This window comes from Acipenser ruthenus, chromosome 17 (genome assembly GCF_902713425.1).
Source record: "Acipenser ruthenus chromosome 17, fAciRut3.2 maternal haplotype, whole genome shotgun sequence".
Taxonomy (NCBI): domain Eukaryota; kingdom Metazoa; phylum Chordata; class Actinopteri; order Acipenseriformes; family Acipenseridae; genus Acipenser; species Acipenser ruthenus.
In genome coordinates, this window is record NC_081205.1 from 16047544 (window position 1) to 16191722 (window position 144179).

Consider the following 144179-nt stretch of genomic DNA (forward strand, 5'->3'; position numbering starts at 1 on the left):
CAGGAGAGCAGTACAGGGGAGCGCACAATGCTGCAATGGTGCATCGTGGTGATAACCTGGTTCTGGACCGCGTGCAGTCACACAATGTGGCAGCGCGTAGTGTATGCTAGAGTGGAGCACATGCTTAAGGAACGTGCGTGTTAGGCAGGAAAAAGATAGAAGCTTACACACACAGCAATTCAGCTATGGGAGAAACACATTCACCACGCCAGGCGGGTGACCAAGCGTGCCGTGTAGGCGGGCTGAAGCTGATTGAACTCAACAGAACTGGCTCCCTGTGGCGGAATCACGCTGCTACTTTTTCTTTTTAAACTGCAAGGCAGTGAAGAAAAAACACATACACACACAACAGCAAAGTTGTGAGGGTAAAATAGCAGTCACCACTGCAACACGTGTAAATGCTTTTTTTTTTTTTTTTTAACAACAGTCCGGCGGATGCCACTCAATAGCAGGGTGCAGCAGAGCTGGGTCCTGGTGGAAGAATCACGCTTGTGTTATTTTTTATTTATTTATTTATTTATTTCTAAACTGCAAGGCAGTAAAGAAACGAATACACACACACACCACAGCAAGCTGTGAGGGTAAAAATAACAGTCACCACGGCAACGCGGGTAACTGATTTTGTTTTGTTTTTACCAGCCCACCGAGTAGGCGGGCTGAAACAAGCCGGCGTAAGCATCTCAACTGCGGGGTGCAGCAGAGCGGGGTCCCGGTGGATATCACACTGCTACTACTTCAGCAAAGCTGTGAGGGTAATACAACATGCATCATGGCAACGCGGGTGAACTGAAACTTTTAAGCGCACGAGAGGATGGGCAGAGACAATCCAGTTGGCCGAGAGTCAACTCCACAGCGGGGCGCGGCAGAGCCGGGGTCCGGTGGAGGATCATGTGTCTTTTTTCTTTTTTTTTAAAAAAACTGCAATAGCAGAGTAAAACACAGAACAGCGAGCGCTGTAAGGTTAGAAAGCAGACTGCAATCAAAAAGCGACGTATACTGTTGAAAAGAAAAAGAGTAAACACAGTGCAGTTGTGCAGCGTTTATAGCAGAAGCATGGTTTCTGATTCTAGGGAAGTGGCAAGCCGGCTTCCAGCAATGAAATTGTAGGGGAACTCCAGAAAAATCGAGAGACAGCTATTTCACACATTCTCGATCACAGCAACTGGACAGGGGTGTCTAGCCTGGACTGCGTGCAGTCACACGACCGGGGCAGCGCGTAGCCTACAGCGGAGTGAAGCACCGTCTACAGGCAGAGGGCATCGAGGCACCCGAGGGCGCTATGAGCACCGTGCGCACAGAGTACCATAAGCACTGTGCACCGTGTACTGTGCAGCACTGTGCGTTCATGCACTGATGCTGTCACAATCGGCACCGATCACCGTGTGTACCGTGTACCATGCGTACCGAGTACCATGCAGCACCGTGTGCTCCTGCACTAGCTCTGTAGCAGTGGGCACCAAGCACTGTGTGCACAGTGCACCATGCATACCACAGAGCACCGTGCGCACAGAGTACCGTGCAGCACCGTGCATTCGTACACTAACTAAGTGCACCGTGTACCATGCGGCACTGTGTCTGTGCACTGACGCTGTAGCGCTGGGCACCGTTTGCCGTATGCAATGAGCACCTTGCGCACCGAGATACCGAAGTACCAAAGGCTACGCGTGCGCCGCGGCACCGAAGCACCAGGGGGCAGCTACCCTACCCTACCCTACCCTAACCACGTGGTCACACACCTGGTCAGCGCGTAGCATGCATCAGGGGGACACAAGGGCCGAAGCCGTGGTGGGCGACTCGGAAGCGGACAGAGAAAACCATAGAATAGATAGGGGAGAGTACACTGTTTGTTTACAAGGCCCGACTCACTGACGTGGGCAGGCCTATGCTGTTGCCGAGGTCTACTCGACAGCGGGGATGTGGCAAGGCCCAGCCCCATGGAGGTGAGCACGGCTGGAAGAGTCACAGCCCTATGGAGGAACTGTGTACTCTCAAGAAAGAAATAGACAACCACTCGCGGGTGACTGTACAGGCAGTCGCTCAAACACGACAGACAAAGAGCGGCCTACCACACAAGCGAGGAGGCCACTGAAACACAGAAAGGCCACTGAAAGACAGAAAGGCGAAAGGCGAGGTCTTTTCAGGGTAGTTGATTCCGGGAAAGCGGCGAGCCAGCTTTCAGCACGAATGCAATGGAAATACAATCGACTCAATTCAACTCGAGAAGCTCTTTTCAATCAACATGCTCAGCTAGACATAGAGGTCTTACCTTGCCATCTTGAGAAGGAAAAAGAGAAATGCCTAATCCCTCGGTAGGCGGGACCGAGTGCGTCATCCCAGGAAGGGGCCTATCGGCAGCTCTGGTATAGAGAGCTCAGCGATACCTACCCAATGCATTAGTAACTTTACAATGCATTAGTAAGACCTCATCTATAATATTGTGTTCAGTTCTGGTCACCTCGTTACAAAAAGGATATTGCTGCTCTAGAAAGAGTGCAAAGAAGAGCGACCAGAATTATCCTGGGTTTAAAAGGCATGTTGACCCAGGGGACTTTTTCGACCTGAGAAAAGAAACAAGGACCAGGGGTCACAAATGGAGATTAGATGAAGGGGCATTCAGAAGAGAAAATAAGAGGCACTTTTTCACACAGAGAATTGTGAGGGTCTGGAACAAACTCACCAGTAATGTTGTTGAAGCAGACACCCTGGGATCCTTCAAGAAGCTGCTTGATGAGATTCTGGGATCAATAAGCTACTAACAACCAAACGAGCAAGATGGGCCAAATGGCCTCCTCTCATTTGTAAGCGTTCTTATGTTCTTATGTTCTTAATGGGAAGGCATATCTCATACATAGTGTCGCTTGTGGTCGTCTTCAAATTGAAAGTGAACTAGCAAACCTCTGATTATTAACAAAGCGCTTCACTTGCCACACATACTTTTATAGCTTGTTTTCTGTGTACATAACTTAATAAGTTAATAACAGTACCTGTTTATTTTGAGCGAATACAAGACTGATCACGTAACGTGAATCCAGCATGTACTGTAGCCGACTGCAAAATCTTGAATATTGTTTTTGATCCAAAACGTAATAAATTCATTTAATTTCACTTTGTGTTTTTTTTTCGTTTATCGTTTCGGTTCCGGTTCTGTTTCAAATCCCTGGTGAAAACCTGGTAATGCATAGAATTCTTAAGAATAGCGAGGTATGGTAAAGCATATTTATAAACATGGCAAACCAGGGTAAACTATAGTAAATGCACAACATAGCCATGGGAAAAGCATGGGAAAACCGCAGTAAACCTTTATAAGGAAGTATAATAGGTATATAGTTTCTTTATGTTTACCTATTAAATATTGTTTTTTCCAAACACAGAGATTGATGTTCCTCTAAGCTCCCATCTGCCAAAAAAGCACAGGAGTGTTGATGGTATTTTCCAGGTATCCAGGAATAGTAAAGACAATGAGCGCTGTGTATGATAGTGTTTTCCAGGTATCCAGGAATAGTAAAGACAATGAGCGCTGTGTATTATGTTTTCCAGGTATCCAGGAATAGTAAAGACAATGAGCGCTGTGTATTATGTTTTCCAGGTATCCAGGAATAGTAAAGACAATGAGCGCTGTGTATGATAGTGTTTTCCAGGTATCCAGGAATAGTAAAGACAATGAGCGCTGTGTATTATGTTTTCCAGGTATCCAGGAATAGTAAAGACAATGAGCGCTGTGTATGATAGTGTTTTCCAGGTATCCAGGAATAGTAAAGATTCTCTTGTTTACAGTTAATGTATACAGTATTTCCATTAAAATAAAAAGAAATACAAGGAATAATAAATACATCTATGTATAAAGTGGCATTGAAGGATCGACAGAGTAGTTTACTCGCAGGAGCTGCGCTTTAAAGGTTGAAATGAAAGTGTTAGAGTGTTTACTTTAGCATTTCTTGTCACCACTTCATTCCCCCCTATGTATTTTACCTGTGATCTTTATTTGGGAAATGTCTGTGTAGAGCTAGCAAGCTATTCTTCTGAGGTAGTTTGTTAAACAAGCCTGATTGATACCCTTGACGTTATTGTATAACTGTAGTATATATCTTCCTTGCCCTTCTTTATAAAGAATGGAACAATGTTTTTAAAATGTCTTTCTGCCTGTCTGTCTCCTGACATTTCTCATTGTATTGATATTTTTTCCAGGTTTTATTGCTGACAACAAGAACAAGGAGATCAGTGTGAAGACAGCAGGTTTTGGTGAGTGTGACACACTGGGCACAGATTCAGTTTTGGGGAGTGTGACACACTGGGCACAGATTCAGTTTTGGGGAGTGTGACACACTGGGTACAGATTCAGTTTTGGGGAGTGTGACACACTGGGCACAGATTCAGTTTTGGGGAGTGTGACACACTGGGCACAGATTCAGTTTTGGGGAGTGTGACACACTGGGTACAGATTCAGTTTTGGTGAGTGTGACACACTGGATACAGATTCAGTTTTGGGGAGTGTGACACACTGGGCACAGATTCAGTTTTGGGGAGTGTGACACACTGGGCACAGATTCAGTTTTGGGGAGTGTGACACACTGGGCACAGATTCAGTTTTGGGGAGTGTGACACACTGGGCACAGATTCAGTTTTGGGGAGTGTGACACACTGGGCACAGATTCAGTTTTGGGGAGTGTGACACACTGGGCACAGATTCAGTTTTGGGGAGTGTGACACACTGGGCACAGATTCAGTTTTGGGGAGTGTGACACACTGGGCACAGATTCAGTTTTGGGGAGTGTGACACACTGGGCACAGATTCAGTTTTGGGGAGTGTGACACACTGGACACAGATTCAGTTTTGGGGAGTGTGACACACTGGGCACAGATTCAGTTTTGGGGAGTGTGACACACTGGGCACAGATTCAGTTTTGGGGAGTGTGACACACTGGGCACAGATTCAGTTTTGGGGAGTGTGACACACTGGGCACAGATTCAGTTTTGGGGAGTGTGACACACTGGGCACAGATTCAGTTTTGGGGAGTGTGACACACTGGGCACAGATTCATTAAAGAATCCTCTCTTTCCTATTGGAGGCACAACTGAAGTTACAATGTGCAATTTAAGGATACAATTCATTCATATGTGTAATGAATTTAATTTAATTAGCACTCTAATTATTAATTTGTTTAAGATTAACAATTGAGCAGTAAATCACACTGTTATATCTTGTATGAATTTTACTAAGAAACTTAGAAAATAGATACGGTACAAAAGTAGAAAATAATTAACAGCAAAATAGCAAAAATCTGTTTATTAAGTTTCAGCAAGCAATAATATTCAGGAAATATCTTGGCTTCAGTGTAAATATTGATTACATGGAGATAATGCATTCATCAATTGTCTATAATTTGTCTTTCTATAGGAAGTAGTAATGCTCTTAAATCAATAAACATTCTGGTAATATGAATATGCAAGCAGGGTACTGTTGAGTGAACATGAGTCTGTAAATATTAGAACACAAATGTCAGTGAATTTGAATTAATACAATAATACAAAATCATAGATACTTCTTGTCTCAGTATGAGGTTTTATTAAGGGTACATTTTCGGATTCGATAGATCTAGCTCCACTGTTCCTAATATACACTGTAGTGGTTTTATTCCTCTCAGAAAACGTGTCATTGCAGCTGCTTGTATCAGGAGTCTTCTGCATTAACATACTGAGTTAGTTTACTTCATTATGATCTCTGTGTACCCTGGGGAGTCTTCTGCATTAACATACTGAGTTAGTTTACTTCATTATGATCTCCGTGTACCCTGGGGAGTCTTCTGCATTAACATACTGAGTTAGTTTACTTCATTATGATCTCCGTGTACCCTGGGGAGTCTTCTGCATTAACATACTGAGTTAGTTTACTTCATTATGATCTCCGTGTACCCTGGGGAGTCTTCTGCATTAACATACTGAGTTAGTTTACTTCATTATGATCTCCGTGTACCCTGGGGAGTCTTCTGCATTAACATACTGAGTTATTATTATTATTATTATTATTATTTATTTCTTAGCAGACGCCCTTATCCAGGGCGACTTACAATCGTAAGCAAATACATTTCAAGAGTTAGTTTACTTCATTCTTGTTCCAGCCTACCCTTGGGACCAGTCCAGTTTTAAGAGCCTCCAGGTGGATCTGAAGAAATTCAAACAGCTTGATGACTTCGCCTCTCAGGTATGGTTTATAAACTGTTTCAAATGTATAGATATTTTTAAAAACCCTGCTCTCCACTGCTGCTATGAACGACTGCTTGTTTTCAGCAGGTAAGCACTCGGAGCAGTGTGGAGGTCCTGGTGAAAGAGCTGCTCCAGAAAGCCCAGACTGATCTAGAAAAGCTGCGAGCAATCTGGATTTGGGTCACTCACCACATCGGTAAGGAACAGACTAATCCCTCATTTACATTACACACCGCCATTAAATTATAGTGACAAATTGACCTTCAAGAAAACAGCTGTTTCCTTCTGATCCCCTGTGAGCGGTATTGCCTTCACAGAGTATGACGTGAAGGGGTATTACAACACTGAGCTGCGGACGGGGGTCCCGGGGGATGTACTGCAGTCTGGGAAGGCCGTGTGTGCTGGATATGCAGGGCTCTTCAAGGAGATGTGCCGGTAAATGTCACAGTATCCACCAAGTGCCTCTTTATTTGCATGTTTCATTAATAAATCCTACACTGTAGTTTCTTGATGCCAGGACCTACAATGAATATAAACTGTAGATCCAAGCACCAAGAAAACTACAGTGTATGGTTTATCATAATACCAAAATCCACTTAAATGGTTGTAAAGACTGAGGAAGATACAGCCTGTTATTTGAATAATCAACAGCATGATAGTGAAATGTATGAACAGGTAGCTTTTAACTATAAAAGATTGGTTTAAACTGTATATTGACAGATTCATCCATGCAGTAGTTGTTACTCTTTGTTGAAAATCTTGATCCATAGCAGAAGTGTGTATGCAGCAGATACACAGATTGTTTCCGTTAACCAATATCCTATAATGCTTATTCTCTATGGTTGTTTCTGCTTAGAGTACTAACTATTCCACCAAAAAACAATTTATCTGAGACCCCTCAGAACAGTTAAAGACTAAGAAAAGACAACCAAGGAAAGGTACCATAGTTATTCAAGGGCATGAAGCTAAGGGTCCTTACCTGTGCAGTTGTTTAGAACGGAAGGTAAGAACTGTTGTTCAGTTTTGCAGGGATCAACTGTGTGATGGTATCGGGCCATTCCAAAGGATTCAGCTATGAGCCAGGAGATCGCTTCACAGGATCCGGGAACCACGCCTGGAATGCTGTGAGTCTGGAGGGAAGATGGCATCTCCTGGACAGCACCTGGGGAGCTGGCAATGTCAGCAGAAATAGCTCCCAATTCACATTCCAGTGAGCAACACCCTCTAAAAACAAGATCATGTACAACACATTGTTTGTGTTTTCAAAAAGATTAATTGTTTATACACATAACTTAGCTTTAATCAAACTTATTTGTGTTCTCCATTATGCTGATAAGAACATAAGAACATAAGAAAGTTTACAAACGAGAGGAGGCCATTCAGCCCATCTTGCTCGTTTGGTTGTTAGTAGCTTATTGATCCCAGAATCTCATCAAGCAGCTTCTTGAAGGATCCCAGGGTGTCAGCTTCAACAACATTACTGGGGAGTTGGTTCCAGACCCTCACAATTCTCTGTGTAAAAAAGTGCCTCCTATTTTCTGTTCTGAATGCCCCTTTATCTAATCTCCATTTATGACCCCTGGTCCTTTTTTCTTTTTTCAAGTCAAAGAAGTCCCCCGGGTTGACATTGTCTATACCTTTTAGGATTTTGAATGTTTGAATCAGATCGCCGCGTAGTCTTCTTTGTTCAAGACTGAATAGATTCAATTCTTTTAGCCTGTCTGCATACGACATGCCTTTTAAACCCGGGATAATTCTGGTTGCTCTTCTTTGCACTCTTTCTAGAGCAGCAATATCCTTTTTGTAACGAGGTGACCAGAACTGAACACAATATTCTAGGTGAGGTCTTACTAATGCATTGTAGAGTTTTAACATTACTTCCCTTGATTTAAATTCAACACTTCTCACAATATATCCAAGCATCTTGTTAGCCTTTTTTATAGCTTCCCCACATTGTCTAGATGAAGACATTTCTGAGTCAACATAAACTCCTAGGTCTTTTTCATAGTTCCCTTCTTCAATTTCACTATCTCCCATCTGATATTTATAATGCACATTTTTACTGCCCGCATGCAATACTTTACACTTTTCTCTATTAAATTTCATTTGCCATGTGTCTGCCCAATTTTGAATGCTGTCTAGATCATTTTGAATGACCTTTGCTGCTTCAACAGTGTCTGCCACTCCTCCTATTTTTGTGTCGTCTGCAAATTTAACGAGTTTGCTTACTATATCAGAGTCTAAATCATTAATGTAGATTAGGAATAGCAGAGGACCTAATACTGATCCCTGTGGTACACCACTGGTTACCTCACTCCATTTTGAGGTTTCTCCTCTAATCAGTACTTTCTGTTTTCTACCTGTTAACCAATCCCTAATCCATGTGCATGCATTTCCTTGAATCCCTACTGCGTTCAGTTTGAGAATTAATCTTTTATGCGGAACTTTGTCAAAAGCTTTCTGGAAATCTAAATAAACCATGTTGTATGCTTTGCAGTTATCCATTTTCAATGTTGCATCCTCAAAAAAGTCAAGCAGGTTAGTTAGACATGATCTCCCTTTCCTAAAACCATGCTGGCTGTCTCCCAGGATATTGTTACCATATAGGTAATTTTCCATTTTGGATCTTATTATAGTTTCCATAAGTTTACATATAATAGAAGTCAGGCTTATTGGTCTGTAGTTACCTGGTTCGGTTTTGTCTCCCTTTTTGTGGATTGGTATTACATTTGCTATTTTCCAGTCTGTTGGTACAACCCCTGTGTCAAGAGACTGTTGCATGATCTTGGTTAGCGGTTTGTAAATAACTTCTTTCATTTCTTTGAGTACTATTGGGAGGATCTCATCCGGCCCAGGGGATTTGTTTATTTTAAGAGCTCCTAGTCCCTTTAACACTTCTGCCTCTGTTATGCTAAAGTTATTTAAAACTGGATAGGAACAGGTCGACATGTGGGGCATGTTGTCCATGTCCTCCTTTGTAAAAACCTGTGAAAAGTAATCATTTAATATATTTGCTATTTTTTTTTCTTCATCTATGATTTTGCCATTTGTGTCTCTTAGACATTTAACCTCCTCTTTGAATGTTCTCTTGCTGTTATAATATTGGAAAAACATTTTGGAATTGGTTTTAGCCCCCTTAGCAATATTGATTTCTATCTCTCTCTTGGCCTTTCTAACTTCCCTTTTGACTTGTGTTTGCAGTTCCAAGTACTCTTTCTGTGTGCTTTGTTTTTGGTCCCTTTTAAACGCTCTGTAAAGTGCCTTTTTTCGCTGAATATTTTTTTTAATTGATCTATTAAACCATTTTGGCCATTTTGTTTTAGATTTAGATTTGTCTACTTTTGGGATGTAATTGTTTTGTGCCTCTAGTACTACATTTTTAAAAAACAGCCACCCTTTTTCTGTGGATGTTTTCTCTATTTTACTCCAATCTACTTCTGTTAGTCTCTGTTTCATACCTTTGTAGTTTGCTTTTCTAAAATTGTAAACCTTAGCTTTAGTCATTACTTTTGGGGTTTTAAAAAATATTTCAAATGAGACCATGTTGTGGTCTGAGTTTGCCAATGGCTCTCTGACCTCTGTTTTAGTTATTCTGTCTTCATTATTTGAAAAGACTAAGTCAAGGCATGCCTCCCCTCTAGTCGGTGCCTTGACAAATTGCGTTAGGAAGCAGTCATTTGTCATTTCCACCATTTCAATTTCGTCCGTCGTGCCCCCCATTGGGTTTTCCCATTTTATACAGGGGAAGTTGAAATCCCCCATTAGTATGGCTTCTCCTTTTCTACACGCATTTCGAATGTCATTGTATAACAGATTATTTTGCTCAGCGTCTGAATTTGGCGGTCTATAGCATACTCCTATTATTATGCCCTTTGAATTTGTGTCCATTATTCTGACCCATATTGATTCTGCATTGTTTTCTTTGTCCTGATTTACACCTGGGCTTCAAGGCTATTTCTTATGTATAGCGCTACCCCTCCGCCTCTTCTGTCCTGCCTGTCTTTCATATATAGTGTGTACCCACTAATATTATATTCGTCTCCATCACTCTCAGACAACCAAGTTTCTGTAACACCTATCACGTCGTAGTTACTTGTTAGTGCAGTAGCTTCAAGTTCTAACATTTTGTTTCTGAGACTTCTAGCATTAAGATAAATACATTTAATAGTGGTCTTACCTGAGTTGTTGCTCTTGTTTTGATGTAGTCTCCCTTCTGTTTTTTTGTTTTCTCCCCCCTTCCTTTCTAGTTTAAATGCTTCTGTACCGCCTGAAGGATCCTTTCTCCGAGTAGATTGGTTCCCTTTCTGTTTAAGTGCAGTCCGTCCCACCTGTATAGATAGTCCTTGTTGTAGAAAGTGCTCCAATGTTCAAGAAAGGTGAAGCCTTCCTGTGTGCACCACGATTTCAGCCATGCATTTTGATTTTGTATTTCCAGCTGTCCATATGGTCCTTTGCAAGGCGCCGGCAGTATCCCAGAAAAGACCACAGTTTTGGTCTTGTCTTTTAATTTCCTTCCTAGCGCTCTGAATTTGTTTTGCAGGGATCTTGGCCTGTCTCTTCCAATGTTGTTTGTACCAATGTGGACGACAACTACCGGGTTATCTCCTGTTCGTTCTAGGAGCCTGTCCACATTCTCAGTGATGTGCTTGACTGAGGCTCCTGGAAGGCAGCACACTGTTGTAGTAAGGGGGTCCAAACTGCGAACTGAACTTGCTGTGTTTCTCAGTATGGAGTCCCCAACAATCATGACCTCCCTTCTTTTTGCTGCCTGGTCAGCACTGTTTATAGGGTCCTGGGTGTTGTTTCTTTCATTCTCGTGATGTTGGTTTTGGTCATCTAAATGTTGAAGTGGCTCAAATGTGTTGGTTGTCTGGATTTCTGGTGGTTGTGTTTGACGAAGTTTCTTTTTTTCCCTGCTTCTGCCTATCTGAACCCAGCTGTTTCGACTCTCTTCCATCTCCCTATTGGCTTTCAGTCTGCTAGGGGTGCAGACTTCCATGAATTGTGGGTGTGTCAGCTCCTCAAGCTCCTGTTGCTGTCTCATTTCCTCCAGCTCCTTTTCTAGCAGGCTTAATCGCTGAAGCAAGTCCTGGATCGTGCAGCACTTTACACAAACTTGGTTGAGCTCTGTTGGGTTTTCTCGGATTTCCCACATCATGCAGTTGTCACAGATTACTGGCTTGAAGACCATTTTTTTTTTTTTTTTTTTTTAGTGTAGCTTCTGCAGCTGTCAACCTGCTTTCAAACTGCTTCTAACTGCGTTGTACTTGTCCACTCGTACTTCTCCCACGATGTCGCTTCCACACGCTGTCGCTTGGAAGACTGCCTGCCTTTTGTTCGTTTGTGTTTGTGCTGCGTGCTCCGCTCCTCCCCCGTGTCCCAGAACGCCGCGGGATTTGAATCAGCTGCTCCGAGTTTCAGCTGATCAGAAAAATACACGCAGCTGCAAGGCTTTAAGCTGCAATGTTTTCTGATTAAAGCAACTCCAAATTTAAAGATGTAATTCCTCCTTTCTGCTTCTAACTGCGTTGTACTTGTCCACGACTGTACTTCTCCCACGATGTCGCTTCCACACACAGTTATTGAACTGTGTCTCAGACATCACTGTCACTGGACCGTAGCTAGGTATATCACTGGTTTTTAATGGTCTCATTTCAAGTGGCCTCCCCTATTGAAACCAAAAACAACTTTGAAACTGAAACTACACTAGTATACAAAAACATTTCAGCAGCATAAAATTGGAGGGGACATGTGATTGCAGAGGGCAGATCATTAACAAAAACCCTAAATAAAATAGGGTCTGAAAACAGAGCCCTGGGGAACTCCACTGTACTGCTATCTGAAACCATTACAGAACATCCAATACCTGTATATTCTAGTTTTTGTAACAAAAGTTTATGGATGACATAAGAACATAAGAAGAACATAAGAAAGTTTACAAATGAGAGGAGGCCATTCAGCCCATCTTGCTCGTTTGGTTGTTAGTAGCTTATTGATCCCAGAATCTCATCAAGCAGCTTCTTTAAGGATCATAGGGTGTCAGCTTCAACAGCATTACTGGGGAGTTGTAGAAATGTTGTAATAGTAAAATGGTCCTGGCAGAAACATGATGGACACATTCTGTTGGGGTTCAATGATCATTTAATTCAGTATGGACAATCTTTTAAAAATGTGGTTGGAATTGAAATTGGTCTATAATTATTAGGATCCATGTGACAGTGATGGCTGCAAAGGTGTTGTCAGACCAGGAAATGAACCCAAAAACAAGGCAGTACTGGCGGGTGAAACTGAGGCGCAACGGCGCTGTGTGCTTTATTAAACAAATGAAAATAAAAGATTTATACAAAACAAAAAGACATAAAACAAACAGGCACGTTGGCCAAACAAACAAACAAACAATTATACTAACAAATATTTGCTGGCGGTTCCAGCACAATAGCAGTTGTTTTAGTTTTAACTCCTTAACTCCCGTTCATTACTCCCTGAACACTCTCTTCGCTTGTGCAGCCAAACTGCAAATCTTTTATATTCTGGCAGAGGGGTTAACTAGCTAGTTATTATCTTATTACCCCTCGGCCAGAGTCTGCACGCGTTTATTAATTCTGCTTGACTGTCAGCCAGTTAAATAATCAGTAGCTGACAGTCACGCATTCTCACGAGGAATTAAAATATACACAATAAAACAATAACACATAATGGCGGTGGCTTTTCATCTGCGCCACAACCAATAATAATATAATAAATCATAAAAATATACAAAGGGGCGGGACAATCCGCCACAATCCATAAAGAGGGGGTAACTTTTTCCTTTTTCCTAAATCAGGAGTTTTTCCTGACTGTAAAGACAGGTTGAATAATTGATTGGGGAAATGCCCGTTCTGATGCAGTAAATTGTAATAGTTTGGGATGAGAATCATCCAGTCCAACACCTGCTTTGTTCAAATCCAGAAAAAGTCATATTAATCTGGTCATGTCAATTTAGCCATCCACACCACAAAACAATCACCATGCATCTCTATACCAGCTAGATTTTCTATTTTATTTCATTAGGGGTCTGATCTCTTTGTTTGCATTCATTGTTTCACATTTTTCTCTCGCTCCCTCTCCCTCCCTCTTGTATTCTCCAGGTACAATGAATTCTATTTCCTCACACACCCTGCACTTTTCATTGGTGATCATTTCCCACTCAAAGATGAATGGCAATTGCTGAATCCGAGGGTGTCTCTCAGACAGTTTGAAAAGGCTCTTATGAAAATGAGTAGTTTCTACAGCTGTGACCTTCGTTCTATAAACCCAGATTCTTCACTGATAGAAACAGGTAGGGCAGTGATCTATATATTTATAACCAATCATCCAATTGTAATAACTTTACAATAACATTCTTTGGCAGAAGTAATTTAGATTATTATACTCTAGACCAGCGGTCCTCACAGTAATTTGGGCACGGGCATAAATTGATCTTACTTGTCTGTTTGCGGACACGCTGACTATTGCATAGGTTCTTATCTTAAACACTGCCTTCCCGCGACACATACAGTATTTGTGCATAATTGTGAGTGCTGCACTTAATCCTTAAATAATTTATATAAAATACGCAATGCAAATATTTTTAAATAGCATGTTTACACAGATAACCATGAATAAACTAAAATAAAAGAGGACAGATAGCGTCTCGCTTGGTTTCAATTTGACAAATTTGTCAACACTACTTTGTTTTAAAGGTCACTCCTCTCCAGTACAATTATTCAGAGAAAGTGGATTTGTAACTAAATCTACTACGGTGTTTCCCTTGTCTGGTGAAATGAAAAAATAGAGAGAGAGAAAATTCAATTCTAAATGCTGAAATGTATTATTTTTCTCAATAACAGCGAAATTCAGTGCTTACCTGGCATTAACACCCTGCCTCTACTCACGAATGATTGGACAGCTGCGGATATTTTCTCCTATTGGTTAAATTTACTGTCAGTACCTACAACTGAAACAGACACAGTTCATGTCCCACCCAGCTAACTTATGATTAGCTACCGCAGAGAAAATGCAGGTATTCAATTGGTTGATCCTATTGCTGAGGCCCTTCAGGAAAAAAATATATATGTTGAGTACGTACAAGCACAGCATAAGCGAGCAGCACTGTCAACAGACTGCTGTGATGCTTTTGTTGGAAAACATGTTTAAAGCTTTATTTACTTTCCCACGCTACGACCCGCCAGAAATGTGTTCACGACCCATAATTTAAGAACAGCTGCTGCGGGCATGATGGCCTGGCTTCGCGGGCACGAATTTGTCCGCGGGCACCACTTTGAGGACCACTTATCTACACTATGCTGACTTTTTCACAGTACCAACTGCTGATTAGCTGAGCTAAAGGTATATCTTGGTAACTGCTTTTGCAAATGAAACAAAATCAACTTACCAATGATTGTCTCACAATCGAATGCTATGAAGAGGTGCAGTGAGCTAACATGGAGATGAAGCTATGGTCATTTCTACATTAATAATAGGCTCAAGGAAGGTCCTGTTGAAAGTTCTAGCATTGACCAGCATTGGTCCTGCAAGTTCAAAAGACTGTATTGTGTATCTTTTATGAATATACTTGCTGAGTACCTGCTAGGAAACAAATAAATGTTCATTCCAGTTTCTCTTGGTCACCAGAAGTGTCTGTAATTTTCAGCATATTGTAAGGTTGTTTTAGTTCCCTGTCTGTTTGTGAGTGTTATCTGTGCTTCTCTCTTTATAACAGCCAATGGCAAGGCTACAATCACTGTGAAGAGTCAATCTCCTGCTCTGTTCACACACACCTTAAATGGAAAGAATGAATGTGGCATCATTACCTTGACAGCACACGGGATGATCCTGGATATCTATCCAAAGAGTACCGGAAAACACAAGCTTAACATTTTTGCAAAACATTTTGATGCAACAGAAACCTATGATTGTGTGTGTGAATATCAACTTCAGTGTGAGTCTGTCCATAAAGAAATGAAGCTGCCCTCTGCCATGATGAACCCAGTGGGCCCCAGCTGGCTAACAGAGATGAAGGGTCTCCTCCAGCCCTCCCAGTGCAGCCCTATAGTCTACACCCAGGACGGGCGCTGTGCCTTCAGATTCCTGCTGGAGAAGGACCTCAGCTTCGTCCTAAAGCTGAGTCTGGAGAATGTCAATCTCTCTGATGACTTGAGCAGACATGTCTTTATTTACAGAGAGGGGAACTGGGTGGAATTTAAAATCCAGATCCCCAGGGCCGGCATGTATCTTTTCACCATTTTTGCCAAAGAAAAGTCTGCGCCTGGAAAAAACCACCATTTTGTGTGTAATTATTTCATCTCCTGCAGCAACCCCAGCGTGCAGTGGCCAGTCTTCCCTTTGGTCTACGCTTCCTGGCAGCAGGAATATGAGCTGGTGGAGCCTCTCTCTGGAGTCCTGCCAGCTCAGCGCACCCTGCAGTTCAAGGTGAAGATCCCCGGTGTGGAGAAGGTGCTGGTGGGAAGCAGAGACACTCAGGAGCTCAGTGTGTCCAGCGATGGCTACTGGACTGGGAGCTGCAGCACAGCCGGCTGTAAGGACCTGACTGTGATGGTGCTGCACAAACCCAATGACAGCTCTTACTCCTTGGTGCTTCAGTATCAAGTGGAAAACAACTGAGATAATTGATCTATCTTTTTCAAAAGATTTGCAACCTGATTTATAATGTCATTTATCAAAGCAAATGCCAGTGATGTAGGGAAATAAATATAGAAATACTACAAGAAATGTAATAAATATAGAACTACTAAAATAAACGTAATAAATCCAATGACAACATAACTTTACTTGTTAACTGTATGTCTTTTTCTGAGTGCACTGTCAAATAAAAAAATCAATTAACATAACATTTTGTGTTTGTTGGTTAATGCGTTGTCACATTACTTCAATCCTCCTCCTTCCTCCCTTTGTAACAAACTTACTCCTTGCTTGATATTTTTGTATCGTGTGTGTAAAAAGCGAACACATGTATTTGATTGAATGGACAGTGTGACTATACAGGCGGCTAAATAAACGCTCTATATTAAAGTGGCCCTCCTGGAAGCTGGTTTTATTATTCAAACGTTCACCGCGCCCCCCCACACACCTTGAGAACCTAGGGCCTAAGCCAATCAAATTAGCTTTTTTTTTTTTTTGGAGGAGGGAGGAGCAACGAGGGGATCTTGAGTGAGTTAACCCTTTGTGGAGCGGATAAAATGATTTGACAAAAGACGTTTCAGATTTATCAAAATTATTGGTAGGGACAATTCAACTGTCCCTTGACATTGGTAGGGACATGTCCCTACCGTCCCTAGCTAAATCTACGCCGGTGGTTTTAAGTGTATACCAGCCAACTTCATGTCAATCAGATTGTCCTCGATTCATGTCCAGCATTCATTTCAAGCCACCAGAAGTGACCGTTTAACAGCTGTCCATATTGTAAGAAATAACAGAACAATGGGAAATTGATGGTATGTCTATCTCTATTTCACCTTAATTTCAGTCATGTATTTGATTAGGAAAATACAATTTGTTTAAGGTTACAAAGATTGTTGTTTTTTTTTTTTTGTTAGACATTTAACACAAAAAGTGTTGTATTCCATACCATGTACAGTGCAGGATTATACTGGGGATCACAGCATTATTTCTGCACATGACTTCTGAGTTCTGTCAGTTTTAATAGATGATTAATGAGCACTTGTTGTAGGGCTAGTAGGGCCTACTTGGGATTTTAAACCATGTTTGGTTCAGAATGTTGGAAAATGTTTGGCCAATGTAATCCCAGTGATGGGGATGACGCTTGCCTTGGGTTGGAGGTACTGTGTTGCTCCCACAGAACTGATGGTTTTGTTCTTATTTTCTGATAACACAGCATTATATTAATCCAGCAGGTTTTATAGGTCTGTTTAACTCATTGACAGTTTAAATCTGGGGAAAGTGTTAAACTGGTCCAATTAAGGAAATAATGAGTTCAATTAGGTAATTAAGATATCAGGTGGAATGAAATCCAGGAGACCCTGCAGTAATCAAGGACTGGAATTGAGCACCACTGGCTGAGGCAAATCCATCACTTTAACAGAGGCTATCAGCCAAGTCCTACAGAGGCTGCAATCAGTGGCAACTCGTGGCTTGAAAAACTGGTGGGGCACAGTCCCCCCCCCCCCCAAAAGAACAAAGCGAAACCGCGCTCAAACCCGATGCCCGATTTTAACAATTTTTATATAAACATTAAGCTAGCTTTCTAACATTACCAGATCTTTCATCACAATCAGTTCTACGCCACAATCAAGAGAGCTGCAAGCAACACTTTACAGGCAAGGGTCTCTTATCGACAGACAGCTGTACCTGCACTAACCTGAGTGTTTGAAATAGAAAAACTCACGGTTTTTCACAATTTTGAGAGTCTCACGGCCGTGCAATGGATTCTCACGTTTGTGCATAAGTTTGTTATTGTTTGCAAGGCTGCGAAACCCTTTGACATGATACACGGTAAATCCAATACAACTGTCCAAGCGTGTTATTTCATGGGGAGGAGGGGGGGGGGTCACCATGAAGAGGTGTACATTACCATTCCTACAGATGTCAGGACTGCCCAGTCCCTGACCATCTTCCGGCACCTCCTCAAGACTCACCTCTTCAGACAGCACTTGTAGAAATCCTCTTTTCCATCTGGACACTTATCACTCTTCCTTAAATGCACTTTACTTGCTCTTATCTGCTCCCTATTTTACTGCATTTAATCCTGTACTTTAGAGTACTGTAATCTGTCAAGTGTCATTTAATCTGTAGTATTTTGTATTTAATTATATCCTGATGTAACTATCACTGACATTGTTATCTGCTCCGTTATTGAATTGTATTTTGTCATATACTTGTACTTGCTAGAACCGAAGTGAATGTATTTTATCTTGCTCTTAATTATATTAATACTTGTACTGTGATCCTGTTTACGACTGTAAATCGCCCTGGATAAGGGCGTCTGTTAATAAATAATAATAATAATAATAATAATAATAATAATAATAATAATAATAATAATAATAATAATAATAATAATGTATTCCTGTAGCTGCTACGCAAACTCCCCCCTTAGTCCAAAGATAGAATTGCCTTGTTACTGACGGTCTGTCTGTGCGAGCCTTCTATGTTTCTGTACACAACACGTCATCACTCGGACAGAGTCGAAAGAGAGGCTGTCAGACTGTCACTGTCTCGTTCACACAGAAATTAAAGAGAAGTGGACATCAATGAGAATTTAATTATTAAAGTCGAAAAATATAATGTTCTTTATGATGCTAGTGTCAGTGGTTATAAAGACAATAAAAAGAAATACACCATATCACCGGCGTAGATTTAGCTAGGGACGGTAGGGACATGTCCCTACCAATGTCAAATGGCCGTTGAATTGTCCCTACCAATAATTTTGATAAATCTGAAACATCTTTTGTCAAATCATTTTATCCGCTCCACAAAGGGTTAACTCACTCAAGATCCCCTCGTTTCTCCTCCCTGCTCCTCCAAAAAAAAAAAAGCTAATTTGATTGGCTTAGGCCCTAGGTTCTCAAGGTGGGGGGGGGGGGGGGGGGCGGTGAACGTTTGAATAATAACGTACTAGTAATAATAACAGTGACGTGCCAAACGATACTCCCGATTTCGCCCTTTGAGTGCAGCGAGTTATTAAACAGAGAAAAAGAGATAGCTTTAAAAAGAATGGCACCCTGGGAATTATAGGTGTTTGGTGGGGTTTTGGGGTGTAATCAGCAGACAAGAAAACTACAAATTCCATAATGCATCACTGTAACACGGACTCAGTGCGCGGCTGACGTCAGGGACCAAGCTGAGTGTGCTGTTTTCATTGAGGCGCGAAAGTGCACAAGGACTCGGGAGTGAAAGGTGATTCTCCGGGTTTAAAATAAGGAACATTCTAGTCAATCTTAAACGGTGTATATTGTGCCACATTTTTCACATTTAATTTAAAAAATAAGAATACATATAATCAGTTTAATTCGATATTTATTTTGTGTTTGTTGGTTAATGCGTTGTCACATTACTTCAATCCTCCTCCTTCCTCCCTTTGTAACAAACTTACTCCTTGCTTGATATTTTTGTATCGTGTGTGTAAAAAACGAACACATGTATTTGATTGAATGGACAGTGTGACTATACAGACGGCTAAATAAACGCTCTATATTATATAGGCAGTAATAAATATAAATATATATATATATATATATATATATATATATATATATATATATATGTATATATATATATATATATATATTAAAAAGTCAAATTAAATGGGGGGGGGGGGGGGAGAGAGAGAGATATAAAAATAAATTTCAGTGGGGCGTGAGTAAAAAAAAGGTTGAGACCCGCTGGCTTAGGCTGGACTCTGGAAAGACGCTCACTGAAGCTGCTGCTTGCCGGTCAGTCTGATATGAGTGTGAGCCACTGACTGAATGAAAACCTGGTGCCGGGGCTGAAGGTATTATCAGCTCGTCAGCAACATAGTTTGAGTGAATAAACCTACCTACCTACCTAATGGGTAGGTAAGTAGGTTTATTACGTTAGCAATCCATTGCTAGCTGCTAATGCCACGTCCTTGGTGGCTAGCTTGTTTCACAGCTAATCATTATGTGTGTGTGTGTGTGAGAGAGAGAGAGTGTCAGTGTGTGTGAGCATGTTTTGATATCGTCAACCAACTCACGTTAGCTAATCACTTCAATTTGGCTTTAGTTGACTAAAGCATAATGGCAGCCAAAAAAAATAAAGATGGACAGTTTTTTTTACAAAAAGTCAAAGTGTAAGTAGGAAGATGTTGTTAAAGTAATAAACACAATTGATAATGATTCTCATAGCAAATGAAAAAATAATTTACTAATGAAGTTAGCAGATTCATACTTTCTCTCTAAACAGCATGCATCAATTTATCATTTTATCAGGTGGATGAAGCAGTGCAACCTGGTAAAAGCAGTACAGAGGCAGGTGGAGCAACAGGGTCGCAGGTGAGGTCTGTAATGGCTTAGTGATTATAACAGTGAAAGTGTTAGACTCAGTTTTGAGATATATTATTGTCTGAGGCACATTGTGATATGATAGTAGGCTAATGCTGTATAGTAATACTCAGCAAATAAAGTTAGCATAGCCATATATTTTCTCTCTATATGACATGCATCAGTTTATTATTTTATCATAGGTTATAATTCAGGTTATTAGTAATTCTATAGCAGGGATGTCAAACCAGCTTCCAGGAGGGCCACTTTAATATAGAGCGTTTATTTAGCCGCCTGTATAGTCACACTGTCCATTCAATCAAATACATGTGTTCGCTTTTTACACACACGATACAAAAATATCAAGCAAGGAGTAAGTTTGTTACAAAGGGAGGAAGGAGGAGGATTGAAGTAATGTGACAACGCATTAACCAACAAACACAAAATAAATATCGAATTAAACTGATTATATGTATTCTTATTTTTTAAATTAAATGTGAAAAATGTGGCACAATATACACCGTTTAAGATTGACTAGAATGTTCCTTATTTTTAACCCGGAGAATCACCTTTCACTCCCGAGTCCTTGTGCACTTTCGCGCCTCAATGAAAACAGCACACTCAGCTTGGTCCCTGACGTCAGCCGCGCACTGAGTCCGTGTTACAGTGATGCATTATGGAATTTGTAGTTTTCTTGTCTGCTGATTACACCCCAAAACCACACCAAACACCTACAAATCCCAGGGTGCCATTCTTTTTAAAGCTTTCTCTTTTTCTCTGTTTAATAACTCGCTGCACTCAAAGGGCGAAATCGGGAGTATCGTTTGGCACGTCACTGTTATTATTACTAGTACGTTATTATTCAAACGTTCACCGCCACCCCCCCCCCCCCCCCCCACACACACACCTTGAGAACCTAGGGCCTAAGCCAATCAAATTAGTTTTTTTTTTTTTTTGGAGGAGGGAGGAGCAACGAGGGGATCTTGAGTGAGTTAACCCTTTGTGGAGCGGATAAAATGATTTGACAAAAGACGTTTCAGATTTATCAAAATTATTGGTAGGGACAATTCAACTGTCCCTTGACATTGGTAGGGACATGTCCCTACCGTCCCTAGCTAAATCTACGCCGGTGGTTTTAAGTGTATACCAGCCAACTTCATGTCAATCAGATTGTCCTCGATTCATGTCCAGCATTCATTTCAAGCCACCAGAAGTGACCGTTTAACAGCTGTCCATATTGTAAGAAATAACAGAACAATGGGAAATTGATGGTATGTCTATCTCTATTTCACCTTAATTTCAGTCAAAGTGACGGGGGAGCGCCGCACACTGGTTTTGTATTTCTGTAAAATGACGCTTTTTGTTTTAATAATGTTGACCAATAATAATAATAATCACATTCACACACTAACTGAAGATTTTATTAAAAATAAAAATGTATATTAAACTAATATGTGTAGATGTATTGTTTTTTAATAATTTACATGTTAAACCAAATCACATATAAACATTCACTTAAACGTCATTCTTTTTAGTGTGTGGTGTACCTAGACTATTTCTTTGTTTTATTTATTTTATTTCGTCTCCACAAAAGGAGCAAAAGCAGACAGCATTTTCTTTTCATGACTGGCTACAGTACAGTTGTGTTTATTTATTTATTTATTTTATGTACTCGTACTGTATTCGTGTCGTTTGCTTCATTCCTGGTGTGCATAGCCCTTAAGTCTAGGTCAGTGGTGTAGTTGCCATGTGCAAAAATCTATCTCAAATGTATGCAGTTCGTGTATCTCTCTAGATTTAAACATATCGGGTTATGTATAAAATCCAGTACGCTTAGCGGTGATTTCCTCCAAGAATATAAGGCGTGTTTGTCAGTGCGGTCAGTTTCTTAATATCTGTAGATTAAGTCTATAATTATTAATAGTTGTATTATCATAAAAAGGGAGTGAAATTGAGATGGTAACACTAGATGAAGATCTGTTTGTAATAACTATCATAAATTCAAGCAGACACGCGTATAGTGAGCATAGCTTCCTTTCCAGACGCTGATTTGATTCGGGCTCGATTCCCAGCCAACGCTTTGGTATTTAATTAACATGCCGTTTTTTAATTTATTTTTTTAAAGCAAGTTACAACACCACGTTACTGGTGAAATTTCCAACCCAACTTTTTAAACTTCACTTTATATTTAATGAAAGAGGATGTTTACGGCAATAAATCATTTTACATTAATATATTAGATAGTTTGGAAACACTTGCGGATTCTACATAATTCAGAAAAATTAAAAAAAGTATTTCTTAAGGCCCCAGTTGTAGCATTCAAAAGAGAAGCTAATTTAGGTGATATTTTAGTTCACAGTAAACATAAAAGAATAATTGACAAAATAGGTTCTACTAACATATGCACTAGTAGATGTAAAGTGTGTAAACACATAGACAAACGTAAAAATATAATTAAACATAAGAACACCACATATCCACTAAAAACTAATACCTACTGTAAAAATAGCAATGTTGTTTATGGAATAGCCTGTGAAAAATGTGATGAAATCAAATATGTTGGAGAGACTGGAACTACTTTATATAAAAGAATTCAGAACCACCTTTCGTTAATTAGAAATAAAAAAATGAATGAACCAATAGTACAGCACTTCACCAGTCAGGGACATGACATAAATGATGTAAAGTTTGTAGTATTAGAACAGCTCAAATTAGACAATGCGACATATAGAAGAATAAAAGAAAGTAAATGGATAAATAGGCTGAACACGATTATGCCAGCGGGACTCAACAGAAAAGAATGAACTAATTAACTTCAATAAATATATAACATTTAAATAAATAAACAAAATTCATTCAAAAGTTGTGCATGCTGATGCGCTGGGGAGGCCAAATCTAGACGATCCTTAGAGCCAGCATTGCATGATATAATAAAAATATAAGTTTATGTAAAGTAGTGTTAATTAGAATTAATACAGATTCAAAGATATAAGTAAAAATGATGTCACAATATATAGAACACCATTACATCGTGTAAGAATAAATCATGAATTTGAATGTAAACAATAACAAGTAGTTGTCATGCCGTCAAAAACCTATAAATACCTCCAATGTTTGGATTCAAACACAGGCTCCCTTGAGAAAGATATGTACAACATATCGAAACGTTGGGCAGCTGGCTCTTTGAGCTAAAATATATATATATATATATATATATATATATATATATATATATATATATATATATATATATATATATATATATATATATATATATATAAAACTAGACAAAAGTAAGGGCTCGTCCGGGATTTGAACCCGGGACCTCTCGCACCCAAAGCGAGAATCATACCCCTAGACCAACGAGCCAGCTAAACGCAAATCAGAGCTGTACAGCTAAGAGCTCCTCGTCAGCACTGCTCAGTCTTGAATTCTCAAGCAGCAGGCGCGGCATTTCGGATCCGACACACAGACGCCTTGCGTTTTGCAGTATAGAGCATTTGAGCCAACATGGCCTACACAGGGCTACAGTTTCTTAACTTTCTCTCGGCTCTCGTACACGGAAGTCAGTACTGTAAGACACCGGATACTTCACGTCGAGCTCAGAAATTGAGACCATTCCAGATATTGTCTTAAACAAGATGATTTTAATCAGAGTCCAACGCTGTTCGCTGGCTGCATCACGTGAGTGCAAGCGGAACTGCTAAACATTCCAGTATCGTTAATATCGCTTTTTAAATTGGTTCATTAAGCGAGGCTGACACATTATTGTGAAAAGCGAATTACAACTATACGATTTGTGCGAGGTACTAAAGAATGACTTGGAAAGCCCGACAGCCAGCAGCCAGGCATTACCTGTACACATGAAATTGTTAATGGCATTAGGATTTTATGCAACAGGGTCTTTTCAAAGAGCCGAAGGAGACAGATTTGGGGTCACCCAGCCAGCCGTGTCCCGTGTCCTGCATCAGGTAACATATGCGTTATTTCGTAAGGCAGGCAATTATATACATTTTCTCACTGACCAGCAACAGCTGCGTCAACAGAAATAATCCAATTTTCCATGTTCCCTACATGTTGAAGTTTCATTGTACACTGTCAGATTTCCGCTGACCATGCTAAAATACATATTTTAAACAATAAAAAGATTTTTTTCTAAAAAGTGTTTCAGTTTTTTTTTTCTTTTATCTGTACTAAACAGGGTGAGTCTCAGACTATGCAACTTTTTCTTTAATGAAAGCCCGGTGTGTGCACATTTATTTAATGTGTGACATGTGCCTGTAACCTTTATAGATAAAGAGTTATAGCCACAAATCTAACAACAGTAAAAAACAAACAGGTGATAATAGCTCAGACCTTGACTAAAAAGGATGATAATGGCTTTTACTGGCTATCTCAAAATATTCTTATTTCCTACTACAATAAATGTACATATAATAGTAAATGCTGACAAAACAGAGAGAAGTACAGCGCCACATTATGTGGTTACTGGATAGTAATGTGGTGTAACGTATGTATGAAATGTTTGTGTGACATAAACCCAATGCACTCCACAGGATCTGAACAGTAATGTTATTGACCTCTAACATGTAATATGCATGAAACACTCATCTGTTTAACCACTGGAGCAGAACTACAGATTGCTCCATTAAACCCATTGTAATGATTTCCATTACACGAGAGTAGATGTTAAAACTTCATGCTGATTTGAACTCGGCTCTCGCCAAGATAAGCACCAACTAAGACGTAGCTTTACAGTAAACTAATGTGATCCATATGTGTCTCCCTCCATTTACGTTTCCTTCCATATGATGATGTAGATATCCTTCTGTCTGGTGTTAATGGCTGAAGTGTAATGCTGGCTCCAGGGATCAGCTTATTTTGCCTCCCTGGCGCATCAGCACACACAACTGCTGCGATGCTGGCTCCGGGGATCAACCAAAGTGCGGCCTCCCCAGCGCATCAGCATGACAACCGTCTGGATTGAGCTAAGTAGGGTACATCTCTGGGGTTTTCAAGTGGGCACCTTCCATCCTCAGTGTTTCGTCGACTAGCCCACGACACCTCAAGAGGGCTCGACGGTGATTCTGGCATCCCAGCATCACCCCCCTCCGTCCCCCACTCAACTCAGCCCAGCTTACTAACCTGTCCCCAGCCAGAATCTTTCCGTCTCAACCACAGCCAGTTGCTGCTCCTCTCTGCTGCTTCAGATAAGTTCTTCACTGTGCGACGCAACTCTTGGCCACTGAATCCGACGTCTCTGAGAAACCGGGTTGTAGAGTGTGCCACAAATCCTCGACAACCCACTTCCACTGGGTAAACCCGAACTCTCCATCCTCGCTGTTCCGCTTCAGTGGCTAGTTGAGCATACCGCAGTTTCTTCCTCTCATACGCCTCATCTACAGCATCCTCCCATGGCACTGTTAACTCTACCAGGTGAACAAGGCGTGCTGATCCAGACCACAAGACAATATCTGGTCGAAGGTTAGTGGTGGCAATCTCAGGTGGAAAAATAAGCTGTTGACCAACATCTGCCAGCATATTCCAGTCTCTAGCAGCTTCCAGTTGTCCTGGGCGAGGATTGGTTTTAACACCTTTTCTTGGTGGTTGCGGAGGAATGTTGTCTTTTGTGTGTAATGTTTTGATGGAACAGGTGGCAACTTATTGGTCATGTTACGCTTGTCTTCCAATGCTAAGGCCAAACATCGCAGCACCTGGTCATGGCGCCAAGTAAACCGTCCTTGGCTAAGAGCCACCTTACATCCTGTCAAAATGTGCCTTAATGTTGCAGGTGATGAACACAAAGGACATGAGGGATCCTCTCCTACCCAGAGGTTTAGGTTCTGTGGTGATGGGAGAACATCATATGTTGACCTGATGAGGAAACTGATCCTGCTCTGTTCCATTGACCATAGGTCTTGCCAGCCAATCTTGCGTTGTTCCACACTCTCCCATCTCATCCATTCTCCCTGTTTGGCCTGGGAAATGGCCTTTATACACCTCATCCTCTCCTCCTGCTTTTGCACCTCGTTGACTACCACTTCCTCCTTTGAGCTGGGGCCGCCTTGTGCCATGTAGGAGGAGTTGAACTGAAACCAAGACCCCCTCTTCCATGCTGAACTTGCCCCATGATATCACCAATTCGAAGGGCAGCCTTTGCATCTTCCACAGCTTTCTTTGCCGCCCACTTTCTTCCAGTTTTCAACACAGGTGCTGCCTCCCTTACGCATTTATCGCGTGACTCTACTAATGTCATTTCCAGTCTGACCTTGGCGCACTTAAACTCCTCGGTTAGAGCAGAGACTGGTAGCTGCAGTATTCCTTTACCATAAAGTCCCACTCTGCTGAGGCAGCGTGGAACTCCCAACCATTTCCTGATGTATGAACTGATTAAAGCTTCCAGCTTCTCTACTGTTGTCAAAGAAACCTCGTACACAGTCAGTGGCCACAGCAACCTCGGCAGTAGACCAAACTGAAAGCACCAGAGTTTTAGTTTACCTGGTAGAGCGCAGCTGTCTATGCTCTTCAACCCTTCCACTGCTTGTTGTCTAACTTCTCCCACACAAACTGTGTCCTTTAGATCCCCGTCGTACCATCTCTATAAATGGGTACCACAATTTGTATGTAAAAAAAAGTGCTTTGGATAAAAGCGTCAGCCAAATAAATTAATAATAATAATAATAATAATAATAATAATAATAATAATAATAATAATAATAATAATAATAATAATAATAATAATAATAATAATATACTGTACACATTTTATATAATACACCAACCTGTGATTAATAGGTTACGTAGTCATCCATACATTTTTTCCCAGCAGTTGAATGTTTGCTCCGCTTTGGGTGATGGGGAGCTGACATCACTGAGGAAGAGGAGGAACGAGAGACTGCCATCACTGAAGAAGAGGGGGTGGGGAGCTGACATCACTGAGGAAGAGGAGGAACGAGAGACTGCCATCACTGAAGAAGAGGGGGTGGGGGCTGACATTACTGAGGAAGAGCAGTGTGGAGTAGTGGTTAGGGCTCTGGACTCTTGACTGGAGGGTCGTGGGTTCAATCCCAGGTGGGGGACACTACTGCTGTACCCTTGAGAAAGGTACTTTACCTAGATTGCTCCAGTAAAAAACCCAACTGTATAAATGGGTAATTGTATGTAAAAAATAATGCAATTGTATGTAAAAAATAACGTGATATCTTGTAACAAGTGTAAGTCACCCTTGATAAGGGTGTCTGCTACGAAATAAAAAAAGAGGAGGAATAAGAGACTTCCATCACTGAAGAGGGGGGTGGGGGGCTGACTTTGTTGAAATGAGGACAATGGGCAAGGGTGGGAGATGCAGGATAACCAACAGATGGCAACCATGTATTTGGATAGCAAATTGAATATACTACTGCAGTATTACAGTTGATATATATATATATATATATATATATATATATATATATATATATATATATACTTAAAAAAAAACAAAAAACAATATGGTGCATCAACATGCGTGCCTCTTATTACACCTGAGATAAACAACATCTGAAACTAAATAACAACTCTTCCTTGACCGACTTAGATTTTGTGACGCATTCTTTTGAAACAGTTACATCATATTTCATCACTTTTGTTGATCTGTTTTGTCTTGTTTTCCCTGGGAGGTATGCCGTCTACCTGTTACTCCCTGTCTATTAGACATTTTATTTGCTCTGAGTGAATCCTAAATTGATTGATTGTACCGAAGGATTTAAGGGTGAATGTGTGCTCACCGGTTTTCGTTATTTTAGGGGATATGTTTGTGTATCACTTCAACAATCACAGTGTTAAAAAGTTCAGTTCGATAAAATGTTTTCACTACACTGAAATACCTGCAGTTTTTTGGAGCCCAGTACCACTAGCAGAGACCTTACCCCACTTTTTGCATGCAGGTAATTGACCAGTAATTACTTAATGATACTTTGTGCATATATACGTACAAGTGTCAAAACTTAAATTAAATGCCATTATGCACACTTACGGAACACATAAATCATATAAAATGATCGAAATCTAATTGTACCTCAGGCTGTGAAGCGGCTGGTACTTGTTTTTTGTGTACATCCAAAAACATCTTTTCGTTTTTTTTCTTCATATCTTTCATGTTTGTACACTGTAGTTCCTTTTCAATTCGAAGATGACCACCAAAACAATACTTTTGGGATATGCCTGCACGCAGACTTCCATCTCTTTTGCCTTTCACGAACAGGTAGGTGGGGTGAGTATAACACTAACCTCTTCCAGTTGTGTGATTGACTCTGAAGAGCTTTCTCTCGAGTTTTTTCTGTAGTTCCCTTGCAATTTTATTGCTGGAAGTATTACTGTTCCTGGTTGTATGACTGCAAGCAGCCCAGACACAGACCCACAGCCCAGTACCTTGGTGCTTTGCCCTTGGTACTTGGTGCTCGGCGCTTCAGCTCCCTCGGTGCACTAAAGCCTTCCCGACATCAGTGCTCCATAGCCTCGGTGCCTCAGTGCTTCGGCACCCTCGGTGCCTCGAGGACTCCACGCCTCGGTGCCTCGACACCTTCGAGGCTTTTAAGCCCTGCGCATCAGTGGCCTCGGCGCCCCTGCGCTCCATAGCCTCGGTACCTTAGTGCTTCGACACCCTTGGCGCCTTGAGGACTAAACGCCTCGGCACTTCAACACCTTTGAGGCTTATAAGCTCTGCGCATCGGTGCTCTCGGTACCCTCTGTGCCCTGACGCCCCGTAGCCTCGGTACCTCGGTGCTTCGACGCTCTCGGTGCCTCGAGGACTATACGCCTCAGTGCTTCAACGCTTAGAGGTCCTTGAAGCCTTGTACTCCAGTACGCTCGAGACCCTTGGGTCCCTGGTGCTCCATAACCTCAGTACCTCGGTGCTTCGACACCCTCGGAACCCTTAGTGCATCGACGCCCTTGGCCCAGAAATCTCATATTGCACCAGCGTACTCGATCCCCTCGAGGGTTTCAGTGGCTCGGTGCTCATAGACTCGACACCTCTGTGCTTCGGCTCTGTCAACGCTCCAGAGCTTCGATGCCTCGACACGGTGTTCGGTGGCCCAATGTCGAATTTTCACCCATGCACGTCCTGCAGGCGGAACCTGCCCCCGTTGGAAAAACAAGTGCCTGGGCATAGAACACGCCTCTGCTGCCTTGGCAGGCAAGACGTTCTGTACTATTTGCTCCAGAACCAAGGAGAAGCCTTGCACAATAGAATGGCACCTTGCACGCAGGCCCCAGCCCGTTTGTCACGCAACTGCTCTAGATCCCCCTCGAGGGGTAGAAAGAGAGCGAGGAACGCGGATCTGGCGAGGGACATTGCCGAGATAAAGGGCCAGTTGGCCCAAATACTCAAGCACTTAAGCAGGCTGTAGCAATCGGCACCGAGCACCGTGTGCGCCATGCGCACCGAGCACCGTGCACACCGAGTACCATGGGCACTACGTGCGGCACCGTGTGTTCGTGTACTAGCGCTGCAGCAGTCAGCACCGAGCACCGTGTGCACTGTGTGCCAGTGGCGGCTGGTGGGTTTTTTGTAAGGTGGGGCAGAAACCTGACAACCCCCCCCCCCCCCCCCCCAAACAGATACACACTCCCAGGGATCAAAAAAACAAATATATTATTACATTAAAACTATTTACATTGTTACCATTTAACTTATCAACATCCACATTACATCAAACATAGGCTATAGCCATTAAACATACATCAACATTATCAAAATATCAACTTGACACTATAAAAAACTGAAATAAATAACTCAAACAATTACATAAACTCAAATAAATAAATCCAAAATAAATAACTCAAACATTTAAACATCACCAACATTTTTACTGTATAGTTCAGGATGTGTTCTGTATGTGTGGGTGAGTGAGTGAGTGATTGAGAATGAGTGTGTGAGAGTGATGGTGTGTGTAAATTAGTTATTTTGCTCAGCTGACACAGAATACCAGGTGAGGATCAGAAACAGTCAGGCATTTACCTATAAAGAAATTTGTCCGTCTCTCTTTCTGGGAGGCAAACCTCGCAATGACGTTTTTATTGAATTCTGTTCAGTGGGGTAGCTATGTTAACTTTGCCCAACATCGCTAGCTTTACCACATTCTGCATATGGGTTTTACCGTGTTCGTGCTTTTTTGTCTTTTCCGAGATGTGCTTCATGTCGTCCGGTTGTACAATTTCCCCCTGTTGCTACTTTGTTGATTAATATTTGGCTGATCCGGGCCCAACTCCTTGATCTGTAATTTTTCTGGCAGAGTTCTCCGCTCAAATGGACTTTGCTGTAAAGACAGCAGGGCGTTCATTGGCCTTTCTTGTTCTGTCATCGTTCACTTTCTAACAAAAATGGCTGCGAGCTACAAACTACTTCTTCTCTTTCTCCTTGTTTAATGTTCTTATTCTGAGGCTGCTATTTGGCTACAACATTAATTGTCTTGATAAATACAGCAATATTTTATAAACCGCCGTCTAGTGTGTCTAGGTGGTAACTGCATAGACTCCGCACTGGGCATTAATTTCGCCACCCCAAATGGGAGCAGCGAAAAACTAGGCACAATTTCGGCCGAAAATCACAAATGGTCATCCTCTGGGCGCGACCCCCGGAACCAGCAATTTGGCATAAATACTTTTTTTTCCATAAAATGCACATTTTCTGTCAGAATTAAGCACTTAAATGTTCACAGTCATTTTTATGCTTTTTATTTTTTTTCTTGTATTCTACTATGGGGGGGCGGCACCCTAGCGCCCCTAGTGGACAATCCGCCGTGTGCACTGTGTGCACTGAGCACCGTGCACACCGTGTACCATGCATTCATGCAGTAGCGCTGTAGCAGTCGGCACCGAGCACCGTGTGCACAGTGTGTACCGAGCACCGTGCACACCGTGTACCATGCGTTCATGCACTAGCGCTGTAGCAGTCGGCACCGAGCACCGCGTGCACCGTGCATACTGAGCACCGTCCGCACCGACTACTGTGAGCACTACGTGCACTGTGTTCGTGCAATGGCGCTGGGCACTGTGTGCCGTGTGCAATGAGCACAGTGCGCACCGAGATACCGAAGTACCAAGGGCTATGCGTGCACCGAAGCACTGGGGGCAGCTATGCAACGGTGCCTACCCTATCCGCGTGGTCACACACCTGGTCAGCACGTAGCATACATCAGGGAGACACAAGGACCGAAGCTGCGGCGGGCGAGTTGAAGGCAGACAGCAATAAACACGGTAGGTGGCTGGTACACAGCCGGCGAGGTCTACTCTACAGCGGGATGAAGTAACAGAGCCTGGTGGAGGAATACATGGATGGATGGCTGTTGTAATAACCACGCTGCAGCTAATATCACAGCACGACCTTGAAACCAGGGCCGTGCGGTCTAATGTAGAGACAGGGGACGCGCAGCAGCAGCCAAACAACAAGTCCCACTTCAGCTGCCGGCGACGGCTGGGGGAATCACTTGACAGTGATTCCCTGTGACAGAGATCGAATGAGTCTTAGTGTTAGATCTCCCTCTCGACCTGTGAGAGCACGGTATACGAGGAACAGAGTACCCTTAATGAAATGGCACGACAATTTATTCCGTAGGGTAGATGGAAGTCGGTCAGTTCGGAAGGGGGCGGAGCCATGGCACCCGAGCTCAGTGACCCAGACGGTAAGCGGCGTGGCATCCGAGGACTGGAGGAGCGGATGCGCTCGTTAACCTCGGGGTCATGGGCGAGGGTATAAATAGGGGGCATGGCTTGAGTGATCTGTTCCTTTGCATATGGTTAAAACATATAACCGAGAAGGAGCCCGAAACGTGAACGCGACCGTGAGTGTTTTGTGTCTGTGTCCTAACACTGTGTGTCTTGTGTGTTATTGTCTCACTAAGATTACTGAGCACGATCCGGAGCTGCAGCCGCAGGCCAGCGAAAACCCGGACTTCACCACTCACCTGTCTCACTTTCGGAACTGTCTCTGTGTTTGCACCTTTTAACACTTGTATCACGCACTGTCTTTGTGTACGTGTTTAGTGTGGGTGTCGGAACGGGACTTTGGGGTTGCGGGTCAAACCCGTAGGATTACAATTAGAAGTGATACACGCCGCTGTATCACTTCCAGCACTATTATTATTTACAGGTTTTGCCTTGAGGCTCTGGACATTTATTAAATTAAATAAACACCCTTGCACCTGTACCAACGTCTGTCCGTGTGATTATTCTGCACTGCACTCACCTGCACGTCATTACCACTTTGCCACACGTGGTCGTCAGAAGTAAGAGATGGACTACGCCACACTGTCGGCGCTGCTGGAGCAGCTGGACAGCAGACGGGAGGGGGAGGAAAGACGGAGAGAGGAGAGGTACACCGCGCTGATCGAGAGGGTCGGGCTGGCAATACCTCCCACAGCATCAGCGGAGCGCGGCTTCATAGCGCCCAAAGCCAGGACGCATAAAATGACGGCGGATGATGATCCAGAGGCATACCTGGTGGCATTTGAGCGGCTGGCTACCACCGCGTCATGGCCCCGACAGTTCTGGGCAAGCCAGCTGGGACCCTGCCTGATTGGGGAAGCGCAGGCAGCATACCAGGCAATGGGGGATGACGACGCCGCTCAATATGACCTGGTAAAGCTGGCTATTCTCCGCCGTCTGAATATTACGCAGGAAACGCACCGAGTGAGGTTCAGGGAGTACAGGAGGTCCCCGAACGTACGCCCCAGGGTGGTCGCGCAGAAGCTCTGTGACCACATGATACACTGGCTCTATCCCGGCGCTAAAAACAACTGCCCAGATGGGGGAGGCCATCGTTATTGAGCAGTTTTGTCATGTGGTCGGCGCCGAGACCCAAGGATGGATACGGCGCCACAACCCCGACACCCTGGAACAGGCAGTCAAGCTCGCTGAGGACTTCGAGGACTCCCTGGTATCCGCCCAGACCGGGCTACTCACCCCACCTCAACGGAGCGGCCGAGCCCCACCTCCTCTCTCTGCTCCATCAGCCCCACCACCAGGACCGGTTCAACGACCTCCAAGAGCACCAACCCCAATGGGCGACCTTGCCTCCTCTTCATGGAGACCAAGGTTGGCCCCCAGCGGGGGTAGAGGTGCTGCCCCTGCCCCGTTGCCATACCAGCAGCGGGACAGACCATTTAATACTGTGCCCTCCTTTCCCCCTACCTGTTTTAGGTGCCGCCAGCCGGGACATCAGGCTAGGTCATGCCCATCTGCGATGGAGTGTGACGTGGCCGTCTGTAATCTGGCATCTGAAGCGGGTAAGCGAGGGAAAAATGGTCGGGAGGGGCCTTGTATTGTTAAGGTGATTTTTGGAAATGTGAAGACCCATGCATTAGTGGACACAGGGTGTGGTCAGACCTTAATTAGAGCATCTCTCTTGGGCGGTATGGTGTGGCAGCCACAAGGTCAGGTGGCGATCTCCTGTATCCATGGAGACACGGCAACATACCCCACAGTAAAAGCATATTTATCGGTCGGTCCGATGAAACGTTCCCTGGTAGTTGGGGTAGCGGAAAGGTTACCACATCCCATTATTCTGGGTCGGGACTGGCCCAACTATAAAGATTTATTGAAATTAAGGGCAGTCCCGGCCATACACGCAAATGTGGCAGAAAAAGTAGAAGGGGAAATAATTGGTAATGTTTTTCCCTTTCAAGCGGAAATGTTCTCTTCCCTGTTCCGGCCGGAAAAAACAAACAAAGAGAGAAGGCTGCGGAAATGGGAGGGAGCGTTAATGAGACAAGGCTGGGGGCTGGTGGGAGCCTGTTATAACGGTGAAAAACGTCAGTCAAAGGGGGTCGGAACGCAGTGTGACCGAGAGGGCGAGGTTACTGGGCCATCAAGGGCAGATGTTACTCCCGCCCCGCTCAATATACCGGACATGTGGCACTCGAATGTGAACCTAGTGTGGGAGCAGGACAATGACCCATCACTGGTGCACATTCGGGGACAGGTCCGGTCCATTGAAGGTAAGGATGTTGAAGGCGCTGGGGCACTAGTATTTCCACACTTCATTATCAAGGGGCAATTACTATATAGGGTAAACCTGGCCGCGGGCACAGGACATCCTGTAACACAATTATTGGTTCCCCCGTCTTGTCGGCTGGAGGTCATGAGGCTGGCGCATGATATCCCTTTTGCGGGGCACCTCGGAGTTGACAAGACAAGGGAACGGATATTGGCTCGATTCTTTTGGCCAGGTGTTTATAAAGAAGTGTCGAAATATGTAGCCACATGCCCAGACTGCCAGAGAGTAGCGCCGGGTCGAGTGCGCCCCGCCCCTTTGGTCCCACTGCCGATTATTTCCACCCCCTTTGAACGCATCGCAGTGGACATAGTCGGCCCTTTGCTACCTTCTGACTCCGGGTATACGCATATATTAGTGGTGGTAGATTACGCAACGCGATACCCAGAGGCAGTTCCATTGAGGTCCACTAGTGCTGCTGCGATAGCCAAAGAACTAGTGCAGATTATGGCAAGAGTAGGGATCCCCAACGAGATATTGACTGATCATGGAACTAATTTCTTGTCAAACACGCTACAGCAGGTATATAAATTACTAAAAATACGTCCCATCAGAACGTCGGTTTACCATCCACAGACGGACGGTTTGGTGGAACGTTTTAATCAGACTCTAAAGGCGATGCTGAGACGATTTGTGAATCAGGAGCAAAAACATTGGGCATCGCTTCTCCCCTACCTCCTTTTTGCAGTGAGAGAGGTGCCGCAGAGTTCGACAGGGTTCTCCCCCTTCGAGCTCTTGTACGGCCGACAGCCTCGCGGCATCCTCGATCTGTTGAGAGAGGGGTGGGAGGAGCACAAAGGCTCGTCCAAAAATGTAGTGCAGCATGTGCTCCTACTGAGAGATCGCCTAGATTTGGTCGGTCGTTTGGCCCAAGACAATCTCAGATCGGCTCAGCATCGACAACAGCAGCATTACAATCAAAATGCATTAATCCGAACCTTTCGACCTGGAGACAAGGTAATGCTGCTACTTCCCTCAGCGGAATCCAAACTATGTGCTAAATGGCAAGGGCCATATGAGGTGATTCGGGCTATAGGAAAGGTGAATTACGAAATTAAACAGCCCGATCGCCGTAACAAAAAAGAAATTTATCACATAAATTTATTAAAGCCCTGGCAGGCAAGAGAGGTGTTATTTATAGCCCCAGGCAATATAGAGGATGATTTAGGGCCCGAGCTAGAACCCTCTAGCACAAAGAACATTTCGATGGGGGAACAGTTACTTCCTGATCAGCAACGTGAACTACGTAGGTTAATTGAGGAATTTAGCGATGTTTTTTCTAACACGCCCGGTAGAACTAACCTCGCTGAATATGACATTATCTCTCCCCCAGGTGTCACAGTGCGAGAGAGACCTTACCGGGTCCCGGAAAGTCGACGGAGTGGCGTTCGCAAAGAGGTATGGGACATGCTCGAACTTGGGGTGATTGAGCCTTCCAGGAGCGAGTGGTGCAGTCCAATTGTGATAGTGGCCAAAAAGGACGGCACCAACCGCTTCTGCGTTGATTTCCGCAAGGTAAACGCTATTGCCAAGTTTGATGCGTATCCCATGCCTCGGGTCGACGAACTCCTAGATAGACTGGGGACGGCGAGGTTCATCTCCACTCTGGATCTGACGAAAGGATATTGGCAGATCCCGTTAACTCGTAGGTCTAGAGAGAAAACCGCATTTTCAACACCAGAGGGGCTGTTTCATTTTACAACCATGCCGTTTGGGTTACATGGTGCGCCTGCTGCCTTCCAGAGACTGATGGACCAGGTTTTACACCCACATCGTGAATATGCAGCAGCGTATATTGATGATGTGGTCATTTACAGCTCCACCTGGCGAGAGCATTTGGCTAGGCTCACAGCCGTCCTTCAGTCTCTAAGGGCAGCCCGGCTGACAGCTAACTTGCGAAAATGTGCATTTGCCAAAAGAGAAACACAATATTTGGGATTTGTAATGGGGAATGGCAGGGTGAAACCCGTTGTCTCCAAGGTCCAGGCCTTGGTAGACGCGGCAATCCCCAAAACCAAGGCTCAGGTGCGGTCGCTACTGGGGTTAGCCGGTTATTACCGCCGCTTTATCCCCGAGTATGCCACAGTGGTTAATCCCTTAGTTGACCTCACCAAAAAGAGCGCACCAAATTTAATTAAATGGTCAGAAGAATGTCAGGGGGCGTTTAATACTGTTAAGCAGAGACTTTGCCAGGCCCCTGCTCTCATCACTCCAGACTTCACTAAGAGATTCATCCTCCACACCGATGCTTCGGATGTCGGTTTGGGTGCAGTCCTGTCTCAAATGGTAGGCGGAGTAGAACACCCTGTTCTGTACATAAGTAAAAAAATGCTCCCTCGGGAGCGCAACTACTCCGTCGTCGAAAAAGAGTGTTTGGCCATGAAATGGGCTACTCACTCTTTAAGATACTACCTGCTGGGACACTCATTTGATCTTGTCACTGACCACGCCCCACTCAAGTGGTTAAGCACAATGAAGGACAGCAATGCCCGGATAACTCGGTGGTATCTGGCATTGCAGCCCTTCATGTACCATATGGTACACCGTGCAGGGAAAGACCACCAAAATGCGGATTATTTTTCCCGGGAGGGGGGAGTAATGGGAAAGGTAGGTTTAGCCGAGTGTTCCTTCGGCTCCACTCTGAGCGGTGGGATATGTGACAGAGATCGAATGAGTCTTAGTGTTAGATCTCCCTCTCGACCTGTGAGAGCACGGTATACGAGGAACAGAGTACCCTTAATGAAATGGCACGACAATTTATTCCGTAGGGTAGATGGAAGTCGGTCAGTTCGGAAGGGGGCGGAGCCATGGCACCCGAGCTCAGTGACCCAGACGGTAAGCGGCGTGGCATCCGAGGACTGGAGGAGCGGATGCGCTCGTTAACCTCGGGGTCATGGGCGAGGGTATAAATAGGGGGCATGGCTTGAGTGATCTGTTCCTTTGCATATGGTTAAAACATATAACCGAGAAGGAGCCCGAAACATGAACGCGACCGTGAGTGTTTTGTGTCTGTGTCCTAACACTGTGTGTCTTGTGTGTTATTGTCTCACTAAGATTACTGAGCACGATCCGGAGCTGCAGCCGCAGGCCAGCGAAAACCCGGACTTCACCACTCACCTGTCTCACTTTCGGAACTGTCTCTGTGTTTGCACCTTTTAACACTTGTATCACGCACTGTCTTTGTGTACGTGTTTAGTGTGGGTGTCGGAACGGGACTTTGGGGTTGCGGGTCAAACCCGTAGGATTACAATTAGAAGTGATACACGCCGCTGTATCACTTCCAGCACTATTATTATTTACAGGTTTTGCCTTGAGGCTCTGGACATTTATTAAATTAAATAAACACCCTTGCACCTGTACCAACGTCTGTCCATGTGATTATTCTGCACTGCACTCACCTGCACGTCATTACCACTTTGCCACATTCCCCCAGAAAGAAATAGACAATCAATCACGGGGTGTCTGCACAGGCAGTCACTCACACACGACAGACAGTAAAAGACAGAGCAGCCTACAACACAAGCGAGGAGGCTGCTGAAAGACAGAAAAAGAGACTCGAAATTAGAGAGTCTGTGATTCCAGGAAAGCGGCAAGCTGGCTTTCAGCACGAATGCAAGGGAAATACATCTCGACTCGGAAGCTCTTTCTGTCAACACGCTCAGCTAGACACAGAGGTCTTACCGTACCGTCTTGAGAAGGAAAAAGAGAAATGGCTTCCTCAGGATGACGGTTTTAATCCCTCGGTGGGCGGGACCGAGTGCATCATCCCAGGAAGGGGCCTATTGGCAGCTCTGGTATACAGAGCTCAGTAATACCTACCCAATGGGCAGGGATATCCCATAGTCATGTTGGTGGTCGTCTTCGAATTGAAAGGGAACCATGAGCTTATCCTCCATTTTATTTATTTATTTATTTCTTCCTCGCAAAGGAGACTCCTACTTTCCTAATTGGCTGTTGGTAGTTTACGTCACGGCGAAAGTTGAAAATATTTTATCACCTGCACGTCGCTCTTCGTTGCCGCCTGAAGGGGCGTTCACACCAGACGTGGCACAGGAGTGCCGTGTGGCAAAAGCAATTGTTTTCAATGAAGGCGGTCACGGGAAGCGGCACTCAAGCGACACCGCAGAGCGGCGCGCAGAAGATAAAATATTTTCAACTGTCACCACACCACTCCGCGCCATGACGTAAACTACCAGCAGCCAATCAGGGAAAAGTAGGAGGCTCCTTTACAAGGAATAAAAAAAATGTAAAAATACATAAAATAGGGGAAAAGCTTGTGGTTCTGATTTCAGATTTTCCAGCGTTGTACAATACAACATTAAGTAGATTTGAAATCTGCCTTCATCAAACCGGAGCTCCTGTATCAGCCGATGATATTCGCCGTGTCTTTTTCTTTTCTTGAGGATGTCATGGACCCACAGAGATCTTACTTTTTTTTTTCTTTCTCCGGTAGAGCAGGGCGATCGCAATGATCTTTTTTGTTTGCTGTTCATTGTTCCAGGTATTGTGTTGTCAGTTGCACAGTACCACTGATTGTTGCCGCTTTTACAGTTTCCTCCCCAAAAGTCTGATATGATGGGATGGCAGTAGTTGCATTTTTTAATCATGTGTATACGATAATGCTCAATAATATTAATGTATAATGATGCCTTTAACTCACACTCTCTTTGCCTATACCCAGACACAAGTCACAAAGAAAGAAAATATCTCAATTTTTGAAAGCAACATGTTTTTATTTTAAACAACACAATAGCCTGGTATTTTGGGTAATTGTGGGGGGGATTACGATGGTATGATGGTGTGTGGGGGGGTTAAAATGAGGTTTTATAAAAAAAATATATATATTGTAACGATCCGTGTATTGTGTTTGTGTACTGTATTCCCTCTTGTTTCTACTGTCTGTTAATGCCGCTGTATTGTGTTCCTCTTCCCCCCCGTCTGTATTACCTGTAGCTGCGGGTTCGCTCTGTCTCTGGCTGTGCGAGCTGCCCCTGTCATAGGCTGTTTCTTGTGTGTGCCCATTGGTCCTGGTGTGCGGCTGGGGACCAATGGGATAGCTGTTCGCTCTGGCACCCGATTAACATAAAGGGGCGGGGCTTAGCTATAAAACGGAGCATTGCACGCTCGTTGTGGTCGGTGTAGAGCAAGTGGCTAGAGCAGTGGGCTCTGAAAGAGGTTCATAAATAAAGCGTTGAACTTGAAAACGGCGTGTTGTGTTTTTCTATCCTGCGCACTGCGTGGAAACGCTACACTGTGTGTCATCAGCGTCGATAGCAAAGACGGAGCGGCGGCTGAAGCATCACGACGCGTCAAACAGGAGGCAACGTCACAGTGGGGCGGAAGTGGGGCAGAGCACAGGGCATTGAGCGTCCATGTAGAAAAAATTGTCCAGGAAGAAGTGACGTCATCACGGTGCGCAGGAGCAACATCAGAGCTGCTGGATCAAAACAATGGGGCCTGCATCAACAAACCCACTTATGATGGTAAGGCCGACTGGCGATTGTTCTTAATACAGTTTGAATTAATGGTGAAATTAGAAGGATGGACTGATAAGGAAAAAACTGTAGGCATTATCACCAGCCTGACCGGTGATGCCTTACCATACCTCCGGTTTATTGATGTAGCTCGTGGTGACAGCTACGAAAGTGTGTTGGCACAATTAAGTGACTGTTTTGTGGGGATCCAGGTAGCTAGGCCCCGAGATGGGCCCCGTGCCGACCACGGGAGTGGAAGTAGAGCAAGTGTGAGTGACAGGATGCAGGGGGCGGGCCGAAGTACGGTAAAAGCAGGCCGCTATGACGGGACATCGCCATGGGAGGCATACCAGGCCAAATTCAAGATGGCTGCGCTCAACAATGCCTGGAGCCCGACAGAGAAAGCTGGCCAGCTAGCGGCAGCCCTGGACAGGAAAGCACTGCAGGTGCTGCTAGACCTGGGCCCAGACGAGCTGGACAGCTATGATGTTATCGCCATGGCCCTGGACCGCCGCTTTGGGAGAGTAGAGCCTGCTGTCGGCCTGCGCCAACGCCTGGCCACACGGATCAGAGGCCCCGGAGAGAAGTTGGGTGTGCTTGCAGCAGATGTCCTGTACTTGGCCCGGCGGGGGTACCCCGACTACCCGCCAGCCACGCAAGGGGACTTGGCCATGGAGGCCTTTGTCCGTGGCCTGACCCCTAATGCCCTGCGCCAGCAGGTCCGGCTTGCTGCCCCAACCTCCTTAGAGCTCGCCTTGGCCCACACAGAACGTGTCGAGGCTGTGCTCGAGGAGGGTGAGCGTGACTGAGCCCCTGGGGGAAACCAGCGAGAGGGGAGAGAATGGACCGACCGCCCCAGGCCCACTGCACGTCAAGCCCAAGCAGAAGAGGAGGAGACTGCAGACAGCCACGCTGCTCCTCCCTGGATCTCTGACCTGGCCGCCCTGATCCGAACTGTATCCACACAGGCCCCCCACACGCGCCTGTGCTGGAGCTGTGGCAAACCTGGGCACCTACAGCGGCGATGCCCCTCCGCTGCAGCCCCACCCAACCGCTCATCGTCGGAAAACACCAAGGGGCCCGCGTAAGTGGGACAACGTGGGCCCCCCATCCTGTCTCCCATACTTACCACCGTCCACCTGCGCCACACACAGCTGGGGCCCGACCACCAAGCGGGGAGAGGGTGCCCCCCCACTCTCCTGAAGCCACTGACAGTAATCCACACAGACCAGCTGTGGTAGTCGGGAGAACCACCGCAGGGGACTTTTGTCATGTTCCTGTCCAGATTGAGGGGGTCCCCTGTACCGCCCTGGTGGACACCGGCTCCACGGTGACCCTGGTCCGTCCCGATGTGCTCCCAGAGGGGGTCCGGCTGGAACCCACAACTGTTCAACTCCGCACAGTCACTGGGGAGCTGACGCCTATGAAAGGGAGGGGCAACCTGGCCACAGTGACCACAGGGAGGGGCTTCAACCGGAGCAACAGGCCCAGCTATGGGAGCTGTTACTGACCTACCGCCATAGCCTCGCTACCAACCCTGAAGACGTCGGCCGGACACACATGGTCCAGCATTCCATCGACACAGGGGAGGCCCGGCCCATCAAGCTGCGGCCCCGCCGCCAACCACTGGCCCGCCAGGAGGCTACAGAGGAGGCACTGAAGGAGATGCGGGAGGCTGGAATCATTGAGCCCTCAGACAGTCCCTGGACATCCCCGGTGGTCATGGTTCCGAAGAAAGATGGCAAGTGACGCTTCTGTGTCGACTACAGACGCCTGAATGATGTCACGGAGAAGGACTCCTACCCCCTCCCCCGCATCGACGAGTCCCTGGACCTGGTGGCCGGGTCGAAGTGGTTCTCCTCCCTTGACCTAAGGAGTGGCTACTGGCAGGCAAGACTGCCTTCTCCACTGGCCGAGGGCTCTGGCAGTTCATCGTGATGCCGTTCGGACTTTGCAAAGCCCCCGCAACATTCGAGCGACTCATGGAAAAAGTGCTGGTCGGCATGCCCCCTACAGAGTGCCTGGTGTACTTGGACGACCTGCTGGTCCATGGGAAGACCTTCCAGGTGGCCCTGGCCTCCCTGCGAGAAGTGCTCCGACGAGTCACAGAGGCAGGACTGAAGCTACACCCTGAAAAGTGCCAGTTCTTGCGCAAGGAGGTTACCTTCTTGGGTCATCGAGTTGGAGAGGACGGTATCAGTACGGAGCCCTGCAAGGTCGCAGCAGTCAGAGACTAGCCTACCCCCATCAACCTCCGCCAGCTGAGAGGCTTCCTTGGACTCGCGTCCTACTATAGGAGGTTTGTGCAGGGCTTCGCCACCATCGCTGCCCCCTTACACTGCCTCCTGCGTAAGGGTGAGCCCTTTGAGTGGACCCTGGAACGTCGGGAGGCATTCGACAGCCTGAAAATGGCCCTGTGTCAGTCCCCTGTGTTGGCACCCCAGACCCCCACTCCACCTTCTTGCTGGACACTGACGCGAGCGACGAGGGAATCGGAGCTGTCCTGTCGCAGCCGGGGTCAGACGGTGAGCAGGTAGTTGCATACTACAGCCGGTCGCTCAGCAAGACAGAGCGCCGGTACTGTGTGACGCGATGGGAGCTGCTGGCAGTGGTCAAGTCGGTCCGCCACTTCTGCCACTACCTCTGTGGGCTCCCCTTCACAGTGCGGACGGACCACACAGCCCTGCAGTGGCTCCTGACCTTCAGGGAGCCGGAGGGACAGGTTGCCCGCTGGATAGAACAACTACAAGCGTTTAACTATTCCATCCAGCATCGGGCAGGGGAGAAGCACGCTAATGCGGACGCCCTGTCCCGCCGACCCTGTGCCCAGGAGGGCTGTGCACACTGCGACCGGAGGGAACAGAAGGAGGCCGAGCTGTCCTCGGGAAGTACGGAGCAGTGCTGTACGCTGGTGCCAGTGGAGAGGACAGAGTTTAGGAGGCACCAGGAGGCTGACCCAGACCTCTGTCCTGTGCTGCAGTGGCTGGAGGACCAGTGGAGACCACCCTGGGAAGAGGTAGCAAGATACTCTACTGCCACCCGGGGGCTCTGGTCGCAGTGGACAGGGCTGGGTTTGAAGGATGGCGTCCTCCAACGGCAGTGGAAGGAGCCAGCAACAGGAGAGGTGAGATGGCAGGTGGTCGTCCCCCAAGCGTTGCGCCTGGAGGTGCTCAAGGCCCACCATGGGACCCCAGGCACCGGCCACTTCGGGGTCACGAAGACGCTCCGGCGGCTCCGACAGTCCTTCTACTGGGGGCAGTGCAGACGGGACGTTGAGGACCACTGCCGGCGCTGTGACACCTGCACTGCTCGAAAAGGACCCCCGGGCCGGTCGCACGCCCCCCTCCAGCAGTACCAGGTCGGTGGACCCATGGAGAGGGTCGCTGTGGATGTCTTAGGCCCCTTTCCGCGCTCAGAGAAGGGAAACCGGTTCGTCCTGGTGGCCCTTGATTATTTCACGAAGTGGCCGGAGGCGTACGCTCTGCCAGACCAGGAGGCAGAGACGGTCGCTGAAGCACTGCTGGAGGGGTTCTTCAGCCGGTTCGGGATCCCCCAGGAGCTCCATTCAGACCAGGGGCGCAACTTTGAGTCCCGGGTCTTTGCGGAGATGTGTCGGCGCCTGGGGATCTGGAAGACCCGGACCACCCCCCTCCACCCGCAGAGTGATGGATTGGTTGAGCGTTTCAACCGCACGCTGGCCGTACAGCTGGCTGTGACCACCGCAAGCCACTGGGACACCCACCTGCCTCTTGTGTTGATGGCCTGTCGTTCAGCTGTGCAGGACTCCACTGCCTGCACTCCAGCTCTGCTCATGCTGGGTCGTGAGCTCCGCACGCCAGCGGAGATGATCTTCGGTCGCCCCTCAGACACCCCCAGTGTGCCCCCAGGTCCAGAGTACGCCCGGAGGCTGCAGGACCGGCTGGAGGTAGCCCACCACTTTGCCCGGGACCAAATGCAGGCTGCTGGTGTCAGGCAGAAGCGAAACTACGACCTCAGGGCTCGGGCCGCCACTTCATCGCCGGGAAGCTTGTTTGGATCTTCAGCCCCAAGAGAAAGCGAGGCCGTTGCCCCAAGCTGGACAGCCACTGGCTCGGGCCCTGCCAGGTCCTGGAGCGGATCGGGGAGGTAGTGTACCGGGTGCAGCTTCCACCTAGAGGGCGCAAAGTGGTCCTGCACCGGGACCGGCTGGCCCCCTACCTGGGACGGAACCCAGTACAGACTGACACAGCAACCCCTGACAGTTCCCTCTTGCCTCCTGCTGATTCACCCTGTCCTGCGAGTCCCTCACCTTCTACCCCAGTTCCTGACAGCCCCTTGCCTGGGAACTCCACACCCTTGGACTCAGTCAGTCCATCTGCTGTGACTGACGGGGGATCGACGCCTGTGAGGAGACCACGGCCGCAACGACATCGTTGGCTTCCGGGCCGTTTTCGAGACTTTGCCCTCTCTCGAGGACGAGGGACTAAGGGGGGGGGGGGGGGGGGGGGCTGTGTAACGACCCGGACAATTGTATTGTTGCAGGACTTGTTGTCTGTCCCGTTTGTCTTGTCTATCTTTTATGTTATGTGTATTGTAAGGGGAACGGGTCACGCCGTTAGTTGGCAGCGGGAAAAGGGGGACTGCAGACCATGGGTCGATTGGTTGAGCCAGACAGTGGCGGGAGATGAGGGGAGGTTATATAAGGTGGTGGATGAGTGAGAGAGGGGGGGAGACGGGGAGTGCGAGAGAGTGACAGCGACTAGAGAGAAAGCGAGAGAGATAGCAATAGAGGATAAATAAGGGTTTGTTGTTTTAGTGGCGTGAATTCCGGCCCCTGACAGGAATTCTCTGTTTATTAAAATAAAAATTCGAGACCGAGAGTTCCACACTGTCTCCGTGAGTCCTGCTTCATAAACCTGACGAAAACGCTACACTGGTGTTAGAGCGGGATCAATACAACAAGTAATCCAGCGTTGAGCAGGAGCAGGAGAAGACAAAGATGGACCAATGGCTGTGGTACGACTCCAAGCCGTCACAGAACCGGTGGGACGGCAGACTGGAGGATCTCCTCGGTGACTTGGAGGAGCGAGGCTGGTGCCTTGCCTGCGGGAAGTTCGGGCACCAGGTGACGTGCTGCCCCTTCCAGGAGGAAGGGGACCTACTGCCTGCCCGAAAACAAAAGCGGAGGAGGGGTGGTCGTTCGAGGAGGCTAGCGAAGGAGTCTGGATCATCTCCAGCGTGTGAGATGGGGGGCCTGCCGCTACCCGAGAAAGCGCCGCTGTCGCCGCCACCGCCTGAGAGAGGGCCGCCGCCGCCTGAGAGAGGGCCGCCGCCGCCTGAGAAAGCACCACTGCTACCTGCCTTATTAAGAGAGCTACCGCTGAAAGCGCCAGTCCTTTTAAGGGCTCCTGCAAAGGGCGCGACCAAGGGACAGGAGCAAAGAGAACCGCTGCCGCCTGAGGGAGAACACTTGTGGCCTGAGAGCGAGCTCCTGATACTGGGGTATCGAGAGTCACTCAGCTCAGCAGAGAATAGCAGATTGCCTTCCGCACAACACGGCCCGTCGGCTCACCCACCAAAGGCCCTGGAAGGAAAACCGGACATGCGGGGAGGGGGTCTGTGTTTCAGGGGTGGAGGTTGCCGATCCCAGTCATATGCTGCATGGAGCTTTGTGAACTTTTTGGGGGCAAAAAGGCTAAGGTGGGGGTAGTGTAGCGATCCGTGTATTGTGTTTGTGTACTGTATTCCCTCTTGTTTCTACTGTCTGTTACTGCCGCTGTAATGTGTTCCTCTCCCCCCCCCGTCTGTATTACCTGTAGCTGTGGGTTCGCTCTGTCTCTGGCTGTGCGAGCTGCCCCTGTCATAGGCTGTTTCTTGTGTGTGCCCATTGGTCCTGGTGTGCGGCTGGGGACCAATGGGATAGCTGTTCGCTCTGGCACCCGATTAACATAAAGGGGCGGGGCTTAGCTATAAAACGGGGCATTGCACGCTCGTTGTGGTCGGTGTAGAGCAAGTGGCTAGAGCAGTGGGCTCTGAAAGAGGTTCATAAATAAAGCGTTGAACTTGAAAACGGCGTGTTGTGTTTTTCTATCTTGCGCACAGCGTGGAAACGCTACAATATAATATTTCGCTGCTCATTACTTGAAATATTGAAGCTTTGAAGAATATTGAAGAAATGTTGTTGGTTTCTGGTTTTCGCCATGTTAAAAAAATGCATCAAACTGTTGAAGTAGAAATAGTGTTTTTCATAATAATGATTTCCATTACACGAGAGTAGATGTTAAAACTTCATGCTGATTTGAACTCGGCTCTCGCCAAGATAAGCACCAACTAAGACGTAGCTTTACAGTAAACTAATGTGATCCATATGTGTCTCCATCCATTTACGTTTCCTTCCATATGATGATGTAGATATCCTTCTGTCTGGTGTTAATGGCTGAAGTGTAATGCTGGCTCCAGGGATCAGCTTATTTTGCCTCCCTGGCGCATCAGCACACACAACGGCTGCGATGCTGGCTCCACAATTACCTATTGTCATAAATTGGTAATGTTGCCGTTTTCTTCAAAAGGCCTTGGCCAAATGTGAAATCTACTTCAAAAGTTTGATGCATTTTTTTAACATGGCGAAAACCAGCAACATTTCCTACGCCTGCAGTGACTCTCCATAGAATTTGTTTGCCGAGCTCTCTGTACTTAACACAATGCTTTGCGAGCAATAGGGTTCCCACCTCTGAGTTAGAAAAAACCGGGACACCAAAAAAATCATATACTTTGATGACATTGAATGTCCCGGGAGGTCTTACAGATTTCCAAGGACAGCTGCCTCAAAAAGAGAAGAATCCAGGCAAAACCAGAACGGGCGACACCCCTAAGTGAGACGGACGTCTCCATTGGAAATCAGCGGAATCGTGTATCTCGTAATAGAATATCTTTTGAGACGCCCTTTCTAATAAACTGCAATATTATTGGCTGAAGCAGTTTTGAGTGAGGCTGGATTTTCATTGGTAAAATATTAGTGTGTGCTCCCATTGGTTAGAAAGGTCGCAGAGCGAGATTGACAGCTGGAAGTTGGTCTGGTTGATTGACAGCTGGAAGTTGGTCTGGTTGATTGACAGCTGGAAGTTGGTCTGGTTGATTGGAAATTGGCAGGTCGAGCGCTGAGGAAATGCGTTACTCAGTCCGTACAGCCTTTCGGACCAATTCATGAATTTACAAACGAATTGACAAATTAATGGCTGGATAGTTTAGGAATTAAATGGCGCTCCATACGTGACCGCCTTCATTGAAAACAATTGTTTTTGCTGCGCCGAGTCCGGTGTGTACGACCCTTCAGGGTAAAATAAAACCGCTGGCGATTTATTTATTTATTTATTTTTTTTAGAGGTTGTATTTTTTGCATTTTACAGTTACAAATAGTGTTTCTGCGCTCTTGTATTTCTGACAGTAATCTCACTCCATATGAACTCGAGATTTCTCGCACTTAAAGTGAAAATCATACCCTATCAACGACCCTTCTAAACAATGAATATTTTGATTTTACGAGTTCCTGGGACACAGAAGTAAAGACTAAATGCAATATAATCAAATCAACAGCAGGCGTCGCTTCATACTTCACTGGAAGCTGCTTCCGTGTCAGCAAGCCTTGGTTTTCTTTATTTGTGGGTCTTTTATTTTCAGAATAAATTCAACGTCTTGCACTGTGGTCTGTTTCTAAATGGTAAAGCTAAATGGTAGGTTCGCTTCGGCTTGCTGAAACAAATATTTAGGGACCTCGTGGCGTAACGGTAGCGTGGTAGGTGGTATTTATTTACTTCATATTCAATTAAACTGAATGTAGGTTTTAAAAATATATATATTATAAATACTTTTACATAAAAAATATAAACATGTATAACTGAACAAAACATAAGGGCTCGTCCGGGATTTGAACCCGGGACCTCTCGCACCCAAAGCGAGAATCATACCCCTAGACCAACGAGCCAGCTAAACGCAAATCAGAGCTGTACAGCTAAGAGCTCCTCGTCAGCACTGCTCAGTCTTGAATTCTCAAGCAGCAGGCGCGGCATTTCGGATCCGACACACAGACGCCTTGCGTTTTGCAGTATAGAGCATTTGAGCCAACATGGCCTACACAGGGCTACAGTTTCGTAACTTTCTCTCGACTCTCGTACACGGAAGTCAATACTGTGGGTTTAGAAAATCAAGATCATTTCACATACTATCTTCAACGAGATGACTGTAATCAGTGTCTAACGTTGCAGGTATTCAACATGAACTGACTGACTGTTCGCTCGCTCGCTGCATCACGTGAGTGCACACCGCAACAACACTCGCGCCTTACCTGGGGGGGCGGAACTGCGCGCGCGACTGCTAACCCCCCCCCCCCGTGAAGGAATATCCCGTAGAAAGTGTCCTGAGGGCATCGGATGAGTCGAGGGCATTTGCCATTTACTCCCATCTTTCACTTCCGGAGCTCGGCAACTCTACGAAATCAATCCACCCTGTCCCTAACCCATCCCCAAACCTAACCTTAAGCAACCCTGCCCTAAAACCTAACCTCAAACCCAATACCTAACCCTAAACCTAACCATTAAGAATCATCTGATGCGCGCAGGACACTTTCTACGGGATATTCCTGTGTGCTGCTCCAGGAAACACTGTCTCACAATCTGTGAGGTATGACACAGGCCCGGTTTTTGGGATGGAACCGCATAACAGTCTCGCGTTTTGATTGGTCCATGTCTGTCACATGAATTTGTCAGTGGAAAAGCGTGCAGGCATTTTTAACATTGTGATCAGAGAGTGGAGAGATCTGCTTTCCATAACCTTACCATTAAAATATAATGTGGTATTACGCTGTACTGATATAACAAACTATGGGTAATTACTTTATATGAATTATCATGTTATGCACGAATGTAAGAATTGGCTTTCTGTGGTGGTGTACTTTTTTCTTTCAAGTAGCATATATATATAATCGTTTTTGCGATATATTTTGATATAAAATGTATACACTATTGCAGTTTTGTTAGAGGATACATTAGTTTATCTCTAATGTAATCACAGTTTTACATATAGACTGCCCCTGTTTTCATTTACGTCGCAAATTCTGGGCTGCTTTGCTTTTCAGATAATGTCCCAAATTCTGGGCCGCTTTGGTTTTTAGATAACGTCCCAATTTCTGGGCCGCTTTGGTTTTTAGATAGTGTCCCAAATTCTGGGCCGCTTTGCATTTTCGAATTCAGCCCAGTTTTGGGGACTCAGCTGACAGCCGAGTTTCTAAGTCATCCATGCACAGTTTACCATAAACTGGATCGTGAATTCATTTGAGAGTAACCCTTAGTACATGAATCAAAGTTAATGTATTTTTTACTCTCCCCAGAAATCTTTTTTTTTTTTTTTTTTATGAAAATACAAATAAAATGTAAATGTTATTTCTTATTACATGAAGAAACTACATTGCACTGAAATAGATACATGGAAATTAATTAAAGCATTCGTTTTCCTTTATTAAAGACTACTTTATTAAAGACTAATAGTGAAAATAAATGATTGTAGTAATTTTTCTTTTACTCTACACTTCCCAGTCTTTTCCCCACCCCTCTTTTGCGCAAAACCTGCACTCAAATTCCTCTCCATACACGTGTACCACCATGCAACCCCGGCACGCACACACCCACCATTCAACCGCTGCATGCACACACCACCATGCAACCCCTACATGCACACACCACCATGCAACCCCTACATGCACACACCAATATGCAACCCCTGCACGCACACACCACCATGCAACCCGTACATGCACACACTACCATGCAAGCCCTATATGCACAGACCACCATGCAACCCCTGCACGCACACACCACCATGCAACCCCATAGCAATTCTTTGCAAAATATATTTTCGGGTATTCAGTCCCATTCATGTCTATGGCAGTGTTAAAAAACACTTTTTCAGTGATATCTCTCGAACCAGAGCACGCAGAACCACCATTCAAAGTGATATAGACTCAGGGGAGCACCCCAAACCACCCCCTAAAACGGTGTGGTGGTTCACCCAAAAACTCATGTCATGAAGAAAAAATTCACTTTGCCAAGCCGTCCTGGCATCTGAACCATGAAAATGGTGACTCCTTGTGTGGGGCCCCAGGGGCCCTGCCACAAGAAAAAAAATCAAGTTCCTAACCCCCACAGAACCCGAGATACGCCCTGTCAAAAATGTCCAAAAACTACCCTTTTCGGGGTCATATCTCCATGACCCTGGGGCCTAGATACTGGGTTGAACTTCCTACGGTCATGTCTGGGGGCCCTCTTTCACAGGGAGCCACCTGTTTTCAAATGCTACATTTTCAACAAATTTACACATTTTCAGCATGATGGCATGTCAAGGTTGCATTTCCAATAGCTTTTGAGCTCCAGGTTGGAAAAAAAAGTCTAAACAGGTGTCCTTTCTAGCTGGGGACACGTCGCTTGGAGGGATCGACAGGGGCCCCGAGGTGGACCTCTGTACCGATTTTCAAGTCTCGGGGACCCCCGTAACCCAAGATATAACACCCTGAAAAATGTCTATGGGAAATCCCATTATAAAACCCCTTTGGGGCAACGCCCACCATCTGGCGGTGGGGTGGCGTATGAACCCGTGGCCGATGTCTTTCTTTAGCTAAGACTCTTGTGCACGCAAAGAGTGCCCTTCTGAGTTCGTTGGCCCAGGGGTCGTGGAGATACGGGTACGATAAGAGACCACCCCCTTCCCTATGGCAAATCCCATTATAAAAACACCATGGGGGTAAGGCTCGGCCAATGGCGGTCGTGGGTCATACGAACTCGAAGGAACCCATTTTCTTTAGCTAAGACTGTTGTGCATCTAAAGAGAGTACTAGCGAGTTTATTGGCCAAGGATTTGTGGACTCATGGGGTACGACAGGAGGACCCCCTCGCCCCGACTGCAATTTCCTATAGCAAAATACATACAAAAAATGTCCATTATATATAAGACCTGAAATGTTCTCATTTTGTAGTGTATTTATGCAACAGAAGCACCAATTTCAGTCAATTCCAAGTGTTTTGTGATCACAGTATCAACTTGAGTGTATCGGAGCATAGTTTTGCACCAAAAGCGAGCAGAGGCGAAAAAAAGCACTATATACCCTATTCTTTAAAATATCACTTTGCAGTGCAAATTTGAGGATCACAACCACTTAGCAACTTGAAAATTGGTACTGCAATTTAAAGGCCTGTAGTGTCTGGTAGTCCCTAACTGATTCAAGTGTTTTTGGAATGATTCCTGCAAAGACTGATTTATAAGAAAAAAGAGAGATTGACAAACAGCATTTTGCTTTATATGCAGAAATGGGCAACTACAAGAGGGTGTCAAACAAGCTGTGAATGTCCTAGGAGGCTACTGAGTACCTCTGGGTATGAATCCAGATGCTCGCAGTACCTGTTCTTAAATGTCCGAAACCACTGTATCGCTGTATAACTGTATACCCTATAAATATCACTTTTTATTGTGTATTTGAGGAACACAACCAATTACAAACTTCATTTGAATTGCTGTGCTATCAGAATATCAGTGTATAACTTTGCTGGGTATTGCAGTGTATGCTGGGTATCAAAAGGCCTTCACTTTTACAAAAGGCTGTCAAAATTTTAAAAAGTTACAAAGTTACAAAAATATAGGTGTGCTCCTAACCCAATACTTGTCTTTTTAATTCTGTGCATCCAAATACTTGTAGTTAAAAGTTTTAAGACTTAAGCCTACTGTTTGTTGTTCTGTCCTAAACCAGCAGTTTGTCACCCAAATTTATTAAACAAACGGGGAGGGGGTCATCAGATTATTCTCCATTTTATTGTAACTGAGGTACCGTTCAGTTGAGCGAAAATTGTAAAGGGGTACTCAAGCTGAAACCTCCAGATAGAAGGGGTACAGTTCCAAAAAAAAGGTTGAAAACCCCTGACCTACAGTATAAACTATCAGGAATAGATAAGGGAAATGTTGACTAATACAATACAATAGGATTTATCTGAAGTTGTTGAAGGGCACTGGTCTCTTAAACCCAGAAGTTCTGATAAACCCCTACGGCTCACTATATATTGATGGACATTATTACATAAGCAAATGAGATGTTTTTTTTTTGGTATACCATGTTCCTAAATGTTTTCTGGGGAGAGTAAAAAATACATTAACTTTGATTCATGTACTAAGGGTTACTCTCAAATGAATTCACGATCCAGTTTACGGTAAACTGTGCATGGATGACTTAGAAACTCGGCTGTCCGTTGAGTCCCCAAAACTGGGCTGAATTCGAAAATGCAAAGCGGCCCAGAATTTGGTACGTTATCTAAAAAACAAGGCGGCCCAGAATTTGGGACGTTATCTAAAAACCAAATCGGCCCAGAATTTGGGACATTATCTGAAAAGCAAAGCAGCACAGAATTTGCGACGTAAATGAAAACAGGGGCAGTCTATATGTAAAACTGCGATTACATTAGAGATAAACTAATGTATCCTCTAACAAAACTGCAATAGTGTATACATTTTATATTAAAATATATCGCAAAAACGATTATAGATATATGCTACTTGAAAGAAAAAAGTACACCACCGCAGAAAGCCAATTCTTACATTCGTGCATAACATGATAATTCATATAAAGTAATTACCCATAGCTTGTTATATCAGTACAGCGTAATACCACATTATATTTTAATGGTAAGGTTATGGAAAACAGATCTCTCTCACTCTCTGATCACAATGTTAAAAATGCCTGCACGCTTTTCCACTGACAAATTCATGTGACAGACATGGACCAATCAAAACGCGAGACTGTTATGCGGTTCTATCCCAAAAACCGGGCCTGTGTCATACCTCCAATCTGTTGTTGATATACTTGTAAACGTTGCACTTGGTTTCACTTTCAGTTGTTGCTATTTAAACTTGTAACTTCTACCTACGATTAACCATTTAAATGTAATCTAGAACTGTTATAGTACCTTCTAGCTCTGATACCACAATGACTAAGAAAAGTATATGTAGGTTATCTCTAAATACTGTACATAATTATACCAGGCATGCGCAGATATGAATATACAACGTGTATTTGTGGAATTTCAGTATGATACCAGTCGAAAATCGAATTACTCTGTATACATAAAAAAAATAGTACACAATTAAGGACGTTTGTGTGAAACATCCTCAAATATATTATATTTCAATCATTTAAACCTTTTGTGCACAACCAAAAAAAAATGTAATTTAAATATTGTGGAAAAAAAAAGAGGGCTCGTCCGGGATTTGAACCCGGGACCTCTCGCACCCGAAGCGAGAATCATACCCCTAGACCAACGAGCCATGTGACAAAAATGTATAAGCCTACTCTATATATTTCTTGACTGCATTCCATATTAGGATATTTTTATTGTAAAAACAAATAATTAAGACGTTTTTATATTGCTTATTTTAGTGGATCGACAACGGTTTAAGAATTAAGCTCACATTAAAATATTCGTAATTTGCAAAGCACGCTGTGTATTAATGTAAAAGTAAATCGGGAATATATAACAATTACCCATTGTTCTATATTTATTGCGTTCATTCCCTTTAGCTCGAAAGCTGCTTGTTTTATATAGATAGATAGATAGATAGATAGATAGATACAGTACTTAACGCTACGAAATGTAGTGCAAGTTTACTAGATCCCCCATGGATAGCGTCAGTAAATACAATGTATTTCGTTGTTAGTGCTGAGGTTTTGTTGCCACGCGGTAAATCCTGATAATATTTGAAATTTAATTTAATTTACAGTTTTTTGTCATCATATTATGCATGCGTGAGTGTATATGATTCAGCGTCAATTTTAATCCGCTAAAAGGTTTAATGAGAAAATCCACGTGCGAGTGTGTAGTTTTATTTAAGTGAACTACTTTTCCCACTCTGCAAATTCCAAATCAGAACTACATTTCCCATAGTGCCGCCTTTTTCTGCGCGTGCGCACGGTCAGTAAACAACTGCTGGTGTTCTGTACAGTATTTTTGAAAAGCACAAACCCGTTAATTCTAAAAGCTACAGAGAATACAAATATTAACAATTTGCAAATTGGGTATTTTAAAGATAAGGTACTTCATGTTAACCCGATATAGTCCAGAACTAATATGCTGTATTTAAATCGGTACCCGATCGTTATTTTTTAAAGTTATTGTGTTGGCTTCCCTCCCAAAATTGTTGCAGTACTGAATTCAGATTAAACTGGCAAGGTTTTCAGGATTGGTAGACCGCTGGACCCCGTGACATTATTTTCTCTAAATATGCACGAGGGTTTTCCTGTGTGAAATCACAAAGGTAAGTTCATTGCCTGCACATACATTGTAATGTTGCTAGCTTTCAGGATGCATTTCCTGACAGTACACCTGGCTGTACGCTGATGATGATAGGAAGCCTGTGCGCTTGTTTATTTCCCCATGCACACTGTGCAGATAGCAGGCTGGAGAGAGGGAATGGGAATGTCCACGCATATTGTATTTGGTGGAGCTATCTACTTTTGTCGAGGGACACAAAACGGATTATGTTGAAATTGACAAATAATTCAGTCATGGCAGTATTTCTCAAGTGAAGTCCACCTACAGTTTCGTACCGCATTCGGAGCTAACTATATTATTAGTTTATTTAGCAGGCACCTTTATCCAAAGTGACTTATAGTTGTTACAAGGCAATGCAAGAGCAATATAACGATACAGTGTAGTTTATAGCACGTGCAAATACTACTAGAACACAATGAGATTAGAAGTAACAATTTAGGATTAAGACAATTTGTATCTACAATTACATGACAGTCATGCAATAATGTGCTTCAGCTGAGCTTCCAGTAACATGGTGCTGAGGTTAAGCAAGTCCAGTGCACAGTTGGAGGGGTATATCAAGAGACGGCGCTGTCCTGAGGTTCTCCAGTCGCTGGTGACCACAGAGGGGCTGTGAAGAGAAGGAGTGGCACGAGAGGACCAGTCGGCCAGTAGAGGAGGAGCGGAGAGGGCCAGGGATGTAGGGAGACAAGGGATTGGAGGTAGGAGGGGGCAGTGTGGTGAAGAGCTCCCTACATAAGAACATAAGAAAGTTTACAAACGAGAGGAGGCCATTCAGCCCATCTTGCTCGTTTGGTTGTTAGTAGCTTATTGATCCCAGAATCTCATCAAGCAGCTTCTTGAAGGATCCCAGGGTGTCTGCTTCAACAACATTACTGGGGAGTTGGTTCCAGACCCTCACAATTCTCTGTGTAAAAAAGTGCATCCTATTTTCTGTTCTGAATGCCCCTTTATCTAGTCTCCATTTATGACCCTTGGTCCTTTTTTCTTTTTTCAAGTCAAAGAAGTCCCCCGGGTTGACATTGTCTATACCTTTTAGGATTTTGAATGTTTGAATCAGATCGCCGCGTAGTCTTCTTTGTTCAAGACTGAATAGATTCAATTCTTTTAGCCTGTCTGCATACGACATGCCTTTTAAACCCGGGATAATTCTGGTTGCTCTTCTTTGCACTCTTTCTAGAGCAGCAATATCCTTTTTGTAACGAGGTGACCAGAACTGAACACAATATTCTAGGTGAGGTCTTACTAATGCATTGTAGAGTTTTAACATTACTTCCCTTGATTTAAATTCAACACTTCTCACAATATATCCAAGCATCTTGTTAGCCTTTTTTATAGCTTCCCCACATTGTCTAGATGAAGACATTTCTGAGTCAACATAAACTCCTAGGTCTTTTTCATAGTTCCCTTCTTCAATTTCACTATCTCCCATATGATATTTATAATGAACATTTTTATTGTTCTATTAAACTATTAAATTTCATTTGCCATGTGTCTGCCCAATTTTGAATGTGGTCTAGATCATTTTGAATGACCTTTGCTGCTTCAACAGTGTCTGCCACTCCTCCTATTTTTGTGTCGTCTGCAAATTTAACGAGTTTGCTTACTATATCAGAGTCTAAATCATTAATGTAGATTAGGAATAGCAGAGGACCTAATACTGATCCATGTGGTACACCACTGGTTACCTCACTCCATTTCGAGGTTTCTCCTCTAATCAGTACTTTCTGTTTTCTACATGTTAACCACTCCCTAATCCATGTGCATGCATTTCCTTGAATCCCTACTGCGTTCAGTTTGAGAATTAATCTTTTATGCAGGACTTTGTCAAAAGCTTTCTGGAAATCTAAATAGACCATGTCGTATGCTTTGCAGTTGTCCATTTTCAATGTTGCATCCTCAAAAAAGTCAAGTAGGTTAGTTAGACATGATCCCCCTTTCCTAAAACCATGCTGGCTGTCTCCCAGGATATTGTTACCATATAGGTAATTTTCCATTTTGGATCTTATTATAGTTTCCATAAGTTTACATATAATAGAAGTCAGGCTTATTGGTCTGTAGTTACCTGGTTCAGTTTTGTCTCCCTTTTTGTGGATCGGTATTACGTTTGCTATTTTCCAGTCTGTCGGTACAACCCCTGTGTCAAGAGACTGTTGCATGATCTTAGTTAGCGGTTTGTAAATAACTTCTTTCATTTCTTTGAATAACTATTGGGAGGATCTCATCTGGCCCAGGGGATTTGTTTATTTTAAGAGCTCCTAGTCCCTTTAACACTTCTGCCTCTGTTATGCTAGGTCGACATGTGGGGCATGTTGTCCATGTCCTCCTTTGTAAAAACCTGTGAAAAGTAATCATTTAATATATTTGCAATTTTTTTTTCTTGATCTGTGATATTGCCATTTGTGTCTCTCAGACATTTAACCTCCTCTTTGAATCCTCTACCTGAGCCTCTGGGGTGGGGTGAAACAGGGGTTTAAGAGGACAGTTCCATGGTAATGTAAAATGTGAAACAACGCACTCCAGAGTGATACGTTAGCCTACATGACTTATGTCCCATTATCATGCTGCTTCCTGGTACCTACTCATTTTAATTGCCATTCAAACTCAGTGGTCTAGCTGCAATCAGACTATGTGATCTACTGCACAGGTAGCAGGATGCAGTAGTTTCTCTACAGGGTCTGATTACTGTACATCCTCACAGGAGAGAGATGTGTGGGAGCTGCTGCTAGTGATATAAACCTATTGAAACCAGCACTCAATGTTCACACAAGAGCTCAGACAAGCTGAACAGTTTATTATTTATACTGCTGCTGACTGTCTGATAACTCAGCCTTGCTCTCCTCCCACAGCTCTGCCAGTGCTAACCCAGCCCTGCTCTCCTCACACAGCTCTGCCAGTGCTAACCCAGCCCTGCTTTCCCCCCACAGCTCTGCCAGTGGCATCGACTGGAAATGGAGGCGTTTTTGGGAGAAATACAGGACCAAGTGGGCAGGTGAGGTTTTAAACAGACTACCTGTATGGATATTGAGCATCAATATCTACAACAAAGACTGACTGTTTGGACTCTGAAGTATAGGTTTTCTGTCCACTCCTTGTAATCATTGTGCACAAGTTAAACTTATATGTGACCTTTCAACTCGCATAGTCTTAAGAACAAAGCCAGGTAAAGAGATTCAGAGAAAATTGACAACTCAGTATCAGAGCGACAGAACCCAGAGCCACCCAGGACGATTGCAAATACAACACAATAGTAAGGGAATGGAAAAAATAAATACAAGAATAAATGGGATGACATCTGAAGCTACCATGTGGGTGTGAAGTATCCCTTCAGTGCTGCGCTTGTCTCTGTCTCTCTGTGACCCCGACTGCTCGTTCCTCCCCAGGAGCTCCCTGACCTCCTGTCAGGCCGAGCTGCAGGAGCTCATGAGGCAGATCGACATCATGGTGGCTCACAAGAGGAGTGAATGGGAGGCGCAGAGCCAGGCAGTGCAGGCCAGGCTGCAGGTTCGAGAGGAGGAGCTCCACACAGCCCTGGACCTGCTGGAGCACAGACACAAAGAGGTAACTCCAAAACAGAGGCTTGGGAAACTGATGCCCTCTGCTGTGCATGCTGGCTGTGCCTGCCCTGAACTCGATTCAAGATCCTGACTGCTAGAGCCATGGTGGAGTCAGTTTCTCCTTTTCCTGTACAACCCTAATATCTGTTCTAGTGCGTGTAATAAGGGTGGTTCATACTTTAGTCTTGTGATCACTGGGATTCGGTTGCTAGAGTTGAGAAAATGCCTATATATTGGCATGGCACCGATATAAGGAAACAAAACACAATCGGCTATATATATATATATAGACAGACAGACAGAGAGAGAGAGAGAGCATTTTGAATCCCTGTATTGAACAACACAAAAAAGAACAAGAAGACATTAAAGTAACCTTTAAATAAAACTAGTAAATTCCAGCACTGGTCATAATAAACAAGAATAAAAAACAGATAATTAACCAAAACATTCTAAAAATAGCAAAAACCTCAAATTTCAGATGGCAACTGCAACACACAAACATTTTAAAAAAATTAGCTTGCCATCTTCACCCACTGCACACACCCCATCCTCAATACACCACCTCATCATAAAATTATCCATGTCATTCATCATGCTGTAATAAGAAAAATCAACTTTTACCCTGGTTACGACCAGAACTCTAAAAACACACAGCGCATCATCTATACAGTGCTAGATAGTCTGTTCTTATGGGATTTTAAAATCGCAAGCTTTATCAAGGCACACCAATGATGATATTTAACCTTTAGCGGCAGCACTGAGGGGAAATCAGGCTCACGCTACGGGGCCTGCCTCTCCGAGAAGCAGTACGCCAAAAACGCTGCTGAGCTCAGGGAGGCTCGGATCTCTCTCAGCACCCTCTCTATGAAGTGCACCGAGTGCAGGCCCAACGCTGCAGTCATTTCGGCCCCGCTCTTTCATCGCCACTCAGTCTAGTCTACCAGGTGACCCAGGGTGGTGACTGGCCTGTAAAAACACTAAAAAAAAGCTGTTTAGAATTAAAAGGATCACTGTTAAAAATTCTATTAAAAAACAAAGGCGTCTCAAAAATAAAACTCGTACAGAGGCTTAATTTGTCCTTAAAATCTTAACTAACCCCCAAACATTTAACATGTCCTGTAAAAACTCTCCAGCTCAGTACTAATAACTTTACTGGGGGTCATTAATAACAGCTGCCTGTCTAAGCCAAGCCCCCCAACCCTCTTGAGGATGGACAAAGCCATGCCTCTGTAGCTCAACTCTGGGGTGTACAGTAGCCTCTGGGCTGCCTGCAGTCTGAATGCAGCGATCCGGGAGGGGATGTCAATCAGCCCCTGCCTCCCTTCGTCTCATAAGAACATAAGAACATAAGAAAGTTTACAAACGAGAGGAGGCCATTCGGCCCATCTTGCTCGTTTGGTTGTTAGTAGCTTATTGATCCCAGAATCTCATCAAGCAGCTTCTTGAAGGATCCCAGGGTGTCAGCTTCAACAACATTACTGGGGAGTTGGTTCCAGACCCTCACAATTCTCTGTGCAAAAAAGTGCCTCCTATTTCCTGTTCTGAATGCCCCTTTATCTAATCTCCATTTGTGACCCCTGGTCCTTGTTTCTTTTTTCAGGTCGAAAAAGTCCCCTGGGTCGACATTGTCAGTACCTTTTAGAATTTTGAATGCTTGAATCAGATCACTGCGTAGTCTTCTTTGTTCAAGACTGAATAGATTAAATTCTTTTAGCCTGTCTGCACACGACATGCCTTTTAAACCCTGGATAATTCTCGTCGCTCTTCTTTGCACTCTTTCTAGAGTAGCAATATCCTTTTTGTAGTGAGGTGACCAGAACTGGTGACCAGAACCTTTGTATTTAATCATATCCTGATGTAACTATCACTGACACTGTTATCTGCTGTATTATTGAATTGTATTTTGTCACACTTGTACTTGCTTGAACCAAAGTCATTGTATTTATCTTGCTCTTAATTGTATTATTACTTGTACTGTGGTACTTGAAATGTATTTGCTTACGATTGTAAGTCGCCCTGGATAAGGGCGTCTGCTAATAAATAAATAAATAAATAAATAATAATAATAATAATAATAATAATAATAATAATAATAACTGAACACAATATTCTAGATGAGGTCTTACTAATGCATTGTAAAGTTTTAACATTACTTCCCTTGATTTAAATTCAACACTTTTCACAAAGCCTTTTTTTATAGCTTCCCCACATTGTCTAGATGAAGACATTTCTGAGTCAACATAAACTCCTAGGTCTTTTTCATAGATTCCTTCTTCAATTTCAGTATCTCCCATATGATATTTATAATGCACATTTTTATTGGCTGCGTGCAGTACCTTACACTTTTCTCTATTAAATGACATTTGCCATGTGTCTGCCCAGTTCTGAATGCTGTCTAGATCATATTGAATGACCTTTGCTGCTGCGACAGTGTTTGCCACTTCTCCTATTTTTGTGTCATCTGCAAATTTAACAAGTTTGCTTACTATACCAGAATCTAAATCATTAATGTATATTAGGAATAGCGGAGGACCTAATACTGATCCCTGTGGTACTCCACTGGTTACCTCGCTCCATTTTGAGGTTTCTCCTCTAATCAGTACTTTCTGTTTTCTACGTGTTAACCACTCCTAATCCATGTGCATGCATTTCCTTGAACCCGAACCCGTTCACAAGGAAAACAGGGTCCAAATAAAAAAAAAAACTGAAATCTGAAATGATTTAAAAACATTTTAATGTTGTAAAAATGCTGTATGACACCTGTGTCAGTGGCAGAATTGTTTGAATACCGACACGCAGCTCCGTTCTGAATTTCAGCAGCACATCACTGGATTGGAATGCAAGCAAAGACACACTGATGAAAGGAAGCCATGTTAACCCACTGTGGGATAATGCAAATCTATCTTGTTCTAGATATACCCACGCTTGTGTTATAATTATATTAATTAAATTTAATTTTTTTCCTATATCAGAAACGAATGAAACACTAGTAATTCCAAATCCACGAGGCCATCGTGGCCCTGTTAGATCTGCAGTGCGGGGTCTGTGGAATGGGGAAGGTAGTGCTGGAGAAGGTGGTACCAAAGGTGACCTGGCATGGAGTTTGCCTTTGAGTCGACGTGCTGTTTGTGTGTGTGTGTGTGTTTGTGTCTGGCTGTGTGTTTCTGTGTGTGTGTGTGTGTGTGTGTGTGTGTGTGTGTGTGTGTGTGTTCCTATGTGTGTCTGTGTTTCTGTGTGTGTGTGTTTAATCAAAGCTCAACTGAAGGCCATGTTGCATCAGAGTGGACTGTTGGATGAGGAAAGCACACTTTTCTGGCCATCTGCCTTCCATCGAGATATTTTTTTGTATCACTCTCAATTAAGTTTGACATTGACATAACATGTTTATACAAGTAATGGTAAGTATGAAGCCAAAGTTAGTACATGAAATAAACAGAAACAAATATAGCCATACGTGCATGTGCTTAGCATTTTCAATGCGGGTGCTTCAGAATGAAGTGTATTGTTCAGTTCCCTTATATAAGTTTCCATAGTAAAAGCACAGCAAAGTGTAATAAAGCACAGTGAAAATACGGTAAAGCATAGGGAAGCTTTGTAAAGCCTCTGAGGTATGGCAAAGCATATGAAAAACATGACAAACTATAGTAAATGTATGGTATAGTCATGGTTAAAAAAACTGCAAATTACCAAACAAGTTTTCTCATCCAAATATTTCTGCCAGCTTGTGAGAATATTGCTTTAGGATTGCTGTGTGCTTTGTACAGTGGATAATGAATTGGGTGTTACCACTGGGATGCTGTGAGGCCTCCCTGGGTTCCCGATTCATTTCTCTCCCTTCCTCTCTCTCCTTCCCTCTCCCTCTCTCTCATTCTCTCTCTCTCATTCCCTCTCTCTCTCATTCCCTTTCTCTCTCTCTCATTCCCTCTCTCTCTCATTCCCTTTCTCTCTCTCATTCCCTCTCTCATTCCCTCTCTCTCATTCCCTCGCTCTCATTCCCTCTCTCTCTCTCTCTCTCTCTCTAGGTAGGAATGCTGCGGCACCAGGTGGAGGAGATGCAGGAGGTGAAGCAGGAGGTTGTGTCAAAGTATGAGGAGCAGCTGCAGAGAGTGAAGGAGGAGGTAGGGGACACTGCTGTAGAGAGTGAGGGAGGAGGTAGGGGTCACTGTAGAGAGTGAGGGAGGAGGTAGGGGACACTGTAGAGAATGAGGGAGGAGGTAGGGGACACTGCTGTAGAGAGTGAGGGAGGAGGTAGGGGACACTGCTGTAGAGAGTGAGAGAGGAGGTAGGGGTCACTGTAGAGAGTGAGGGAGGAGGTAGGGGACACTGCTGTAGAGAGTGAGGGAAGAGGTAGGGGACACTGCTGTAGAGAGTGAGGGAGGAGGTAGGGGATACTGCTATATAGCTGTAGATGATCCCCTGTCTATACTCTCCAGAACCCTCTCCCTATTCACCCCCCTCCAAAGACTCCAAGCCACTTCGATCCCTTGTATGCATACTATATGCCTTGGTATCCCTGAAGAGGTAATCGGCCCCTTTTAAAGTAGTTGTAGCTAACAAAATACTTTCGGAAATCTTACCTGTAGTTCCACAGGTCTCAAATGTGCAGTTTAGAAGGAAGCATATCATTCATATGTATTTCCATTTTAAAACATGGCACTCCCGAACTGCTGTAACTCTAATTGAATGCAGGCTCTTCTGAGCTGTTACACAGAAAGTCAGTGGGCTGTAGTGTTGTGGCTGGATAATGGGCTTTTGGGAGTTTGGGAGTCTGGAGTTCACCAGCCTGTGCTGCTGTGACTGTGTGTTTGCTTGCAGCTGGCCAGGCTGAAGAGGAGCTATGAGAAGCTGCAGCGCAGACAGCTGAAGGAGGCGAGGGAGGGAGCCAGGAGCAGGGAGGAGGACCAATCTGAAGTGAGCCGGCTCAACCGCAAGCTCGAGGTATCGACCAGCCTGTAACGCTGCAGTGCATCGTGGGTACATGGCAGCATGTTGAGTGGAGTGTGTCTGTTTCTAAGCAGCAGTGCTGTGTATTTGTTAATGCTCAAGCTGCTAATACCCCATTAACCATGTCGAATGGTGACCTCATATTCACAGGGTTATGGAAAGCGGGACCCTTCTCTTTGACCTGTGACGTAAGATAGCCACCATATTTGAGTCATGTGATGTTTTTGGTTTCCACATTAGATCCTTACAGGTGGTAAACAACTTTATTTAATTGACAAAGAGACCAACTGTAGGAGTTGCAGCCAGCAGTGTTCGAGTTTCTGTCTGACGGGGTGTGTGTGTGTGTGTGTGTGTGTGTGTGTGTGTGTGTGTGTGTGTGTGTGTGTGCTCTCAACAGGAGTTCCGTGTGAAGTCTCTGGACTGGGAGCAGCAGCGAGTGCAGTACCAGAAGCAGGCGGCCCAGCTGGAGGCTCAGAGGAAGACCCTGGCTGAACAGTACCAGCTCATACAGGTACAGTACCACACTACCCCTCAAGCACCGGGCTATCGGCCTGGGAGGAGACACATTCCCCTCAGAGGCTGGAAACTCAGTAATAATGGAACTCCCTTGTTCAAATAATTGATGTCAGGAGTTCCATTATTATCTTCTAAAACGCCACAGCAATGCCATTATCCCTGAAGCACATAATCTAGAACTTGATATGCAGTCACGCACACAAGTTGTCACGATATTTAAGATTATCTCAAATTATGTCTTAAAGTGTCCTTCCAGCGATTTGTACAACTAATAAAAACATAACTAGTTTACATACCCCAAAACAAACTCCAATGTTCCGTTTTACTCAAAAGTTGCTGGAAAGCAGTCTAATTTTAAGTTTTTTGGTAAACGGCAAGCCTGCGTGAGTGGTTGCTATGGAACTCGTCCCGTTGCTATATGACGCAGGGGAAGCGAAGTGGAACAGAAGCAGCATGGCTACGCAGGGAGCTAGCAAGCGTTGGCAGAAAAATGGTGCTGAAACCTCGGAGCCTGAGGAGGATGCCTTTTTATTTTAACAGACTTCTGAAGAAACGTTTTTTATCGCCGAAAGTCCTTATTAACTGCTAATCATATTGTCATTGCTGTTCAGTTATATACTTTGACATAACCTTTAGGGAATGTAAGATTTACTTTACAGCTAGATTACTAGCTTTCTATCTATCCATCTGTCTTCAGTCGCAGAAGAAGGTATTGGCATCCTTCAGTTGAAACAATGTTATTCACTAATTGATTTAGTTTAATACATATAGTTAATTAAACTATACTTATTTAACAGTGATATGTTTTTGAAGTTTATTAAGTTCATTCATCCTAGCAAGTAGTAGTAAAGATTGCAGGTACATTATTTGAGTTCAGACAGGAGGTGCCAATAATTAGTGCCGTGAAAAAGTATTTGCCCCCTGTCTGATTTTCTGCATTTTTGCACATTTTTCACATTGTATTTGGTCAGATTTTTAGAGGGAGTCTGAGAGAAAAAATGACACCAAAGTTTGGTGCGTCTCATTTGTTTGGTGTGCAAGGTAATCAAACATGCAATCTTCAGGTGTGAAAAAGTTATTGCCCCCCCCCCCCCAGTTAACTCAACCCAATTAAAGGGATAATTAGGGTCAACTGTTTGAGTACTTTGGTTAACAACCAGGCCTGATTTGGGCCAGCCCTGCCCAATATATATCTGACTAACTTTGGCCCTTACCATCAGAGTGAAGTTGTCAGCACACAGGTTCTAGAGGCACATCATGCCACGAACAAAATAAATTCCTGAAGAACTCCAGAAAAAAGTTGTTGATGCCTATCAGTCTGGAAAGGGTTACAAAGCCATTTCTAAAGCTCTGGGGCTCCACCGAACCACAGTCAGAGCTATATTGCCCAAATGGAGAAAGTTTGGGACAGTAGTGAATCTTCCCAGGAGTGGCCGTCCTGCCAAAATCTCTCCAAGAGCAAGGTGTAAAATTGTCCAGGAAGTCACAAAGAACCCTAGAACAACATCCAGGGATCTGCAGGCCTCTCTCGCCTCGGCTAAGGTCAGTGTTCACGACCCCACCATCAGAAAGACACTGGGCAAAAATGGGATTCATGGCAGAGTAGCAAGGCGGAAACCATTGCTCACTAAGAAGAACATAAATGCTCGTCTCAAGTTTGCCAAAAAGCACCTGGATGATCCTCAAGAGTTCTGGAACAATGTTCTATGGCCAGATGAGTCAAAAGTGGAACTTTGGCCGACATGGGCCCCGTTATGTCTGGCGAAACCAAACCCTGCATTCCACAGTAAGAACCTCATACCAACGGTCAAGCATGGTGGTGGTAGTGTCATGGTTTGGGGGTGCTTTGCTGCATCAGGACCTGGACGCCTTGCCATCATTGAAGGAACCATGAATTCTGCTCTGTATCAGAGAATTTTACAGGAGAATGTCAGGCAATCCATCCGTGAGCTGATGCTGAAGTGCAGCTGGGTCATGCAGCAAGACAATGATCCGAAACACACAAGCAAGTCTACATCAGAATGGTTGAAGAACAAGAAATTTAAAGTTTTGGAATGGCCTAGTCAAAGTCCAGACCTAAACCCCATAGAGATGTTGTGGCAGGACCTGAAACGAGCAGTTCATGCTTGAAAACCCACAAATGTCACTGAGTTGAAGCAGTTCTGCATGGAGGAGTGGGCCAAAATTCCTCCACGGCGCTGTGAGAGACTAATCAATAACTACAGGAAGTGTTTGGTTGCAGTTATTGCTGCTAAAGGTGGCATAACCAGTTATTGAGTCTAAGAGGGTGATTACTTTTTCACACGGGGGCATTGGGTGTTGCATAACTTTCTTTAATAAATAAATGAAATGTGTATCAAATTTTTGCGTTATTTGTTCACTCAGGGTCCCTTTTATATAATATTAGGTTTTGGTTGAAGATCTGATAACATTCAGTGTCAAAAATATGCAAAAATGCAGAAAATCAGACAGGGGGCAAATACTTTTTCACGGCACTGTATGTCTGCAACTCAGGAAGTCCCTTTACAAAATGTTACCCCATTACTACTGTGTTAAATTGTACTCTTACTCACGCTTTTGTAAGGCAATCTCCATTTCGGTGTTTGGTGTTTGCTATCTGACATCTTTCTACACCTTCAGTACACCCTGCTGGAGGAAATTATTCTGTTTCAGTAGTCCTCTATGCTATGCTTTGCCATTAAAAATAAAATAATTTATAATAGGACTAACAATGAATCGCAGACATTTGTTTGTAAAACTTGTGGATTTCCGTTTACCCTGTGGGGAAGATTTAATGACCTGTACTTAACGGTGTAAAGCTGTAAGTAGTCTCATCATCTCATCTTCTGCGCAAGTAGTGAGAAAACGATTACAATGTTGTTATTATTATTATTATTATTATTATTATTATTATTATTATTATTATTATTATTATTTATTTCTTAGCAGACGCCCTTATCCAGGGCGACTTACAGTCGTAAACAAAAATACATTTCAAGAATCACAGTACAAGTATTAATACAATTAAGACCAAGATAAAATACAATGACTTTGGTTCTAGCAAGTACAAGTATGACAAAATACGATTCAATAATGGAGCAGATAACAGTGTCAGTGATAGTTACATTAGGATATAATTAAATACAAAATACTACAGATTAAATAACACTTGACAGATTACTGCAGATTAAATGCTGTAAAATAGGGAGCAGATAAGAGCAAGTAAAGTGCATTTAAGGAAGAGTGATAGTGTCCAGAGGGAAAAGAGGAGTTCTACAGGTGCTGTCTGAAGAGGTGAGTCTTGAGGAGGTGCTGGAAGGTGGTTAGGGACTGGGCAGTCCTGACATCTGTAGGAAGGTCATTCCAACGCTGCAGGGCGAGGGTGGAGAAGGGGCAGGCTCTGGAGGCAGGGGAGTGTAGAGGAGGAACAGCCAGTCTTCTAGTGCAGGAGGAGCGGAGAGGTCGAGTAGGGGTGTAGGGAGAGATGAGGGTCTGGAGGTAGATGGGTGCAGTCTTGTCAAGGCATCTGTAGGCAAGTACAAGAGTCTTGAACTGGATGCGAGCGGTGATCGGGAGCCAGTGGAGTGAGTGGAGCAGTGGAGCTGCGTGGGAGAAAGAAAAGGAGGTCAGATTTAGAGAGGTTGAGTTTGAGGTGATGCGAGCGCATCCAGGAGGAGATAGCAGACAGACAGGTAGAGATACGGGAGGGGATGGTGGGGAAGGAGAGGAAAATCTGAGCATCATCAGCATAGAAATGGTATGAGAAACCATAGGATGCGATGAGGGGACCCAGGGAGCGGGAGTAGAGAGAGAACAGGAGAGGACCCAAGACTGACCCTTGGGGGACTCCTGTTGAGAGAGGGCGAGGTGTGGAGGTTGCTCCACGCCAGGTTACCTGGTAAGTGCGGTTGGAGAGGTAGGAGGAGAACCAGGCCAGAGCAGTGCCAGAGATTCCCAGGTCAGCAAGAGAGGATAGTAGAATAGAGTGATCGACAGTGTCAAAGGCAGCAGAGAGGTCGATGAGAATTAGGACAGAGGAGAGAGAGGCTACATGTGTAGAGTTTAGTGAGTAAGTGACAGACATGAGGGCGGTTTCAGTGGAGTGAGCAGAGCGGAAGCCAGATTGGAGAGGATTGATCAGAGAATGGTTGGACAGGAAAGCAGAGAGCTGGCGGTGTACAGCCCGCTAAAGGGTTTTGGAGAGGATAGGAGGGAAACAGGACGGTAGCTCTGGAGGGAGGTGGGGTCGAGGGTAGACATACAGCGACAAACTTCCATTTCATATTTCTGTAATAATAGCCAAGGTATTAAAAGGTAAAACAAGAAAATTTACAAGAAAGACTCCTACGATTTATTAATGAAATACTTCATATCCGATGGATTTCAAAGTGCTCCTGGGGACCCTGACCTCAGCTATGTTACGCTTTCTTCTTGCACTGCGTTTCTTTTTCGTCGGAGGTTGTGACAGATCTGTCTCATGGATAGCTGACACTGCACCAGGTACCAATTTAAATCTCTTGTCTAATTCTAAATGTTTTCTCATTACTGATGATTGTTCAAAACAATCATCGGTAAAGTGCGTTGAGCACAGTGTAGAGAACTCAGTTGCGCCAATTTGCTCTTTTAAGTTTTATACATTTTTCCCATACATTTTTTTGGAATTGAAACAGAGACCCCCTGTTTGGTGGTGTTTCCACATCTGGCAGCAATACATCTTTTTGGCATTTTCCAAATCTTCCTCCCAGACACTTACAGTGTTATGAGGCAGCTGAGTTCCCCTTCGCACGTCACTTCCTCCGGCGTCTCCCGAGAGGAGTTTCTAAACCTGGAAGTGGCTGAAGGTACAGAAATCATCTGAACGGAGCTCAATAAAAAAATAACCAATTAAAATTTTCAACTACCAATGGTTTTATCATATTCTGGGACCCGCGGGGAACATATGGTGAAAGATAAAGAATTATATTTTTGCTGGATAGACACTTTAATTCCTATTGATTGCAACTTTCTCCCTAGTTAATTGTAATTACTCTTTTGCACACACACTTTTTCCCCCGGACTGTTTTTGCTTCTAGGCTTTTTAAGATAGTCATGCCACTGTTCTCTCCCACAATAGAGGGGATGGAAAAATTGTCTGTCTGCAGGAAGAGAGGAGCAGATGTGCTGATCCTTTTAGCTTGACTATCAAAACGATTATTTGCAATTATATGATTATCAATAACACAGTTCAGTAAAATAAATTACACACAAATTGACAATAATATTGAGATAATCAAATATTGTTTAAACCCTAAATAGGATAGTAAGCAGGTAAACAAATGAATACTTGGTTGGTCTTTGTTGGTGTGTGTGTATTTGCGCAGTGTGTGTGTGTGTGCGGGGGGTGGGTGGGGTGCGTGTGTGCATGCATGTGTGTGCGGGGGGGGGGGGTGTATGTGCATGCGTGTGTGTGTGCGGGGATGGTGTGCATGTGTGTGTGCGGGGGGGTGTACGTGTGTGCATGTGTGTGTGTGCGGGGGGTGTACATGTGTGTATGTGTGTGTGCGGGGGGTGTACATGTGTGCATGCGTGTGCGCGGGGGGGGGGTTGCGTGCGTGCATTCGTGTGTGCGGGGGGGTGTACGTGTGTGCATGCCTGTGTGCGGGGGGGTGTACGTGTGTGCATGCATGTGTGTGTGTGCGGGGGGGTGTGCGTGCATGCGGGTGTGTGTGCGTGTGTGTGTGGTGGTGTACTTGTGTGCGTGCGGGGTGGTGTACGTGTGTGCGTGCGGGGTGGTGTATGTGTGTGCATGCGTGTGTGTGCGGGGGGGTGTACGTGTGTGCGTGCGTGTGTGTGTGTGTGTGTGGTGGTGTATGTGTGTGCATGCCTGTGTGTGGGGGGGTGTACGTGTGTGCATGCATGCGTGTGTGTGCGGGGGGGTGTACGTGCGTGCAGGTGTGCGTGCGTGCGTGTGTGTGTGGTGGTGTACATGCATGCGGGGTGGTGTACGTGTGTGTGGTGGTGTACGTGTGTGCGTGCGGGATGGTGTACATGCGTGTGTGCGGGGTGGTGTACGTGTGTGCGTGCGTGCGTGCGGGGTGGTGTACGTGTGTGTGTGTGTGTGTGCGGGAGTGTAAAGCGCTGCTGTGTCTGCCTGCTTTAGGAACACAGTGAGCTGGCCAGCCTGTCGGAGGTGCAGAGTCTGCGGAGCCGGCTGGAGAGAGCCCAGGACACCGCACGTTTCCGGGAGCTGGAGATAGAGAGGCTGGGGCTGGTGCAGGGGGAGCCGGGGCACTGCAACCCAGGGGTAGGGTCGGGTCAGCTAAAATCAGAATCAATGAAGCAATCGGACAAGCAAACACGTTGTCAGAAGACAAGCCCTATTCACAAATTATGATCTCAGGAGTTATTGAAATAATCAGTTTGAATTGATTACATGTAGTTTGATATTCCTGAAACTATTCTAGGCTGTTGTTAAAGAAGCCAGCAGCAGTCTAGAACAGTTGTTATCCCGCGCTGGGGATGCAGTGGAGGCGTCTCACTTCAGTACATCTATCTGGAGAAAGACTTTTGTAATTGTGATGGAACTTGGCTAGGCCATTCGGTAGCTGAAGCTGTGTATGATTATTGCTCAAGGTCACACTGAGCCTTTGTTTTCAATGATTATTGCTCAAGGTCACACTGAGACTCTGTTTTCAATGGACATCCACCAGCTGGCCTCTAAACAAAGAGGCGCTGTCTTAGAACAATATTTGTGGACTTCACACCTTCTTTGCAAACGATGCCTCTGAGATGTTTGAGACAATTATATGGAAACAGCAGTACTGTTTTAGCTTTTACTTTAAAAACCAAAAAATATAACAGACATTCACAAGCATTCACGTTCCACCGGATTCAAATACCTTTTTTTGCCTTCTGCTCCCAACAAGTACACCTAGTACTCACTTTGGAAGGTTCCCATCTCATTAGCCGGAACATTTGTTTACTTGACTTGGTTTGCAGATTATTATGAAGAAAACTTTATTATTAAAAAGCAAGAAGACATTCATTCTTATTTTTTAGATTCTGCCATATTTCATAACAAAGTCAACACAAATGGTGGAGCTTTTGTCCAGCAACGTTATTGGGTTTCATTGTGGGTGGCAAAATAAAAGTTTATAACTGATTCATGGATTACTTGGTTGCATTTCTAGTTTCTTACACCCAGGCTTTCCTCCCTGCCTACCTACCCAGGTGCTGAGAGAGGAGAAAGCTGAGCTCAAGTCCACTCTGCTCACTCAGGACTGGGTTGTCCGTGGCTCTGGAGCCCAGCAGCAGCAGCAGGGTCTGTGTTCGGAGCTGGCCAGACTGAGGGAGGCCCTGCAGGACAAAGAGCAGCTCATCAGGTGGGTGTACAGCTAGTGCAACAGCACGGAGAGGCTGGGGATGGTACAGCTAGTGCAAGAGCAGGGAAGGGCTGGGGATGGTACAGCTAGTGCAAGAGCAGGGTGAGGCTGGGGATGGTACAGCTAGTGCAAGAGCAGGGAGAGGCTGGGGATGGTACAGCTAGTGCAAGAGCAGGGAGAGGCTGAGGATGGTACAGCTAGTGCAAGAGCAGGGAGAGGCTGGGGATGGTACAGCTAGTGCAAGAGCAGGGAGAGGCTGGGGATGGTATAGCTAGTGCAAGAGCAGGGAGAGGCTGGGGATGGTACAGCAAGTGCAAGAGCAGGGAGAGGCTGAGGATGGTACAGCTAGTGCAAGAGCAGGGAGAGGCTGGGGATGGTACAGCTAGTGCAAGAGCAGGGAGAGGCTGGGGATGGTACAGCTAGTGCAAGAGCAGGGAGAGGCTGAGGATGGTACAGCTAGTGCAAGAGCAGGGAGAGGCTGGGGATGGTACAGCTAGTGCAAGAGCAGGGAGAGGCTGGGGATGGTATAGCTAGTGCAAGAGCAGGGAGAGGCTGGGGATGGTACAGCAAGTGCAAGAGCAGGGAGAGGCTGAGGATGGTACAGCTAGTGCAAGAGCAGGGAGAGGCTGGGGATGGTACAGCTAGTGCAAGAGCAGGGACGGGCTGGGGATGGTACAGCTAGTGCAAGAGCAGGGAAGGGCTGGGGATGGTACAGCTAGTGCAAGAGCAGGGAAGGGCTGGGGATGGTACAGCTAGTGCAAGAGCAGGGAAGGACTGGGGATGGTACAGCTAGTGCAAGAGCAGGGAAGGGCTGGGGATGGTACAGCTAGTGCAAGAGCAGGGAAGGGCTGGGAACGGTACAGCTAGTGCAAGAGCAGGGAGAGGCTGGGGATGGTACAGCTAGTGCAAGAGCAGGGAGAGGCTGGGGATGGTACAGCTAGTGCAAGAGCAGGGAGAGGCTGGGGATGGTACAGCTAGTGCAAGAGCAGGGAAGGGCTGGGGATGGTACAGCTAGTGCAAGAGCAGGGACGGGCTGGGGATGGTACAGCTAGTGCAAGAGCAGGGGAGGGCTGGGGATGGTACAGCTAGTGCAAGAGCAGGGAGAGGCTGGGGATGGTATAGCTAGTGCAAGAGCAGGGAGAGGCTGGGGATGGTACAGCAAGTGCAAGAGCAGGGAGAGGCTGGGGATGGTACAGCTAGTGCAAGAGCAGGGTGAGGCTGGGGATGGTACAGCTAGTGCAAGAGCAGGGAAGGACTGGGGATGGTACAGCTAGTGCAAGAGCAGGAGAGGCTGGGGATGGTACAGCTAGTGCAAGAGCAGGGAGAGGCTGGGGATGGTACAGCTAGTGCAAGAGCAGGGAAGGACTGGGGATGGTACAGCCAGTGCAAGAGCAGGGAAGGGCTGGGGATGGTACAGCTAGTGCAAGAGCAGGGAAGGGCTGGGGATGGTACAGCCAGTGCAAGAGCAGGGAAGGGCTGGGGATGGTACAGCTAGTGCAAGAGCAGGGAAGGGCTGGGAACGGTACAGCTAGTGCAAGAGCAGGGAGAGGCTGGGGATGGTACAGCTAGTGCAAGAGCAGGGAGAGGCTGGGGATGGTATAGCTAGTGCAAGAGCAGGGAGAGGCTGGGGATGGTACAGCAAGTGCAAGAGCAGGGAGAGGCTGAGGATGGTACAGCTAGTGCAAGAGCAGGGAGAGGCTGGGGATGGTACAGCTAGTGCAAGAGCAGGGAGAGGCTGGGGATGGTACAGCTAGTGCAAGAGCAGGGAGAGGCTGAGGATGGTACAGCTAGTGCAAGAGCAGGGAGAGGCTGGGGATGGTACAGCTAGTGCAAGAGCAGGGAGAGGCTGGGGATGGTATAGCTAGTGCAAGAGCAGGGAGAGGCTGGGGATGGTACAGCTAGTGCAAGAGCAGGGAGAGGCTGGGGATGGTACAGCTAGTGCAAGAGCAGGGAGAGGCTGGGGATGGTACAGCTAGTGCAAGAGCAGGGAAGGGCTGGGGATGGTACAGCTAGTGCAAGAGCAGGGAAAGGCTGGGAACGGTACAGCTAGTGCAAGAGCAGGGAGAGGCTGGGGATGGTACAGCAAGTGCAAGAGCAGGGAGAGGCTGGGGATGGTACAGCTAGTGCAAGAGCAGGGAAGGGCTGGGGATGGTACAGCTAGTGCAAGAGCAGGGAAGGGCTGGGGACGGTACAGCTAGTGCAAGAGCAGGGAAGGGCTGGGGATGGTACAGCTAGTGCAAGAGCAGGGAGAGGCCTGGGATGGTACAGCTAGTGCAAGAGCAGGGAGAGGCTGGGGATGGTACAGCTAGTGCAAGAGCAGGGAAGGACTGTGGATGGTACAGCTAGTGCAAGAGCAGGGAGAGGCTGGGGATGGTACAGCTAGTGCAAGAGCAGGGAGAGGCTGGGGATGGTACAGCAAGTGCAAGAGCAAGGAGAGGCTGAGGATGGTACAGCTAGTGCAGAGCAGGGAGAGGCTGGGGATGGTACAGCTAGTGCAAGAGCAGGGAAGGGCTGGGGATGGTACAGCTAGTGCAAGAGCAGGGAGAGGCCTGGGATGGTACAGCTAGTGCAAGAGCAGGGAGAGGCTGGGGATGGTACAGCTAGTGCAAGAGCAGGGAAGGGCTGGGGATGGTACAGCTAGTGCAAGAGCAGGGAGAGGCCTGGGATGGTACAGCTAGTGCAAGAGCAGGGAGAGGCTGGGGATGGTACAGCTAGTGCAAGAGCAGGGAAGGACTGGGGATGGTACAGCTAGTGCAAGAGCAGGGAGAGGCTGGGGATGGTACAGCTAGTGCAAGAGCAGGGAGAGGCTGGGGATGGTACAGCTAGTGCAAGAGCAGGGAAGGACTGGGGATGGTACAGCTAGTGCAAGAGCAGGGAAGGGCTAGGGATGGTACAGCTAGTGCAAGAGCTGGGAAGGGCTGGGGATGGTACAGGTAGTGCAAGAGTAGGGAGAGGCTGGGAATGGCATTCCTGAGGAAAAATACATGAAATCACTTATCTTTTCTAAGAAAATGATCAATTTTTTCTTTTTTTGTTACACAATAAAATACATTTCAAACTTTTTGCCCTGATGCTCCCCCTTCCCATTCAACTGTTTTGACCTGAGGATTGGCGACTTTTTAAAAAGTACCTGCAATTACAAAACAAACAACAATTGTGATAAACATAGCCCTTGCATGGGTGAAAATAGTGCGGTACAGTGGTGTGATACAGTGAAAAACTTACTATTAAGAAATACATACTGTATATCGCGGCCCATTTTATTCCATTGTCCTGCCACTTTGTTTTTTTTGTGTGCTTCTGTGTTGCCAGTGTAATTTGGGTGCAGGGTCACGGCGGGGGTGGAGTCGTGGTGTGATTGTGTGACCATTCCGCGCTGCTCCCCACCTCCCGGTGTTGTAAGGAAGAGATCGGGTTGGCTGGTCAGGATGGAGGGGGCGGGAGCAGCAAGTAGGGAGGGGTTTCATGCAGAGTTATAGGCTGCGTCTCAAACCATTCCCTTGCACCCTACACCCTTCGATAAGTGTACACTTTGCATGACGTTTTACTGACGTCACAGAGTGTGCACTTGGGTGAGTGAGGGAGTAGGGTGTAGGGTGGAGCTAAAAGCGTAAAATAGGATGCACTTCAGCATCATCATTCAGCGCCTTTACCTTTGACTGAGCAAGAAGCTTCGCAATCTTTTGTTGTCAGATTATAGTTTGAAGAATGGCTGTAGCACTTGCACTATTCCTGTTCCAAAGAACTGTGGCAAGGATTTCGGCAAGTTGGAGACGTCTTCGCCGCACTATTGTCCTACTGAGCGAACAAGACATGTATATGTACATGTATAACCTTTGAGATAATTTGAAAAACTTTGATATTGGTTAATAAAATGCAAACTTTGCCACATCTTACGAACATGTACTTTATAATTTAGCCTAATATTTATGTTTTATTTTTTTGTTTTGTTTTAAATAATATTTTAAGTAGTAAGACATCTATTTTACTTTAAATCCAATAGGTAATATATTTTGCTTTATATTCAGTATCGCTGCAAACTGGCGAAAGGTTCCACACTCATTTATTAATCACTGCAAAAACATATAATGGAAATGATAAAAGTGCAGGCTATATAAAAGTTTCAGATGTCACTCCCAGCCCAGCTTCACGGCGTTTCTTTTCCCCGTGAAGAGGACATTGTTTGCCGTATGCAGCTGGATCAGTTTTAGGGTCTCTTCCTCTGTCCCTGTATTTCGTAAATAAAAAATACAAACATTTGAAATATATACAGCAATCGATATGTACCCAAAATATTTTTCGCTGTGCTTTCTAATCATATATTTAAATTGTGATCATAGATTTAAAAAGATTAATTTTATTAGCTAAGCGACTCAGTACAACATACATCTCACAAATAATTTGCTTGTTAAATAACTTAACAATATATACAAAGTCGTTTTGGGGAAGCCATCAATTACAGAGTTGCAGAGCTAAAAGTAAGTTTCTGTCTTAATATATGTTGATACACAAGAAAGAAAATTAATTTTCTTAGGTAGACAGAAAAGGTATAATTAAATACTACTACGGTACTAATTAATATACGTTAATTAGGTGCCCCCTTTCCTTTTTTTCAAATTTATTATAGGTGAGAAACAAAGACAATAACATACTGTGGCAAAGTGGTAATTAGTAGCAGGTGTATAGCGGGTGCAGTTCAGATGCAGTAATTCCAAACGACAAACAGACAACAAAGTCCGGGTGAAATTAGGGTTTTAATGATTAGAAATCCAATTGTCTGATGACCAGCCAGAAAACAATAATGAGCTGGCAATACACAGCAATGTGTATTGCACAGTAATGAAAAAAGGGTTGCAGTCCCGCAAACAATAAACACGGTACAAAACACACACACAATTAGACACACACGATCACAGGTCCAAAGTGAGCGCTCTCAGTGCTTGTGGTGAAGTACAATATGTTACGTGCTATTCGTGAAGACAAGTGCTGTGGTGATCTGGCTTTGTGCTGGCCCCTGGCAACAGCTCCGGATTTGTGTTTAGCTGTCTAGTGCTATTTAACAAAAAACACAGACAGTTACTAAACAGAAAACACAAACAAAACACTCACAAACTCTTTATTTTATTTTGGGGATATCTCCTGGTCCTTCCAGTCTCCTCGTAACTCTGAAACCCAAACGAAGGAAAAGATTTACAATTCTCCGGCCCCTTTTATGCATCTATGCATGACCCCTTGGTAAACGATTTCAGCTGACTCTATTGCTTGCAGCTGCTACCTTCCGTTTACCTTCCTTCCTGCATAGGAGTCTCATCTTTTTCCAGGCTGACTGACCTCCCGACCCAGAGAATAAACTGTCAGACCAACCTGTCCAAAGCCTTTCCCTTTCGCTACTTAGCGCCCTCACAGGTCGAGAGGGAGATTTACAACCAGAACTCATTATATTTCCGTCACACAACACCTGTTTTATTGTTCATATTTGTATTTTTTTTTTTTTTTACCTCTGTGACATATCTCCAATGGTACGCTGCAGAAAACTAATCCCATCACAACTTTAAAGTAAAATAATAATAAAAATCCTGGATCTCACTGGAATATATTAAAATGATTATACCTTTTTGAAACCAATTTGATAGGGCTATTTGACAAGCTGATTTTTCATATAATTTATCATAAATACATTTTTAAAGGGTTAGAAGAAAATTACGAAATTCTTACAAAAAATATTTATTTCAGGCAATCACAACAGCATTCACCTCCGAACACGCACTCTCAATGTCACTGGCTCCTTCCCTGGAAAACGCATGAGTGAAGTGAAGACAAGGTTACATTATCAAAGCTAACCCTTTCCAGGACATCAGCAACTTGCACCAATACTCATGGCATGGCGTATGCTTTCCGACAAGAAATTGTTACAAAGTTAAAAAAAAAAGCAACATTTTCCCTGAATATAGACCAGGCCACAAACAATGCTACAGATAAAATACTGAATGTTCTTGTTCAGTATTTCTGTGAAAATCGCAAACGGATAGTTACAGAGCACCTGGCCTCAAGACAACAAAACATTGCCAGTGCCCAAGATATATTCCAAACTCTTGACACCATGATGTCAGACCTAAAAAATATATACTTTTAAGTATGTTAAGTATATTTAATAACTTTTTGTTAACTGGCTTCACAAGTGACTATTAGGTTTGTCATTCTGGTAAAATTACAAGTTGTAATTGATTGTGGTTTGTGTTTTTTTTTTTTTTTTTTATTCCACAAGGTTAAGTTAAAATTTGATTCTGAAAGTGGTCCGAAAGGCTCAGAATGCATCTTAGAACATGTAAAGCCCCACAGCTTACTCCATGCAGAGTATCTAGGCCAGGGATGGTGAACCTTTTTTAGATGGAGTGCCCAAAGTTGGATTTTTTTTGTCACGAAGTGCCAAGGGTGCCAATGATTAATTAGGGGTGTAAAAGGTTATACGGCGGCTAAACAGTAACTTTTTAAAACAATATTTACTTTCCTTTTTTTGTAATTAAGTTTTTATTAAGCAAACATACCAAAAAAACAGCAATCCACAATACAAAATAATCAAGAACATTACATGAACTAGGACAGAACCCCTCCATCCGCCCTCATCCCCTCGCAACCTCCCCAAACCCTGAACCCCCCTCCCCCCTCTGTTGTCTGGAGAGCAGGTGTGGGGGAACAATATTTACATTCCTATGACTAATGGGACCTCTGCTGCTGAATATCCGCTGACATTTTTTCAACCCGTGGTTCATGTCAGTCATTTTTAGAGCAACACATGCAGCACTCATGTCATCTGTCAGCCTGTTGCGCATGTCTGATTTGATCAAATTCATGCCAGAAAAAAGCTGCTCACAAAAATATGATGAGCCAAAAAAAGTTAGAAGTGAATTTCCAAGAGTTTTCATTGCTTTGAAAGAATTTGGCAAAGAATTCCAGACTTTCAATATCTCATTTTCTGCACTTTCTGCTTTTTCCCCATCTACTCTGTCACACTCAATCTGCTGTAATGTTACATGCAGATCAGTGAATTTTCTTTTCCACACTTTCTTGAAATTCCAACAATTCCATTTCCAAGCTTTCAAGTCCCAGCCATTCCAACTGGGAAATATTCAGCTGGTCAAACATGGCTGTGTCAGGACTACTCATGAAAGACAGTGTTGCCTCCATGTTGCGGAACTGAATAAACCTGGCTGCAAATGCTTTCCATGAAGCCCCCACGATTTTGGAAAATTGGTGGTAAACTTCCTGCAGATTACTGGGACTGTCTGCAAAGTGTGCAGATTTCTGCAAATGTGTTTTCAGGTTTGGGAAGTATTTGATCTGTCCACAGTCAATGTCTCTTTCAAACACATCTAACTTTCTTTCAAAAGCCCTGATATCCCCAAACATGCTTTCAGCTGTTTTGCCAAAACCCTGCAACATTAAAATCAACCCCATCCCACTCCTGTTCCCCTTTATACTTCACTGGGCACTTAATGCTGGTCTCCCCTCACCTCCCATAATTTCCACTTGTCCCTGAGAACTCACAATCTGTTCAAAGCAATTCCCTTACATTCCCCATTCCCTGTCCCTAAGTACACTGCACATTCTAATCTACACTCACATGCTGTTCTTGCTGGAGACTGCGGCCGGGGAGCATGGCTGTGGTAGAAAGCAGTGGAAGACTACTTCGCTGCAGACCAGTGGGAGGCAAAGTGAGGCAGCAAGACATCAAATTCAGACAAAAAATGAATAATTATCAATATGCATGTTCTTTCCATCCCTAAATCCATTTTTGCTCACAGATTATATTATATCTTTTTGTAAATTTACAGACATAAAAAGCAATAATATAGTGCACCTCACAGGGACCCATCAATTTTGCATATGCCTCTATATTTTGGACAATGAGACTCTTTAATCCTTATTCAAGTAAGATCAATCAATCTTAATTTTATATGCGCCTTTCATAGTGGAACATCATCTCAAAGCACTTCACAGCATATAAAAGAATAACAGTGCATCATACAATAAATACATAGTTTAAATATTATGAACTACTGAACTACAGTAAAATACATATCACATTTCATGATGCACTAGTTTAGAATTATAATGCTAAACATCAGTAAAAGCAACAATCACAGTGCATCATACAATAAATATCAGACGTTTGCTCAATTGGCGCGCTGCACCAGTAACCCTGGCCATAAGGGTTTTGTTTTTTTGTTTGCAATTGCACACAGTGGCAGCCATTACCGCTGTACTGTCATTTTATTTCAACTGTATATTTACATATCTACTGCTTTTACATTTTGTAAAATAACTATTTAAAAGATGAGTAGCAGATAACATACTTATTAGAAAAAGATTTCTGTGGTGTCAAACTACCTTGAGAAAAAAGGAGTATCCCCAAATGTACTCTACATATCAGAGGCATAATTTATTTTGAGACGTTTGTTTTTTGAGAATTTACAACCTGCTTTTCCCCACTGTATGAAGATGGGTAACATACTACAGTATGACCCGTCAGAATTTAAACCTGCATTTCCCCATAGTTTGAAGATTAAAATAGTATAAAAAAAGAAGAAAAAAAAACAGTACATCAAAAAAAGAATACATAGTTTGAGATACGAGATACGGTATGTGACAGTGAAATATATTTTCGGTATTTATGACAAGGGAAAGGTTTGACAATCAAAACAGAGTGGGACATTTGCTTTAAAGTTCAATGCACAAATACACGTGTTCGCCATCGCTGGTCTAGGCTGTTTCTCTCTCAGGTTGTGGCAGACGGCTACATACTGGGCAGCGAGCTCTGTTGTCTGCCGCTTTTCTCGTAACAGGACTGATATTTTCAGCACTGCTCTCCCCTTCCTCTCTATTGGTGTTTCTGATCAGGTCTCACCCTCTCTGCTCAGGTCTCTGCAGAGTAGTGTGAGTCAGCAGGGTGGTGTACAGCTGGAGCGTGCTCTTGTTCAGAACCAGACCAGCCACTCCAAAGAGAGCAGTCTGCAGGCTGAGGTGGGCCGGCTTCAGGACAGGTAGGCTTCATTGCCACACACTGTCCCCCACTTCTCCACACCCCTTCATAACACTGCCAATGAGCTGTGAGGGGGAGCTGTCATGCTGCTTCACTGCAGCGGAGCAAGCACCTCACTGGAAGAAACCACTGCCCTTCCCTGACTGGATGCTGTTGTATCAGTTCTAGTGGAAGGGCTCTGGAATCATAACTAACTAAAATTTTGTGTCTCATTCCTGCCCTAGTGCTTGTTGAATGGTATGTACTTTACGTTCCTTGTGCAGAAACACTGTAGCCTGTAGGGTCACCATGGGCTGACCCTGCAAGGTGTTTAAATTTGTTCTGGAGGGAAACGTGATCATTTCTCAATGATTAGCAGCCTTTAATTTATGCATAACTATAAACCACTCAATAGTGCTACATTTTGAAATAGTAAGAGACGCTAAATAGAATACATTCAAAGACTAGAAGTTTCAACTAGAAGTCTTTTGCAGTGCCTCTAATTGACGCAGGGAAGAGGTTTTGGGGATAGAAATCTGCATTCTCCCATAAGACCCACAGATGCTAACCACTGTTGATACTGTCCCTTGTCAAGGGGTGGCAGTCTGGCTGTGGGGATGAGAAGGAAAGTATCTTGGATTGTAGTTTATTAAACTCATATTTCTGCTGTTTGCAGCCTTGAGAAGACCCGGTGTGTGGAGCTGAGCACAGAGCTGAGCCAGAGGCAGCAGGAGCTGAGGCAGGGAGAGGAGGAGAGGAGCCACCGCCAGGGGGAACTTAAGAAGGTAGCACTGACACACCCTGCAAAACTTCAACAAAAATTCATAAAACTCCTCTAGACTGCGGTTAGTGCCTTATAAATTTAGATGCATACAAAACTTTATTTAATCCATCAAAATATACTGTGAAAGCCTGATAGTTAATGTAAAGGAGTATCACGATCCATGGATGCATAGGGATTTTAACTCCTAGCATTACCAATTTCAATTAGGTGGATAATTGAAAATGTAAGCACTTGTGGGCTTGATTCTCATGAAGGATCAGATAATGTTATAAACCACAAGGTGTGTGATTGTGTGATTACTCCTCCCCAGCAGTCGGAGGCACTGCAGCGAGCAGAGCAGACTCATCGTGGGGAGGTAGAGGGGATGAAGAGGGAGATCACACAACTGACCACAGAGCTGCACCAGAGAGACATTACAATAGCAACACTCAGCAGCTCTGCCTCCCACCTGGAGAGACAGCTACGCAGCGAGGCAGAGCGGGGGGAGAGGAGGGCAGCAGAGCTCAAGGTGAGACTGGTGGAGAGCATTCAAGTGATACCAGGAACACTCACCAGTAATATGATGATTATAATATTTGCTATTGTAATATTTGTGTATTAGAAGACCCAGGTGTGTGTGTGTGTGTGTGTGTGTTTGTGTGCTTGTGTGTGTGTGTGTGCGTGCGTTTGTGTGTGTGTTCCCAGGTGATGCAGGTCCAGCTGGAGACCCTGAACATTGACAAGCAGCACCTGACTGAGATACTGGAGTGCGTGCAGTCACAGTGATTTCCTCGTTCGTAATGCTGATAGCAGGGTTATAGTATATTGGGGGGAAAAAAAACTAAACACTAAAAGGTGCTATTCTGTTTATGTTTGAGCTGAACTTTGTACACCTTCTTAAACTGTCTACAACTTCATTTCTGACACTCAATTTTTTTATCAGTATCTTGTTGCTTTATGATGTAAATGATCGCAGTTTGACTGCCTTGATATTATTAGCAGATACAGAGTAGACGACTGCTCAATAGGTGATCAGTGCTGGCACAGGGACTGTGGTGTATCGTGTGCTGTGTCTCCTCAGCATAGGGAAGGCTCCCTGGCAGAGCTGCAGCAGAGATACGTGTCGTCTTTCAGTGAGCTGGAGGAGGAGAACCAGCACCTGAGGAGGGAGCTGGCAGCAGCGAGGGCCAGGCTGGAGATGAGCGCGCAGGATGGGCAGGGCAGGTGAGCACCTCCACTGTTAACACAGGCTGGGCAGGGCAGGTGAGCACCTCCGCTGTTAACACAGGCTGGGCAGGGCAGGTGAGCACCTCCGCTGTTAACACAGGCTGGGCAGGGCAGGTGAACACCTCCACTGTTAACACAGGCTGAGCAGGGCAGGTGAGCATCTCCACTGTTAACACAGGCTGGGCAGGGCAGGTGAACACCTCCACTGTTAACACAGGATGGGCAGTGCAGGACCGGTGAGCACCACCACTGTTAACACAGGCTGGACAGGACCAGTGAGCACCTCCACTGTTAACACAGGATGGTCAGGGCAGGTGAGCACCTCCACTGTTAACACAGGCTGGACAGGACCAGTGAGCACCTCCACTGTTAACACAGGATGGGCAGGGCAGGTGAACACCTCCACTGTTAACACAGGCTGGGCAGGGCAGGTGAACACCTCCACTGTTAACACAGGCTGGGCAGGGCAGGTGAGCACCTCCACTGTTAACACAGGCTGGGCAGGGCAGGTGAACACCTCCACTGTTAACACAGGCTGGGCAGGGCAGGTGAGCACCTCCACTGTTAACACAGGCTGAGCAGGGCAGGTGAGCACCTCCACTGTTAACACAGGCTGAGCAGGGCAGGTGAGCACCTCCGCTGTTAACACAGGATGGGCAGGGCAGGTGAACACCTCCACTGTTAACACAGGCTGGGCTGGGCTGGGCAGGTGAGGATCTCCACTGTTAACACAGGCTGGGAAGGGCAGGTGAGCACCTCCACTGTTAACACAGGCTGAGCAGGGCAGGTGAGCACCTCCACTGTCAACACAGGCTGGGCAGGGCAGGTGAGCACCTCCACTGTTAACACAGGCTGGGCAGGGCAGGTGAGCACCTCCACTGTTAACACAGGCTGAGCAGGGCAGGTGAGCATCTCCACTGTTAACACAGGCTGGGCAGGGCAGGTGAGCACCTCCACTGTTAACACAGGCTGAGCAGGGCAGGTGAGCACCTCCACTGTCAACACAGGCTGGGCAGGGCAGGTGAGCACCTCCACTGTTAACACAGGCTGGGCAGGGCAGGTGAACACTTCCACTGTTAACACAGGATGGGCAGGGCAGGACCGGTGAGCACCTCCACTGTTAACACAGGCTGGACAGGACCAGTGAGCACCTCCACTGTTAACACAGCCTGCCTGTTCCCCTATATGCACTGTGTGCTGTCACCCCCATTAACAAGAAGAAATCACGTCTGTAGTGCCTTTCATGACAAGGATCCCAAAGCACTTCACACACCTACACACACACACAGAACAGTTAAACCATAAAATTAAAAACAGTTTAATACAGAAGTAATAAAGCTAGTTTGTAGAGATTGAACAATTAACCCTTTCAGGACCAGAGTTTTTCAGTGGAATGCTCACCCAGGACCTTTTTTTTTTTTTTTTTTTTTTTGGCTGTATTTGACTGTCCTATAAAAAATCACTACAAATCATTTTTTACAGTAGCATCTTGGAATTGGTGTACTTTTTTCAGAACACTCTGGGGAACATTATAAAGTGCTTCATAAACCATAATACTCAATTCAAGAGAAATTGAAATCTGGTGTATGACCACAGTTATGTGTATAACCTTTAACATGCTGGACATAATCTAGGAATGTAGTAGATGAATGCATATAATCTAGGAATGCAGTAGATGAATGCATATAATCTAGGAATGCAGCAGGTGAATGCATATAATCTAGGAATGCAGTAGGTGAATGCATATAATCTAGGAATGCAGCAGGTGAATGCATATAATCTAGGAATGCAGTAGGTGAATGCATATAATCTAGGAATGCAGTAGGTGAATTAATTTTTATTTATGCTTCTAATGATTTCTATTTGGCTTTCAAGTTCAGCAACCTTATGCCATAAACATTTGTTGCAAATACAATCTTAAATTAACCACCATATACATTTCATAAGAATTACAGACCAATGCACGCATTCCAGATTCCATAGTGTAGTTAATATCACAACTACAAAATAGTATTTAAAAATCAATCATTACATCAAATAAAAATAATAAAACAAATGCAAAAATGAAAACTATATATATATATATATATATATATATATATATATATATATATATATATATACACACAGTACTGTGCAAAAGTTTTAGGCAGGTGTGAAAAAATGCTGTAAAGTAAGAATGCTTTAAAAAATAGACATGTTAATAGTTTATATTTATCAGTTAACAAAATGCAAAGTGAGTGAACAGAAGAAAAATCTACATCAAATCAATATTTGGTGTGACCACCCTTTGCCTTCAAAACAGCATCAATTCTTCTAGGTACACTTGCACACAGTTTTTGAATGAACTCGGCAGGTAGGTTGGCCCAAACATCTTGGAGAACTAACCACAGTTCTTCTGTGGATTTAGGCAGCCTCAGTTGCTTCTCTGTCTTCATGTAATCCCAGACAGACTCGATGATGTTGAGATCAGGGCTCTGTGGGGGCCATACCATCACTTCCAGGACTCCTTGTTCTTCTTTACGCTGAAGATAGTTCTTAATGACTTTCGCTGTATGTTTGGGGTCATTGTCATGCTGCAGAATAAATTTGGGGCCAATCAGATGCCTCCCTGATGGTATTGCATGATGGATAAGTATCTGCCTGTACTTCTCAGCATTGAGGAGACCATTAATTCTGACCAAATTCCCAACTCCATTTGCAGAAATGCAGCCCCAAACTTGCAAGGAACCTCCACCATGCTTCTCTGTTGCCTGCAGACACTTATTCGTGTACCGCTCTCCAGCCCTTCGGCGAACAAACTGCCTTCTGCTACAGCCAAATATTTCAAATTTTGACTCATCAGTCCAGAGCACCTGCTGCCATTTTTCTGCACCCCAGTTCCTGTGTTTTCGTGCATAGTTGAGTCGCTTGGCCTTGTTTCCACGTCGGAGGTATGGCTTTTGTCCGCAAGTCTTCCATGAAGGCCACTTCTGACCAGACTTCTCCGGAAAGTAGATGGGTGTACCAGGGTCCCATTGTTTTCTGCCAATTCTGAGCTGATGGCACTGCTGGACATCTTCCGATTGCGAAGGGAACTAAGCATGATGTGTCTTTCATCTGCTGCAGTAAGTTTCCTTGTCCGACCACTGCGTCTACGGTCCTCAACGTTGCCCGTTTCTTTGTGCTTCTTCAAAAGAGCTTGGACAGCACATCTGGAAACCCCTGTCTGCCTTGAAATTTCTGCCCGGGAGAGACCTTGCTGATGCAGTATAACTACCTTGTTTCTTGTTGCTGTGCTCAGTCTTGCCATGGTGTATGACTTTTGACAGTAAACTGTCTTCAGCAACCTCACCTTGTTAGCTGAGTTTGGCTGTTCCTCACCCAGTTTTATTCCTCCTACACAGCTGTTTCTGTTTCAGTTAATGATTGTGTTTCAACCTACATATTGAATTGATGATCATTAGCACCTGTTTGGTATAATTGTTTAATCATACACCTGACTATATGCCTATAAAATCCCTGACTTTGTGCAAGTGTACCTAGAAGAATTGATGCTGTTTTGAAGGCAAAGGGTGGTCACACCAAATATGGATTTGATTTAGATTTTTCTTCTGTTCACTCACTTTGCATTTAGTCAATTGATAAATATAATCTATTAACATGTCTATTTTTGAAAGCATTCTTACTTTACAGCATTTTTTCACACCTGCCTAAAACTTTTGCACAGTACTGTGTGTGTATATATATATATATATATATATATATATATATATATATATATATATATATATATATATATAAATGCTGTCATTACCAATAAGTCAATATGGGAAAAAGTAAAGAGCTATCTGAAGACTTTAGGCATAAAATTATTTGTTGTCATAAAGCTGGAGAAGGATACAAGAAGATTTTCAAGCATTTGAGTATCCCAATTTCAACTATTGTTTCTGTTATCAAGACGTACAAGACTCATGGTACTTTCACAACGCTTCCTTGGTCTGGAAGAAAGAAGGTTCTTTCATCAAGAACAAGTAGAAGAATTGTGAGGAAGGTTAATAACAATCCGAGATTGACTGCCAAAGATATTCTAAGTGAACTGGCTGCAAGTGGGACTGGGGTTTCCATTTCAACCATAGGTTGAGTATTGCATGGTGAAGGTCTCAATGGTCACAGGCCAAGGAAAAGTTTGAAAAACGGTATTTAAATGATGGATACAAGTTCTGGTCAAAGGTTTTGTGGAGTGACGAATCAAAAATTGAGCTATTTGGTCACGCTGAAAGTCTGGTGAGGCATATAAAGAAAAGAACACCATACCTACTGTCAAGCATGGAGGTGGTAATATCCTTATATGGGGCTGTTTTTCCTCTAGTGGCACAGGACATTTTGTTCCAATAGATTGTAAAATGGATTCCATTGCATACCAAAAGATATTGGCCAATCATCTGAAACCCTCCGCTACAAAACTTGGTTTAAAGCGCAACTGGACGTTCCAACACGACAACGATCCAAAGCACACATCAAAATCTACTTCAGAATGGTTAAAAAAGAATAAAATCAAGGTTCTGAAATGGCCTAGTCAAATTCCCGATCTAAATCCGATTGAGAATCTTTGGTATGAGTTGAAGAAGGCTGTGCACAAGAGAAGTCCTTGGAATTTGAAAGAACTGGAACAATTTTGCGTTGAAGAACGGTCAAAAATCACTAAAGAATCATGCCAAAAGCTCATTGACAAATATACTATTAGTTTATTGCTAAAGGTGCCTCAACTAGCTATTAATTTAATTTTCCTTGTCAGGGTATAAATACTTTTGAATTAGCATTTTTGGAGTTTTGCAAAAAAAAAAATGCTGAAATAAATATAAACATCTATTTCTTGTAATTTTTTTTTTCCTCATCCACAAAAGCCAAACTTTTGCTACGAAAGATTTTTCCTATAATTATTTATGTTGGAGAAATTTCTAGAAATTATAAATTTCCATTGGGGTATGTAAACTTTTGACTACAACTATGTGTGTCTTTGCAGTAGTGCTTCTCACCTTCAGTGTACTGCATGCAAGCTATGGCTGGCAGAATAAAACAAGGTATGCAAGATGTAGTTGCACTTTTAGTAAAAATTAAGATTGGTTCATTTATGATCAAATCTGGGATAGGAGTACCTTTTGCCCCAGGACAAACATCAGTAAATATGAAAATGTTTTGAAGTATTCATTTCTACAATGAAAACATTCCAAAGACACTTTGTAATCGAAATTCTAAAGTCTATTTTAGGATTGTTAGATAGCACCTGTAGATCCCACACAACAGAACAGGTTTAAGTGCCTCAACAATGGGAAAACAAGATCTTCTGTAAGCACATTTCCTTTCCAGCGCATGAGAGAGCACAGAAGGCAATGGGCCGTCAGCAAGTTCTGCTTGACTTTTCTCAGTGTCTATGGTTATATATTCCCCCAGTTTGCAGATTCTTGCACAATTCATTTGAATACATGCAACAATATGTGTGCAATCTGTTTGTATAAATAGCAGTGACTCCAGAAGTCAATGGAATCTCATACAGTACCATGCACAGACAGTGATCAATGTACTGCTTTGGAAATCCATGAGCCAATGAAGTTACAGATTAGGATCCTCTTGCGAGCCAGAGAGAACAAGATTCTTGTGTGCAGTAAACCAGTGAAAAGTGTCTATTTTCACATTGACTATGGCAAGTAGCGACATTACATTTGGAAAATCTAGGGCTTTGGATGTCAGCATTTTCATGTATGCTTTTTAAGGAGGGGGGTTCTTGAAATGGAACACTCTGTGTACACTTGCTGTAATTGATCATTTAAGAGGACCCCTCAGCTTTACTGGGAACCCAGTTGAACCAAACAGTAAGAACCATTGATATTGAAACTAAAGGAAGTCGTTTTGATTGAGTCCAGGCTCTTTGCTCAGAACCCTTTCCCAGGCTGGGTGGTGCTGAGTGTGATGTGTGTGTTTCAGGAAGGGGCAGCAGGAGGAGATGCAGGCCCTGCGAACGAGGCACCATGAAGAGGAGCTGAGCCAGCAGACCGCTCCCCCCCCAGCCCCCCGCTCCCTTGGCAGCAGGAGCAGCTCTCAAGATTCCCTCTCCTCCGGTTGCGGGAGCGCCCCTGCTGACTCCTCTGACAATGCCTCCGTGGAGTCATTGAGCCTGCCTCTGGTGAGTGTTGTACAGCACTGGCACCACTGCTCAGACATTAACACAGACAGGAGTGACGTGTTTCACAGTGTCAGCCCTCCTTCTACTAATACTGGGACCAGTATTAAAATATTCCCTCAGTTAGGAGTGACATGATCACCAGTGTCGACTAGTGTTCGAGGTTAATATTGATTATTGACTAATAATTATCACAATTATCTTAAATCAAGTAATTGTGGTATTCTCCCTAGTTACTACTTCCTCCCACATGTTTTTATTTCTGTTTTCTTTTCGCTTGTTATTTTTTAAAGAAGAAACGCTGTACCTCTGTAGAGAGGGGAATGTGTTAAGTACATTTTTCCGATTTCCAGTTTCATTCCCTTCATGTGTGTTTGCAGGCCCCTCTCCCGGCCTCCCCGGCTGACACCGTGGCAACACGCTTCCTGCAGGAAGAGGACCGGCGTTCCCAGGAGTTGCTGCAGCGTCTCGACGCTCACGTCCAGGATCTGAGAGCAGAGAGCCGGGAGACAGTGCAGAAATTCCAGGGTGAGGGGGCACCTTCCTCTCCATAGACACCCGCACACACCCCCTCACAACGTGCAGGATCTGAGGGCAGAGAGCCGGGTTGAGGGGGCACCTTCCTCCCCATAGACACCCGCACACACCCCTCACACACGTCCAGGATCTGAGAGCAGAGCTACACCTAAAGTAAGAATGAAGAGATCTTCCACGCAACAATATGGACACTGGTGATTGTCACTACTGCTATTAAGGGGTATTATAGTAAAATGTTAGCAAAATGTAATTGTTTTCTACATTCATTTCAGTATTGTCATGGTTTTCAGATCATGTTCATGCAAGGAAGGGAGAATTATTTGATAGAAGTAGCTTTTCATTTATATTTGTAGTTTGCAGGGTCTAACTGTGGATAGAAGTAATACAACTTTGTAAAAACAGCTCCATTTTGTTTATATTATTTATCGATATGGATTCATTTGTGTTTAAATATGTTATTGTCACCTGTTTTCTATATGCTGTTGATTGTAAACTGCTTTTCCAATTGCTGTTACCCTCTTGCATCGGAATACAGGACGTTGCCAGAAGTGTGTCACAGCGAGATATTTTCAAGGAGCAATGGTCACATTTTGTATTTTATAGCATGGAAAAAAATACTAATAAAAAATCCAATTCATGATTACCTCACCACGTTTCCACTGTCGTACCCGACGATTCCACTGCAGGGGCGTTGTTGACTAGCTGATGAAAATGTGTAGCCTACGTTATGACGTGTTTAAAGGCGACCACTTCAAAACTCACCAGGAGATGGAAAGAATGAAGGATTAATGGAATTCAGGTGCAGTAGAGAGAACGCAGAAGATGATTTAATGCATGAGGAGGAACTAAGAGAAGACGCTATTAAAACGTCTGATTACTGAGAGTAAACTAGCACTCCTGCAGTGTAAGGGCTGTGTGTAGAAACAAAGGCCAAGATGATAATGTAAAATAATTCTCAGTTTATTTCATCAGTATCCAAGAAAGTTAGTGTAGTCCACAAATCCTGCTCATGAAAACGACACTTCCAGTGTAATACAGAATTGATAGCTCAAGTGACAGAAAAGGGGTGATGGCAGCTCACCGTCACCCTAAAACAAATCAAATGAAATACAAATCATTCACCAAAAAAAAATAGAGGGACGTTTGAGTGAAATGTGTTAATTAGGATAACACAATTGTGTTAAATATGTAACTGGGAACAGCATATTACAATTAAAAGTCACAGTCACTACTTAAACAACCATTATCAGAAGTATTTTTTTGGAAGCCTAAAGAAATGTGTCATTATGCGTCTTGCAGTTTAGAATGCTTCAACAGAGAAGCAGAGGGAGGAAGAGGAGGAGGACATATTCTGCAAACAGAATATACAAAACCAGAGTGTCTTTCCTTGACAAAACAGATGAGGATGTTGTGAAGAGATACCGGCTTGACAAACAGGCTATAGCAGATCTCTGCAACGAGTTAAAGGGAGACCTTCAGAGTGCTGCTGCCAGGAGCTGTGCTATTCCCACTGCCTTAACCTTTTATGCCACCGGGTCATTCCAGATCTCAACCGGAGATATCTCTGGAATGTGCCAGGTTTGCTTTGGTTAAGACTGCAAATAAATTCATAGTTTTCTATTACCCTAGAACAGCAACAGAAGGTGAAACAAGAATTGTACGACTGTGCAGGGCAGCAGTGTGGAGTAGTGGTTAGGGCTCTGGACTCTCGACCGGAGGGTTGTGGGTTCAATCCCAGGTGGGGGACACTGCTGCTGAACCCTTGAGCAAGGTACTTTACCTAGATTGCTCTAGTAAAAACCCAACTGTATAAATGGGTAATTGTATGTGATATCTTGTAACAATTGTAAGTCGCCCTGGATAAGGGCGTCAGCTAAGAAATAAATAATAATAATAATAATGTATCATTCCCAAATGTGCTAGGAGCTGTTGATTTCACACATATTCACATTCGGGCACCTTCAGAATATATAGGAAGTGTTTTCATTCAATGGACATGCAGCTAGTGTGTGATGCAAAGTGTCTTATCACTAATGTTGTTGCAAAGTACCCTGGCTCGTGTCATGCTTCTTTTATACTGTCTGACCCATTCCAGAGGAATGTCATTAGTGCAGGATGGCTGCTGGGTAAATACCCAGTGGCTTTATTAGTTCCATCACAGCCTACATGTCCTAATCCTGTATTCTTCATTGATTATTCCACTTAGGTGACAGCGCTGTGTTTTGAAACCCTGGTTAAGGACTCTGTAAGTGTTCCACAGACACCAGAGGAAAACGCGTACCACGTTGCGCACCGTGCCACCCAATGCGTGATTGAAAGGACTTGGTATTTTGAATGGCCAGTTAAGATTTCTGGACACTTCTGGTGGTTCTCTGCTCTACAGCCCGATCAAAGTATGTGACACAAATGAATGAAGATGGAATCAATGAACACTGTGCTAATGCCCATCATCAATTGTTACAAGATATCACATTATTTTTACATACAATTACCCATTTATACAGTTGGGTTTTTTACTGGAGCAATCTAGGTAAAGTACCTTGCTCAAGGGTACAGCAGCAGTGTCCCCCACTGGGGATTGAACCCACGACCCTCCGGTCAAGAGTCCAAAGCCCTAACCACTACTCCACACTGCTGCCCTGCTTGGTAATAGTTTACCAAGTTTGATCTGTTACTTTTTTTGTAAGAAAATAATAAAGTCCCTTTGGAACTCTTAAATTGCCTCCATGGATAACAGAAAATGTTTGTATAACAAAAAATAATATTCTGGGCATGCACCGTTGTCAAACCAGACAATAAATATTCTCATTGTCAAACCTCTGTTTCAATGTTTGGATCATAAAACTTTGCTAAAAATAATTATAAATAATAGTCACTGTCAGTTAAGTAGCCTAATTAATAGAAATATAATGATTGGTATTGCTTTAATGTCATAGTAGCGTTTTTTAATCCCTCGAGGACCCTCACAGCATTGACTTCATCAGCAATTGTTTTCCGTACCTTAAGTTTCTCAGTGTTTTCCAAATCAAACCGATTCACTCTGTAAAACACATGGCAAAGTGGTTAACAGTGTGCCGGTGCAGGAATGCAGCAGTGATCAATGAGCAGGCAGACAATGATAAACCAGGTGCAATGATATTTTATTTGTACAATCCTGTAATAATAATAGTCCCATTCCTAAACACCCACACGTAACACAAACACAAGTCCACATTGCATGCTAAAGTGCTTGTGGTTAAATACAGTTATTCATGAACTAGGTGCAGTGATGTCCGGGTTTAGTGCTGGTCTTTAGCAACAATTCTGGATCATGTTAGCCATCTAATAACAAACAAACAGTTTTTAGACACGACAAACAAAACACTCACAATTTACAATACGGGGTAACAAGGAACAGATCACTTCACTACGCCCCCTTTTGTACCGTCAATCATGACCCCTTGGTTAACTAGTGCAACTGCTCCGCCCCCTTTCTAGATGACCGACTTCCACCTAACCCTGGGAATGAATTGTATGGCTATCCAGTCCAGGGCACTCTGTTCCCTTTATACGGCGCCCTCACTGGTCGGGAGAGAGATTCGTCACCATGAATCATTCTGTCTCTCACAAACATCTTCGAAGGATATCAGTTTCCTGCTTAATCCATTGTTTCCTCTCAAACTTTGTTGAGCACACCTTTTGGCAAGAGGGCGTGCTGTTTGCACTTAAGGCTATTTCAATGATCATTTATTATGCTGATTCGCAGGCTTGCGGTAATACATTTTTTGTCCCAACCCTATTGAAAATTGCATTTTTTGCAACTGCTCACAAAGTCAGGCGCACACTGCGTTGCATCCCAAGTTATAGAATAACACCAGAGGTGTACGGAAATGAGGCTCCAATTTCTGGAAGCAGGGTCCACTGTGACTCATTTGAATAGTGATCCTCATTAGGCCAGTTTACATGTGTGATTATTTCACGTGACTCGACAATACACGTGAAACTTGGCAGGGAAAGCTTGTGAAAGTGTCCCAAAAAACAGTCTCCATTTCTTGTGAGATTTAAAACTATTACTAAAAAATGTTTGATAAACTGCATCGTGGGCTTGTGAATTCAGGTGGTTACAGCTACTGTACAGTACTTCAGAATACACTTGCAAATAGCTTTCCAAACAACTGTCAAAACGTCTTTATTGTAAAGTACTACTAAGTACTATGTTTAAACGTGTATAACTATACTCCAATGCAATTTTTCCTAGTTACTTATGTCTGAGCAAAACCTGTGTCCATCCTCCACTTACATCCGTTGGAGCGATGAAGAGACTCGGGTGTTAATATCCTTAAGGGAAAAGGATATGATAAGCCAGCTTGATACAATCCACAACACAAACATTAACCCAGTCTCAAAATAAAATGTGGTGTGGAATTTTCATAACTTATTTCTTGGGAACAATACTACTCAATATTCCAATTCTTTATTAAGCAGAATTAGTCATACAAGTACAAGTACATATACAAGTATACCGTCGAGTTACAAAAATAAAGATAGCCGTGCATCTCTAATAGCAGGACCCTCTTCATATCGCTGTTGTACAATTCTTGCTGGAGGCTGAGGTAGCTGTTCCTCTGCTTGCCTGAACACCTCCTTACGGTCCTGGCACAGATTGTGCAGGATACAGCAGGCTGTAATAATTTGGGGAACAAGCTTGTGGTTCACTTCAGTACGCTTCAATAGTATCTGCCCCCCCCCGGATGATGTGTGAAAAGCAGTGTGGGCAACAACACAAAACATAGTATTAAAAAAGCAGGCATTACCCATCAGCAAATCAGATTTTTAAAATAACCATCCAAACACGATAACACATGGATTCTTTCTCCTGAAACCTTTCTCTGCTCATGTAAACAGTATTTTGGGGACTTCAACTGTTAACAGAACGAGAATCTAGTGGGCCGTCAGCATGGCTAATTTAAATGCCCTCCCCTCCCCTCCTTCTTTTTCTTCTTCATTTACAAGCATTTGTATTATTATTTGGCAAAATCGGTTATTTTTCAGTTTCTATTGAGAGGAACGGTAGAGGAACGATGAAGTCAGCCAGCTGAGAATTCTTGGGACTTGGGATATTTTGGAGATTGTGTGAGTCATCTGTCATCTTCATCTCATCATCATTCTGATCTTGAGCTCTGAAAAATGTTGTTTTCCTGTCAGTGTAACGCTCATTGTGGTCCCTATTGGCGCAAGGGTGTAAGGGTTCCTCTCTCTACACTGGTTGATTAGAGTAATGCTATTTGTGATCCCCACTGAACAAAAGGAACATAATTTCTGAGAATTAGCTATGCTGAAGGATAGCCTATATATTTGGTAAAAGTAAAACAGAAATAAATAAATACATTAATACATATTGAAATAAGTGAATACATAAATGAATACATTGACATTTATTTATTTATCTTGATATGTATTTATTTATTTTTCACTAGCATATAAACACTGCCTTTTATACTGTATGAAATGAAAATAAGTACTAATATACGATTGTATATTAGTGAAGATTTTTGTACATAAAGGTCGTCATGCTTTCATATATTTTTATTTTAAAATATATATATATATTGTAACAACCCAGACAGTTCCTTTGTTGCAGGACTTGTTGTCTGTTCAGTTAGTCTTGTCTGTCTTGTATATGTTACATGTAAGGGGAACGGGTCACGCCATTACTTAGCATGGGAAGGGGGAGTGAGTGAATGGGTGGGGAGAATGTGTGTTGTTGTTTATGAGGGGTGCAGAGCATTTTAAGAATTCGACACCGTCTCCCTGAGTACTACTTACTAAACATGAAAACGCTGAAAACAGGATCAAGCTTATTATGATAATTTGCAAAATCAGATGAAAAGTTTCAATACAATCGGGATAATACATAATCATTATTTACAAAATCTTGTTCTCTGCTGTAACTCTACTGCTATACTACTTGCAAATGTTGTGACATGGAAGTACAAACTGTGGTGTGAAAGCTAGGGCATCTGCACTGCAAGCTGCATCAGAAGCATGTCTTAGGTTTGATTCCCACACAGGGTTTATACATTCAATGTATTGTACTTATGTGTAACAAACACTTTTTTAATGTGAAAAAAAAAATGTTGACATGAATGTGTGTTTTTGTTCACATTTCTGTGATTTTGTTTGATATCTATGTTTAAAATACTTGATTAAATCCATTAGTTTCTTTTGTGCATCAGTGTATATATATATATACAGACGTGCTCAGATTTGTTGGTACCCTTACAGCTCATTGAAATAATGCTTCCTTCCTCCTGAAAAGTGATGAAATTAAAAGCTATTTTATCATGTATACTTGCATGCCTTTGGTATGTCATAGAATAAAGCAAAGAAGCTGTGAAAAGAGATGAATTATTGCTTATTCTACAAGGATACTCTAAAATGGCCTGGACACATTTGTTGGTACCCCTTAGAAAAGATAATAAATAATTGGATTATAGTGATATTTCAAACTAATTAGTTTCTTTAATTAGTATCACATATGTCTTCAATCTTGTAATCAGTCATTCATGCTATTTAAATGGAGAAAAGTAGTCACTGTGCTGTTTGGTATCATTGTGTGCACCACACTGAACATGGACCAGAGAAAGCAAAGGAGAGAGTTGTCTGAGGAGATCAGAAAGAAAATAATAGACAAGCATGGTAAAGGTAAAGGCTACAAGACCATCTCCAAGCAGCTTGATGTTCCTGTGACAACAGTTGCAAATATTATTAAGAAGTTTAAGGTCCATGTAACTGTAGCCAACCTCCCTGGGCGCGGCCGCAAGAGGAAAATCGACCCCAGAGTGAACAGAAGGATAGTGCGAATGGTAGAAAAAGAACCAAGGATAACTGCCAAAGAGATACAAGCTGAACTCCAAGGTGAAGGTACGTCAGTTTCTGATCGCACCATCTGTCGCTTTTTGAGCGAAAGTGGGCTCCATGGAAGAAGACCCAGGAGGAATCCACTTTTGAAAGAAAAACATAAAAAAGCCAGACTGGAATTTGCAAAAATGCATATTGACAAGCCACAATCCTTCTGGGAGAATGTCCTTTGGACAGATGAGTCACAACTGGAGCTTTTTGGCAAGTCACATCAGCTCTATGTTCACAGACGAAAAAATGAAGCTTTCAAAGAAAAGAACACCATATCTACAGTGAAACATGGAGGAGGCTTGGTTATGTTTTGGGGCTGCTTTGCTGCGCCTGGCATGGGGTGCCTTGAATCTGTGCAGGGCACAATGAAATCTCAAGACTATCAAGGCATTCTGGAGCAAAACGTACTGCCCAGTGTAGGAAAGCTCTGTCTCAGTCGCAGGTCATGGGTCCTTGTGGCAAAGTGCCCCGCCCCTGTGTGCATTTGTGTGATCTGTGTGTATGTATGCGTGCGTATGTTAATGTCGGTGTATAGATTGGTACACGGGATATAAACGGGTCTGTGTTTCACGTGTATTTAGAAAGTGTAGATTTATATTTAGGCACGAGGAGAGCACAAATCACTTCACGTGCTGGTTAAATGTAATATGTGAGCACGGGGTTGCACAGAATTAATTCACGTGCTGGGATTCAAGTGAATAATTAATTAGTAATTGAATCCCAGCACAATAGTATATATAGACGCACATTTCGTTCAGTCAGGGTTGGGTGTTCGGAAGAGGAGAACGGGTGAGAGAGAGAGGAGTAAAAGTAAAGTGAAGAAAGATCGTAAATATAATAGTTGTTTGTACTCACCGTGTTTGTTTGTCTCCGTGCACCGTTTGTTAAGTGTTTAGTCCGTTTTGTTTATATGTTTCTTTTGGCGTGTAGTGCCGTGTCCAGTGTTTTTGTTGTTTCAAACCTTTTATTTTCTGTCTGTTTATTAAATGCTGAGCGCGATCACGCGCTCAGCCTAACCAAAATCCAAGTCTCTGTGTTTGTATTCCTTCCTGCTTCTGGTCTGACGCCACCCACTCTGGCCGTCTTTGTGACAGTCCTCCAACAGGATAATGACCCAAAACACACAGCTAAAAGCACCCAAGAATGGATAAGAACAAAACATTGGACTATTCTGAAGTGGCCTTCTATGAGTCCTGATCTGAATCCTATCGAACATCTATGGAAAGAGCTGAAACTTGCAGTCTGGAGAAGGCACCCATCAAACCTGAGACAGCTGGAGCAGTTTGCTCAGGAATAGTGTGCCAAACTACCTGTTAACAGGTGCAGAAGTCTCATTGAGAGCTACAGAAAACGTTTGATTGCAGTGATTGCCTCTAAAGGTTGCAACAAAATATTAGGTTAGCGGTCCCATCATTTTTGTCCATGCCATTTTCATTTGTTTATTATTTACAATATTATGTTGAATAAAAAATCAAAAGCAAAGTCTGATTTCTATTAAATATGGAATAAACAATGGTGGATGCCAATTACTTTTGTCAGTTTCAAGTTATTTCAGAGAAAATTGTGCATTCTTCGTTTTTTGTGGAGGGGTACCAACAAATTTGAGCACGTCTGTATATAGTAGAAAATATAGATGCGGGCACTACCGAGATGTTTCAGTCCATTTAATCATACACGAGGTGCTTCGTCCCAGGAAAAGTTAAATATATAGATTACATATACTGATGCACAAAATCAACTCAGCTCTCGGGTCTAATGGATTTAATCAAATATTTTAAACATAGATATCAAACAAAATAATCATGAGTTTAACAGGGGGGCAATGCACGCCCAAAGTCTTCTCAGCCTTGATAAACAATTCATAATACTATATAATTTGTAGAACATTTAGTGTTTTTAAGTCAGGTTTGGATTTATTGTAAGTTATCTATAAACAAACCCCAGAGTGTTGCCCCTGAGTTACCCCCTTAGATCCCTACGTATTTACATAATCGCCGTAAAACACACACCCTGAAAAAGTAGAGAGGAAGTTAACAGTCCTGATGAAAATCCTTCAGCAAGGCCCCGGCAGCAGCAACAGCCCTGGATGATTCCATCGCACAGTTTTGGAGACAAAAAAAGATAATTTAACCTGGCTTGGTATAACAATAGGGAATGGTTAGAGTACTCCATTAAGTCAGATACAGTTTTTTTTTTTCCATGCAGAAAATGTGGATCTTTAACAGGAAATGCCGACCTTGCCTTGATTGGAAGCACGCAATTGAATCCAATAAAGGTTTAAATAAACATGCATTAAGTAAGGGTCATCTACACTGTGTGGCTGCTTGGAATGAAAGAGAAGTACAAGGTTCTGGGAAAGGCTGTAGCCACCCTTGTGAATACCAGTCAGCTTGAGAGGATCGGTACTATATGGCTGCAGTTATTGACATGATTGAATTCCTTGCAGTACATGAACTGCCGTTCATGGGCAGTGACGAATCTGTTGACATTGCAGATAGATCTAGTGGAGTTTTCCTGGGTTTATTCGAATACACTTTAAGAAAAGATCCAGAGCTGGCAAAAGTTTACCAAACTATACCAGGCAATGCTAAGTGCACCTCGCACAATATACAAAATTAAACAATCGAAATAATGTGTGAAACTGTGAAGGAAGAGATAGTACGAGAAATCAGGGATTCGTGGTATACAGTAAAAGCTGATGGAACACGATTGTAGTTAGTTTTGTAACTTTCGGCCCATCTTGCTTGTTTGTTGTTAGTAGCTTATTGATCCCAGAATCTCATTAAGCAGCTTCTTGAAGGATCCCAGTGTGTCCGCTTCAACAACATTACTGGGGAGTTGGTTCTCTGTGTGAAAAAATGACTCCTATTTTCTGTTCTGAATGCCCTTTTATCTAATCTCTATTTGTGACCCCTGGTCCTTGTTTCTTTTTTCATGTCGAAAAAAGTCCCCTGGGTCGACATTGTCAGTACCTTTTAGAATTTTGAATCAGATCACTGCGTAGTAGTCTTCATTGATTTCTTCAATGTATGCAGCTCATTGTACAAATTTCTAAGGAGCTGTTGCTGCTCTGTACAAAGGCGAGAAACTTTAACGATTTCTCGAGCAGTGTTGGACTGGGCATTACTGTACAGTTGGGGTTGTTGTGAAGTCGTTTAACAGCATTGTAGAATTACTTTCAGAAATCAAAAGCACTCGAGGACATGGAACCGAAGTTAAGATTGAAGCTATTAGATTATTGAAGCCGGTGTCAGCTGTAGACTTCAAATTCATTGCACACATGGTGCAAAAAAAATATTGAGTATACTGGACACTCCAAACAAAATGATGCAGGGAGAAAAAAGCGATCTTCTTTCTGCTGTACAGGTCGTTCGTAGTGGTTCAGTGTATTGAATGAGTGTAACAAAACTGCGTTGTGATGCAGTTTTTAACGATCTGCTGAATGACAGTGGTGAAACAACTGTGCCATGCAAGAAACAGAGAGTTTTACATTGAGCAAGCACCTTGAAGACTTTGTGGTTGAGGGATCTGTTGGTCAGCCAGAGGGTGAAGCTGATAATGAACGTGAGCTCAAGAGGCTGTTGGATGCCGTACTAGTTAAACTGTCGGCTTGTTTTAATGAACGTAATACTAAACTAATTGCAGCGCTACAGGTTGCCGACACCAATAGCCCAATGTTCCTACAACTTGTTAATTAGCAACCCTTAGTTAATTTAATCAAGATAGACATCTTGAATATGAACTGCTAGTTGCACGTCAGTTTCAACAGAAGCAGATTAAATCAAACGAAAATGAAAAATGGACGACCCAGTATGTGCTGAAAACGTTTCACAGCGCCCTTGAAGCGATGCCAAGTGTTAAGACAGTGCTACGACTTGCTTTGACTTTTGGGGCTTCTACTGCTATGTGCGAAAACTCATTTTCTACCCTTTCCAACGTACTGACAACACACAGAAGGAGCATGCTTCACAAGCACCTCATACAGTTGACCTTTGAGAAGGATTTGACCCTCAAGTTCCACGGCGAGTGGAAAGAAGTAATAATGAAAAAGTTCAATGCAAAGGGAAGCGAAGATTGCAGCTTTACGAGGGCTTCTTCATGACATTGGTAAGTTATATTTTACATTTAATCGATATGCTTACCATTATAGATTTTCCGTCTATCTTTTCATTTGCTTATTCAGTTGTTATATGATCAGTAGTTAGCTGTTATTTGTTAATAGGTGCATATAGAGAGTAGCATTGTAAAGCACTTGGGTATTATTATTATTTGTGTCACTCTTGTATTTAAATACCGGTACAATGTGTCAGTTCATATATTATACGTGGTATGTACATGTGCCCCCCTCCCATGTAATTCCTGGCGCCGGGCCTGAGTTTTCAGTATAAAACGGGACACATTGTAAAAATGAAAACATTACAAAGTTAGTAGCGGCTATGTCCTCCCTGAGCATTAACACAATCCTGGCAGCGTTGACGCATAGGCCGGATCAGCTGTGGGATGTTCTGCCACTCTTCCTGTGCAGCTGCAGCTGGCGAAGGTTGGCGCCTCACAGTTCAGTTCAGTTATTTCCGATGAATTTTGTTCTGGGGGCAGATCTGCCCCGCATGCAGAATAACACATCTCCAATCTGATTGGTTTACATTTGGAGGCGGGGTTATTTTTTACTTTTGACTGTGTTGAAAGAAGCCACTGATTAGATGAGTCTTAACGTTGTTCATTTATGTTATATTAACTTACAAAACTTTCAATTTAGAATGCTTTGCAAGAGGTGTTCCTTAAAAAAAAAAAAAAACTCAAGAGATACATCAGACACTTTGGGTTTTTCTGTGCTCATTTGCTAAACTTGCACTTTAACAAAACATGCATGCATATGTTTACAATGTTAATTAAGTAATCTTATTTCTAAGCTTTATTTTTTTAACATCTGTTTACAGAGCTTTTCTTTTATTTAATAAAGCATCATTTAAGCTTCCTTCATATTAATCAAGCAACACTTTCCAACATGTAGTCCCAATTGTATGAATAAGGAAAGTATTGTTTTAATGTGTTACTAATTTAGGCTAGTAATAGAGTGTCAGGTTTTTCTACAGAATTTTCTTATTTTGAGTATTATTCAGAGAGCTATGTTTAGAAGTTCATCCTACATTTTCACAGTCATACTGTTTTGCTATCATTTACTGCAGTGACCAAAACATGTAGATATGCATGTGTTTGCAAGAATGAAGTTCACAGAAGCGGTCATTCATTTTAACAATAATATTATATAGGCCGTCTATAATTATGTACAGGATCGAACTTGCATGAAAAACACAAGCCAAGTTAGTAGAAACAATTGGAGCAATTGGCCCCCCATCGGTTTTACAGTTGTGCCTATTTGCTTTGTACTGGGAAAGGTTGCCCCAATGGTTTCTTGAAACTTGGATTGTGTTTTTGATATCTCTATTTTAAATGGCTGGGCACTTTTGATAACTTGACGTTTTTTCGCATTTCCAATGTGTTTTTGTTTCAGATAATAAATGTCATGTATGATTCACTAATACATACAGATATGGCCAAAAGAATTTTATGACTGAGACTTAATTAAACAAAAAAAAAAAAGAATTAAAAAAATTGAAAAAAAAAATTATGTTCATATAGTTGTTTTCATTTAACATGATGATTTCCATTACATGAGAGTAGATGTTAAAACTTCATGCTGATTTGAACTCGGCTCTCGCCAAGATAAGCACCAACTAAGACATAGCTTACAGTAAACTAATGTGATCCATCTGCATCTCCATCCATTTGCGTTTCCTTCCATGTGATGATGTAGATATCCTTCTGCCTGGTGTTGATGGCTGAAGTGTAATGCTGGCTCCAGGGATCAGCTTATTTTGCCTCCCTAGCGCATCAGCACACACAACGTCTGCGATGCTGGCTCCGGGGATCAACCACAATGCGGTCTCCCCAGCGCATCAGCGTGACAACCTTGTGGATTGAGCTAAGTAGGGTAATCAAAGAAACTACTAAACGATATTGCAAAAGTCTACCGGAAGCCATATTAGTAGCACCTATTTCATGTTAGATTTTTTATTTTTGTCATTCTTTCCTTAAGTATATGGAAAACTACAAAGCGGTATTTAATTCAATATGTTAACATACTATTATTTACAACAAATTGGATAGACCTAAAGGTAAAAACAAATACATTCCTCTAAAAGGTGACTGATATATTAGGGAACTCATAAGATATAAACACAGACAAATTGAACAAATGATATTGAATACTCTGACAAGCTGTTTCTCAGGGGTGAGAATGTTGACACCCCAATGGTAGCTGATGACAGCTTGTTAACACATGTAATCTATTTTAATGTCTTCACTCCAGGTGACATGATGAACACATCATTACATGTTCTATAAATATATATGCATGCTTTTGAAGAACTCACTTAAGGAACAATTTTGTCCGGTCAGTGTTGGCACAGCCAGCTGCTCAGGTGGCATCCAGAAGGTGCCACTTGTATTAATGCACCTCCTATGTGTTTCTGAAGTGACCCCCAAGGCGATCCGAGATGGCATCGTTCACCTGCTTATAATCCTGGGCTTGCTTCCCCGATAAGATAGGGAGCGAGCCTCACTGCCTCGGTCTGCACTGTCCAGCCTGGGCTTCCCTGATAAGATAGGGAGCGAGCATCACTGCCTCGGTCTGCACTGTCCAGTCTGGGCTTCCCCGAGTAAGACAGGGAGCGAGCCTCACTGCCTCGGTCTGCACTGTCCAGTCTGGGCTTCCCCGATAAGATAGGGAGCGAGCCTCACTGCCTAGGTCTGCACTGTCCAGTCTGAGCTTCCCCGAGTAAGATAGGGAGCGAGCCTCACTGCCTCGGTCTGCACTGTCCAGCCTGCCACCCTGGCAACCCTTTCGGCAGTCGTCAGGAAAGCCTTGAGGTTGTTACTTTCTGTCATTTTAGCCAATTTAATATTGGTTGTTGAGACCATGTGACAGAGAACAAATTAATCTGAGTCAACAATCTCCCTCCCAACCTGTGAGGGTGTTGTATACCAGGAACAGTGTTCCCCAGCCTGGATGGTTTGGCAGTTCATTCCAGGGTCAGTTGGAAGTCAGCCATCCAAAAGGGGGCGGAGTCACAATACCAGAAGTCATCACCTTAATGTGGTAGGTGATGTGTCAGTCATGGATTGGAGAATAAGTGATTGTACTCGCTACCACAGGAGGAGGGACTCAAGGTATATCAGGCGATGGGGCCAAGCAATATGTTCCTTTGAGTATGGTTATGGAAAGACCTACAAGGATGAACTGTGTTATAAAGAAACTGTGAGTTTTGTGTGTTGTTTTTGCCTGTCTATTTAAATTGTTATTTGTCATTATAGAAGGCTAAACTCCAGGAGCTGTAGCTAAACCGCCAGCAATTAAACCCGGACTCCACTTCACCATTGTACACGAATAAACCAGTAAATCACCACTTTCACGAAGAGCATTCACTCTGGACTTGTGACCGTGTTGTGTTTGTGTGTGTCTTGTTTAATGTATTATTATTTCAGGACTGAACCCCGTGGTTTACCTGAGCAATACACATTGGTGTGTAGAGCCAGGTATTAATATTTATCAGGAAATAAAGAGCATTTTCACCGTGAACTGTCTTATGTCATCACCACTGCATCTGTGCACTACATACATTTTGCCACAGACCACCATCTCCTGTGTACGTTGAGCAGTCACTCTCCCCACCATCTCCTGTGTGCAGGGAGCAGTCACTCTCTCCCCATCATATCCTGTATGCAGGGACTCTCCCCTATCTCCTATGTGCAGGGAGCAGTCACTCTCTCCCCACCATCTCTGTGTGCATGGAAGACACTCTCCCCACCATCTCCTGTGTGCATGGAGCAGTCACTCTCCCCATCATCTCCTGTGTATATGCAGTAGTCACTCTCCCGACCATCTCCTCTGTGCAGGGAGCAGTCACTCTCCCCACCATCTCCTGTGTGCAGGGTGCAGTCACTCTCTCCACCATCTCCGGTGTGCATGCAATAGTCACTCTCTCCATCATCTCCTGTGTGCAGGGAGCAGTCACTCACTCCCCATCATATCCTATATGCAGGGAGCAGTCACTCTCCCGACCATCTCCTGTGGGCAGGGAGCAGTCACTCTCTCCATCATCTCCTGTGTGCTTGGAAGTCACTCTCCCCATCATCTCCTGTGTGCAGGGAGCAGTCACTCTCTCTCCACCATCTCCTGTGTGCATGGAACAGTCACTCTCCCCATCATCTCCTGTGTGCAGGGAGCAGTCACTCTCTCCCCATCATCTCCTCTGTGCATGGAGTAGTCACTCTCTCCCCCATCATCTCCTGTGTGCATGGAGCAGTCACTGTCTCCACATCATCTCCTGTGTGAAGGGAGCAGTCACTGTCTCCACATCATCTCCTGTGTGAAGGGAGCAGTCACTCTCTCCACCATCTCCTGTGTGCATGGAACAGTCACTCTCCCCATCATCTCCTGTGTGCATGTAGTAGTCAGTCTCTCCCGATCATCTCCTGTGTGAAGGGAGCAGTCACTCTCTCCCCATCATCTCCTGTGTGCATGGAAGTCACTTCTCCATCATCTCCTGTGTGCATGGAGTATTCACTCTCTCCCCATCATCTCCTGTGTGAAGGGAGCAGTCACTCTCTCCCCTTCCTACTATGTGCATAGAGCAGTCACTCTCTCCCCATCATCGCCTATGTGCATGGAGCAGTCACTCTCCCCACACACTCTGTATGCAGGGAGTAGTCTCTCTCCCCATCATCTCCTGTGTGAATGGAGCAGTCACTCTCTCCCCATCATCTCCTGTGTGCATGGAGCAGTCACTCTCTCCTCATCATCTCCTGTGCATGGAGCAGTCACTCTCTCCCCATCATCTCCTGTGTGCATGGAGCAGTCACTCTCTCCCCATCATCTCCTGTGTGCATGGAGCAGTCACTCTCTCCCCATCATCTCCTGTGTGCATGGAGCAGTCACTCTCTCCCCTTCCTACAATGTGCATAGAGCAGTCACTCTCTCCCCATCATCTCCTGTGTGCATGGAGCAGTCACTCTCCCCACCAACTCTGTATGCAGGGAGTAGTCTCTCTCCCCATCATCTCCTGTGTGAATGGAGCAGTCACTCTCTCCCCATCATCTCCTGTGTGCATGGAGCAGTCACTCTCTCCTCATCATCTCCTATGTGCATGGAGCAGTCACTCTCTCCCCATCATCTCCTGTGTGCATGGAGCAGTCACTCTCTCCCCATCATCTCCTGTGTGCATGGAGCAGTCACTCTCTCCCCATCATCTCCTGTGTGCATGGAGCAGTCACTCTCTCCCCTTCCTACTATGTGCATAGAGCAGTCACTCTCTCCCCATCATCTCCTAAGTGCATGGAGCAGTCACTCTCTCCCCACCAACTCTGTATGCAGGGAGTAGTCTCTCTCCCCATCATCTCCTGTGTGAATGGAGCAGTCACTCTCCCCACCATCTCTGTGTGCAGGGAGCAGTCACTCTCTCCCCATCAACTCCTGTGTGCATGGAGCAGTCACTCTCTCCCCATCATGTCCTGTGTGCATGGAGCAGTCACTCTCTCCCCATCATCTCCTGTGTGCATGGAGCAGTCACTCTCTCCCCATCATCTCCTATGTGCATGGAGCAGTCACTGTCTCCCCTTCCTACTATGTGCATGGAGCAGTCACTCTCTCCCCATCATCTCCTATGTGCATGGAGCAGTCACTCTCCCCACCAACTCTATTTTCAGGGAGTAGTCTCTCTCCCCATCATCTCCTGTGTAAATGGAGCAGTCACTCTCCCCACCATCTCTGTGTGCAGGGAGCAGTCTCGCTCCCCATCATCTCCTGTGTGCAGGGAGCAATCACCCTCTCCCCACCATCTCCTGTGCAGGGAACAGTCTCTCTCCCCACCATCTCCTCTGTGAAGGGAGCAGTCACTCTCTCCCCACCATCTCATGTGTGAAGGGAGCAGTCACTGTCTCCCCACCATCTCCTATGAGCTGTTAGCAATCACTCTCTCCCCATCACCTCCTGTATGCACGGAAGTCACTCTCCCCATCATCTCCTGTGTGCATGGAAGTCACTCTCTCCATCATCTCCTGTGTGAAGGGAGCAGTCACTCTCTCCCCATCATCTCCTGTGTGAAGGGAGCAGTCACTCTCTCCCCTTCCTACTATGTGCATAGAGCAGTCACTCTCTCCCCATCATCTCCTGTGTGAAGGGAGCAGTCACTCTCTCCCCATCATCTCCTGTGTGAAGGGAGCAGTCACTGTCTCCCCACCATCTCCTATGTGCTGTTAGCAATCACTCTCTCCCCATCACCTCCTGTATGCATGGAAGTCACTCTCCCCATCATCTCCTGTGTGCATGGAAGTCACCCTCTCCATCATCTTCTGTGTGAAGGGAGCAGTCACTCTCTCCCCATCATCTCCTGTGTGCAGGGAGCATTTACTCTCCCCATCATCTCCTTTGAATATGCAGTAGTCACTCTCCCGACCATCTCATATCTGCAGGGAGCAGTCACTCTCCCCACCATCTCCTGTGTGCAGGGTGCAGTCACTCTCTCCCCATCATCTCCTAAGTGCATGGAGCAGTCACTCTCCCCACCAACTCTGTATGCAGGGAGTAGTCTCTCTCCCCATTATCTCCTGTGTGAATGGAGCAGTCACTCTCCCCACCATCTCTGTGTGCAGGGAGCAGTCACTCTCCCCACCAACTCTGTATGCAGGGAGTAGTCTCTCTCCCCACCATCTCCTCTGTGAAGGGAGCAGTCACTATCTCCACCATCTGCTGTGTGCATGGAACAGTCACTCTCCCCATCAGCTCCTCTGTGCAGGGAGCAGTCACTCTCCCCCATCATCTCCTGTGTGCAGGGAGCAGTCACTCTCTCCCCATCATATCCTGTATGCAGGGACTCTCCCCTATCTCCTATGTGCAGGGAGCAGTCACTCTCTCCCCATCATCTCCTGTGTGTAGGGAGCATTCACTCTCCCCATCATCTCCTGTGTATATGCAGTAGTCACTCTCCCGACCATCTCCTCTGTGCAGGGAGCAGTCACTCTCCCCACCATCTCCTGTGTGCAGGGTGCAGTCACTCTCTCCACCATCTCCGGTGTGCATGCAGTAGTCACTCTCTCCATCATCTCCTGTGTGCAGGGAGCAGTCACTCTCCCCACCATCTCTGTGTGCAGGGAGCAGTCACTCTCTCCCCATCAACTCCTGTGTGCATGGAGCAGTCACTCTCTCCCCATCATGTCCTGTGTGCATGGAGCAGTCACTCTCTCCCCATCATCTCCTAAGTGCATGGAGCAGTCACTCTCTCCCCACCAACTCTGTATGCAGGGAGTAGTCTCTCTCCCCATCATCTCCTGTGTGAATGGAGCAGTCACTCTCCCCACCATCTCTGTGTGCAGGGAGCAGTCACTCTCTCCCCATCAACTCCTGTGTGCATGGAGCAGTCACTCTCTCCCCATCATGTCCTGTGTGCATGGAGCAGTCACTCTCTCCCCATCATCTCCTGTGTGCATGGAGCAGTCACTCTCTCCCCATCATCTCCTATGTGCATGGAGCAGTCACTGTCTCCCCTTCCTACTATGTGCATGGAGCAGTCACTCTCTCCCCATCATCTCCTATGTGCATGGAGCAGTCACTCTCCCCACCAACTCTATTTTCAGGGAGTAGTCTCTCTCCCCATCATCTCCTGTGTAAATGGAGCAGTCACTCTCCCCACCATCTCTGTGTGCAGGGAGCAGTCTCGCTCCCCATCATCTCCTGTGTGCAGGGAGCAATCACCCTCTCCCCACCATCTCCTGTGCAGGGAACAGTCTCTCTCCCCACCATCTCCTCTGTGAAGGGAGCAGTCACTCTCTCCCCACCATCTCATGTGTGAAGGGAGCAGTCACTGTCTCCCCACCATCTCCTATGAGCTGTTAGCAATCACTCTCTCCCCATCACCTCCTGTATGCACGGAAGTCACTCTCCCCATCATCTCCTGTGTGCATGGAAGTCACTCTCTCCATCATCTCCTGTGTGAAGGGAGCAGTCACTCTCTCCCCATCATCTCCTGTGTGAAGGGAGCAGTCACTCTCTCCCCTTCCTACTATGTGCATAGAGCAGTCACTCTCTCCCCATCATCTCCTGTGTGAAGGGAGCAGTCACTCTCTCCCCATCATCTCCTGTGTGAAGGGAGCAGTCACTGTCTCCCCACCATCTCCTATGTGCTGTTAGCAATCACTCTCTCCCCATCACCTCCTGTATGCATGGAAGTCACTCTCCCCATCATCTCCTGTGTGCATGGAAGTCACCCTCTCCATCATCTTCTGTGTGAAGGGAGCAGTCACTCTCTCCCCATCATCTCCTGTGTGCAGGGAGCATTTACTCTCCCCATCATCTCCTTTGAATATGCAGTAGTCACTCTCCCGACCATCTCATATCTGCAGGGAGCAGTCACTCTCCCCACCATCTCCTGTGTGCAGGGTGCAGTCACTCTCTCCCCATCATCTCCTAAGTGCATGGAGCAGTCACTCTCCCCACCAACTCTGTATGCAGGGAGTAGTCTCTCTCCCCATTATCTCCTGTGTGAATGGAGCAGTCACTCTCCCCACCATCTCTGTGTGCAGGGAGCAGTCACTCTCCCCACCAACTCTGTATGCAGGGAGTAGTCTCTCTCCCCACCATCTCCTCTGTGAAGGGAGCAGTCACTATCTCCACCATCTGCTGTGTGCATGGAACAGTCACTCTCCCCATCAGCTCCTCTGTGCAGGGAGCAGTCACTCTCCCCCATCATCTCCTGTGTGCAGGGAGCAGTCACTCTCTCCCCATCATATCCTGTATGCAGGGACTCTCCCCTATCTCCTATGTGCAGGGAGCAGTCACTCTCTCCCCATCATCTCCTGTGTGTAGGGAGCATTCACTCTCCCCATCATCTCCTGTGTATATGCAGTAGTCACTCTCCCGACCATCTCCTCTGTGCAGGGAGCAGTCACTCTCCCCACCATCTCCTGTGTGCAGGGTGCAGTCACTCTCTCCACCATCTCCGGTGTGCATGCAGTAGTCACTCTCTCCATCATCTCCTGTGTGCAGGGAGCAGTCACTCTCTCCCCATCATATCCTATATGCAGGGAGCAGTCACTCTCCCGACCATCTCCTGTGGGCAGGGAGCAGTCACTCTCCCCATCATCTCCTGTGTATATGCAGTAGTCACTCTCCCGACCATCTCATATGTGCAGGGAGCAGTCACTCTCTCCATCATCTCCTGTGTGCTTGGAAGTCACTCTCCCCATCATCACCTGTGTGCAGGGAGCAGTCACTCTCTCTCCACCATCTCCTGTGTGCATGGAACAGTCACTCTCCCCATCATCTCCTCTGTGCATGGAGTAGTCACTCTCTCCCCCATCATCTCCTGTGTGCATGGAGCAGTCACTGTCTCCACATCATCTCCTGTGTGAAGGGAGCAGTCACTGTCTCCACATCATCTCCTGTGTGAAGGGAGCAGTCACTCTCTCCACCATCTCCTGTGTGCATGGAACAGTCACTCTCCCCATCATCTCCTGTGTGCATGGAGTAGTCAGTCTCTCCCGATCATCTCCTGTGTGAAGGGAGCAGTCACTCTCTCCCCATCATCTCCTGTGTGCATGGAAGTCACTTCTCCATCATCTCCTGTGTGCATGGAGTATTCACTCTCTCCCCATCATCTCCTCTGTGCATGGAGCAGTCACTCTCTCCCCTTCCTACAATGTGCATAGAGCAGTCACTCTCTCCCCATCATCTCCTGTGTGCATGGAGCAGTCACTCTCCCCACCAACTCTGTATGCAGGGAGTAGTCTCTCTCCCCATCATCTCCTGTGTGAATGGAGCAGTCACTCTCTCCCCATCATCTCCTGTGTGCATGGAGCAGTCACTCTCTCCTCATCATCTCCATGTGCATGGAGCAGTCACTCTCTCCCCATCATCTCCTGTGTGCATGGAGCAGTCACTCTCTCCCCATCATCTCCTGTGTGCATGGAGCAGTCACTCTCTCCCCATCATCTCCTGTGTGCATGGAGCAGTCACTCTCTCCCCTTCCTACAATGTGCATAGAGCAGTCACTCTCTCCCCATCATCTCCTGTGTGCATGGAGCAGTCACTCTCCCCACCAACTCTGTATGCAGGGAGTAGTCTCTCTCCCCATCATCTCCTGTGTGAATGGAGCAGTCACTCTCTCCCCATCATCTCCTGTGTGCATGGAGCAGTCACTCTCTCCTCATCATCTCCATGTGCATGGAGCAGTCACTCTCTCCCCATCATCTCCTGTGTGCATGGAGCAGTCACTCTCTCCCCATCATCTCCTGTGTGCATGGAGCAGTCACTCTCTCCCCATCATCTCCTGTGTGCATGGAGCAGTCACTCTCTCCCCTTCCTACTATGTGCATAGAGCAGTCACTCTCTCCCCATCATCTCCTAAGTGCATGGAGCAGTCACTCTCTCCCCACCATCTCTGTGTGCAGGGAGCAGTCACTCTCTCCCCATCATCTCCTGTGTGCATGGAGCAGTCACTCTCTCCCCATCATGTCCTGTGTGCATGGAGCAGTCACTCTCTCCCCATCATCTCCTGTGTGCATGGAGCAGTCACTCTCTCCCCATCATCTCCTATGTGCATGGAGCAGTCACTGTCTCCCCTTCCTACTATGTGCATAGAGCAGTCACTCTCTCCCCATCATCTCCTATGTGCATGGAGCAGTCACTGTCTCCCCTTCCTACTATGTGCATAGAGCAGTCACTCTCTCCCCATCATCTCCTATGTGCATGGAGCAGTCACTCTCCCCACCAACTCTATTTTCAGGGAGTAGTCTCTCTCCCCATCATCTCCTGTGTAAATGGAGCAGTCACTCTCCCCACCATCTCTGTGTGCAGGGAGCAGTCTCGCTCCCCATCATCTCCTGTGTGCAGGGAGCAATCACCCTCTCCCCACCATCTCCTGTGCAGGGAACAGTCTCTCTCCCCACCATCTCCTCTGTGAAGGGAGCAGTCACTCTCTCCCCACCATCTCATGTGTGAAGGGAGCAGTCACTTTCTCCCCACCATCTCCTATGACCTGTTAGCAATCACTCTCTCCCCATCACCTCCTGTATGCACGGAAGTCACTCTCCCCATCATCTCCTGTGTGCATGGAAGTCACTCTCTCCATCATCTCCTGTGTGAAGGGAGCAGTCACTCTCTCCCCATCATCTCCTGTGTGAAGGGAGCAGTCACTCTCTCCCCTTCCTACTATGTGCATAGAGCAGTCAGTCTCTCCCCATCATCTCCTGTGTGCATGGAGCAGTCACTCTCTCCCCATCATCTCCTATGTGCATGGAGCAGTCACTGTCTCCCCTTCCTACTATGTGCATAGAGCAGTCACTCTCTCCCCATCATCTCCTATGTGCATGGAGCAGTCACTCTCCCCACCAACTCTATTTTCAGGGAGTAGTCTCTCTCCCCATCATCTCCTGTGTAAATGGAGCAGTCACTCTCCCCACCATCTCTGTGTGCAGGGAGCAGTCTCGCTCCCCATCATCTCCTCTGTGCAGGGAGCAATCACCCTCTCCCCACCATCTCCTGTGCAGGGAACAGTCTCTCTCCCCACCATCTCCTCTGTGAAGGGAGCAGTCACTCTCTCCCCACCATCTCATGTGTGAAGGGAGCAGTCACTGTCTCCCCACCATCTCCTATGAGCTGTTAGCAATCACTCTCTCCCCATCACCTCCTGTATGCACGGAAGTCACTCTCCCCATCATCTCCTGTGTGCATGGAAGTCACTCTCTCCATCATCTCCTGTGTGAAGGGAGCAGTCACTCTCTCCCCATCATCTCCTGTGTGAAGGGAGCAGTCACTCTCTCCCCTTCCTACTATGTGCATAGAGCAGTCACTCTCTCCCCATCATCTCCTGTGTGAAGGGAGCAGTCACTCTCTCCCCATCATCTCCTGTGTGAAGGGAGCAGTCACTGTCTCCCCACCATCTCCTATGTGCTGTTAGCAATCACTCTCTCCCCATCACCTCCTGTATGCATGGAAGTCACTCTCCCCATCATCTCCTGTGTGCATGGAAGTCACCCTCTCCATCATCTTCTGTGTGAAGGGAGCAGTCACTCTCTCCCCATCATCTCCTGTGTGCAGGGAGCATTTACTCTCCCCATCATCTCCTTTGAATATGCAGTAGTCACTCTCCCGACCATCTCATATCTGCAGGGAGCAGTCACTCTCCCCACCATCTCCTGTGTGCAGGGTGCAGTCACTCTCTCCCCATCATCTCCTAAGTGCATGGAGCAGTCACTCTCCCCACCAACTCTGTATGCAGGGAGTAGTCTCTCTCCCCATTATCTCCTGTGTGAATGGAGCAGTCACTCTCCCCACCATCTCTGTGTGCAGGGAGCAGTCACTCTCCCCACCAACTCTGTATGCAGGGAGTAGTCTCTCTCCCCACCATCTCCTCTGTGAAGGGAGCAGTCACTCTCTCCCCATCATCTCCTGTGTGAAGGGAGCAGTCACTATCTCCACCATCTGCTGTGTGCATGGAACAGTCACTCTCCCCATCAGCTCCTCTGTGCAGGGAGCAGTCACTCTCCCCCATCATCTCCTGTGTGCAGGGAGCAGTCACTCTCTCCCCATCATATCCTGTATGCAGGGACTCTCCCCTATCTCCTATGTGCAGGGAGCAGTCACTCTCTCCCCACCATCTCTGTGTGCATGGAAGACACTCTCCCCACCATCTCCTGTGTGCATGGAGCAGTAACTCTCTCCCCATCATCTCCTGTGTGTAGGGAGCATTCACTCTCCCCATCATCTCCTGTGTATATGCAGTAGTCACTCTCCCGACCATCTCCTCTGTGCAGGGAGCAGTCACTCTCCCCACCATCTCCTGTGTGCAGGGTGCAGTCACTCTCTCCACCATCTCCGGTGTGCATGCAGTAGTCACTCTCTCCATCATCTCCTGTGTGCAGGGAGCAGTCACTCTCTCCCCATCATATCCTATATGCAGGGAGCAGTCACTCTCCCGACCATCTCCTGTGGGCAGGGAGCAGTCACTCTCCCCATCATCTCCTGTGTATATGCAGTAGTCACTCTCCCGACCATCTCATATGTGCAGGGAGCAGTCACTCTCTCCATCATCTCCTGTGTGCTTGGAAGTCACTCTCCCCATCATCACCTGTGTGCAGGGAGCAGTCACTCTCTCTCCACCATCTCCTGTGTGCATGGAACAGTCACTCTCCCCATCATCTCCTCTGTGCATGGAGTAGTCACTCTCTCCCCCATCATCTCCTGTGTGCATGGAGCAGTCACTGTCTCCACATCATCTCCTGTGTGAAGGGAGCAGTCACTGTCTCCACATCATCTCCTGTGTGCATGGAACAGTCACTCTCCCCATCATCTCCTGTGTGCATGGAGTAGTCAGTCTCTCCCGATCATCTCCTGTGTGAAGGGAGCAGTCACTCTCTCCCCATCATCTCCTGTGTGCATGGAAGTCACTTCTCCATCATCTCCTGTGTGCATGGAGTATTCACTCTCTCCCCATCATCTCCTGTGTGCATGGAGCAGTCACTCTCTCCCCTTCCTACAAAGTGTATAGAGCAGTCACTCTCTCCCCATCATCTCCTGTGTGCATGGAGCAGTCACTCTCCCCACCAACTCTGTATGCAGGGAGTAGTCTCTCTCCCCATCATCTCCTGTGTGAATGGAGCAGTCACTCTCTCCCCATCATCTCCTGTGTGCATGGAGCAGTCACTCTCTCCTCATCATCTCCATGTGCATGGAGCAGTCACTCTCTCCCCATCATCTCCTGTATGCATGGAGCAGTCACTCTCTCCCCATCATCTCCTGTGTGCATGGAGCAGTCACTCTCTCCCCATCATCTCCTGTGTGCATGGAGCAGTCACTCTCTCCCCTTCCTACAATGTGCATAGAGCAGTCACTCTCTCCCCATCATCTCCTGTGTGCATGGAGCAGTCACTCTCCCCACCAACTCTGTATGCAGGGAGTAGTCTCTCTCCCCATCATCTCCTGTGTGAATGGAGCAGTCACTCTCTCCCCATCATCTCCTGTGTGCATGGAGCAGTCACTCTCTCCTCATCATCTCCATGTGCATGGAGCAGTCACTCTCTCCCCATCATCTCCTGTGTGCATGGAGCAGTCACTCTCTCCCCATCATCTCCTGTGTGCATGGAGCAGTCACTCTCTCCCCATCATCTCCTGTGTGCATGGAGCAGTCACTCTCTCCCCTTCCTACTATGTGCATAGAGCAGTCACTCTCTCCCCATCATCTCCTAAGTGCATGGAGCAGTCACTCTCTCCCCACCATCTCTGTGTGCAGGGAGCAGTCACTCTCTCCCCATCATCTCCTGTGTGCATGGAGCAGTCACTCTCTCCCCATCATGTCCTGTGTGCATGGAGCAGTCACTCTCTCCCCATCATCTCCTGTGTGCATGGAGCAGTCACTCTCTCCCCATCATCTCCTATGTGCATGGAGCAGTCACTGTCTCCCCTTCCTACTATGTGCATAGAGCAGTCACTCTCTCCCCATCATCTCCTATGTGCATGGAGCAGTCACTGTCTCCCCTTCCTACTATGTGCATAGAGCAGTCACTCTCTCCCCATCATCTCCTATGTGCATGGAGCAGTCACTCTCCCCACCAACTCTATTTTCAGGGAGTAGTCTCTCTCCCCATCATCTCCTGTGTAAATGGAGCAGTCTGCTCCCCATCATCTCCTGTGTGCAGGGAGCAATCACCCTCTCCCCACCATCTCCTGTGCAGGGAACAGTCTCTCTCCCCACCATCTCCTCTGTGAAGGGAGCAGTCACTCTCTCCCCACCATCTCATGTGTGAAGGGAGCAGTCACTTTCTCCCCACCATCTCCTATGACCTGTTAGCAATCACTCTCTCCCCATCACCTCCTGTATGCACGGAAGTCACTCTCCCCATCATCTCCTGTGTGCATGGAAGTCACTCTCTCCATCATCTCCTGTGTGAAGGGAGCAGTCACTCTCTCCCCATCATCTCCTGTGTGAAGGGAGCAGTCACTCTCTCCCCTTCCTACTATGTGCATAGAGCAGTCAGTCTCTCCCCATCATCTCCTGTGTGCATGGAGCAGTCACTCTCTCCCCATCATCTCCTATGTGCATGGAGCAGTCACTGTCTCCCCTTCCTACTATGTGCATAGAGCAGTCACTCTCTCCCCATCATCTCCTATGTGCATGGAGCAGTCACTCTCCCCACCAACTCTATTTTCAGGGAGTAGTCTCTCTCCCCATCATCTCCTGTGTAAATGGAGCAGTCACTCTCCCCACCATCTCTGTGTGCAGGGAGCAGTCTCGCTCCCCATCATCTCCTGTGTGCAGGGAGCAATCACCCTCTCCCCACCATCTCCTGTGCAGGGAACAGTCTCTCTCCCCACCATCTCCTCTGTGAAGGGAGCAGTCACTCTCTCCCCACCATCTCATGTGTGAAGGGAGCAGTCACTGTCTCCCCACCATCTCCTATGAGCTGTTAGCAATCACTCTCTCCCCATCACCTCCTGTATGCACGGAAGTCACACTCTCCCCATCATCTCCTGTGTGCATGGAAGTCACTCTCTCCATCATCTCCTGTGTGAAGGGAGCAGTCACTCTCTCCCCATCATCTCTTGTGTGAAGGGAGCAGTCACTCTCTCCCCTTCCTACTATGTGCATAGAGCAGTCACTCTCTCCCCATCATCTCCTGTGTGAAGGGAGCAGTCACTCCCTCCCCATCATCTCCTGTGTGAAGGGAGCAGTCACTGTCTCGCCACCATCTCCTATGTGCTGTTAGCAATCACTCTCTCCCCATCACCTCCTGTATGCATGGAAGTCACTCTCCCCATCATCTCCTGTGTGCATGGAAGTCACCCTCTCCATCATCTCCTGTGTGAAGGGAGCAGTCACTCTCTCCCCATCATCTCCTGTGTGCAGGGAGCATTTACTCTCCCCATCATCTCCTTTGAATATGCAGTAGTCACTCTCCCGACCATCTCATATCTGCAGGGAGCAGTCACTCTCCCCACCATCTCCTGTGTGCAGGGTGCAGTCACTCTCTCCCCATCATCTCCTAAGTGCATGGAGCAGTCACTCTCCCCACCAACTCTGTATGCAGGGAGTAGTCTCTCTCCCCATTATCTCCTGTGTGAATGGAGCAGTCACTCTCCCCACCATCTCTGTGTGCAGGGAGCAGTCACTCTCCCCACCAACTCTGTATGCAGGGAGTAGTCTCTCTCCCCACCATCTCCTCTGTGAAGGGAGCAGTCACTCTCTCCCCATCATCTCCTGTGTGAAGGGAGCAGTCACTATCTCCACCATCTGCTGTGTGCATGGAACAGTCACTCTCCCCATCAGCTCCTCTGTGCAGGGAGCAGTCACTCTCCCCCATCATCTCCTGTGTGCATGGAGCAGTCACTCTCTCCCCACCATCTCTGTGTGCATGGAAGACACTCTCCCCACCATCTCCTGTGTGCATGGAGCAGTCACGCTCTCCATCATCTCCTGTGTGTAGGGAGCATTCACTCTCCCCATCATCTCCTGTGTATATGCAGTAGTCACTCTCCCGACCATCTCCTCTGTGCAGGGAGCAGTCACTCTCCCCACCATCTCCTGTGTGCAGGGTGCAGTCACTCTCTCCACCATCTCCGGTGTGCATGCAGTAGTCACTCTCTCCATCATCTCCTGTGTGCAGGGAGCAGTCACTCTCTCTCCATCATATCCTATATGCAGGGAGCAGTCACTCTCCCGACCATCTCCTGTGGGCATGGAGCAGTCACTCTCCCCATCATCTCCTGTGTATATGCAGTAGTCACTCTCCCGACCATCTCATATGTGCAGGGAGCAGTCACTCTCTCCATCATCTCCTGTGTGCTTGGAAGTCACTCTCCCCATCATCACCTGTGTGCAGGGAGCAGTCACTCTCTCTCCACCATCTCCTGTGTGCATGGAACAGTCACTCTCCCCATCATCTCCTGTGTGCAGGGAGCAGTCACTCTCTCCCCATCATCTCCTCTGTGCATGGAGTAGTCACTCTCTCCCCCATCATCTCCTGTGTGCATGGAGCAGTCACTGTCTCCACATCATCTCCTGTGTGAAGGGAGCAGTCACTGTCTCCACATCATCTCCTGTGTGAAGGGAGCAGTCACTCTCTCCACCATCTCCTGTGTGCATGGAACAGTCACTCTCCCCATCATCTCCTGTGTGCATGGAGTAGTCAGTCTCTCCCGATCATCTCCTGTGTGAAGGGAGCAGTCACTCTCTCCCCATCATCTCCTGTGTGCATGGAAGTCACTTCTCCATCATCTCCTGTGTGCATGGAGTATTCACTCTCTCCCCATCATCTCCTGTGTGAAGGGAGCAGTCACTCTCTCCCCTTCCTACTATGTGCATAGAGCAGTCACTCTCTCCCCATCATCGCCTATGTGCATGGAGCAGTCACTCTCCCCACACACTCTGTATGCAGGGAGTAGTCTCTCTCCCCATGATCTCCTGTGTGAATGGAGCAGTCACTCTCTCCCCATCATCTCCTGTGTGCATGGAGCAGTCACTCTCTCCTCATCATCTCCTATGTGCATGGAGCAGTCACTCTCTCCCCATCATCTCCTGTGTGCATGGAGCAGTCACTCTCTCCCCATCATCTCCTGTGTGCATGGAGCAGTCACTCTCTCCCCATCATCTCCTGTGTGCATGGAGCAGTCACTCTCTCCCCTTCCTACAATGTGCATAGAGCAGTCACTCTCTCCCCATCATCTCCAGTGTGCATGGAGCAGTCACTCTCCCCACCAACTCTGTATGCAGGGAGTAGTCTCTCTCCCCATCATCTCCTGTGTGTATGGAGCAGTCACTCTCTCCCCATCATCTCCTGTGTGCATGGAGCAGTCACTCTCTCCTCATCATCTCCTATGTGCATGGAGCAGTCACTCTCTCCCCATCATCTCCTGTGTGCATGGAGCAGTCACTCTCTCCCCATCATCTCCTGTGTGCATGGAGCAGTCACTCTCTCCCCATCATCTCCTGTGTGCATGGAGCAGTCACTCTCTCCCCTTCCTACTATGTGCATAGAGCAGTCACTCTCTCCCCATCATCTCCTAAGTGCATGGAGCAGTCACTCTCTCCCCACCAACTCTGTATGCAGGGAGTAGTCTCTCTCCCCATCATCTCCTGTGTGAATGGAGCAGTCACTCTCCCCACCATCTCTGTGTACAGGGAGCAGTCACTCTCTCCCCATCATCTCCTGTGTGCATGGAGCAGTCACTCTCTCCCCATCATGTCCTGTGTGCATGGAGCAGTCACTCTCTCCCCATCATCTCCTGTGTGCATGGAGCAGTCACTCTCTCCCCATCATCTCCTATGTGCATGGAGCAGTCACTGTCTCCCCTTCCTACTATGTGCATAGAGCAGTCACTCTCTCCCCATCATCTCCTATGTGCATGGAGCAGTCACTCTCCCCACCAAATCTATTTTCAGGGAGTAGTCTCTCTCCCCATCACCTCCTGTATGCACGGAAGTCACTCTCCCCATCATCTCCTGTGTGCATGGAAGTCACTCTCTCCATCATCTCCTGTGTGAAGGGAGCAGTCACTCTCTCCCCATCATCTCCTGTGTGAAGGGAGCAGTCACTCTCTCCCCTTCCTACTATGTGCATAGAGCAGTCACTCTCTCCCCATCATCTCCTGTGTGAAGGGAGCAGTCACTCTCTCCCCATCATCTCCTGTGTGAAGGGAGCAGTCACTGTCTCCCCACCATCTCCTATGTGCTGTTAGCAATCACTCTCTCCCCATCACCTCCTGTATGCATGGAAGTCACTCTCCCCATCATCTCCTGTGTGCATGGAAGTCACCCTCTCCATCATCTCCTGTGTGAAGGGAGCAGTCACTCTCTCCCCATCATCTCCTGTGTGCAGGGAGCATTTACTCTCCCCATCATCTCCTTTGAATATGCAGTAGTCACTCTCCCGACCATCTCATATCTGCAGGGAGCAGTCACTCTCCCCACCATCTCCTGTCTGCAGGGTGCAGTCACTCTCTCCCCATCATCTCCTAAGTGCATGGAGCAGTCACTCTCCCCACCAACTCTGTATGCAGGGAGTAGTCTCTCTCCCCATTATCTCCTGTGTGAATGGAGCAGTAACTCTCCCCACCATCTCTGTGTGCAGGGAGCAGTCACTCTCCCCACCAACTCTGTATGCAGGGAGTAGTCTCTCTCCCCACCATCTCCTCTGTGAAGGGAGCAGTCAATCTCTCCCCACCATCTCCTGTGTGCAGGGAGCAGTCACTCTCCCCAAAATCCCCTTTCTGAATGGAGTAATCACTCTCTCCATCATCTCCTGTGTGCAGGGAGCAGTCACTCTCTCCCCATCATCTCCTGTGTGAAGGGAGCAGTCACTATCTCCACCATCTGCTGTGTGCATGGAACAGTCACTCTCCCCATCAGCTCCTCTGTGCAGGGAGCAGTCACTCTCCCCCATCATCTCCTGTGTGCAGGGAGCAGTCACTCTCTCCCCATCATATCCTGTATGCAGGGACTCTCCCCTATCTCCTATGTGCAGGGAGCAGTCACTCTCTCCCCACCATCTCTGTGTGCATGGAAGACACTCTCCCCACCATCTCCTGTGTGCATGGAGCAGTCACTCTCTCCCCATCATCTCCTGTGTGTAGGGAGCATTCACTCTCCCCATCATCTCCTGTGTATATGCAGTAGTCACTCTCCCGACCATCTCCTCTGTGCAGGGAGCAGTCACTCTCCCCACCATCTCCTGTGTGCAGGGTGCAGTCACTCTCTCCACCATCTCCGGTGTGCATGCAGTAGTCACCCTCTCCATCATCTCCTGTGTGCAGGGAGCAGTCACTCTCTCCCCATCATATCCTATATGCAGGGAGCAGTCACTCTCCCGACCATCTCCTGTGGGCAGGGAGCAGTCACTCTCCCCATCATCTCCTGTGTATATGCAGTAGTCACTCTCCCGACCATCTCATATGTGCAGGGAGCAGTCACTCTCTCCATCATCTCCTGTGTGCTTGGAAGTCACTCTCCCCATCATCACCTGTGTGCAGGGAGCAGTCACTCTCTCTCCACCATCTCCTGTGTGCATGGAACAGTCACTCTCCCCATCATCTCCTCTGTGCATGGAGTAGTCACTCTCTCCCCCATCATCTCCTGTGTGCATGGAGCAGTCACTGTCTCCACATCATCTCCTGTGTGAAGGGAGCAGTCACTGTCTCCACATCATCTCCTGTGTAAAGGGAGCAGTCACTCTCTCCACCATCTCCTGTGTGCATGGAACAGTCACTCTCCCCATCATCTCCTGTGTGCATGGAGTAGTCAGTCTCTCCCGATCATCTCCTGTGTGAAGGGAGCAGTCACTCTCTCCCCATCATCTCCTGTGTGCATGGAAGTCACTTCTCCATCATCTCCTGTGTGCATGGAGTATTCACTCTCTCCCCATCATCCCCTGTGTGAAGGGAGCAGTCACTCTCTCCCCTTCCTACTATGTGCATGTTTGCAGTCACTCTCTCCCCATCATCGCCTATGTGCATGGAGCAGTCACTCTCCCCACACACTCTGTATGCAGGGAGTAGTCTCTCTCCCCATGATCCCTGTGTGAATGGAGCAGTCACTCTCTCCCCATCATCTCCTGTGTGCATGGAGCAGTCACTCTCTCCTCATCATCGCCTATGTGCATGGAGCAGTCACTCTCCCCACACACTCTGTATGCAGGGAGTAGTCTCTCTCCCCATGATCCCTGTGTGAATGGAGCAGTCACTCTCTCCCCATCATCTCCTGTGTGCATGGAGCAGTCACTCTCTCCTCATCATCTCCTATGTGCATGGAGCAGTCACTCTCTCCCCATCATCTCCTGTGTGCATGGAGCAGTCACTCTCCCCATCATCTCCTGTGTGCATGGAGCAGTCACTCTCTCCCCATCATCTCCTGTGTGCATGGAGCAGTCACTCTCTCCCCTTCCTACAATGTGCGAGCAGTCACTCTCTCCCCATCATCTCCTGTGTGCATGGAGCAGTCACTCTCCCCACCAACTCTGTATGCAGGGAGTAGTCTCTCTCCCCATCATCTCCTGTGTGAATGGAGCAGTCAGTCTCTCCCCATCATCTCCTGTGTGAATGGAGCAGTCAGTCTCTCCCCATCATCTCCTGTGTGCATGGAGCAGTCACTCTCTCCTCATCATCTCCATGTGCATGGAGCAGTCACTCTCTCCCCATCATCTCCTGTGTGCATGGAGCAGTCACTCTCTCCCCATCATCTCCTGTGTGCATGGAGCAGTCACTCTCTCCCCATCATCTCCTGTGTGCATGGAGCAGTCACTCTCTCCCCTTCCTACTATGTGCATAGAGCAGTCACTCTCTCCCCATCATCTCCTAAGTGCATGGAGCAGTCACTCTCTCCCCACCATCTCTGTGTGCAGGGAGCAGTCACTCTCTCCCCATCATCTCCTGTGTGCATGGAGCAGTCACTCTCTCCCCATCATGTCCTGTGTGCATGGAGCAGTCACTCTCTCCCCATCATCTCCTGTGTGCATGGAGCAGTCACTCTCTCCCCATCATCTCCTATGTGCATGGAGCAGTCACTGTCTCCCCTTCCTACTATGTGCATAGAGCAGTCACTCTCTCCCCATCATCTCCTATGTTCATGGAGCAGTCACTCTCCCCACCAACTCTATTTTCAGGGAGTAGTCTCTCTCCCCATCATCTCCTGTGTAAATGGAGCAGTCACTCTCCCCACCATCTCTGTGTGCAGGGAGCAGTCTCGCTCCCCATCATCTCCTGTGTGCAGGGAGCAATCACCCTCTCCCCACCATCTCCTGTGCAGGGAACAGTCTCTCTCCCCACCATCTCCTCTGTGAAGGGAGCAGTCACTCTCTCCCCACCATCTCATGTGTGAAGGGAGCAGTCATTTTCTCCCCACCATCTCCTATGAGCTGTTAGCAATCACTCTCTCCCCATCACCTCCTGTATGCACGGAAGTCACTCTCCCCATCATCTCCTGTGTGCATGGAAGTCACTCTCTCCATCATCTCCTGTGTGAAGGGAGCAGTCACTCTCTCCCCATCATCTCCTGTGTGAAGGGAGCAGTCACTGTCTCCCCTTCCTACTATGTGCATAGAGCAGTCAGTCTCTCCCCATCATCTCCTGTGTGCATGGAGTAGTCAGTCTCTCCCGATCATCTCCTGTGTGAAGGGAGCAGTCACTCTCTCCCCATCATCTCCTGTGTGCATGGAAGTCACTTCTCCATCATCTCCTGTGTGCATGGAGTATTCACTCTCTCCCCATCATCGCCTATGTGCATGGAGCAGTCACTCTCCCCACACACTCTGTATGCAGGGAGTAGTCTCTCTCCCCATTATCTCCTGTGTGAATGGAGCAGTCACTCTCCCCACCATCTCTGTGTGCAGGGAGCAGTCACTCTCCCCACCAACTCTGTATGCAGGGAGTAGTCTCTCTCCCCACCATCTCCTCTGTGAAGGGAGCAGTCAATCTCTCCCCACCATCTCCTGTGTGCAGGGAGCAGTCACTCTCCCCAAAATCCCCTTTCTGAATGGAGTAATCACTCTCTCCATCATCTCCTGTGTGCAGGGAGCAGTCACTCTCTCCCCATCATCTCCTGTGTGAAGGGAGCAGTCACTATCTCCACCATCTGCTGTGTGCATGGAACAGTCACTCTCCCCATCAGCTCCTCTGTGCAGGGAGCAGTCACTCTCCCCCATCATCTCCTGTGTGCAGGGAGCAGTCACTCTCTCCCCATCATATCCTGTATGCAGGGACTCTCCCCTATCTCCTATGTGCAGGGAGCAGTCACTCTCTCCCCACCATCTCTGTGTGCATGGAAGACACTCTCCCCACCATCTCCTGTGTGCATGGAGCAGTCACTCTCTCCCCATCATCTCCTGTGTGTAGGGAGCATTCACTCTCCCCATCATCTCCTGTGTATATGCAGTAGTCACTCTCCCGACCATCTCCTCTGTGCAGGGAGCAGTCACTCTCCCCACCATCTCCTGTGTGCAGGGTGCAGTCACTCTCTCCACCATCTCCGGTGTGCATGCAGTAGTCACTCTCTCCATCATCTCCTGTGTGCAGGGAGCAGTCACTCTCTCCCCATCATATCCTATATGCAGGGAGCAGTCACTCTCCCGACCATCTCCTGTGGGCAGGGAGCAGTCACTCTCCCCATCATCTCCTGTGTATATGCAGTAGTCACTCTCCCGACCATCTCATATGTGCAGGGAGCAGTCACTCTCTCCATCATCTCCTGTGTGCTTGGAAGTCACTCTCCCCATCATCACCTGTGTGCAGGGAGCAGTCACTCTCTCTCCACCATCTCCTGTGTGCATGGAACAGTCACTCTCCCCATCATCTCCTCTGTGCATGGAGTAGTCACTCTCTCCCCCATCATCTCCTGTGTGCATGGAGCAGTCACTGTCTCCACATCATCTCCTGTGTGAAGGGAGCAGTCACTGTCTCCACATCATCTCCTGTGTGAAGGGAGCAGTCACTCTCTCCACCATCTCCTGTGTGCATGGAACAGTCACTCTCCCCATCATCTCCTGTGTGCATGGAGTAGTCAGTCTCTCCCGATCATCTCCTGTGTGAAGGGAGCAGTCACTCTCTCCCCATCATCTCCTGTGTGCATGGAAGTCACTTCTCCATCATCTCCTGTGTGCATGGAGTATTCACTCTCTCCCCATCATCTCCTGTGTGAAGGGAGCAGTCACTCTCTCCCCTTCCTACTATGTGCATGTTTGCAGTCACTCTCTCCCCATCATCGCCTATGTGCATGGAGCAGTCACTCTCCCCACACACTCTGTATGCAGGGAGTAGTCTCTCTCCCCATGATCCCTGTGTGAATGGAGCAGTCACTCTCTCCCCATCATCTCCTGTGTGCATGGAGCAGTCACTCTCTCCTCATCATCTCCTATGTGCATGGAGCAGTCACTCTCTCCCCATCATCTCCTGTGTGCATGGAGCAGTCACTCTCTCCCCATCATCTCCTGTGTGCATGGAGCAGTCACTCTCTCCCCATCATCTCCTGTGTGCATGGAGCAGTCACTCTCTCCCCTTCCTACAATGTGCGAGCAGTCACTCTCTCCCCATCATCTCCTGTGTGCAGGGAGCAATCACCCTCTCCCCACCATCTCCTGTGCAGGGAACAGTCTCTCTCCCCACCATCTCCTCTGTGAAGGGAGCAGTCACTCTCTCCCCACCATCTCATGTGTGAAGGGAGCAGTCACTTTCTCCCCACCATCTCCTATGAGCTGTTAGCAATCACTCTCTCCCCATCACCTGTATGCACGGAAGTCACTCTCCCCATCATCTCCTGTGTGCATGGAAGTCACTCTCTCCATCATCTCCTGTGTGAAGGGAGCAGTCACTCTCTCCCCATCATCTCCTGTGTGAAGGGAGCAGTCACTCTCTCCCCTTCCTACTATGTGCATAGAGCAGTCAGTCTCTCCCCATCATCTCCTGTGTGCATGGAGCAGTCACTCTCTCCCCATCATCTCTGTGTGCATGGAAGACACTCTCCCCACCATCTCCTGTGTGCATGGAGCAGTCACTCTCTCCCCATCATCTCCTGTGTGTAGGGAGCATTCACTCTCCCCACCATCTCCTGTGTGCATGGAGCAGTCACTCTCTCCCCATCATCTCCTGTGTGTAGGGAGCATTCACTCTCCCCATCATCTCCTGTGTATATGCAGTAGTCACTCTCCCGACCATCTCCTCTGTGCAGGGAGCAGTCACTCTCCCCACCATCTCCTGTGTGCAGGGTGCAGTCACTCTCTCCACCATCTCCGGTGTGCATGCAGTAGTCACTCTCTCCATCATCTCCTGTGTGCAGGGAGCAGTCACTCTCTCCCCTTCCTACTATGTGCATAGAGCAGTCACTCTCTCCCCATCATCTCCTGTGTGAAGGGAGCAGTCACTCTCTCCCCATCATCTCCTGTGTGAAGGGAGCAGTCACTGTCTCCCCACCATCTCCTATGTGCTGTTAGCAATCACTCTCTCCCCATCACCTCCTGTATGCATGGAAGTCACTCTCCCCATCATCTCCTGTGTGCATGGAAGTCACCCTCTCCATCATCTCCTGTGTGAAGGGAGCAGTCACTCTCTCCCCATCATCTCCTGTGTGCAGGGAGCATTTACTCTCCCCATCATCTCCTTTGAATATGCAGTAGTCACTCTCCCGACCATCTCATATCTGCAGGGAGCAGTCACTCTCCCCACCATCTCCTGTCTGCAGGGTGCAGTCACTCTCTCCCCATCATCTCCTAAGTGCATGGAGCAGTCACTCTCCCCACCAACTCTGTATGCAGGGAGTAGTCTCTCTCCCCATTATCTCCTGTGTGAATGGAGCAGTCACTCTCCCCACCATCTCTGTGTGCAGGGAGCAGTCACTCTCCCCACCAACTCTGTATGCAGGGAGTAGTCTCTCTCCCCACCATCTCCTCTGTGAAGGGAGCAGTCAATCTCTCCCCACCATCTCCTGTGTGCAGGGAGCAGTCACTCTCCCCAAAATCCCCTTTCTGAATGGAGTAATCACTCTCTCCATCATCTCCTGTGTGCAGGGAGCAGTCACTCTCTCCCCATCATCTCCTGTGTGAAGGGAGCAGTCACTATCTCCACCATCTGCTGTGTGCATGGAACAGTCACTCTCCCCATCAGCTCCTCTGTGCAGGGAGCAGTCACTCTCCCCCATCATCTCCTGTGTGCAGGGAGCAGTCACTCTCTCCCCATCATATCCTGTATGCAGGGACTCTCCCCTATCTCCTATGTGCAGGGAGCAGTCACTCTCTCCCCACCATCTCTGTGTGCATGGAAGACACTCTCCCCACCATCTCCTGTGTGCATGGAGCAGTCACTCTCTCCCCATCATCTCCTGTGTGTAGGGAGCATTCACTCTCCCCATCATCTCCTGTGTATATGCAGTAGTCACTCTCCCGACCATCTCCTCTGTGCAGGGAGCAGTCACTCTCCCCACCATCTCCTGTGTGCAGGGTGCAGTCACTCTCTCCACCATCTCCGGTGTGCATGCAGTAGTCACTCTCTCCATCATCTCCTGTGTGCAGGGAGCAGTCACTCTCTCCCCATCATATCCTATATGCAGGGAGCAGTCACTCTCCCGACCATCTCCTGTGGGCAGGGAGCAGTCACTCTCCCCATCATCTCCTGTGTATATGCAGTAGTCACTCTCCCGACCATCTCATATGTGCAGGGAGCAGTCACTCTCTCCATCATCTCCTGTGTGCTTGGAAGTCACTCTCCCCATCATCACCTGTGTGCAGGGAGCAGTCACTCTCTCTCCACCATCTCCTGTGTGCATGGAACAGTCACTCTCCCCATCATCTCCTCTGTGCATGGAGTAGTCACTCTCTCCCCCATCATCTCCTGTGTGCATGGAGCAGTCACTGTCTCCACATCATCTCCTGTGTGAAGGGAGCAGTCACTGTCTCCACATCATCTCCTGTGTAAAGGGAGCAGTCACTCTCTCCACCATCTCCTGTGTGCATGGAACAGTCACTCTCCCCATCATCTCCTGTGTGCATGGAGTAGTCAGTCTCTCCCGATCATCTCCTGTGTGAAGGGAGCAGTCACTCTCTCCCCATCATCTCCTGTGTGCATGGAAGTCACTTCTCCATCATCTCCTGTGTGCATGGAGTATTCACTCTCTCCCCATCATCCCCTGTGTGAAGGGAGCAGTCACTCTCTCCCCTTCCTACTATGTGCATGTTTGCAGTCACTCTCTCCCCATCATCGCCTATGTGCATGGAGCAGTCACTCTCCCCACACACTCTGTATGCAGGGAGTAGTCTCTCTCCCCATGATCCCTGTGTGAATGGAGCAGTCACTCTCTCCCCATCATCTCCTGTGTGCATGGAGCAGTCACTCTCTCCTCATCATCGCCTATGTGCATGGAGCAGTCACTCTCCCCACACACTCTGTATGCAGGGAGTAGTCTCTCTCCCCATGATCCCTGTGTGAATGGAGCAGTCACTCTCTCCCCATCATCTCCTGTGTGCATGGAGCAGTCACTCTCTCCTCATCATCTCCTATGTGCATGGAGCAGTCACTCTCTCCCCATCATCTCCTGTGTGCATGGAGCAGTCACTCTCCCCATCATCTCCTGTGTGCATGGAGCAGTCACTCTCTCCCCATCATCTCCTGTGTGCATGGAGCAGTCACTCTCTCCCCTTCCTACAATGTGCGAGCAGTCACTCTCTCCCCATCATCTCCTGTGTGCATGGAGCAGTCACTCTCCCCACCAACTCTGTATGCAGGGAGTAGTCTCTCTCCCCATCATCTCCTGTGTGAATGGAGCAGTCAGTCTCTCCCCATCATCTCCTGTGTGAATGGAGCAGTCAGTCTCTCCCCATCATCTCCTGTGTGCATGGAGCAGTCACTCTCTCCTCATCATCTCCATGTGCATGGAGCAGTCACTCTCTCCCCATCATCTCCTGTGTGCATGGAGCAGTCACTCTCTCCCCATCATCTCCTGTGTGCATGGAGCAGTCACTCTCTCCCCATCATCTCCTGTGTGCATGGAGCAGTCACTCTCTCCCCTTCCTACTATGTGCATAGAGCAGTCACTCTCTCCCCATCATCTCCTAAGTGCATGGAGCAGTCACTCTCTCCCCACCATCTCTGTGTGCAGGGAGCAGTCACTCTCTCCCCATCATCTCCTGTGTGCATGGAGCAGTCACTCTCTCCCCATCATGTCCTGTGTGCATGGAGCAGTCACTCTCTCCCCATCATCTCCTGTGTGCATGGAGCAGTCACTCTCTCCCCATCATCTCCTATGTGCATGGAGCAGTCACTGTCTCCCCTTCCTACTATGTGCATAGAGCAGTCACTCTCTCCCCATCATCTCCTATGTGCATGGAGCAGTCACTCTCCCCACCAACTCTATTTTCAGGGAGTAGTCTCTCTCCCCATCATCTCCTGTGTAAATGGAGCAGTCACTCTCCCCACCATCTCTGTGTGCAGGGAGCAGTCTCGCTCCCCATCATCTCCTGTGTGCAGGGAGCAATCACCCTCTCCCCACCATCTCCTGTGCAGGGAACAGTCTCTCTCCCCACCATCTCCTCTGTGAAGGGAGCAGTCACTCTCTCCCCACCATCTCATGTGTGAAGGGAGCAGTCACTTTCTCCCCACCATCTCCTATGAGCTGTTAGCAATCACTCTCTCCCCATCACCTGTATGCACGGAAGTCACTCTCCCCATCATCTCCTGTGTGCATGGAAGTCACTCTCTCCATCATCTCCTGTGTGAAGGGAGCAGTCACTCTCTCCCCATCATCTCCTGTGTGAAGGGAGCAGTCACTCTCTCCCCTTCCTACTATGTGCATAGAGCAGTCAGTCTCTCCCCATCATCTCCTGTGTGCATGGAGCAGTCACTCTCTCCCCATCATCTCTGTGTGCATGGAAGACACTCTCCCCACCATCTCCTGTGTGCATGGAGCAGTCACTCTCTCCCCATCATCTCCTGTGTGTAGGGAGCATTCACTCTCCCCACCATCTCCTGTGTGCATGGAGCAGTCACTCTCTCCCCATCATCTCCTGTGTGTAGGGAGCATTCACTCTCCCCATCATCTCCTGTGTATATGCAGTAGTCACTCTCCCGACCATCTCCTCTGTGCAGGGAGCAGTCACTCTCCCCACCATCTCCTGTGTGCAGGGTGCAGTCACTCTCTCCACCATCTCCGGTGTGCATGCAGTAGTCACTCTCTCCATCATCTCCTGTGTGCAGGGAGCAGTCACTCTCTCCCCTTCCTACTATGTGCATAGAGCAGTCACTCTCTCCCCATCATCTCCTGTGTGAAGGGAGCAGTCACTCTCTCCCCATCATCTCCTGTGTGAAGGGAGCAGTCACTGTCTCCCCACCATCTCCTATGTGCTGTTAGCAATCACTCTCTCCCCATCACCTCCTGTATGCATGGAAGTCACTCTCCCCATCATCTCCTGTGTGCATGGAAGTCACCCTCTCCATCATCTCCTGTGTGAAGGGAGCAGTCACTCTCTCCCCATCATCTCCTGTGTGCAGGGAGCATTTACTCTCCCCATCATCTCCTTTGAATATGCAGTAGTCACTCTCCCGACCATCTCATATCTGCAGGGAGCAGTCACTCTCCCCACCATCTCCTGTCTGCAGGGTGCAGTCACTCTCTCCCCATCATCTCCTAAGTGCATGGAGCAGTCACTCTCCCCACCAACTCTGTATGCAGGGAGTAGTCTCTCTCCCCATTATCTCCTGTGTGAATGGAGCAGTCACTCTCCCCACCATCTCTGTGTGCAGGGAGCAGTCACTCTCCCCACCAACTCTGTATGCAGGGAGTAGTCTCTCTCCCCACCATCTCCTCTGTGAAGGGAGCAGTCAATCTCTCCCCACCATCTCCTGTGTGCAGGGAGCAGTCACTCTCCCCAAAATCCCCTTTCTGAATGGAGTAATCACTCTCTCCATCATCTCCTGTGTGCAGGGAGCAGTCACTCTCTCCCCATCATCTCCTGTGTGAAGGGAGCAGTCACTATCTCCACCATCTGCTGTGTGCATGGAACAGTCACTCTCCCCATCAGCTCCTCTGTGCAGGGAGCAGTCACTCTCCCCCATCATCTCCTGTGTGCAGGGAGCAGTCACTCTCTCCCCATCATATCCTGTATGCAGGGACTCTCCCCTATCTCCTATGTGCAGGGAGCAGTCACTCTCTCCCCACCATCTCTGTGTGCATGGAAGACACTCTCCCCACCATCTCCTGTGTGCATGGAGCAGTCACTCTCTCCCCATCATCTCCTGTGTGTAGGGAGCATTCACTCTCCCCATCATCTCCTGTGTATATGCAGTAGTCACTCTCCCGACCATCTCCTCTGTGCAGGGAGCAGTCACTCTCCCCACCATCTCCTGTGTGCAGGGTGCAGTCACTCTCTCCACCATCTCCGGTGTGCATGCAGTAGTCACTCTCTCCATCATCTCCTGTGTGCAGGGAGCAGTCACTCTCTCCCCATCATATCCTATATGCAGGGAGCAGTCACTCTCCCGACCATCTCCTGTGGGCAGGGAGCAGTCACTCTCCCCATCATCTCCTGTGTATATGCAGTAGTCACTCTCCCGACCATCTCATATGTGCAGGGAGCAGTCACTCTCTCCATCATCTCCTGTGTGCTTGGAAGTCACTCTCCCCATCATCACCTGTGTGCAGGGAGCAGTCACTCTCTCTCCACCATCTCCTGTGTGCATGGAACAGTCACTCTCCCCATCATCTCCTCTGTGCATGGAGTAGTCACTCTCTCCCCCATCATCTCCTGTGTGCATGGAGCAGTCACTGTCTCCACATCATCTCCTGTGTGAAGGGAGCAGTCACTGTCTCCACATCATCTCCTGTGTAAAGGGAGCAGTCACTCTCTCCACCATCTCCTGTGTGCATGGAACAGTCACTCTCCCCATCATCTCCTGTGTGCATGGAGTAGTCAGTCTCTCCCGATCATCTCCTGTGTGAAGGGAGCAGTCACTCTCTCCCCATCATCTCCTGTGTGCATGGAAGTCACTTCTCCATCATCTCCTGTGTGCATGGAGTATTCACTCTCTCCCCATCATCCCCTGTGTGAAGGGAGCAGTCACTCTCTCCCCTTCCTACTATGTGCATGTTTGCAGTCACTCTCTCCCCATCATCGCCTATGTGCATGGAGCAGTCACTCTCCCCACACACTCTGTATGCAGGGAGTAGTCTCTCTCCCCATGATCCCTGTGTGAATGGAGCAGTCACTCTCTCCCCATCATCTCCTGTGTGCATGGAGCAGTCACTCTCTCCTCATCATCGCCTATGTGCATGGAGCAGTCACTCTCCCCACACACTCTGTATGCAGGGAGTAGTCTCTCTCCCCATGATCCCTGTGTGAATGGAGCAGTCACTCTCTCCCCATCATCTCCTGTGTGCATGGAGCAGTCACTCTCTCCTCATCATCTCCTATGTGCATGGAGCAGTCACTCTCTCCCCATCATCTCCTGTGTGCATGGAGCAGTCACTCTCCCCATCATCTCCTGTGTGCATGGAGCAGTCACTCTCCCCATCATCTCCTGTGTGCATGGAGCAGTCACTCTCTCCCCATCATCTCCTGTGTGCATGGAGCAGTCACTCTCTCCCCTTCCTACAATGTGCGAGCAGTCACTCTCTCCCCATCATCTCCTGTGTGCATGGAGCAGTCACTCTCCCCACCAACTCTGTATGCAGGGAGTAGTCTCTCTCCCCATCATCTCCTGTGTGAATGGAGCAGTCAGTCTCTCCCCATCATCTCCTGTGTGAATGGAGCAGTCAGTCTCTCCCCATCATCTCCTGTGTGCATGGAGCAGTCACTCTCTCCTCATCATCTCCATGTGCATGGAGCAGTCACTCTCTCCCCATCATCTCCTGTGTGCATGGAGCAGTCACTCTCTCCCCATCATCTCCTGTGTGCATGGAGCAGTCACTCTCTCCCCATCATCTCCTGTGCATGGAGCAGTCACTCTCTCCCCTTCCTACTATGTGCATAGAGCAGTCACTCTCTCCCCATCATCTCCTAAGTGCATGGAGCAGTCACTCTCTCCCCACCATCTCTGTGTGCAGGGAGCAGTCACTCTCTCCCCATCATCTCCTGTGTGCATGGAGCAGTCACTCTCTCCCCATCATGTCCTGTGTGCATGGAGCAGTCACTCTCTCCCCATCATCTCCTGTGTGCATGGAGCAGTCACTCTCTCCCCATCATCTCCTATGTGCATGGAGCAGTCACTGTCTCCCCTTCCTACTATGTGCATAGAGCAGTCACTCTCTCCCCATCATCTCCTATGTGCATGGAGCAGTCACTCTCCCCACCAACTCTATTTTCAGGGAGTAGTCTCTCTCCCCATCATCTCCTGTGTAAATGGAGCAGTCACTCTCCCCACCATCTCTGTGTGCAGGGAGCAGTCTCGCTCCCCATCATCTCCTGTGTGCAGGGAGCAATCACCCTCTCCCCACCATCTCCTGTGCAGGGAACAGTCTCTCTCCCCACCATCTCCTCTGTGAAGGGAGCAGTCACTCTCTCCCCACCATCTCATGTGTGAAGGGAGCAGTCATTTTCTCCCCACCATCTCCTATGAGCTGTTAGCAATCACTCTCTCCCCATCACCTCCTGTATGCACGGAAGTCACTCTCCCCATCATCTCCTGTGTGCATGGAAGTCACTCTCTCCATCATCTCCTGTGTGAAGGGAGCAGTCACTCTCTCCCCATCATCTCCTGTGTGAAGGGAGCAGTCACTGTCTCCCCTTCCTACTATGTGCATAGAGCAGTCAGTCTCTCCCCATCATCTCCTGTGTGCATGGAGTAGTCAGTCTCTCCCGATCATCTCCTGTGTGAAGGGAGCAGTCACTCTCTCCCCATCATCTCCTGTGTGCATGGAAGTCACTTCTCCATCATCTCCTGTGTGCATGGTGGAGTATTCACTCTCTCCCCATCATCGCCTATGTGCATGGAGCAGTCACTCTCCCCACACACTCTGTATGCAGGGAGTAGTCTCTCTCCCCATTATCTCCTGTGTGAATGGAGCAGTCACTCTCCCCACCATCTCTGTGTGCAGGGAGCAGTCACTCTCCCCACCAACTCTGTATGCAGGGAGTAGTCTCTCTCCCCACCATCTCCTCTGTGAAGGGAGCAGTCAATCTCTCCCCACCATCTCCTGTGTGCAGGGAGCAGTCACTCTCCCCAAAATCCCCTTTCTGAATGGAGTAATCACTCTCTCCATCATCTCCTGTGTGCAGGGAGCAGTCACTCTCTCCCCATCATCTCCTGTGTGAAGGGAGCAGTCACTATCTCCACCATCTGCTGTGTGCATGGAACAGTCACTCTCCCCATCAGCTCCTCTGTGCAGGGAGCAGTCACTCTCCCCCATCATCTCCTGTGTGCAGGGAGCAGTCACTCTCTCCCCATCATATCCTGTATGCAGGGACTCTCCCCTATCTCCTATGTGCAGGGAGCAGTCACTCTCTCCCCACCATCTCTGTGTGCATGGAAGACACTCTCCCCACCATCTCCTGTGTGCATGGAGCAGTCACTCTCTCCCAATCATCTCCTGTGTGTAGGGAGCATTCACTCTCCCCATCATCTCCTGTGTATATGCAGTAGTCACTCTCCCGACCATCTCCTCTGTGCAGGGAGCAGTCACTCTCCCCACCATCTCCTGTGTGCAGGGTGCAGTCACTCTCTCCACCATCTCCGGTGTGCATGCAGTAGTCACTCTCTCCATCATCTCCTGTGTGCAGGGAGCAGTCACTCTCTCCCCATCATATCCTATATGCAGGGAGCAGTCACTCTCCCGACCATCTCCTGTGGGCAGGGAGCAGTCACTCTCCCCATCATCTCCTGTGTATATGCAGTAGTCACTCTCCCGACCATCTCATATGTGCAGGGAGCAGTCACTCTCTCCATCATCTCCTGTGTGCTTGGAAGTCACTCTCCCCATCATCACCTGTGTGCAGGGAGCAGTCACTCTCTCTCCACCATCTCCTGTGTGCATGGAACAGTCACTCTCCCCATCATCTCCTCTGTGCATGGAGTAGTCACTCTCTCCCCCATCATCTCCTGTGTGCATGGAGCAGTCACTGTCTCCACATCATCTCCTGTGTGAAGGGAGCAGTCACTGTCTCCACATCATCTCCTGTGTGAAGGGAGCAGTCACTCTCTCCACCATCTCCTGTGTGCATGGAACAGTCACTCTCCCCATCATCTCCTGTGTGCATGGAGTAGTCAGTCTCTCCCGATCATCTCCTGTGTGAAGGGAGCAGTCACTCTCTCCCCATCATCTCCTGTGTGCATGGAAGTCACTTCTCCATCATCTCCTGTGTGCATGGAGTATTCACTCTCTCCCCATCATCTCCTGTGTGAAGGGAGCAGTCACTCTCTCCCCTTCCTACTATGTGCATGTTTGCAGTCACTCTCTCCCCATCATCGCCTATGTGCATGGAGCAGTCACTCTCCCCACACACTCTGTATGCAGGGAGTAGTCTCTCTCCCCATGATCCCTGTGTGAATGGAGCAGTCACTCTCTCCCCATCATCTCCTGTGTGCATGGAGCAGTCACTCTCTCCTCATCATCTCCTATGTGCATGGAGCAGTCACTCTCTCCCCATCATCTCCTGTGTGCATGGAGCAGTCACTCTCTCCCCATCATCTCCTGTGTGCATGGAGCAGTCACTCTCTCCCCATCATCTCCTGTGTGCATGGAGCAGTCACTCTCTCCCCTTCCTACAATGTGCGAGCAGTCACTCTCTCCCCATCATCTCCTGTGTGCATGGAGCAGTCACTCTCTCCTCATCATCTCCTATGTGCATGGAGCAGTCACTCTCTCCCCATCATCTCCTGTGTGCATGGAGCAGTCACTCTCTCCCCATCATCTCCTGTGTGCATGGAGCAGTCACTCTCTCCCCATCATCTCCTGTGTGCATGGAGCAGTCACTCTCTCCCCTTCCTACAATGTGCGAGCAGTCACTCTCTCCCCATCATCTCCTGTGTGCATGGAGCAGTCACTCTCCCCACCAACTGTATGCAGGGAGTAGTCTCTCTCCCCATCATCTCCTGTGTGAATGGAGCAGTCAGTCTCTCCCCATCATCTCCTGTGTGCATGGAGCAGTCACTCTCTCCTCATCATCTCCATGTGCATGGAGCAGTCACTCTCTCCCCATCATCTCCTGTGTGCATGGAGCAGTCACTCTCTCCCCATCATCTCCTGTGTGCATGGAGCAGTCACTCTCTCCCCATCATCTCCTGTGTGCATGGAGCAGTCACTCTCTCCCCTTCCTACTATGTGCATAGAGCAGTCACTCTCTCCCCATCATCTCCTAAGTGCATGGAGCAGTCACTCTCTCCCCACCATCTCTGTGTGCAGGGAGCAGTCACTCTCTCCCCATCATCTCCTGTGTGCATGGAGCAGTCACTCTCTCCCCATCATGTCCTGTGTGCATGGAGCAGTCACTCTCTCCCCATCATCTCCTGTGTGCATGGAGCAGTCACTCTCTCCCCATCATCTCCTATGTGCATGGAGCAGTCACTGTCTCCCCTTCCTACTATGTGCATAGAGCAGTCACTCTCTCCCCATCATCTCCTATGTGCATGGAGCAGTCACTCTCCCCACCAACTCTATTTTCAGGGAGTAGTCTCTCTCCCCATCATCTCCTGTGTAAATGGAGCAGTCACTCTCCCCACCATCTCTGTGTGCAGGGAGCAGTCTCGCTCCCCATCATCTCCTGTGTGCAGGGAGCAATCACCCTCTCCCCACCATCTCCTGTGCAGGGAACAGTCTCTCTCCCCACCATCTCCTCTGTGAAGGGAGCAGTCACTCTCTCCCCACCATCTCATGTGTGAAGGGAGCAGTCACTTTCTCCCCACCATCTCCTATGAGCTGTTAGCAATCACTCTCTCCCCATCACCTGTATGCACGGAAGTCACTCTCCCCATCATCTCCTGTGTGCATGGAAGTCACTCTCTCCATCATCTCCTGTGTGAAGGGAGCAGTCACTCTCTCCCCATCATCTCCTGTGTGAAGGGAGCAGTCACTCTCTCCCCTTCCTACTATGTGCATAGAGCAGTCAGTCTCTCCCCATCATCTCCTGTGTGCATGGAGCAGTCACTCTCTCCCCATCATCTCTGTGTGCATGGAAGACACTCTCCCCACCATCTCCTGTGTGCATGGAGCAGTCACTCTCTCCCCATCATCTCCTGTGTGTAGGGAGCATTCACTCTCCCCACCATCTCCTGTGTGCATGGAGCAGTCACTCTCTCCCCATCATCTCCTGTGTGTAGGGAGCATTCACTCTCCCCATCATCTCCTGTGTATATGCAGTAGTCACTCTCCCGACCATCTCCTCTGTGCAGGGAGCAGTCACTCTCCCCACCATCTCCTGTGTGCAGGGTGCAGTCACTCTCTCCACCATCTCCGGTGTGCATGCAGTAGTCACTCTCTCCATCATCTCCTGTGTGCAGGGAGCAGTCACTCTCTCCCCATCATATCCTGTATGCAGGGAGCAGTCACTCTCCCGACCATCTCCTGTGGGCAGGGAGCAGTCACTCTCCCCATCATCTCCTGTGTATATGCAGTAGTCACTCTCCCGACCATCTCATATGTGCAGGGAGCAGTCACTCTCTCCATCATCTCCTGTGCGCTTGGAAGTCACTCTCCCCATCATCACCTGTGTGCAAGGAGCAGTCACTCTCTCTCCACCATCTCCTGTGTGCATGGAACAGTCACTCTCCCCATCATCTCCTGTGTGCAGGGAGCAGTCACTCTCTCCCCATCATCTCCTCTGTGCATGGAGTAGTCACTCTCTCCCCCATCATCTCCTGTGTGCATGGAGCAGTCACTGTCTCCACATCATCTCCTGTGTGCATGGAACAGTCACTCTCCCCATCATCTCCTGTGTGCATGGAGTAGTCAGTCTCTCCCGATCATCTCCTGTGTGAAGGGAGCAGTCACTCTCTCCCCATCATCTCCTGTGTGCATGGAAGTCACTTCTCCATCATCTCCTGTGTGCATGGAGTATTCACTCTCTCCCCATCATCGCCTATGTGCATGGAGCAGTCACTCTCCCCACACACTCTGTATGCAGGGAGTAGTCTCTCTCCCCACCAACTCTGTATGCAGGGAGTAGTCTCTCTCCCCACCATCTCCTCTGTGAAGGGAGCAGTCAATCTCTCCCCACCATCTCCTGTGTGCAGGGAGCAGTCACTCTCCCCAAAATCCCCTTTCTGAATGGAGTAATCACTCTCTCCATCATCTCCTGTGTGCAGGGAGCAGTAACTCTCTCCCCATCATCTCCTGTGTGAAGGGAGCAGTCACTATCTCCACCATCTGCTGTGTGCATGGAACAGTCACTCTCCCCATCAGCTCCTCTGTGCAGGGAGCAGTCACTCTCCCCCATCATCTCCTGTGTGCAGGGAGCAGTCACTCTCTCCCCATCATATCCTGTATGCAGGGACTCTCCCCTATCTCCTATGTGCAGGGAGCAGTCACTCTCTCCCCACCATCTCTGTGTGCATGGAAGACACTCTCCCCACCATCTCCTGTGTGCATGGAGCAGTCACTCTCTCCCCATCATCTCCTGTGTGTAGGGAGCATTCACTCTCCCCATCATCTCCTGTGTATATGCAGTAGTCACTCTCCCGACCATCTCCTCTGTGCAGGGAGCAGTCACTCTCTCCACCATCTCCTGTGTGCATGGAACAGTCACTCTCCCCATCATCTCCTGTGTGCATGGAGTAGTCAGTCTCTCCCGATCATCTCCTGTGTGAAGGGAGCAGTCACTCTCTCCCCATCATCTCCTGTGTGCATGGAAGTCACTTCTCCATCATCTCCTGTGTGCATGGAGTATTCACTCTCTCCCCATCATCTCCTGTGTGAAGGGAGCAGTCACTCTCTCCCCTTCCTACTATGTGCATAGAGCAGTCACTCTCTCCCCATCATCGCCTATGTGCATGGAGCAGTCACTCTCCCCACACACTCTGTATGCAGGGAGTAGTCTCTCTCCCCATGATCTCCTGTGTGAATGGAGCAGTCACTCTCTCCCCATCATCTCCTGTGTGCATGGAGCAGTCACTCTCTCCTCATCATCTCCTATGTGCATGGAGCAGTCACTCTCTCCCCATCATCTCCTGTGTGCATGGAGCAGTCACTCTCTCCCCATCATCTCCTGTGTGCATGGAGCAGTCACTCTCTCCCCATCATCTCCTGTGTGCATGGAGCAGTCACTCTCTCCCCTTCCTACAATGTGCATAGAGCAGTTACTCTCTCCCCATCATCTCCAGTGTGCATGGAGCAGTCACTCTCCCCACCAACTCTGTATGCAGGGAGTAGTCTCTCTCCCCATCATCTCCTGTGTGTATGGAGCAGTCACTCTCTCCCCATCATCTCCTGTGTGCATGGAGCAGTCACTCTCTCCTCATCATCTCCTATGTGCATGGAGCAGTCACTCTCTCCCCATCATCTCCTGTGTGCATGGAGCAGTCACTCTCTCCCCATCATCTCCTGTGTGCATGGAGCAGTCACTCTCTCCCCATCATCTCCTGTGTGCATGGAGCAGTCACTCTCTCCCCTTCCTACTATGTGCATAGAGCAGTCACTCTCTCCCCATCATCTCCTAAGTGCATGGAGCAGTCACTCTCTCCCCACCAACTCTGTATGCAGGGAGTAGTCTCTCTCCCCATCATCTCCTGTGTGAATGGAGCAGTCACTCTCCCCACCATCTCTGTGTACAGGGAGCAGTCACTCTCTCCCCATCATCTCCTGTGTGCATGGAGCAGTCACTCTCTCCCCATCATGTCCTGTGTGCATGGAGCAGTCACTCTCTCCCCATCATCTCCTGTGTGCATGGAGCAGTCACTCTCTCCCCATCATCTCCTATGTGCATGGAGCAGTCACTGTCTCCCCTTCCTACTATGTGCATAGAGCAGTCACTCTCTCCCCATCATCTCCTATGTGCATGGAGCAGTCACTCTCCCCACCAAATCTATTTTCAGGGAGTAGTCTCTCTCCCCATCACCTCCTGTATGCACGGAAGTCACTCTCCCCATCATCTCCTGTGTGCATGGAAGTCACTCTCTCCATCATCTCCTGTGTGAAGGGAGCAGTCACTCTCTCCCCATCATCTCCTGTGTGAAGGGAGCAGTCACTCTCTCCCCTTCCTACTATGTGCATAGAGCAGTCACTCTCTCCCCATCATCTCCTGTGTGAAGGGAGCAGTCACTCTCTCCCCATCATCTCCTGTGTGAAGGGAGCAGTCACTGTCTCCCCACCATCTCCTATGTGCTGTTAGCAATCACTCTCTCCCCATCACCTCCTGTATGCATGGAAGTCACTCTCCCCATCATCTCCTGTGTGCATGGAAGTCACCCTCTCCATCATCTCCTGTGTGAAGGGAGCAGTCACTCTCTCCCCATCATCTCCTGTGTGCAGGGAGCATTTACTCTCCCCATCATCTCCTTTGAATATGCAGTAGTCACTCTCCCGACCATCTCATATCTGCAGGGAGCAGTCACTCTCCCCACCATCTCCTGTCTGCAGGGTGCAGTCACTCTCTCCCCATCATCTCCTAAGTGCATGGAGCAGTCACTCTCCCCACCAACTCTGTATGCAGGGAGTAGTCTCTCTCCCCATTATCTCCTGTGTGAATGGAGCAGTCACTCTCCCCACCATCTCTGTGTGCAGGGAGCAGTCACTCTCCCCACCAACTCTGTATGCAGGGAGTAGTCTCTCTCCCCACCATCTCCTCTGTGAAGGGAGCAGTCAATCTCTCCCCACCATCTCCTGTGTGCAGGGAGCAGTCACTCTCCCCAAAATCCCCTTTCTGAATGGAGTAATCACTCTCTCCATCATCTCCTGTGTGCAGGGAGCAGTCACTCTCTCCCCATCATCTCCTGTGTGAAGGGAGCAGTCACTATCTCCACCATCTGCTGTGTGCATGGAACAGTCACTCTCCCCATCAGCTCCTCTGTGCAGGGAGCAGTCACTCTCCCCCATCATCTCCTGTGTGCAGGGAGCAGTCTCTCTCTCCCCATCATATCCTGTATGCAGGGACTCTCACCTATCTCCTATGTGCAGGGAGCAGTCACTCTCTCCCCACCATCTCTGTGTGCATGGAAGACACTCTCCCCACCATCTCCTGTGTGCATGGAGCAGTCACTCTCTCCCCATCATCTCCTGTGTGTAGGGAGCATTCACTCTCCCCATCATCTCCTGTGTATATGCAGTAGTCACTCTCCCGACCATCTCCTCTGTGCAGGGAGCAGTCACTCTCCCCACCATCTCCTGTGTGCAGGGTGCAGTCACTCTCTCCACCATCTCCGGTGTGCATGCAGTAGTCACTCTCTCCATCATCTCCTGTGTGCAGGGAGCAGTCACTCTCTCCCCATCATATCCTATATGCAGGGAGCAGTCACTCTCCCGACCATCTCCTGTGGGCAGGGAGCAGTCACTCTCCCCATCATCTCCTGTGTATATGCAGTAGTCACTCTCCCGACCATCTCATATGTGCAGGGAGCAGTCACTCTCTCCATCATCTCCTGTGTGCTTGGAAGTCACTCTCCCCATCATCACCTGTGTGCAGGGAGCAGTCACTCTCTCTCCACCATCTCCTGTGTGCATGGAACAGTCACTCTCCCCATCATCTCCTCTGTGCATGGAGTAGTCACTCTCTCCCCCATCATCTCCTGTGTGCATGGAGCAGTCACTGTCTCCACATCATCTCCTGTGTGAAGGGAGCAGTCACTGTCTCCACATCATCTCCTGTGTGAAGGGAGCAGTCACTCTCTCCACCATCTCCTGTGTGCATGGAACAGTCACTCTCCCCATCATCTCCTGTGTGCATGGAGCAGTCACTCTCTCCTCATCATCTCCTATGTGCATGGAGCAGTCACTCTCTCCCCATCATCTCCTGTGTGCATGGAGCAGTCACTCTCTCCCCATCATCTCCTGTGTGCATGGAGCAGTCACTCTCTCCCCATCATCTCCTGTGTGCATGGAGCAGTCACTCTCTCCCCTTCCTACAATGTGCGAGCAGTCACTCTCTCCCCATCATCTCCTGTGTGCATGGAGCAGTCACTCTCCCCACCAACTGTATGCAGGGAGTAGTCTCTCTCCTAATCATCTCCTGTGTGAATGGAGCAGTCAGTCTCTCCCCATCATCTCCTGTGTGCATGGAGCAGTCACTCTCTCCTCATCATCTCCATGTGCATGGAGCAGTCACTCTCTCCCCATCATCTCCTGTGTGCATGGAGCAGTCACTCTCTCCCCATCATCTCCTGTGTGCATGGAGCAGTCACTCTCTCCCCATCATCTCCTGTGTGCATGGAGCAGTCACTCTCTCCCCTTCCTACTATGTGCATAGAGCAGTCACTCTCTCCCCATCATCTCCTAAGTGCATGGAGCAGTCACTCTCTCCCCACCATCTCTGTGTGCAGGGAGCAGTCACTCTCTCCCCATCATCTCCTGTGTGCATGGAGCAGTCACTCTCTCCCCATCATGTCCTGTGTGCATGGAGCAGTCACTCTCTCCCCATCATCTCCTGTGTGCATGGAGCAGTCACTCTCTCCCCATCATCTCCTATGTGCATGGAGCAGTCACTGTCTCCCCTTCCTACTATGTGCATAGAGCAGTCACTCTCTCCCCATCATCTCCTATGTGCATGGAGCAGTCACTCTCCCCACCAACTCTATTTTCAGGGAGTAGTCTCTCTCCCCATCATCTCCTGTGTAAATGGAGCAGTCACTCTCCCCACCATCTCTGTGTGCAGGGAGCAGTCTCGCTCCCCATCATCTCCTGTGTGCAGGGAGCAATCACCCTCTCCCCACCATCTCCTGTGCAGGGAACAGTCTCTCTCCCCACCATCTCCTCTGTGAAGGGAGCAGTCACTCTCTCCCCACCATCTCATGTGTGAAGGGAGCAGTCACTTTCTCCCCACCATCTCCTATGAGCTGTTAGCAATCACTCTCTCCCCATCACCTGTATGCACGGAAGTCACTCTCCCCATCATCTCCTGTGTGCATGGAAGTCACTCTCTCCATCATCTCCTGTGTGAAGGGAGCAGTCACTCTCTCCCCATCATATCCTGTGTGAAGGGAGCAGTCACTCTCTCCCCTTCCTACTATGTGCATAGAGCAGTCAGTCTCTCCCCATCATCTCCTGTGTGCATGGAGCAGTCACTCTCTCCCCATCATCTCTGTGTGCATGGAAGACACTCTCCCCACCATCTCCTGTGTGCATGGAGCAGTCACTCTCTCCCCATCATCTCCTGTGTGTAGGGAGCATTCACTCTCCCCACCATCTCCTGTGTGCATGGAGCAGTCACTCTCTCCCCATCATCTCCTGTGTGTAGGGAGCATTCACTCTCCCCATCATCTCCTGTGTATATGCAGTAGTCACTCTCCCGACCATCTCCTCTGTGCAGGGAGCAGTCACTCTCCCCACCATCTCCTGTGTGCAGGGTGCAGTCACTCTCTCCACCATCTCCGGTGTGCATGCAGTAGTCACTCTCTCCATCATCTCCTGTGTGCAGGGAGCAGTCACTCTCTCCCCATCATATCCTGTATGCAGGGAGCAGTCACTCTCCCCACCATCTCCTGTGGGCAGGGAGCAGTCACTCTCCCCATCATCTCCTGTGTATATGCAGTAGTCACTCTCCCGACCATCTCATATGTGCAGGGAGCAGTCACTCTCTCCATCATCTCCTGTGCGCTTGGAAGTCACTCTCCCCATCATCACCTGTGTGCAAGGAGCAGTCACTCTCTCTCCACCATCTCCTGTGTGCATGGAACAGTCACTCTCCCCATCATCTCCTGTGTGCAGGGAGCAGTCACTCTCTCCCCATCATCTCCTCTGTGCATGGAGTAGTCACTCTCTCCCCCATCATCTCCTGTGTGCATGGAGCAGTCACTGTCTCCACATCATCTCCTGTGTGCATGGAACAGTCACTCTCCCCATCATCTCCTGTGTGCATGGAGTAGTCAGTCTCTCCCGATCATCTCCTGTGTGAAGGGAGCAGTCACTCTCTCCCCATCATCTCCTGTGTGCATGGAAGTCACTTCTCCATCATCTCCTGTGTGCATGGAGTATTCACTCTCTCCCCATCATCGCCTATGTGCATGGAGCAGTCACTCTCCCCACACACTCTGTATGCAGGGAGTAGTCTCTCTCCCCATTATCTCCTGTGTGAATGGAGCAGTCACTCTCCCCACCATCTCTGTGTGCAGGGAGCAGTCACTCTCCCCACCAACTCTGTATGCAGGGAGTAGTCTCTCTCCCCACCATCTCCTCTGTGAAGGGAGCAGTCAATCTCTCCCCACCATCTCCTGTGTGCAGGGAGCAGTCACTCTCCCCAAAATCCCCTTTCTGAATGGAGTAATCACTCTCTCCATCATCTCCTGTGTGCAGGGAGCAGTAACTCTCTCCCCATCATCTCCTGTGTGAAGGGAGCAGTCACTATCTCCACCATCTGCTGTGTGCATGGAACAGTCACTCTCCCCATCAGCTCCTCTGTGCAGGGAGCAGTCACTCTCCCCCATCATCTCCTGTGTGCAGGGAGCAGTCACTCTCTCCCCATCATATCCTGTATGCAGGGACTCTCCCCTATCTCCTATGTGCAGGGAGCAGTCACTCTCTCCCCACCATCTCTGTGTGCATGGAAGACACTCTCCCCACCATCTCCTGTGTGCATGGAGCAGTCACTCTCTCCCCATCATCTCCTGTGTGTAGGGAGCATTCACTCTCCCCATCATCTCCTGTGTATATGCAGTAGTCACTCTCCCGACCATCTCCTCTGTGCAGGGAGCAGTCACTCTCTCCACCATCTCCTGTGTGCATGGAACAGTCACTCTCCCCATCATCTCCTGTGTGCATGGAGTAGTCAGTCTCTCCCGATCATCTCCTGTGTGAAGGGAGCAGTCACTCTCTCCCCATCATCTCCTGTGTGCATGGAAGTCACTTCTCCATCATCTCCTGTGTGCATGGAGTATTCACTCTCTCCCCATCATCTCCTGTGTGAAGGGAGCAGTCACTCTCTCCCCTTCCTACTATGTGCATAGAGCAGTCACTCTCTCCCCATCATCGCCTATGTGCATGGAGCAGTCACTCTCCCCACACACTCTGTATGCAGGGAGTAGTCTCTCTCCCCATGATCTCCTGTGTGAATGGAGCAGTCACTCTCTCCCCATCATCTCCTGTGTGCATGGAGCAGTCACTCTCTCCTCATCATCTCCTATGTGCATGGAGCAGTCACTCTCTCCCCATCATCTCCTGTGTGCATGGAGCAGTCACTCTCTCCCCATCATCTCCTGTGTGCATGGAGCAGTCACTCTCTCCCCATCATCTCCTGTGTGCATGGAGCAGTCACTCTCTCCCCTTCCTACAATGTGCATAGAGCAGTTACTCTCTCCCCATCATCTCCAGTGTGCATGGAGCAGTCACTCTCCCCACCAACTCTGTATGCAGGGAGTAGTCTCTCTCCCCATCATCTCCTGTGTGTATGGAGCAGTCACTCTCTCCCCATCATCTCCTGTGTGCATGGAGCAGTCACTCTCTCCTCATCATCTCCTATGTGCATGGAGCAGTCACTCTCTCCCCATCATCTCCTGTGTGCATGGAGCAGTCACTCTCTCCCCATCATCTCCTGTGTGCATGGAGCAGTCACTCTCTCCCCATCATCTCCTGTGTGCATGGAGCAGTCACTCTCTCCCCTTCCTACTATGTGCATAGAGCAGTCACTCTCTCCCCATCATCTCCTAAGTGCATGGAGCAGTCACTCTCTCCCCACCAACTCTGTATGCAGGGAGTAGTCTCTCTCCCCATCATCTCCTGTGTGAATGGAGCAGTCACTCTCCCCACCATCTCTGTGTACAGGGAGCAGTCACTCTCTCCCCATCATCTCCTGTGTGCATGGAGCAGTCACTCTCTCCCCATCATGTCCTGTGTGCATGGAGCAGTCACTCTCTCCCCATCATCTCCTGTGTGCATGGAGCAGTCACTCTCTCCCCATCATCTCCTATGTGCATGGAGCAGTCACTGTCTCCCCTTCCTACTATGTGCATAGAGCAGTCACTCTCTCCCCATCATCTCCTATGTGCATGGAGCAGTCACTCTCCCCACCAAATCTATTTTCAGGGAGTAGTCTCTCTCCCCATCACCTCCTGTATGCACGGAAGTCACTCTCCCCATCATCTCCTGTGTGCATGGAAGTCACTCTCTCCATCATCTCCTGTGTGAAGGGAGCAGTCACTCTCTCCCCATCATCTCCTGTGTGAAGGGAGCAGTCACTCTCTCCCCTTCCTACTATGTGCATAGAGCAGTCACTCTCTCCCCATCATCTCCTGTGTGAAGGGAGCAGTCACTCTCTCCCCATCATCTCCTGTGTGAAGGGAGCAGTCACTGTCTCCCCACCATCTCCTATGTGCTGTTAGCAATCACTCTCTCCCCATCACCTCCTGTATGCATGGAAGTCACTCTCCCCATCATCTCCTGTGTGCATGGAAGTCACCCTCTCCATCATCTCCTGTGTGAAGGGAGCAGTCACTCTCTCCCCATCATCTCCTGTGTGCAGGGAGCATTTACTCTCCCCATCATCTCCTTTGAATATGCAGTAGTCACTCTCCCGACCATCTCA

The 144179-nt window shown here is 46.8% G+C and overlaps 2 protein-coding genes and 3 non-coding genes across 11 annotated transcripts in view; 2 read left to right on the forward strand and 3 right to left on the reverse strand.

Moving 5' to 3' along the window:
* Positions 1–16053, forward strand: part of LOC117423646 (kyphoscoliosis peptidase-like) — a 16581-nt gene extending 528 nt beyond the window's left edge. Inside the window, exons 2-8 of the mRNA XM_034039716.3 lie at positions 4186–4239; positions 6117–6199; positions 6289–6397; positions 6519–6636; positions 7223–7411; positions 13329–13519; positions 14942–16053. Coding sequence (XP_033895607.3) covers positions 4186–4239; positions 6117–6199; positions 6289–6397; positions 6519–6636; positions 7223–7411; positions 13329–13519; positions 14942–15843 — 1646 coding nt within the window. The 3' untranslated portion in view covers positions 15844–16053. The remainder of the gene's footprint in view (positions 1–4185; positions 4240–6116; positions 6200–6288; positions 6398–6518; positions 6637–7222; positions 7412–13328; positions 13520–14941) is intronic.
* A 7442-nt stretch (positions 16054–23495) lies between these two features.
* On the reverse strand, positions 23496–23567 carry trnap-ugg (transfer RNA proline (anticodon UGG)). The gene has a single exon. It is a non-coding gene; the product is annotated as a tRNA-Pro (tRNA).
* A 23817-nt stretch (positions 23568–47384) lies between these two features.
* cep63 (centrosomal protein 63) lies at positions 47385–90940 on the forward strand. 7 transcript variants are annotated; one of them, XM_034038454.3, is made up of 14 exons: positions 47385–47475; positions 56968–57032; positions 57424–57601; positions 61620–61715; positions 62413–62535; positions 62939–63052; positions 69197–69340; positions 70267–70418; positions 79337–79459; positions 80114–80222; positions 80532–80729; positions 81282–81424; positions 87392–87590; positions 87968–90940. In XM_034038454.3, the coding sequence occupies exons 2-14, from the start codon at positions 56992–56994 to the stop codon at positions 88139–88141; spliced, it is 1794 nt and encodes a 597-aa protein (XP_033894345.2). In that variant the 5' UTR covers positions 47385–47475; positions 56968–56991; the 3' UTR covers positions 88142–90940. The 7 variants fall into 7 exon arrangements, with proteins under 7 accessions (XP_033894345.2, XP_033894347.2, XP_033894348.2 ...); XM_034038456.3 differs by lacking the exon at positions 47385–47475 and adding an exon at positions 53642–54023 and having other exon boundaries at positions 80535–80729; XM_034038453.3 differs by lacking the exon at positions 47385–47475 and adding an exon at positions 53643–54023.
* trnap-ugg (transfer RNA proline (anticodon UGG)) lies at positions 47593–47664 on the reverse strand. The gene has a single exon. It is a non-coding gene; the product is annotated as a tRNA-Pro (tRNA).
* Positions 52965–53036, reverse strand: trnap-cgg (transfer RNA proline (anticodon CGG)). The gene has a single exon. It is a non-coding gene; the product is annotated as a tRNA-Pro (tRNA).
* Positions 90941–144179: the final 53239 nt, after the last annotated feature.

What these genes read in the sequence shown, in the direction of transcription:
- cep63 (XM_034038454.3), top strand. Translation starts at nt 56,992, where the DNA reads ATGGAGGCGTTTTTGGGAGAAATACAGGACCAAGTGGGCAG. An exon ending in GGAGGGCAGCAGAGCTCAAG is followed by an intron (nt 80,730 to 81,281) that starts GTGAGACTGGTG and finishes GTGTCTCCTCAG; the next exon opens with CATAGGGAAGGCTCCCTGGC. An exon ending in GCGCAGGATGGGCAGGGCAG is followed by an intron (nt 81,425 to 87,391) that starts GTGAGCACCTCC and finishes TGTGTGTTTCAG; the next exon opens with GAAGGGGCAGCAGGAGGAGA.